This window comes from Pyrus communis, chromosome 13 (assembly GCF_041283825.1).
Source record: "Pyrus communis isolate YQ-2024b chromosome 13, ASM4128382v1, whole genome shotgun sequence".
Lineage (NCBI taxonomy): Eukaryota > Viridiplantae > Streptophyta > Magnoliopsida > Rosales > Rosaceae > Pyrus > Pyrus communis.
The window spans coordinates 28,657,806-28,792,429 of record NC_142577.1 but is presented as its reverse complement, the minus strand read 5'-3'; the positions used below and the strand labels follow the sequence as shown (position 1 = coordinate 28,792,429).

Sequence of the window (134,624 nt, the reverse complement as noted above, 5' to 3'; positions counted from 1 at the left end):
AAAATTACGATGTCATATGCGTTATAAACCCACGTGTAACGTTATAATATGAGTAGACGATAATTAAAATTATCGTGTAATATTAGTAAACAAACATGTATGTTATACATGAATAACATGATATCACGTCGCAGTTCGACAATCACGTTGAATGAATTATTCATCGATGCACGTTCTATACAAAACTAATGGAACAATATTTTAGATTATCGTAAAGCATCATGGACAAAATTAAACCTTGTATTTGATCTTGTCATGCCATGTAATGTAAGCCAACCATGCACCTACTTGAAGGACCACGACGACTCCTTCGATTGGAAATATTACCAAAAGCATATACTATATATCTAAGATGCAGCTTTTCAATTAAACAACCAAATTAATATAACCTAAACAATATCCCTGTATTGAGGGTATAGCTGGCCAAACTCTAAAACCCTAAAACAAAAACTCGATTAGGAAGTAATCTAATTAATTAAGTACAGCTAGATTTTCGGATTTAGGTACCTAACAAAGACTATGCTTTAAGCAGAACAGGTCTAAACTTTTCGTGTCCGTCCATCTGCATGTCGTGGGTGGGGACTTTATGCCCAAAGCATGTTTATCTTAGACGAGCTAAGTTCTCTCTTTGCTTTCCAGACAGTGGTTTCTGTTTGCATTATATTGCTGATTAAATGGATTAGGCGATCTGCTTTTTTAGGTTTCCCATTTATTTTCTTAGTGAGAGGCTGAGAGCTTGATGCAGACATCAACCAGTATTTCTACCCGTGAATAGGTTGGGTTAGGGGTGGCGTGGGGGATGGTGGTGGGGGGAAGGACAGATATGGATGGGCCTTTCTTTTCCATTCAACCACTGGACCAAATAATTATAACTTAAAAGATTTACTACTAATTTTTATCCCTGAATTGAGCAATGAGAAGAAGAGCGAATATTATTTTGAAAAACGAGTAAGTTGGGTTTGAACTGTTAATAATAAAATATTCGAATTTTGTTAAAATAGAGAGTTTTGTTAGAAACGAAAAGTTAAACTGAGTAGCTAAAATAGTTTTTTGATACCCTTCACTTACGAGTTTAACAAAAAATGTAAAACTTCTCTGGGGATGCTCTAACAATTAGTGGTTTAATAAATTATCGCGCTTGAAATATAATAAAATAAACTAATTAATTGTCGATGATTGAGTCACATCATAAAAATAACTTATAAAATGTCCTTGTTTTTCTTAACTAAGGACATACTTGTTGTGTGAAAAACCTAGTTTAGAATTATTTATATATCATCTAATAAAAGAAGTTCGAATTGCCAAGAGGAGAAGAAAGACAAAAGTATTATGCGAATCATTATGGTACTAGCAGCGGGAAAAAAGTTGGTAACAAAAGTAGTTGTAACAAAATTTTGAGGTGTTGCCTTAGTGGACAGATAGAACCTGTTAAGTTAGGGACCTTATTGGATACGCTCTCAGGCAATTATTTTCTTCTAGGATTAGCAAGTAGGAAGATTAGATTAAGGGTTAATATGTAGTTTTTTTCTTAACAATCGATATTATCTTCATTAGGGGGAGGGGTGGGCTTAGCCTCACAATGGGCGAGCAACAATGTGGTTAAAATTCACTTTTGGCGATAATCGAACCTAAGACATCTTACTTACAAGTGAAAAGGAATACCACTAGACCGTAGTACTAAATGGCTTAGTATGTACTTTTAAAAATGATTGAAAGAATTTTTAGAGACAATGTTTTTGAGTTCCAAAAGCACTACAGGTGCTTTTCTAGGATTTACATGCATTTTTAAACAGAATTTGTCCTAAAAATATTTTCACCAAAAACGCTATAAACTATTTTAAAAACACTTCCGAACGAGCTCTAAGTTTGTTAGCAAAATAAAGAAAGAAAAATTAGGAAGATTAGAGGCAAGCAACCTAAAATATTAATATGGGAAATAAAGTAGGAAGTTAAGTAGGAATTTGTACCTTGCCCACTCCTAAAGAAGGAAAAAAAGAAAAAACAAAGAAGAAAAAAGGACATTATGTAGCTATGAATTGCTTTCAAGGAATTTTCGTGATTCATAAATTCTGTACAGTGGAAAAGATTATAGATGAAAGGTATGGGCCCACCACGTTACATTTTTGTGTCAGATGGGATTCCAAATTTCTTGAGAGCCAAGTAATTAGTCATTCAGAAATTGTGACCAACATACATGAGGATTGGACAAGGCATGGTAAAAAATTAGGAGGAGCGTGAGAGAGATAAAATAAGTATGTAGATAAAACCATACAAACCTAATACCATCATGCATGGTGGAAAAACAAGGAACTCGTGAAAGGTTGTTCCCCTAATAAACCTACAATAATACTGCACACATAAAATTAACATACTTAACCGACATGCACTCTAATAAAGATTTTTCAATGCTACCATTGTATGTGAATTTCACGTGTATTAAACAATTTGTTAACAAATATGTCAATTTTATGCGTCTAAATAACTATTTGCGATGAAAAACTTATGTATACATACATATAATTCAGAAGTCTTCAAAGCTAGGTTTTGGAATAGCACGTGTTTAACGTGTTTCTTGATTTTTGGTAACAAATATATAGCAAGACGTCTTGGTATGCTCCACGACATTATAACTGTTCATAAGAAAAAACTCTAATGCATTATGTTCTAAACATTTTTAGTAATTATTTTTCTTACTTTTTCATGCAATCCTAGTTTAATTAGTTTGAGACTTTTTATTCAAAATGGTCTCTAAAATTAACATAACTTATAACTTTAATTATCGAGATTTAAATTCATAGAAGTATTCTCTGAAATTGACCGCGGTCAATCATTTTGGTCATTCTATGAGAAATTTCTGTCAAACCAACTTCTCCTCTTGAATTTGTAGTTTCTTCAATTTAACAGAAATTTTTTCACATAATAACCAAAATGATTTACAATGGATAACCTCATGGATAAATTTTATCAAATTTAAATGTCAAAAATCAAACTGAAGAGTTATGATAATCTCAAAAATCATTTAGGTTAAGCCTTAGTTTTAATTGGATAGGGATAGAGAATGAAAACGGCCACTTGTATATGAATTTAAAATCCTTCCATTTGACGCTCGACGCTTGTTTTTAAGCAGCCGCTTGTTCTTTGTAAATATCTAGCAAAGTATACAGTGTTTAGAAACGACAGGCCAGCAAAGCAAGACTTGCGTGTTATATAATTTCGTATGGACAGCTTATTGATGTCGTTTGCGAAAACAAAGTACTCCAACACATAATAGGCATCGAAAACACTATACATGTGATCTATTATTTCACATGTCATAATAAAAATAGATGATAAGATCAATGTTATAATTTAAGTCGAACAATAACATCACATGAATATGTTCTAAATACACAAAAAAATTACTCTCAACGCATACCGACTTCCTTTCATTTTCCGTTCTACTATTGCCTATTGGTCTACATTGACTTATTGTCTTTTGCTGAATCTCTCAAGTTGTGGTGTTAATTTACTTTTAGTTTTATACAAATTAGTTGTTGCTTGTTGCGCAAGGCAAGGCATGTGACGATGCATCAAATTTTTTGTCATGCATGACATGATTAGAAGATAGTAGATACCAAACAACACTAGACAGCAGCCTCCTCCCAATAAAACGAAGGGTAGGCGGCAGGCCTGTATTTTGATGATTAATCAAGTCTTTGTACGACGTTGATTATTTATAGTGTTGATATGCAATTCCAACAAACCAATTGAATATTTCTTTGAATCCGGATCCTTGTCAGGATCCGGATCCTCTTTATAAGAATTATGGAAATCTGTTAATTCTATTTGTTTATCGTACATTGTGCTGTAAAAAATTATTTTAAATATTTTTATATAAAATTAAATATAAACAGTACTTTACAAAAATTGATGGTTCGATGTACGATGTACGATGAACGATGAACGGACACGATTCACGGATCCCATTATCCTCGCAAAAAAGATCCGAAGAAGATCATGTTGGTATTTCTTCAACTAATTGGACTTGTGCAAATAGAATTGCTGGAAACCCCGAAAGAATCAAACAAGAGAAAGGAGGAAAAGTAGGCTCTCCAATATTGCAAACCACGACTAAAATGGATAATAAGATTAATTAATTGTACTAATAAAATAATAATAATAACATGGATAGAAGTGATTAGTGAGAGGGAGAGAGAGAGAGAGAGCCAGGGCTTAAGCTGGAACGTACGTACGTACTGTTGAGTTGTTGTTGTAGCATAAAACACAACGCTAACGCGGGAAAGAAGAAAAGAAAATGTAACAAACGTTTCCTTAGTAATTGGATCAATGTTGTCTTTTAACTCTCATTTTTCTCTATGTATAACCAAAAAGACATGAAATAATTGAAAGTTTTACTACTTATTAAATACTGTATTATAAACTGCCTAGTAAGATTTTTGTGTTCCTAAACTACCAACAAGATCCGTTTCGGATCTTTTTGGTGAGGATTCGTAAATCGTGTTCGTTCATCATACATCGTGCGGTCAGTTTTTGTCATGTACGGTCTGTGTTTAATTTTAAATAAAAATATTTAAATGATTTCTTACAGCACGATGTACGATAAACATATATGATTCACGAGTTCTCAAAATCCTCACAAAGAATATCCGGTGAGAATCCGGACTCACTAAATTGAACTTGCACAAATATTTCTAATTATTTAAGTTGCAAATCCATTTCTTAATAATTTTCTGTGCCCACTCATATCTTTTCATTTTGAGCTACTTAGTGCTATAGCCTATAAGTATTATTTTTCATTTATAAGTAAGTGCTCTTAAATTTGATTATCGTAAAAAAAAATGTGTTTACTCATTGTGAGGCTTACCTCATTCTTTCGTCATAGATAATATTGTTTGATATAAAAAGAAAGGTGTGTTATCCACATCCCTCTATTTACTTCATACACAATGTTTTAATTTGCAACCGTTGCATCAATTAAATTTAAAAAAAATCAAAAAATAAATATTAATAATGAGTGTGTAAGAAGTAAAATAGAATATGAATTCAAAAAAATCTTCGTATTCATGGGCGGCATAATACTGTGCGCACTAGCATCTGATGAGTCTTCATCGGCGCGATCGGCACACGCACCCAACTCCAAATTCGTCCTCGCGAAGCGTGAAAATCACGACATAAATAATGTAGTGTGGGGTCAGATTAGACCTCCTGCCCCTGCATCATGTGATTGCTCTTAAGACCCACCTACACGTGCGACCCCTCTGTGGCCGACGCATCACTCCCTTCTCGATCTCCCATCTTCTACAATTATTAAGAATATAAAAGCAAATAATAAAAATCTGGCGCCAAAAGCAAGTAAATAACAAAACAAATGGAAAGTGCGGTCACGTGGAAACGTGGAGGCAGACGTCCCAACGCCAAGTTGATCAGGAATTTTTCAGTGTGATCGGTATAGAATATGTTACTTTACATATCATTATATAAATAATAAGACATATATGATAAAAAATTAATAATTTAAAAAATAAAATTATCTATTATTTATATAAAAACACGTAATATCTCATTCGTATTTTTACCACAATAAAAAATTTCTTCAAGTTGACAAACAAAACACGAGAAACAGAGATAAAATGTATTAATCGAGGAGCGGCTAAATAAACAGGGCTGGCCGCTGGCGTACGCACGTACGTTTACACTCGTACGTGTCACGCAACCAACTACAGGCTGCTTGTACTATGTAATTTCAACAATCTCTTAAATGAAAGCTGTCCTTCTTGTTCATTTTATTGGAAAAGGATCTCGTTGGATTTTTTTTCTGGGATTTGAGAAATTCTGTGATTATGATTATTCATTATACATTATGTGATCAATTTTTGTTAAGAGGTAGATTGTTTGTCCTTCTGTTTGGATGCCCTTCTTATCCCTTCTATTTTTGCGGTCATGGTTAAACCACGTTAACATTTTATATTCCTATTGTTTTTTGTCTTATTATCTCTATAAAAAAAATCAATATAAAATATTGACGTGGCTTAACCGTGACTGCACAAAATAGGAGTGGATGGGAAAAGCACCCAAACAAGAGGGCAGACAATCTGCCTCCTTTTTGTTAGGTACTATTTGTATTTAATTTTAAATTTTAAACTTTAAATAAATTCTGTCAGTTTTCGTTATATATTATTTATATTTAATTTTAAATTTTAAAATTTAAATGATTTCTAACCACACGATGTACGATGAACGGTCATGATCGCGGAATTTTTTTCGCCATTTTATCGTGTATTAGAGTCAAGTTATTTTACGTGTGAAGTTTATCGGTTACAAACTCGCGGACATTTACAGCATTCTGTTAATAGCATTTTAAAAATAAATCGCCCATTAATAAAAAACGAGATATTACATTGCTTATAAATAAGTAGAACTACTCTTTCCTCTTACCCGCTAACTTTACAATAAAATCTCAATTTTCTTCTAGTCTCTAAGGATGTCTTCGTCGACGTGGTTGTTTGATTCAAGAAATTTCTAAGACGCTCCAAGTTGAATTGTGCTACCTTAATTAATTAATGAGTGGTGTTATTTGTTGACTAGTTTGTCGAGAAGATGGATTCTTATTTACATGGCAAGAAATTTAGAGATATTGAAATATATTCTTATCCAAAACAATATTTTGTTCAATTATTTCGTCGGCATGATCCATGACTCCATTAGGCTCCCAATTAATTAGTGGATTCTCAAATCTTTTCGAACGCCTTAAGGTATTTTGACTTTATTGGTTTTTTTAGAGTAACACATAACTTATTCACATTCGTTGTCTATTATGAGTGGGCATATATGTTAGCCTTGTAATATAAGATACCTTTTTTTTTTTTTTTTAAATGAATGACAATTTTTATTTTTATTTTTTCAAAATGATGGGTATGAGTATGAGATGTCTTTTTTTGAGAAATGAATCCTAATATATAGAAAGTTTGTAAAACTCGTTTTTTGTAGATAGTAATTATGTGTGGTTTTGGTGGCTGAATCAGACTTTTAAATGTTAAGCATTTGATTTGAATTAGTGATGTCTAAATCAAGAATTTTCTATCTGTTTATTATCAAAGCGTTGTTTAGATGACTCAAATGTTTAACATCTACTCATAAGCAAAACCTAATTTTAACGTTTATTTGAACCTTATAATTTTCTAGAATCACTAATATATCTATTTATACAAAGAGAGAAGGCAAAAGAATGAAGCTTTCTTAATACCCAAATAACCTTCTCCCATTAAAAGCTAAAAACAAAAAAACAAAAAAAGTTCGTTATTTTCAAAGTATATTTTAATAAAATGATGAATTTTTAAAACGAGTAAAATTTTAAAAATTAAACAAAAAAAAGTCAATTATCATACGCGTCGACGTGTTGCAAGAAGCTAATACATAGATAGCGTTCCTTGGCGTTTACTAGTCTGCTACAAGACCACGGCCCTTACGTTAATTCATTTGTTTTGGTGGCCGTCAATATCATCACTCACACAACAACCACCCAATAAAGCTCTTCCAGAAATTCCTAATCAATTATGAATTACCTACAACTTTCCCTCCCACACCAACAAAGCCCCTTTCTACAAAAGGTCAGTCTCATCTTATCCCACCCCCGGTGACCCAATCCAATCCCATCGATTCATTTCCATAACACCCAACCTACTTTTCCAAAAGCGCCCTCGCACTTGCCCATATTTTCATTCTCATTCTCTCACCTATCGTCAAACAATCGAAGGCAACTCCTATGACATCTTCACACTACTATTACAACGTTTTGTTTTTAAGGAAGATGATCATTTCCAGACCTTTTTCATCTAATTCTCCTTATCAAACAATTCAGGTTCTTGAAATTTGATCTAACGGTTAAAATTATTATAACTTTTAAAGTAAGCATGTGTTTTTAGCTATTAAATCAAATTTCAAAGGTCCGAATTATTTGATAGAAAAGATTAAGTGGAAGGGATCCGGAGAGGATCCATTTTTTTAATAACATCAGGCAGTGCTTCTGCACAACTAAAAGTAAAATAATATCACTATCAATAATATAAGGCTCCGTTTGAGCACTCAAAACATTTTCAATATAAAATTAACATCGTGAGATTTATTTTTATTTTTATTTTTTATTTTTTTTCTGGTTGACAATGGGGTAAAAACTCGAAGGAAAAAGAAAGATGACGTCAATATTACAAGGCCACCTCAAATAAAATAATCATAAATTAACAATAAAAGCATGTGTGAAAAAGCCTATGTACATGATATAATATTATAAGGGAAATTTTTTTTTATTGTCATATGAACTTGTACAACTTTTTCAAATTGTTATGTAAACTAAAATTTTAAGTAATTTGTCATATCAACTTTTTGAAATCATCAATTTGTCATCTCACCTTAACTCTGTTAAGTTTTCCATCCAAAATAAGTCGCACATGACTTGCGTTCAAGGTTATTTATATCATTTAAGATCTTTTTACAAGTTATTTACTTTTATTTAGTAAAATCCTTAAATTTTGTGTTTGTGGGTATTCATGCAGATCGTTGTGTTTGAGCAGCATATATGCATCTGCAACTCCATTTCTGCCACCAAACCTCAACTCGTTTCTCATATTACATAGCCCCATATAAAATTTGATTTCATGACATGCTAAACTAAACATCCTATAATTGTTTTGATCAAATGCAACTTAATAGAAGGAAGTGAGATGTTAAAATGACAAAAATAACCCTAACACAAGTCATGTGCAAGGCACATGACTTATTTTGGATGAAAAGCTTAACGGAGTTAGGGTGAGATGACAAATTGATGATTTCAGAAAGTTGGTATGACAAACTGTTTAAAATTTTAGTTTATATAACAAATTGAAAAATGGGTACAAAATCATAAGACATTTCAAAAAAATTTCCATATTATAATTAACATGGAACAATGCCATACTAAATTACCAATATACCTGAGTGGTAGAAATTGGAAGAGGATTCTCTCCGAAGCCACTTTGTGGGGATCCTAGGATTTAGGATCCCCACATCTTAACCATTCATCATACATCGTACGGTTAATTTTTATCAAATACTATTTATGATTAATTTTAAATAAAAATCAAATTATTTATAATCGTACAATACGCGATGAATGATTAAAATGTAAATATCCTAGCACTGGATCCGGATGGGATCCAATTTGCGTAAACATCGTGCTAAACAATAAAACAACCACAGCGGAACCAATCAAACCACAAATTTCACCAAAAAAAAATCAATCAAATCCCAATCTTTCAGTCAGCTGAGTCGAGCCATGGACAGTATGTTTGGTGGGACCCACAACTGACCGGACTCCAACCCGGAATTCAATCGAGTTAATAAAAAACAAGTCCGGAAAAAAGAAACCAACAAAAAAAGAAAAAGCAAACAAATAAAAATGTGAAAAAAAGAGGCAAGGCGTCCGTGATGGCCTAAGTATTCGAACCCACGCGCTCCTGCGTCACATCACCACACACACTCTTCCTTTCTCTCTCTACTTTCTCTCTCTACATTGTCTCCCTATATAATCCTTCTCTCCTCCGCTTGCCACCACCACCGCATCCACACGCTTCATCTGAAAAACTCACTCTCTCTTACAGTTGGTATTATTTCATACATGGAGGACCACACCCCAACTAACAAGAAGCGGGTCCGAGACAACTCGGACGACTTGATTCACGACTCGGCCGAGGTGAAGCGACTCAGGGAAGACCTACTGGGTTTCCTTGACGACTCGGACGCCGATCCCACGACTCAGGACCTCGACTCGGTCATGAAAAGCTTCGAGGAAGAGATAGCGGCCGCAACCACTTCTTGCCGGTCGTCGCCGCGTCCGGCATCGGAGACTGAGCCGGCTCTGGTGCCGGTGGTTGACTTGACGTCGGAATCTGCCGAGTCCAATCCCAACCTCGGGTACCTTCTAGAAGCTTCGGACGACGAGCTGGGCCTGCCCCCGTCGGAGAACTTCAGCGAGGAGGCGGCGAAAGACGGGGAGAGCGAGTTGGTCCGAGTTCCGTCCGACACGTCCGGAGCCGACGAGTTTTGGCAGTTCGACGATCCCACTCCGAGTACGTTTGACGGGCTGTTCGGAAACGACGATGTGTATTTTGACTCGGCTGATTACGGTGAATTTTCGTGGCGTTTCGAAACACTGCCAGCGCAGTAGCTCGTAAAGAAACGGCGTCGGTTGGACGGAATATGATGCCGGACCGATCTGTAAATTTGTCCCTTTTTTCTAATTTTTTTGAAAAGGAATGGTGAAAAGAATATATGTAGGACCGTTACAGTAGGACTCTAGCCTAATATGGAAGGAAGATCGGAAAAGTAACAAAGAAATTCGTTGGCGCCAAAACAAAAATAAAAAAGGAAAATGAATGGTTCGCTTATTTAATGGAGATGTTTGTATGTTCACGGTTAAATTATGTTAATATTTTATATTATTATTATTTTTTTTATTATCTTTATAAAAAATAATATAAACTATTAATATGGTTTAATCTTAATCACACAAAATAGAAGAATATGAGAGGGCATTAAAAGTGGAAGGTCAGACAATCTTTGTCTTATTTAATGATGGTCATTTTAATTTGAACCCCCTTTCGAGGGAATCTGTTCTTGGCATCTTGCTCAAGCATCAAGCATTAAGCAATAATGTAATTTAAAGTAGTAATAATATAATTTAAATTTACTTTTAAGAAACTCGAATTTCAAATATCTTATTTATAAATAAAAAGAAATATCATAATCATGTTTATCAGCTGAAAGAATAAAAGCAAGTGCTGTCGAAATTTAACCACAAATGGATGAATGGATGAACACCTTAGAAGAGCAAGATTGCTTTTTACATAACTAGCTTGGAGGACATGAGTCTTGAATTTTTACAGTATAAATTTCCATCATCAAAGATATTAAGGCCGTCGATAGGAGGAGATTCGTGAGATCGGAATTCGAGAAGGATGGTAAGAGAGAACAAGTTTTTTGTGAAAGATTTAAAAAGCTAGTTATTGATCCTAAATGGTTAACATGTATGATTTTTTTATTATTCTTAGAAAGTAATGTTAGGCAGCTCTAATTTTTCTATTAAATTTGTAAATCATGTAAACCGTCTACATGATAATTTATTTGGGATGCTATAATTGTTCACTTTGAGCTGCTTAGTATTACGGTTAAACTTTATTTATTTCGTGAATAACGAATTCTAAACTTATAAAATAATAATATAAATCTCACTTTAAATAGTTTTCAAGGATAAGAACTTGTTATATATTTAAGTCATTAATGCGGTTAAATTGTGTGTAATCTGTTGAGATGAAACGATGATTCAAGTCAATACTAAGAAGATATTTTTCCAAGGCGGGCTTGTATGGAGGATTCAATGGGATGATGTAACATGATTCTCAATTTTTTTTGTTTTTTGAATGATGTCATGAAAATTGTGCGAGGCATATTCGGAGTCGATTATTTTCCAAGAGTTAAGCATCAAAGAATAGAAAATCATTTAGTTATTCATTTAAACTGAAACAATCGACAATTTTGACAGCAATGAATATTTTTTATGTTGAGCTGTCCATTATTTGGTATATATGAGTGATTAAATAATCTTTGTTCCAAAAAAGACCGAATAATCTTAATTTACTTATACTTATGCATAGAAAATATTTACACCGTGTATTAAAAAATGTATGATAATGATTGCGACATGTACTGTAAATCGTTTAATTTAAAGGAAAGCTAATGAAAAATGTTTGAAAACTTTGAGATTTAATCAAAATGACAAAAAAAAAAAATGTTGTAAGTGAATTGTACTAGGAGTGACTTTTTAGAGTAAAAATATCATTTTTGTTAAAAGTGAAATGTACCGGAAGTGCTTCGTTAAAACTCCCTTAATTCAAATAGTGAAGGTTGTTGAAATGTTTCACATTGATCGTATCAATGAGAAAATAAAAGTTTAAATATCCTAACCCTACTCCAACTAATACCGATGCATTTTGTGATAAAACTCAACACCTGATGAATTGTGCATGTGGTAATTACCAAGTTAGGTACAATATCAGTGTTGTTGGAAGTGCGCATTTGGCCCGTCTCTCTAATAATTCTACATGGTATAAGAGACAGGGAGCGGGCCTATACTGGACCGCCACGTGATGGGTGAGTTCCCTTGGCCCCCCATGATGATGGTGGGTCCCTTGGCCTCGCTTGTAGGGTGACTGGGTGAGTCCCCTTGACTCCATGTGGTTGTTAATGTGTGGATTTTCCACGTATGACCTAAGTAATGGGGTTGAAATATCCCACATCGACCGTATCAATGAGAAAATAAGAGTTTAAATTTCCTAACCCCACTCCAACTAGCACCGAGGCCTTTTGTGATAAAACTCCACACCTGACGGATTGTGCATGTGGTAATTACCAAGTTGGGGATAATATCGGTGTTGTTGGAAATGGCCATTTGACCCGTCTTTCTAATAATTCGACAAAAGTGCACTCAAGGGTAGGACCCAAGCATTTTTTATGTGTAAAATAAACCTTGCATGAAATTTTAAGTAAGTTTGGCTAATTTCTTTATTAGTAATTGGTTTATGGTAGAACTTCAACTTTCTTCAGTAACAATAACATTCCAATAAAAATAATCTACTGAACAATAAAAATAAGATTTCAATTAAAAAGTGGAAAACAAGTAGAAGGGGTGTATGCATTCCTTCAGGTACCGTTTGGTACGTGGGACGGGACGGAACAGAGTGGGACGAGGTATTCAGTCTGACGTTTGGTGCGCCTAAAACGAGTGGAACATGCTGTTCCACGGGACAAGTTTTTGGTGATTTTTCATTCCGCCTCCCCCTTGGAACGACTTGTTCCACCTCTGTGGAACACAAATTTATAACATTTTAAGACAAAAATACCCCTTATCTTTTTCAATATTTACACCATCTAAATCATACAACAAACTCTAACTATCATCTTCTCTTCTCTGCGGCTGTGAACCTTTTCAACCATGCATCTCCCCTTCGCAACCTTCCTCCTCATCCTCTTCCGTGTAGCCTCTCTGTGAACTTTAGCTCTGAATCTCCGTTCCAGGTTCGATCGGATTGTGTGTAGCCTCTCGGTCTCTCTTTCTTTGTGTTTTGTAGTGCTTCGAACTGCCCAATACTGCATCTGCAACTCGAAAAAAAAAAAATTGCTTCCAGGAGGTCCTTTAATTAATTTTGATGTAATTTTGAAGTGGCATTATTATTCTTTTATTATTTGCTTGTTTTGATTTCATTAACACCCAGTTCCTAATTATGCTGAATTTCTTTGTATTCTTTTATGATTTGCTTGTTTCGATTTCTTTGTATTTTGTAATGCTTCGATCTGCCCAATATTGCAACTGCAACCAAAGATCCGCCTCTGTTTATTTGCTTCCACACCCCTTATTGAGCTTGTTTCGATTTTTTTGTCTTTTCATTCCGTTATCCGTCATGTACACCAAACGTAGAACGGAACAACTTTTCCGTTCTGTGTTGCGCATACCAAATATAACATGAAATCACTGTTCCGTTCCGTCCCGTCTCGTTTGGTTCCATCCCGTTTGCGTACCAAACGGTACCTCAGCCTCCGCCACATCTAGGAAAATTCGTTGTATGCGACATTTTATCAATGCAGTTTTAACTCCTTGTATTTGGCCGTACATAACAATGACCGCACAAGAATCACTGATATATAGGCAACACACTCTGCTCTTATTCCTCTCTCCTTGTTTTCTCTAAATATTTTCTTCATATTTTTCGATTTTATTAGATATTATAAGTAGCGATATCCGTAACGTTGCAATAAATAGAACTAATAATGGGAAAAAAGTACACAGACAACTCAAAATAATACAATAGTGGACTCGTCATGAGGCCTTTTAAAACATGTGATTACCAAATTTGTTCAAGGGAGGAACGTGATTAAGGTACTAAAACATCAAATTAAGTTTGTTAAAACATTAAATGAGTTGGCAAATCATTAAAATACCCTGCGAGGGTCCACACCGGCGGTGATATGATATAGGACGATCAAACGGTGATCCGAAGTTCCATTTGCAACAGCCTGATAAACACAATCAAACACAAAAATCTAGCTCGCTATTTTCACCAGTCACTCAAAACAGACAATGCGCCCTTTTTACTATTTCTAACTCTACGCGCCCATCTCAACCGCTCACGTGCAATCCAACGTACAGTGAGCCGCACGCGTTTCACATCCTCCCTTCAGCGCGTTTGCATTAGCACCGGGGGCCCCAGTATATAAAGCCGAAATTTGGGAATTTTCTCAACTTTTTCCTGCTCCTGCTTCACTTTACTTGCGCATTCGGCTTCTTTCTCTGAAACCCTTTACAGATCACAGGCTCCGATACTGTAAGGACGGCGGCGATTCCGTCGAGAAGAAGATGAAGATCTTCGTCAAGACTCTCAAGGGCTCCCACTTCGACGTCGAAGTGAAGCCTGAGGACACGGTTAGCCTCGAACCTTCTCCTTCAATTTTGTTTTTCAATTTTAAATTTCGTGTTAATTTCTTAATTTGCATGAACTAATGCGCAATTGATCGTAATCGGAGTGCTTTCTAGGATTTTTGTTACTAATATCCGTTTGTTTCGTTATTTGGTAAGGGATTAGTGTGTAAGCATTAAGAGATTATTTTTCTGTATTTGCTTGTGTAAGTTAATTGTAATTAGATTTTTTATTAGGTTATGGTGCATTTGAAATCTTTCAATTTACGTTTCCCTTATTAAATTAATCTTTCCTTTTTATGTTTCTTTCAATTTTGTTATCGTTGTTTTTTGAAATTTATGAATTCTGCGATATGGGAGACTTTGAGATAGCATTCAGCTTTCTAAATGTAGGAAATGTAGTTTGGTGGAGTTGTAAATTGTAATTTTACTTTGCTTCCTACTACGTGGTAATCGCTGACGAGTGACGACTTGATCGAAGATACCATAATCGTGACTAACTGCTATTCTTTCTAGGTTGCTGATGTGAAGAAACATATAGAAGCTTCTAAGGGTTCAGATGTATACCCTGCTCCACAACAGATGCTAATTCATCAAGGAAAAGTGCTTAAAGATGACACAACATTGGACGAAAATAAAGTTGCCGAAAATAGCTTTGTTGTGATAATGTTGACTAAGGTAATGTTTCATTTTCTATTCAGCAATTTAAAGTGCGTCGTGTCCTTCAAATAAATATGGTCTTAAATTACCTTTTCGAATAAAAAAATTCCTGAAGCATGTAGGAAACATGTCGGTTTGCGACATGGTGTGTTATATATAACGTGTACTTTTGGATTGTGTCAAAACATAGTTTTAGCATCAGGAAATAGGGATCAAACCAAGCATATGGGTGTTAAAATAAGAATTCAAACTGGCCCTGTTGAGACCGTATTCTATTGAATTATTCAGTTAGTAGTGACAGTGAGCTCTGAAAGTAAAAATAAATGAAGCAGTGACAGAACTTATCCTTGTATTATAGCTGATGTCTTGGTAAAGAAGCATTCATGAAGAGGTATTGTGTTTTATGGCACTCAATAGTTTTGAAATTGCTGTTTTGAGATGATGTCATATTCTTGTCTTGTGATTGCCCTGTTTCTTTCACGTATAATTTATGCGAAATCTAGTAATACCTTAGTGTAAAGTTTGTTTACTTGAAGTTGATGATGTCATCGTGAATACCCTGGTTCTTTCACATCTGATTTATGCTAACTATTTGTCTGGTTGAAATTCCTTCTCCCACCAGCTCAGACCTTAAGGCTCTATAATGTTGCCCGCCCGATCTTATTTCTGTTGTCTGTTTAGAATCTGACTATAGCTTCCTACCAAAAAAAAAAAAGGTTGAATGGTGACAAGTTGTTGTTATGCTCAACTCCTGTTTACTAGTTGTTGACTTTGTATACTTAAAAATGCTAGAGTAAGAGCCCACCCGGTGAAGGTTCAGGTGCATCAACTGCGGCTACAACGAAGGTAAGAGTTTCATCCTCTTGTAATTATTTTCGTTGGTTTATACCTAAGACACGGTTAAACTTGGATTACTTGTTTTGATATTAAAAAGTTGAAACCCTCAAATTGATGTTCTATTGTAAATTTTTTCTCCTTCGTGCTTTTCCTTGGGAGAAGATATTCTGCCTAATGCTTGCTTTAAAATCTGTGCAGGCACCAAAGCCAAGTGCACATACTGGTGCTCCAACTGCGACATTAACAGCAAGTCCAGCTCCAGCAGCAGCCTCAACACTGTGAGTCTGAGATCTTTCGTGCCATTATTTTTTATGTGTGTTAGGTGTAGCAACAGCATGTTGTTCACCTTTCTTTATACATGTTCTGTTTGTAATTATATTATTTTCTCAGGCCCGCATCTGTTGCCACGCCTGCTCCTGTTGCTTCGGCTACCACGGAGTGAGTATTATTATTCCTTCTGGTGATGCCTCCAGTTTGAAATTTGGGGCTTCTGTATTTCATATTCATGTGTTTAGTATTACCTCTGTTTGCTTCTCCCCCACCCCTTCCTCATTGGCTTTGCATATTTTTTTTTCTTGTCTAAAATAGTTCAGTGTAATTGTTGAAGCAGTTCACAAGCTGATTCTTACGGCCAAGCAGCATCTGATCTGGTAGCTGGAACTAACTTGGAGGGAACAATTCAGCAAATTCTAGATATGGGTGGAGGGACATGGGACAGGGATACTGTTGTACGTGCTCTTCATGCTGCATTCAACAACCCAGCAAGAGCTATTGACTATCTTTATTCCGTAAGTCAAGATATTTGTAAATTTGACAAATTTACAAGTTGATCTACCCTCTTTTAGTTACATACCTAACAAGGGTAACAAGGTTGAGTAGCATTTTTGAAAAAAAAAAGTTGATAGGAGTAGTGATTTTCAGAACCAAAATCAGCAGTTATCCCTTCTCTTGGATTATTGCTGTCTTTTCCTTTTGATGTCAATTTCGTATTTCTTGAAGGATATCCCTGAACAACCTGAAGCTCCACCTGCAGTCCGTATTCCTGTCGGTGGGCAAGTCGCAAACCCTCCAGCACAGTCAGCACAACCAGCATCAGCTCCTCCAAGCAGACCTAATGCCAATCCTTTAAACCTTTTTCCACAGGTACTTATTATGCAAATCTCTAATAAATTATGGTAGGGAGTTCTTTTTAGTAAACTTGAATTTTGTTGAAGCAGGGACTTCCGAATGTGGGTGCTGGTGCTGGTGCTGGTGCTGCAGGCAATCTTGATTTTCTACGTGACAACCAACAGGTCATTTCTATCTCCCTCTCTTCTTCTCTCTGCCAGTGCCTATATGTTTGCTTGTGCGTGTGTGTGCACATCGGTGTACGTAGCCATGCTTGAACATTGTCGGTTTCCTATCTAAAAAAATTATAAAAGAAAATTGTTCTTTTAACTTTCTATTTGGTGTTGTTTGTTTCAGTTCCAAGCCTTGCGATCTATGGTGCAGGCTAATCCACAAATATTGCAGGTTCTTTCGCACCCAAATGTGATTTAATTACCGTCTTCTTTTGGCACTCATTGTGTAATTCTTGTCACAGCCTATGCTTCAAGAGTTGGGGAAACAAAACCCTAATCTAGTGAGGCTAATCGGTGAGCATCAGGCTGACTTCCTTAGCCTGATCAATGAACCTGCTGAAGGTGGAGAAGGGTAAAGGAGCTTATTATCTTACCTTTGATTTAGTATTTTAGTCTTTAGAGGTGTCTTGTTGGTTACACATTTGTTAAACGTTTGTATGTTTATGGTGTTCACTGTTCGATTTGTTTCAGGAACGTACTGGGGGATGCAGCAGTGCCACAGGCAATAGCTATCACTCCTGAGGACCGTGAAGCTATAGAACGTGTAAGTTGTTCCTTTTTTTTTTTGTTACTCTAATTAAAACACATACAATGCATAGGAATGTAGTTATATAGTTATGTTAAATAACTAGTTTCCTTTGAGAAAACAATTTTCCTTCTCATTGATGATTTATCTTTCCTCACCCCCAGCTTGAAGCAATGGGGTTCGCTCGAGCAATTGTATTGCAGGTGTTCTTTGCCTGCAACAAGAACGAAGAATTGACCGCCAACTACCTCTTAGACCACATGCATGAATTTGAGGACTAAAACCTATGGAAGATCACCGGTCGTCGAACCCGTCAGCTAAAAAATGAAAAAGATTATAAGAACCCCTCGTCTGGCCTTTAGCTCCATTGCATTTTCTTTCTTCACATTAACCCTTCTTAGTTTGGAGTTTGGATTATGCGGATTATCTGTAGCGTACAAGAAATGGCATGCTATAACTTTCTTCGCAGATCTACGCTCTTCCCAGTTTCTTGTTTCACAAGTATATTATGTTAACTATTTGTATATAAAATTATAAAGCTAAGCAAGGCAAGAATTTTTTTAGTAGGTTAGTCTGATCACGTGATTGGTTAGGCCTCTCACATAGAGTGGGATCCGTGCATTCTAGATCGTAGTTTCGTGTAAGAGTGGCTTGATCAGTCACGTGGTTAGGCGTTCTTACTGAAGTTTATTTTACCGTTCCAATGTATTTCTTCACATGCTGTTGCGAAATATCTGATTAAAAATGGACGACGACATCACATCTATGAAATAACCGTCCCGAATTTAAACCCTTCTCCCATCCTCTCCTTTTCGTACAAGCCTTTCTAGAATTGCGAACGAGACAAGTTAGGAAAACTGTAAATTAGAATACAAGTCGGTGTCCATGCATGCATGCCTACCTTCTGTTGTCTTGGTTTCAGTAGTTGTCAAGACCTTTGCACTCCACCATTTTTTTGACCAAGTTTTATAGGCCACAATTTGCCTTCCCCGCCCAACAAAATCAAGAACAACCCAAAAATATATATAGTGATTACTAATAATATCATCAATAATACAGCACACATTTGTGGCCACACGTAAATGAAACAGCAAGCGTAACTAAGCTAACAAGTTACTCTGCTAGCTCGATCCTTTCCTTCATATCATATTGCCTATAAATAATGGAGCTTCGTTGGTCACTTATACTTAAAACAGTATACGAGACACCAAAAACAAGATGGGAGAGATGGAGGAGAAAGGCAGTCTTGCTACGAGGAAAAAGGGAGGCTTGCTCACTATGCCCTTCATCTTTGGTAAGAGCTAATAAAATCTAGTGGTTTCAAATTTTTGAGGAAGACCTGAGGCTAGTCAAGTTAGTTAATTAGAGCAGTGTGCTTATCTTTCTGCACCCAAATTTGAAGTTTCTTTCCATAATTTTGATGAAATTAGCATAAATTATCCTATCATTGTCACCTCTTATATCTCTTTGTTTATTTAGTTTTTTTTTTTTTTTTGGGATTTAATTAATTATGATAGTAATCAGTGTATTGTTGTTGTGGCCTTTGTGTGTGTGTGTAGCTAATGAGTTTTGTGAGAAGTTGGCTGTGGTGGGAGTCGAAGCAAATATGATGACCTATTTGACAACGCAGCTTCATATGCCCTTGACAAAAGCAGCCAACACCCTCACCACCATTAGTGGCACTGCAAGCTTGACCCCCTTGCTTGGCGCCTTCGTTGCTGATGCTTATGTTGGCCGCTTCTGGACTATCACCATTGCCTCCATTATATATCAAATTGTATTTTTTTCTCTCTCTACTAATACATATTATGCCCACCCAATATCAATTTTATTTGTTAATTAATTAAATACTAATTCAGTTTTCTATTTGTACAATTAATCAATGAACCAGGGAATGATTGGCCTAACAGTATCAGCAGCACTTCCACAACTGAGACCTCCCCCATGCAACCACGATCGAGTGTGCGAAGAAGCCGATGGGGGGCAGCTAGCATTTATGTATGTCTCCCTCTTACTAGGTGCACTCGGGTCGGGCGGAATCCGACCCTGCGTAGTGTCATTCGGGGCGGAACAGTTCGACGAGAATGACGAAAAACAAACCACCAAGACGTGGAACTACTTCAACTGGTACTACTTTGTGATGGGGGCATCAGTACTAGTGGCTATCACTGTGCTTGTGTATATTCAAGACAACGTTGGATGGGGTTTGGGACTTGGAATTCCAGCCATAGCCATGTTTCTCTCGGTTATTGTGTTTGTGATCGGGTACCCGCTTTACCGGAACTTGGATCCTGCGGGGAGTCCGTTTACCAGGTTGATACAAGTGGCGGTGGCTGCCTACAAGAAGAGAAAGCTGCCTATGGTGTCTGATCCTGGAATGTTGTATCAGAATGATGAACTTGACGGTCCTATTTCTATGGGTGGAAAGCTTCTTCACACTAAGCATATGAAGTAACTCTCTCTCTCTCTCTCCCCCTCTCTCAAGTTGCATATTTATTGTGACTCTAAACGACTTATTAAGTTAATTTTTGTCAAAATGTGTGGTCCTAACTCACCATCTAACAACATGAATTTGATGATATTATATATATATAAGAGTACTCTTTTTATAGTAGGCATCGCGTTTTACAGTAGAAAAATGAGATAATCATCATAAGAACTATGTATTCACAATATATAACCTCTTATATATTTCATTGTTTCCTTTTTTTTTTTGCTATATGGTATAAAGGTCTTATACGATAAATAAATGGTTCTTACGAAAGCCCTTATCACATTTTCACTACAGTAAAGTAGGATTCCTGCTAAGAAAAGTCTCGATCATACACATATACGTATAACATATAGTAAGTTTAGAAGATAAACATAATTACCCAATTGGTTAGTAGTGTTATAGGGCACAATTTTTAAAACCTACCTACTAGAAAGTAAAAAAGGTCAGCTCTCTCTCAAAACTGCTTTTTAACCATGTTTTGACATGGAGATCACCAGTTTAGCTGCTAGTATCATCGTCAAATTATCACGATTGTCGTTAGGTGGAAACATGTTGCAGATAATGACTATAGATCATTTGTCCATGCACTATTCATGTTTTGGTTGTAGGAACCACAGTCCCTTGATCTTTCATGGATGAGCAGCACCACATATATACCTGTGTTTCTATCATTTCGAAGTAACAGAAATCTCACTTCCTCTACTCCATTATCAGAGAGTCAGAGTCATCCCGACCTCCCCAATCCACAGCAACCCAAACAAATATATAGAAAGGAAGAACATAAAACCTAGTCACCTGACCCTAAACCCTAACGTAATTACGTATGAATAATGCAGATTTCTTGACAAGGCAGCGATCACGATGGAGGAAGACACTCTCAAGGCACCAAACCTATGGAGGACCAGTACCGTTCATCGCGTCGAAGAACTGAAATGCGTGATCAGAATGGGACCTATATGGGGATCAGGAATACTCCTCATCACAGCCTATGCCCAACAAGGCACATTCTCACTCCAACAAGCCAAAACCATGGACAGGCACCTCACAAAGTCCTTTGAAATCCCTGCAGGCTCCATGTCAGTCTTCACCGTAGTCACTATGCTCGCCACGATCGCATTGTACGACCGCCTCTTCATTCCGGTGGCTAGAAAGTTCACCGGGCTAGACCGGGGAATAACATTCCTCCACAGAATGGGAATAGGGTTTGTCATTTCGGTATTTGCCACATTGGTCGCCGGGTTTGTCGAAATGAAGCGAAAAAAGGCGGCTTTCGCTCACGGGTTGATCGATCATCCTCATGATATAATCCCCATTTCAGTGTTTTGGTTAGTTCCTCAGTATGCCCTTCATGGGATGGCTGAAGCATTCATGTCAATTGGGCAGCTCGAGTTTTTCTATGACCAGGCGCCGGAGAGCATGAGAAGCACAGCTGCCGCGCTGTTTTGGACCTCCACCTCGGCCGGGAACTATGCGAGCACTCTTTTGGTGTCACTGGTGCACAAGTTTAGTGCTGGTCCTAATGGATCGAACTGGCTGCCGGATAATAATTTGAACAAAGGGAAGTTGGAGCACTTCTATTGGTTTATCACGTTATTACAAGTTGTTAATCTTATTTACTACATATTTTGTGCCAAATTGTATACGTTTAAGCCGATTCAGGTCGTAAAGAAAGAAGGTGCCGAGCATGGGGAAAAGTGGGCCTTGCTAATCAAGTCCGGCCCTGAGAACTTGGGGTCTCTACGCCAGCTTTCGAAATGAGGCTCTAGAGTTCTTTGACCTTTTACACAATGATTGTATAAAAATTAATTCGTTAAATTCATGAAAAAATATATATTTCTATATCAAATATCATTAAAGATTAATACCAAAAGAAGAAAGAGTACAAACATTACTTAAATATTACATGTCTTGCATTTTTAGATGCAAATGTACTAATTAAGTTTACATAATCTAATTTTTCAACCAATTTTTTTCAATTGACAAAATAGCTAACCCATTCAAAAGGTTTGGCCGTTTAGGGTTTGATGTCTAGCAGTTTGGGGAGTGCGACAAAAGAAGTAAACATCTTTGTTTTTCTAGTAAATAAGAACAGGTTTAAGTCGCTTGACGTTTCACCTTTCATGCACAAAACAAGTTTGCTTTTTAATTCAATTAATTATATAAACAATAAAATCTTATAAATATTGGGCTCAGCCGCTCAACCCAATTAGCTATTGTATTTAGACAAAAACTCAAAATCTATAAACTTCTTGTTTGAACAGATACAAGCTTTGTGATATTAATTTATATATATATATATATATATATATATATATAAAATAAAGGGTTTAGGATTCATACAGCACAATGACGTTTTAAAATTCATATAGTTAACCTCACTTAGTGAGACAATACTTGATTGTTGTTATTAATATATAAAATATAGAAAAATTAGGCCCTCCAAAGTGAGAGCCTTGGGCGGCCGCCTACTTCAACTACCTTCAGGGCCGACTCTGTTGCCAATAAGGCTTGATATAGTATCAGTTAATTAATTAATTTGTGCTGACAGGTGATCATTAATCATATTTCATATAGCTAGTAACTAGCTGCTGGTGTTTTAGTGTATAGAAATGAAAAGAATATCTACTTTGGACTCAATAAAATCATAATTAAACATCCAATTTGTATGATCTTTATACTATGTATATTAAGATCTTGGAACAAGTGAATTTGAACAGTGTGCTTCATACTTTTATCAGCTAAACCAAGACCTCTAAATTTTTCTGTTCACAAAATATCAACTATATAACACTTGTACATGATATAACTGCCACACTCAAAAACATTATTATGATGAGGATATTATATGGCCTAATGTCATCTTCTTTATATAGATTATAAAATGAGTGAACGTGAAATCATGTATATTATGTCAGTTATATTAAAAATATCAAATTTTGTTTACCACATGATAAGATAGTGTTTTATTAATTTAAATATGAGGCGAATTTAAACTTTACTTGTTATTAACAAATAAAGCAATGGCACATCATGCAGTGAACAAATTTACTGCATAAATTTGATTACTGTTGCATTGCTGATTTTTGTTTTCCTAGAGTTATTTATTTTACTGGTTTTTTTGTTGAAATTTTACTGTATCTTCAATTAATTGTTTTTTGTCAATGTATCTTCAATTTACTTCAAACAACAAAAAACATAGGAAATAACATATGGGCAGGATTCACCAATTGGACAACCTTAACAAAAATGAATCAATTGTATAAAGTGTATTGCTGACTTTTCATTTAAGCAATACACTACGAGGAAAGTAGAGATCTTACAGAACTTGATGAATGTCCAATCGTTAATCTCAAGGGTTTGAAAGTGTTTCAGTTTTGTTCTATCTTCCTAGAAACGTGTGACGCTTTGTTGGAAACATTTCTACATTAGTGGCTAATGATTTGATTCCACTCTTTCAAATGATGTTAGGGACTCACGGTTTCTCTGGTTTTAAGTGTTGTCCAACCCGTCAGCTAAAAAAGAAGGAGATTATAAGAACCCTCTGCTGGCCTCCTTTTATAGTTCTGTTGCATTTTTTCTTTTCACATTTAACCCTTCTTAGTTTGGAGTTTGGAGTTTGGATTATGTGGATTATCTGTAGCGTACAAGAAATGGCAAGTTATAACTTTCCTCTCAGATCTACTCTCTCTTCGTTTTTTCTTTCTTCTCGATTTCTTACTTCATGAGTATATTATTAAGGAAAACTAATGAAAATTGCTTGAAAAGTTTGAGTTTTAAGGATAAGAACACAATAAAGGGTAAAGTGAATAGTACCAGGTTTGACTTTTTAGTGTAAAAATGTGATTTTTCGTTAAAGTGAACAGTACCGTGGGCTTTTCGTTAAAACTCTCATATTATTAGCTCCAAACTTACTAAGCAAGACAAGAAAAAATTTAGTAGGCTAGTCTGATTACGTGATTGATTAGGTCTCACACAAAGAGTGGGATCTGTGTATTCTAGATTGTAATTTTGTGAGATCAAATGCTATCCAAAATCCAAATACAAGAAAACCCATTGTAAGAGTGCCTTGACTAGTCACGTGGTAAGGCGTTTTTTTTTTTTTTTTTTTTTCCTTTTAACCGTACTTTTAATGTATTTCTCCACGTGAAGATGCCGTTGTGAAATAGCCGATTAAAAATGGAGCACGACCTCACATTTAGATTTCTGTTGAGGTCCCTCTTGGTCCAGATACAGTCACAATATAAATCAGGAAGACCACAAATTCTGTGGCACGTAAATTATGGATGCAGAACGAGAAATATAGAGAGTCATGCGTTGCTGCGTTGTAATTTCATGGTGGGAGCCCATGGTTTTGAATCTTATTTGCATGCAGTCGCCTTCGCAATATTTCCAAATTGGCCATATATGAATACAAAGCCAACCAAAAAAAAAAATATATATATATATTAATAATCGACGAGAAAATGTGATGATCGGCAGTGCCTACATAGCCTAACCTCACAAGAGTTTACACTACCATAAAAACGAAGAAAACCGAGGATAGAATTCACATACAAAGTGAGAAAAAAAAAATTTGAGTTTTATACTTTTGCAAGAGGTGCTCCAAAAATGTGATAAAGCTTCGGTTAGCGTTCTGGGACCAACGTGGAATCGGCTAATTATGTTAAAATTCAGAAAGCCTTGCTCCTTCTTGTTATACTCCTAGTCAATCCTGCTTAGCATGCGAGTTAATTATATACACATATATAATCTTTCTAAGAGTTGCTTACTTTCATCCTAACAAGATATTTTAGTTTACGCCTTTTTTGTCCTTCCATCTGTCAAAGGTATGAACCAAATACGGAAAAAGTGGAGAAATTTTTCATGTGTTTTTATGTAAGTGGTGGAAAATTTTATTTTTAAAGTTATTAACTTTTTAACACATAAATCCCATCATCTGTATAATGACACATGATGTAGCACTTTGTGTGCCGATCACACAGAAAAATCTTTCGAAAAAGTGAGGGGTTCGGTGTTTAGGGTTAGGTGCTACGTCGTTTGGTCTTCCTTTTTTATCTTTGGTTTGTCGTTTAGGGTTTAGGCGGTATGTCATTTGGTCTTTTTTTATATCTTTGGTTTGTCGTTTAAATTTGCAGCTGTATCGCAAAGAATAGGAATAGGTGGTGTTCATTTGTATTTTGGCATGGATAATGCTAGAAAGAGAATCTATTTAAATTATAATTTGTAAATTAGATGATGTAAATATTGATGATTGGATAATAATTTAAATATTAATCAACGTGTTTATTTTTATTGGTAACATATCATATGATTTACATATTTGGTCTCAAAAGTTAGTTTCGCCTTCAAATCAAATCTTGCATATTAGAAGTCGATATAAAGGTGAAAAATCCTGCAGAATGTTCAATGATGAGTCACTGTATATATTATATGAAAAATGCATGCCACCATAAATCACAAAGGCAAAAATGCATAATTTACATGTACATACTGGGTATCAATTATCATGAACGATGACAACTTTGTCATGTAACTTGCATTATCATCGCACGTGGAAATAAGAAACGACATTTATAAAGACGTAACTCAACTTCGAATGAATCACAATATACGTACATTGATCAGTGGTTTTTTGTGCATTAGATAATTTACCGTCTAATCTAAATTAGTCCAACATTTAGCATAACTATAAATATATATCTTTTTAAATATAGCAACTGGAAAGTGGCTGAAATGAAAGAAACCAGAAAATCTCTTCTAGAGTGTCGTCCGTTGGTGGAAAAAGAAGAGAATGGGAATGCGCTAATCTGCTTAATCATGCACACGCATGCATGCAGCACTGAGCACTGAGCACGACTTCCTTCCCGAATATGGATAGGTTTCAAAGTTTTGGCCATGGGGCCTACAGACAAACGTCGGAGGTCTTGATTCACTTGAGCACTAATTCAGAATTCTGATAGAATCATAGTACGCAATCTCTATCTTTCGGTGGATCGGTGATGAGAGTTCAACACATATACCGTCCATAACAAACCTACCTCTTTTTGCTCAGTTTTCTTCCCTTTTCCATTTCTTTTTGGTAAACTTATTTTTGAATACAAATAAACAAATATATTGTTCTAACCAACCGACCTAATGTACATATATAATGTACATATATATGCATACGCGTAACATTCACTTCTTTTGCAATCACAGAGGTTTACCATATCTAATCTAAGGACTGAAAAACATGCATGTTGTTATGAAACAACATTTAAAGAATAGGGGTGTGTGGATTTTCCACACACTCCTTGATAATTTCTGTCCGTTAATCTTCTTCAATTCATCCGATCCGACGGCCGAAAATTAAAAAGGTGTGTGAAAAGTAAAATGGGATGTATGGATATGACACCCCTAAAGAATATTTTATCATATAAAATGTCATTCACATGTAAGCTAATTTAGAATTCATTAGGGTTCCATAGATGGATAAAATAATTTTTTTATGTCAATTAGTTTTTATTTCTTTAAGAGACTTCATATGTTTTTGTAGATAGGAAGCAATTAAAACTATTACAAATATCATATATATGCCAGCAAACTTTATTCTGTCTTGTTCCCAAATTTTGTCGGCTGAAAATTATATCCACCTTTCAATCTATATGATATTATGATTGCATATTGCTATATACATTTAAAATATTGAAAGCGCCACTTACCGCTCAGTGATTCCGAAATCACCCTGGCAATAAATGATAAGAAAGAAATAGATTATCTCCAGATCTTTTCTATCATTCACGGATTCAGTGATCATGACTTTTGAAATTTGATTTAATGATTAAAATTATTATAATTTTAAAAAAATGCCTCAGTTTTTAGCCGTTTAATCAAATTTTAAGAACCCAGATCACTTGATCCTAGGATTTTAGTGGAAGAGATCCAGAGATGATCTCTTTCCAAATGATACTTCACATCTTACAATTTATATCACCTAGTCTCTTAAATTAGCTCTTTAGGGAATCACGTTCAGTTAGGCATAACAATCACGGAACGATACAAAATATCCTATTCTTCTAGACAAACACAAGTCACAATTTCACATCAATCGAATTAAGGACCTAAAACAAACCACTACTCTAGCATGCCAATCATGCAGTCAAAAATGCGTGCACCAATTGGTCCCCTAAAGCCATAATTTATATTTATTTTCCATCACATCGAAATCATCTTAGATTTAATATTACAATATTTTAGTATTTTTCTTTAGTTATAAGTAAAATATTTTAAGTTTGATTTTTATATTAATAATTTCTATATAATAAGTTATTATGACGAGCTCATTGTATGATTTAACTCAACTTTTCCCACTCTTCAATGTAAAATACCATTGCATTGAAATGAAAAAATAAACATTGAAATCATCCTATCCGTAATGTAAAATACCATTGCATTGAAATGAAAAAATAAACATTGAAATCATCCTATCCCTAAAAACGAAAATCATCCTAAACCCAAAACCTCACGAATCCAACTTAAGCAAAACTGGTGCGTCACCGAGTTGTATTAGTGCAAGGACCACATTGGTCCTTTCCACTTCCAGGACCCCTCCTAGCCCACGCCACTGATTTTTGAATCACAATAAAAATTCGACTCATTCAGAAAGAGTCACGGTCACGTTGATCTGAGTCAATTCATCGAACAGGCGGAATGGTATAGTAAGTAAGACACGTGGCGGTTGGGTAATGGGTGATTAACCACCCTCTTTGTTACTGACAAATACTGGAATGTTAGATGAAGAGGTTTATCTACATATGATTTATCTTAAGATTATTACAATTTGCAAATTATTTTAGCTGATATTTGATCTACACATGAATATTAGACACAAATATGGGTGATTTTTGGTCAGATCGGATAAGGAAATAAGCATTCCAATACTAATCTAAAAATGTTTCGAAACCAAATAATAGTTCTAATTTCGAAATTTTGGATTAATTATTAGTAATTTCCAATCTCCTAATTTTGGACTGGATAGAGACATTCTAATTGCCATCCTAATCTTTTGAAAACTTTCAAAATTGAAAATATTTAGACTCGAAACGTAAATTTTTTTATTGACATTGAAATTTCCAATTCAATTTGCACCCCTAGACGCATTATATTTCAACTGATTACCATCTCTTTATTTTCTCTTTCATGCTAGTACAGATCAACGGTTAAAAAATCACTCATCTGCAACTAGATTCTAGATGACTGAACTTAGTACATTCCTTCATAAATAAAATTCTATTGGTTGTAAATGTATGGTTTTGGTGAGTTTTTCAGTTTTTAGTAATTCACCTTTCGCCAGCATCATTCCTCACGTCAAGCACACTACGCCTTCACATGCCTTGTATAATTTGGGTACGGTAATGCTTGCTTGGCTGCATTTGATAAATCGAATCTTCTCAACCGTGTAACATAACAGTTTGAATAATCACCACTTATCAGCTGAACTTATTTGACTCAATATATAAGTATTGAGTATAAGTATTTATATGTGTGTGTGCATATATATATAACAACCACTAGTTAGTTAATAATGATGTTCAAGATATTGATGAGGATGGCAAGATTCTGCGGTGTAGTACAAGCCAACAGAGACAAGAAACCGACTTGTATGATTATTCTGCGATCCATGTGAATAATGAATCGATTAAAGTTGAACTCGTCTTCGATTAAAGTTGAACTGATTTGAGCATATTTAAGTGTATAGTGTTACCGTCTACGTGTTTTGTCGAGAATATCTTTTGATTATAAAATAATTTTTGAGGGGAAGAAGAGGGCCGATAACTACTGAAGAAAATAATTAATTCAACAAATCATTAATTCTATATGTTAAAAATGTGAACAACGCCAAGACCTGCAATAATTTATAATTAAATCTGATCAGATAAAATAAAAAAGATTCCATGTACTGGGAAGGCAGCCAAGAATATTACACATGCACATATATATATATATATAAATGTATACGTGATGATTTTTATTTTATAATTTGTATTAGATATGTTACCATGCAAGTATAGTCGCCAAATGCATATCTGACTGGGAAAAAGCATACAAAAAATAAATAAATATAAAACCTTAACAAGCCCAGGAGTCGAATCCATTTTCTGAAAAACAGTCCACGGTGGTAGTAGTAAACCCCTTAATATTTATATATAAGAGATTCTTGCTTCTCTCAGTACCTTTTTGAAGCAATTTTCGTTCTTCATATTTTTGTATGTTCAATATCTTTTCCTCCTCACGGGTAAACAAATAAGAATAGAGGCATATTTGTAAGTGGTGGACTAGTATGATAGATAAAAAAACTCTCTTGTTAGTCTAATTGTGTTTCGAACCCAAACTCTTCTCTCCTTCCTTCTCCTTTAGTCTAACTTAGTGGCGAAGCTCAGAAATTACGTGAGGAGGGGTCTCACATAAATGTTAAATTAGAACTAAAATAAATAGATAGTATTTGTCACATCCCGGGCCGGACGAGACCACTTCCCGAACCCGACTCCACCGTAGCACAATATTGTCCGCTTTGGACCCCCAGCACACCCTCACGGTTTTGTTTTTGAGAACTCACACGAGAACTTCCCGATGGGTCACTCGTCCTAGGAATGCTCTCGCGCGTTACTCACTTAACTTCGGAGTTCCCATGGAACCTAAAGCCAATGAGCTCCCAAAATGCCTCGTGCTAGGTAGGGATGAGAATATACATATAAGAATCACTCCCCTGGGCGATGTGGGATGTCACAATCCACCCCCCTTAGGGGCTCGACGTCCTCGTCGGCACACCACGGCCAGGTTTAGACTCTGATACCAAATTGTCACATCCCGGCTCGATGGGACCACTTCCCGGGCCCGACTCCACCGTAGCACGATATTGTCCGCTTTGGGCCCCCAGCACACCCTCACGGTTTTGTTTCTGGGAACTCACACGAGAACTTCCCGATGGGTCACCCATCATGGGAATGCTCTCGCGCGCTACTCACTAACTTCGGAGTTCCCATGGAACCCGAAGCCAGTGAGCTCCCAAAATGCCTCATGCTAGGTAAGGATGAGAATAGACATATAAAGATCACTCCCCTGGACGATGTGGGTTGTCACAGTATTTACAAGAGAGTATAATACATGCTTGGAGTTGTGAGCTAATTAAATTTTTTGAGGTGCTAAATGCTTTTTTTCCATGTTGAAATTTAACCTTCCAATATCAATATCAAGTCAATATAGAGAGTTATCAATAAAAAAATTAAAGAGGCAATAGCAGAGCCAGAAATTATTTGGTGGATGGGCTAAACTAACATTATTACTAGGAGATCAAATGGTTAAATTTTTTTGTTACTTACATAAAGTTACACAATAAAAAGCCTGAAAGTAATAATTTAAAGTAAGAAATTTAACTATGAATAAAGCAAGTTTCGACTAGATTTAACAAAGAAAACATTTGAAGTTGCAATTTATAGTAGAAATAAAATACATCATCAATCTTGTCATAACAACTTAACAAATAAAAGAAAAAGTACTTATTCAAGTTGCGCCCTTCGATCCTTAATGGAATTGAAATCCTTTGTTATTTCTTCTGAATCAATCTTTTCGGCAAGCTCTTTTTCAATGTGCACAACCATTGAATCTGCTAGAAATTCACTCTCCATCTTGTTGTGAAGTCTTGTTTTAATAATACAAGTTTATATAATAAATTATATTTCTAAGAAATCTATCAGACTATCAGAAAAAATATATTAAACTTGAAATTGAATTTTTAAAGTACGATTGTACGAACTCTTAAAAATAAAGCAACAAACAAATAAAATCATCAAGATATAAAAATAAAATGGTCAAAAACTTACCTATTGATGAGAAAAATCAATAAACTTTATCACTTGTATGCTTGGTTTCTGTGAACTACAAACGAGACAGGACGAAGGCTTTCTGAACTGAAAAGTGAAATAAGGTCACTGTTGTACCCCAAAAGTCAAAAAATAAAAATAAAATAAACTACTCCTAGGAAACCTAAAATAATAAAATATTAAATCTACTTTTTAAAACCGAATGACTACTCCTAGAAAACCTAAACTAATAACTGTATACTACTCCCTATAAACTAATCAAATAAATAGACTTATTGGGACGTGTGTGTCAGTGTGTGTACAATTTGAAATATAATAATAATAAATTTTGATATTGATTAAAGTAAATCATTTATTTAATATTTATTAACTCTTACTTTTTCTAAAAGTAATCATATTTTTCAGAACTTTTACTTGTTGGGTGGGCTATAACAATTAAAAATACTATAATAGTCTAAATTATTAGTATTTTTAACCTTAAACAACTAAAACTTTCCTTATACTATAGCCCACATTAGCCTTATTACTGCCTCCGCCGTTGTAAGCAGGATTAAGAGAAACTAACCTTCCAATATCAAGTCAATAAAAAATGCATGCTAGGAAGACCATGTTTTTAGATTATATTGGGAAACCATATGATGTGGCAGTTGATTATTGGATTCTTTCTTTAATGATTTAAGGAAGTAGTCCATAACTGCTATATTATTGTAACGACACAAAAATTCTTATTTAGAAGCTAAAATCCGGTGATAGGCCAAAATAAATTCATGACCAATTTCCACGCTATTAACCATAATAATTTCTTTCCTTAAAAGAAATCTAGCACAATAATAAATTTGGAGTATTTTATGGCAACATCTAACATTCTGGTTAGACTGCTTACGTACCTTACAAAGGGATCAAGCCATTCATAGTTCACATTATACTTCTAGAACCACATACTAAAATTTCATTATGATCCAACGGTCGGATCTCTGTCAATCACAAAATCAAGTGGTGGTCAGCGTTTTATTTTACCAACTTGCAAATTCAATTCAGGAAGATCCGTACGTTGGATTCCCAATCAGTAAGTTCTTAAGGTCCTCAAGTATTACGCATGATAAGGTCTCAAAGTTTGGTGACGGTCCAATGGTTAGATCGTATGTTCATATAATGACATAGTAACGTATCGTGGTGAATTTAGGTTCAAACAATCAACCTACATCATCCGGATATCACAACTGCATTCAAGGCATCTAATTTAGCCTTAAAATAGCATCGACGGCCTTCTGGGCATGCGCTGCCGTGGGTGTCGGTTGGGGCCCCAACTCACCAGAAAATTTCAACTATTTCTAAAAATTCTCAAAAATTACAGAAATGAAGATCTCGAGGTGTAGAATAAACTTTATACATATGGCCAAATCCAATTTGATCGGGAAAAACGCCAATTTGCCTCAAAACCTGCCGGAGCCCTAGAAATTTGGTGGCCTCAATCCACCATCTCCGGTGCTCCACCGTCCTAATCAAGGCTTAGGATATTTTCATGGGTTCATGAGAAATCGACCCATGGTGGTAGCTTCAAAATCGGGCAGATTGCCGCCGTGGGTGTCTTCGAACTCGTTGGAGAAGACGACGAGTGTTTATCGCTAAGCCTCGATCACAGCAGTTCAAATTGGGTGGGAATGGAAGCTGGGACGACGAGGAGTGGATTAGTAGTGGTGGCGTCACCCAACTCATCGGGAAAACGCCAGAATCGACGTCGGAGGTTTGGTCATACGGGTTGAGGGTGACCCGGTTCTTTCCCCCTCATTTCCTTGTTCTCTCATTTCCCTTCTCCTTCTCTTTTCTGATTGGGCAATGCCCATTTCTCTCCCAGTCACTGCCATACATGTGGCACCTCACAATTTCTAGAGAAATCCAAATTATGGTCAAATGACCATTTCACCCTTAACTTTGCTTGATCATATCTCATTCGTTATAACTTCGTTTCACAAATGGTTTGTGCTTACGCGTTCATGAGGTCGAGCTCTATCCAAATATGCCAAGAAATACGATAAAATATATAAGGTTAAAATACGTCTGCGTATAATTACGTTTCGTCACCTAGGGACATTTTAGTCATTTCACTTTCCGATAAAAATTTTCACTTAATCATATATTTTAAATATTTCTAGGGTATTACAATTATCATGTGGTCTTAAAATATGGCTAAGTAGATGGTCTCTCTATCATCACCCAAGTCAATAGAAAATGGATTAGGAATTTGGAGAACAAAATATATGAAATGTAAAAATTTAGTAAAAAGTTAGAGAGAACAAAGAGATTTACAAACCTTAATAGTGTTGTGGATTGGGAATTTAGAGGATAAAATATATGAAATTTCAAGAAGGGGGGGATGCGTGACATCCCACATCGCCCAGGGGAGTGATCCTTATATGTATATTCTCATCCCTACCTAGCACGAGGCCTTTTGGGAGCTCATTAGCTTCGGGTTCCGTAGGAACTCCGAAGTTAAGCGAGAAGGGGGCTAGAGTAATCCCATGATGGGTGACCCATTGGGAAGTTGCTCGTGAGTTCCCAAAAACAAAACTGTGAGGGAATGGTAAGCCCAAAGCGGACAATATCGTGCTACGGTGGTGGAGCGGCCTGGATAGTGGTCCGACCCGGACCGAGATGTGACAAGATGAAAGCTCAACGTTTATTATTCTTCTATTAGAAATGTAAAGAATATTTTTGATAAAACAAACTCAGACTTTAGGCTTTAATTTTAAGAGTTAATAATTTAATAATTTTTTAAGTGAGAGGTCTTAAATTCGATTATCGCCAAAAGAAAATTCAAACCACATTATTACTAACTCATTGTGAGGCTAAGCTCACTCCCTTCCCTTAGTGTAGATAATATTGTTTATTAAAAAAATGTTAAATTCAGTTTTAGGACGAGTGTTGTTGGGATTGAACGGGAAAACAGACCTCTTATTTTAACTATTAATGAATACAATTTAAAAGTTTTGTGTAAACTAAAAAAATATAACACTAAGTTCACCGGAAAAAAAGTGAGTGTAATACTAAATTATTGGCTTAAATGTCATAATGATCAATGTGTTATAGCCATATGACCAATTTAATCTCCGTGTTTTCGATTTGGCTAATTTAGTCCTCGTGTTTGTCCCTGTTAGCCAATTAAGGATATTTCATTCAATCTATGTTAAAAAATTCATAAGAAAAATCATAAGAGATATAATTACCCTTTTTCTTTACAAATCTGAAAAATAACACGTATAAGAGATCAAACTTTCAATTTGAAAAAGGATTAAGGTTGTGACATAGAAAAGAGAGGGGGTAACGTTATGAAGAAGGTCGGGGAGTTAGGAGGAGAATATTTTTTCTTTTAATTTTTTATTTTATTTCATATTTTAATATTTTAAATCAAATAAATATTTCTATAAATAAGTTTATAGTAGTTTATAAATTTTTTCACAAAAATTAGATGAAAATGTCTTTAACTGGCTAACCAAAATAAACACAAATATCAAATTAGCCAAATTAAAAACATATGCGCTAAATTAATCCAATGACTAAAACACATGAATCATTCTAACATTTAAGCCTAAATTATTTAGAAAGGATTAAAGAGTAAGGGTGTGCCTAAGGCCTGCCTGCGCCTCTGGTCTAACTTAGCAATTATAGAAGTGGCGCTTTTAAACAATGCATAGCTATTTGATAATTTTTTTTTTTTTTCAGTATAAGCCTTTCTAGCTTACCAAGTATTATGAGAAAAAAAGTCGATAGGCATTACGATGAGGCAATATATATATATATATATATATATATATATATATATATATATATTAACAAACGATATATTTGTATTAAATGAATAAAAAAATAAGTCAAACTTTACAATGAATTTGTCATAATAATGTGGTTCAATTTTACTTTGGTAAGAATCGAATTTAAAATTTTTTATTTGCAAATGAAAAAAATACAATTAAATCATAGTATTAAGTTATTTTTTTGTTTCGATGGATGAGACAAGTTGTGAAAACTGTAAATTAGAGTACTCGTCTGTCCATACATGCCTACCTTCTCTTGTCTTGGTTTCAGTAGTTATCGAAATCTCCCCACTCCATAATTTTTTGGCCAAGTTTTATAGGCCACAATTTGCCTACCCCACCTACACTCACGAAACAAAACAAAAAGAACCCCAAAAAAGTTAACAAGAACACAACTATGGCCACATGTAAATGAAACAGTAAGCTTAACTCAGCTGACAATTTACTCTGCCAGATCTATCCTTTCCTTCTATCATTGCCTATAAATAATGGAGCTTCGTTGGCCACTTAGGCTTAAAGCAGTATAGGAGAGACACCAAAAACAAGATGGAACATTTTGAGGAGAAAGGCAGCCATGCTGCAAGGAAAAAGGGAGGCTTGGTCACTATGCCCTTCATCTTTGGTAAGAGCTAATAAATCTAGTTGTTTCAAATTTTCGAGTCATACTTGAGTGTAGTCAAATTAGTTAGAGCAATGTGCTCATATTTTTACACGTAAATTCGAATTTTCTTTTCATACTTCTGATGAAATTAGCATAGATTATCCTGTTGTTGTTCAATTCTTATTATGTATCTCTTTATTTGTTTGGTTTTTTGTTTTACGGATTTTAATTATTATTGTTGTTGGCTTTGTGTGTGTGTGTGTAGCTAATGAGATTTGTGAGAAGTTGGCTGTGGTGGGATTCGGTGCAAATATGATAAGCTACTTGACAACGCAGCTTCACATGCCCTTAACAAAAGCAGCCAACACCCTCACCAACGTTGCTGGGACTGCAAGCTTGACCCCCTTGGTTGGCGCCTTCATTGCTGATGCCTACGTTGGCCGCTTCTGGACTATCACTGTTGCTTCCGTTATATACCAGATTGTAATCTCCCTCTCTCTCTCTCTCTCTCTCTCTCTCTCTCTCTCTCTCTCTCTAGTTTTCTATATATATTATTAACACAAATGATAAAGATTATGCGCTCGTAAATTTACAGCTCAATTGATTAAACACCTTAAGATTTGCAACTCATTGATCACTCGTGCACCCAAAGTTCTGTGGTTTGCCCACCCAATATCTATTGTATGAAAAAATATAAAGATTCTTATCAACTTCCTCATCACGAGATTAATAGTTATCGTCGAGCCATTTTTTATTAAAAACTTATTAATTAGGTAGAATTTCTAGTCATCCTTTCGTGATGGGTTTTCCAAAGAAAAAGAAAGAAATAGAATTTGTCGCAAGTGGACGTATTTAATTTAAAAATATTAAAAGCATTGTCCAATATGATTGAGGTGAATTTTTCTAGGAGCTGGCTTTTCTGCCTTCTCATTTCTTATACATTTCTATTCTCTTTTATTTGTGCAATCACGGTTAAGTCATGTTAATATTTTATATTACTGTTGTTTTTTTCTTATTATCTTTATAAAAATTAATATAAAATGTTGGCGTGACTTAACCGTGACCGTACAAAATAGAAATTGATGGAAGTGTACGGAAAGTGGGAGGGCAGAGAAGCCAGCTCCATTTTTTTAGCTCTCTGTCACAATCAAGCTATAGTATTGATAAATTACATTGTTAATTTTATGGGAAAATTTGAAATAGATCCAATTTTATAGACTACCTTTTGAAATAGGTCCAATTTTTAGTGACTTTTAACTTTTGAAATAGATCCAATTTTTAGTTACTTTGGACCTATATCAAAAAACCCCTAATTTTATTTGTTTATTAATTAAATACTAATTCCAATTAACTTTTGTATTTGTACAATTCATCGATGAACCAGGGAATGATTTGCTTAACAGTATCAGCAGTACTTCCACAACTGAGACCTCCCCCTTGCAACCACGGCCAAGTGTGCGAAGAAGCCGACGGGGGGCAGCTAGCAATTATGTATGTCTCCCTCTTACTAGGAGCACTCGGGTCGGGCGGAATCCGACCCTGCGTGGTGTCATTCGGGGCAGATCAGTTCGACGAGAATGACGAAAAACAAACCACCAAGACGTGGAACTACTTCAACTGGTACTATTTTGCGATGGGGGCATCAATACTAGTGGCTGTCACGGTGCTTGTGTATATTCAAGACAACATTGGATGGGGTTTGGGACTTGGAATTCCAACTATAGCCATGTTTCTCTCAGTTATTGCGTTTTTGATCGGGTACCCGCTTTACCGGCACTTGGATCCGGCGGGGAGTCCGTTTACCCGGTTGATACAAGTGGCGGTGGCTGCCTACAAGAAGAGAAAGCTGTCTATGGTGTCTGATCCTAGAATGTTGTATCAGAATGATGAACTCGACGGTCCTATTTCGTTGGGTGGAAAGCTTCTTCACACTAAGCATATGAAGTAACTCTCTCTCTCTCTCTCTCTCTCTCTCTCTCTCTCTCTCTCTGTCTCATGTTGCATGTGTATTGTGGCTCTAAACCACTAATTAAGTTGATTTTTGTCAAAATGTTGGTCCTAATTCATCATTTAACAACATAAACTTAATAATATAATTATTATATACACAGTAATATCGTAATCGTATCACGTTTTGCAGTAAGAAAATAAGATAATGAGAATCTTATACGATAAAATACATGGTTTCTACGAAAATCCCTCATCCTATTTCCACTACAATAAAATAGGATTCCTGCTAAGAAAAATCTAGATTATACACATATACATATATATAGTAAGTCTAGAAGATGAACATAATTATCAGGGTTAATTAGGTGGAAACAGGTTGCAGGTAATGACTAGATCATTTTGTCCATGCACTGCTCATGTTTTGGACGTAGGGACCACAATCCCTTGACCTTTCATGGATGAGCCGCACCACATACTTCTGTTTCTGTCATTGTTATGCAACAAAAATCTCACGTCATCTGCTCCATTAGCAGAGACTCAGAGTCATCCCCACCTCCACAGTCCATAGCAACCCAACAAATATATAGAAAGGAAGAACATGCGACCTAGTCACCTTTTGAATTTCCACAACGTGGCTGCACTTAGCTTCACATGTGTGCGAGTCTCAATCATTGGTTAACTGATACAGACAGTTTAGGTTTAATAAAATTCATATCACGATAATTGGACGGTTAAGGTTTAATTAAATTGATTGTTTGTATGATATAAGCGTCTTATCTTGATAGACTGTTTAACAATTTAACAACGTTACATATGGTGAAATAATGCAGATTTCTTGACAAGGCAGCGATCGTAACGGAGGAGGACAATCTCAAGGCACCAAACCTATGGAGGATCAACACCGTTCATCGCGTCGAAGAACTGAAATCCATAATCAGAATGGGACCTATATGGGGATCAGGAATACTCCTCATCACAGCCTATGCCCAGCAAAGCACATTCTCACTCCAACAAGCCAAAACCATGGACAGGCACCTCACAAAGTCCTTTGAAATCCCTGCAGGCTCCATGTCAGTCTTCACCATAGTAACCATGCTCACCACGATCGCCTTGTACGACCGCATCTTCATTAAGGTGGCTAGAAAGTTCACCGGGCTAGACCGGGGAATAACATTCCTCCACAGAATGGGAATAGGGTTTGTCATTTCGGTATTCGCCACATTGGTCGCCGGATTTGTCGAAGTGAAGCGAAAAAAGGCAGCTTTCGCACACGGGTTGGTCGATCATCCTCATGATATAATCCCCATTTCAGTGTTTTGGTTAGTTCCTCAGTATGCCCTTCATGGGATGGCTGAAGCATTCATGTCAATCGGGCACCTCGAGTTTTTCTATGATCAGGCGCCGGAGAGTATGAGAAGCACCGCTGCCGCGCTGTTTTGGACCTCCATCTCGGCCGGAAACTACGTGAGCACTCTTTTGGTGTCACTGGTGCACAAGTTTAGTGCTGGCCCTAATGGATCGAACTGGCTGCCAGACAATAATTTGAACAAAGGGAAGTTGGAGTACTTCTACTGGTTAATCACGTTACTACAAGTTGTTAATCTTATTTACTACTTATTTTGTGCCAAAATGTATACGTTTAAGCCGATTCAGATCGTAAAGAAAGAAGGTGCTGAGTCTGGAGAAAATCAAGTGGAGCTTGCCAATAAGGCTTAATTGGCTTAGTATCAGTTAATTAATTAAATTAGTCATTAGTCAGAGGTAATATAGCTAGTAAGAACTAGCTGCTGGTACATTAGCATAGAAATGAGAAGAATATCTACTTTGGATTAATAAATTCATAAATGAAACATCCAGTTTGTACGATCTTTATATTAAGATCTTGGAAGCAGATGAATTTGAACAATGTGCTTCCTACTCTTCTCCACTAAACCAAGACCTCTAAATTTTTCTGTTCACAAAATATCAACTATATATATATATATATATATATATATATATATATATATAACATATGTACATGATGTAACAGTCGCACTGAAAAAAAAAATTATTATATGATCTATTATATATCATGAAATGGAAATGTGATAAAAAGAATAAAATTTTATTTACCAAATAATAATACAGTATTTTATTCAGAAATCATAGGTGGTCCTCATTTACAAGAAAAAATACTATCGTGAGTGCGACTATGCGCATAGATTAGAACCATAAAAAGAGTTTCCGAACATTGGGCTGTATCTTCAATTAGTTCTTTTTGGTCAATGTATCTTTATGTTCAATTTACTTCAAACAACACAAAAAAAACATAGGATTCCTCCTCCAAAAAACAATAAAAAACAAAAAGGAAATAACATATGGGCTGGATTTAACTTTAGTTGGACTTAACAGGGCCTTGAACCAAGCCCGTTTTAAAATTGGACCTGACTTCAAGATGTAAAACAACCACCAAGGCCCAATGTAATCACCGTCTAGAAGGCAATCACAAAGACGAACAAGAGATTGACTTTTCTCCATTTGGACTTTGACGTTTGACGTGCAAAAGTGTTTTTTTTTCCCTTTTTCTAATTAATATGTATGATTATTTACAAAAGCGGTTGTTTTTAAAGGAAGATAATCATCTCCAGATTCACAGAATGTTAGAAATCCTCGCATTTTAACTGTTTATTGTGCATTGATCAAATTTTGTCAGTTACTATTTACGTTTAATTTTAAATAAAAAAAAGTTAAATGATTTCTGATCACACGATTCACGATAAATAATTAAAATGTAAATATCGTATAATCACACAATTTGAATCCGATGGGATTCAAATCCGTTTTTTACCTTAAAGTATGGCAGGCCGCGTCCATAGCGAAGCTTCGAACGGTCAAACCCGACATCCTTACGTTCCTTCTCAAACACAAATTACACAACCAAAAACAAAAGCAACAAAGTCAAGATTGTTCAACAAAACACGGTTTTGTCGCGTTTTTAGTTTGATATTAGGGTGTGGGGAGGAGGTGTCTATTTGTGCATGATTTTAACGGCGAAGCACGGCGGCGGAACCAGAGCCATGGACGGTATCGCAATGGCGGAGTCGACCTCGACGCCTCCTCTAACGGAAATCGTTGAGGCCTTTGAGGAGTTGAGCAAGATCCTCCAATCCCATTCCCATAATTCCCAACAAAAACAACACCAAACGTTGCGTTTGGATACCTTTTCCCAGGCTTCCACCCTCGTCTCCATCCTCTTCAGTTGCCTTGGCCTCGCCTTCAAGTTCGCCGAGATGGAGTACGTCTCCAAGGTTGCCTTCTTCCTTCCCACCACAAACCCAAATTCTCATTTTCTTTAATTTTCTTGTGTTTGTTTGATTATTGCTTCTTCTTTTTTTGGGGGGAATTTCGATTGTTCATTTTTTGTTAAATGTATGATTTGGTTTGTTGGTGAGATCTTTGTGAAATTAATCAACGTGACAATGTGACTGAGCCTCGTTTGAAAATGTTTTTAAAATGACTGAAACTTTTTGATGATAATGTTTTTAGAACCAATCATCAGTAAAAATTCAAATGGATTCCGAAAAAATACTTTATCTAAATTTTACCAAAAACGTTTTTAGTTGCACTTCCAAACGAGAGCCTTTAACATACCTAAATATGGTGTGCCCCTAAAAGTATTGTCATATCTTGGAGATCTCACACTGTGGTTGGTTGCAATCTCTTCAGTTAGCCTGCCTCTTCCTGCAGGATCTCACACTGTGCTCGCTTGCGTTCAGGTTAAAGATCTTGTGGAGGCGTCACGGACTTACGACACATTAGAAAGCCTTATAGATTTTGATGTTGCTAACGGCACGGTGAAATCCCCCGGAAGCCATTCTCGTAATCTGCGCCGTGTCCGGCAGGGTCTCGACCTCATCAGAGCTCTATTCGAACAATTCTTGTCAACCGAGTATGTTCAAACATATGTTGTGCAAACTGCAGTTGTGCTTCATTCTGCAGATTTTCGGTTTTAGACATTCTTCCTTCTTTTGCCTTTCAGTGACTACTCTTTGAGGGAAGCAGCTTCAACAGCTTATGCCAAAGTTTGTGCGCCATACCACAGTTGGGCAATCAGGACAGCGGTTGCTGCCGGAATGTATGCTCTTCCGTCGAGGGATCAACTGCTGGTGAATCTCGAAGAGACCCGTAAGTCTAAAAGCTTTTCTCCGTCCAGAACCAATGATCTCCAGTTTTGCATGCTATTTATTTCTAAAATACAATCAATTTCATTTCAGATCAGTCAGCAGAGAAGAAGATGAAAAGGTACATCCAAGCGTCGCGTTCGGTGATCGAGTACATCGACAGGCTATACATTTCTAAGAACATCACCTTGGACTGGTGACTTCAGTCTTCATCTATCTCAGTAGGTGTCTACGTTAACGTACAGTTCGTTATGATTACTTCTTTGCTAATACGGGTCTGTACATAAACGTTATTTACCTTGCTACAAGAGAACTATATCAGAAGTTTATAACTGCTAGAGATGGTGAATATTAATTAGACTGCAATATCAGAAGTTTATAACTGCTAGAGATGGTGAATATTATTACACAGCGACGGGTTTTTACTTTCTACCCAAGCAATCCCTCACCGAGTTCTATCAAACTATTTAAAAGTTCCTATTTCCCTGTTTCAAAATTTTCTCAACAGTGACTGACGAAGCAATGCAAATTCTTAAAAGTTCAAAACAAAATGAAGTACAACACAAGCAGAAAATGCAAGAAATTACTGCAAGAGCGTGTTCCTTAGTTGGGCATCCCGTTCGATAGACACACCCTTCCTTTGTCACTGACGAAAAATAGAGGCTTAGGGTCAAAAACATCAATCCTTGGGAGTCCTGAAACACCGACTACAATGTGAGGCTCTCTGGGTTCTCAACAATCTTTGCAAATGTCTTGAGGAAGGCAGCCAAATCAGCACCATAAACAATCCGGTGATCAGCAGTTACATTCACCTGTAGAAAGAACCATATTCCAACTCAATTAGGTTACCTTTTCTACAAATTTCAGCAGGTTCAGTGAAATTGTGTCAACTAACAGATTGATAGAGCACAAAAAGGAAAATATACGGTGTTGAGGAACCTAGATGTTAAATCCAATCAATAATGTAACATATTGATGTTTCTGGAAATAGATCAACTATGAAGCAAGGGGTGTTCCCCTCCTTTCACAGAGAGGTTCATACATATAAGATTGTTTCCTTCCTCTTCCAACAAGATTAATTGACAGTTGCTTTCAGTAAAGCATGTCACATGCCAATTTATACAAGTTTGATGTACTGGTGGAAGTATTCTTTTGAGTTGTGTATAAGTTCGTTTAACAGACTCATCCCTTGTATACGTGTGAAACTTAACTTATAACCTTGTAAAGTATGAGAAACAACATTAACAAAATAGTATACATTACGGAGAAAACACAAAGACACTCACCAGCATTTTACTTTTTACACTGAAGAATCCATCTGTATCAGCCACAACAGTTGGCTTTGAAGCTCCAACAGCCATGATAGCCCCCTGATTGTCAATTAAAACTTCAGCAAGCAGCTAAAAAAATCATAAAAAATAGAACAATCCTATCAATTCATGAAAACAAAAAATTCTCGTATTAGAGGGTCAAAACTCACCTGCCCTGGTGGAAGAATAGCATCAAACCTGTCCACTCCAAACATGCCCAAATTGGACAAGGTGAAAGTTCCTACAAAGAGTTCAATATAACTTAATGAGTATAAAACGAAAGCAAATACATAAGAACTGACAGAGAGTTTGTAAGTAAAAACCTGTTGTGTACTCGTGGGGCTGAAGTTGCTTTGAACGGGCCTTCTCCACTAACTCTTTCCATTTCTGGGATAGCAAATACAAATCCAACTGCACAAACACATACAATTCAACCATCGATAATCAGAACACAAACTACTAAGAACAGAAGCACTAAATCTTGAAGAAAAAGGTTCCGCTACTAATGGCATCGAGGCCTTTACATAAAACCCCACACCGACTAAACAAATGGTTAAGTTGCGGACAGTATTGGTGTTGATTAGTAATGGTTCATCAACCACCTTCGAAATCCTAACACTACAATACCAACTAATAATGTATTATTCACAAGTAACACACCTTATCAGCATCCTGAAGAACAGGGGTTATGAGTCCTCCATTGATTGCCACAGCAACAGCAATGTTTATGCTGCTGTTATACGAAAAGCTCTTCCCGTCTTTGCAGCTCGCATTCACAACCGGGTGCTGAGCAAGTGCCATAGCAGCTGCCTTGGCCAACAATGCAGTCATTGTCACACCCTTTGGTTTCACCTGTTGGACAATTTCAATGAATTCACCCCAAAATCCCAGAAATTCAAACACTAATCAAACCCAAATGACATTGCAAACCGACAATCCAATTAATCCAAACACTATCCACAATGTACCTTCTCATAAAGGGCGTCGATGGCGTCACTGTTAATCGGGTAGCCGACCCGGAAAGTCGGCACCGAGAGACTTTCGACCATGTTCTTCGAAACAGCAGCCTGCATCGTGGTAAATGGCACCACGGTTGAGCCGGGAAGCAGAGGCGGGGCTGCAGCAGAAGGCTTGGGTGGAGCAGCGGCCACCGGAGTGGGCTCGGCAGCGACGGGTTTAGCAGGCTTGACAATTCCGGCGGCCGCCTCCACGTCAGCAGGCGTAATTCGGCCAAATGGGCCGGTGCCCACCACGGAGGCAATTTCGACCTTGTGCTGCTTGGCTAGCTTCTTAGCAAAAGGAGTGGCCACGCCCTTTTTGGCAGTGTAAGTAGGAGTAGCAGATGGAGCAGGCTGGGCAATTGCAGGGGCGGGAGTGGCGGTAGCAGGAGGAGGCGTGGGCGTAACAGCTGGGGATGAAGAAGACGAAGTGGATTTGGCTTTTTCCCTGGCCTCGGCGACTTCCTCTTCGGTCTCAGCGAGAAGCCCGATGGCGGCGCCGACGGGGGCGGTCTCGCCTTCCCCGACTACGATTGCGGCGAGAATCCCGTCGTAGAAGGTCTCTACGTCCATGTCGGCTTTGTCAGACTCGACAACAACGACGCTCTCGCCTTTGGAGAGGACGTCGCCCTCGGATTTGACCCAGGAGACGATCTTGCCCTCGGTCATAGTGGAGCTGAGAGCAGGCATGAAGATCTCCCTGATCTTGGATTGGACGGTGAGGGTGCGGCTGCGGGGAATGGAGCGGAATGCGGTGGAGGAGGAGGAGGGGGAGGGGCGCCATGGGAGGGCGGTGGAGATGGAGGAGGAGAAGGAAATGGTGGTCTTGGAGAGGAAAGGAGACGACGCCATTGGAATGGATTGGGAGAAAGGCGAGAGAGAGAGAGAGAGAGAGAGAGAGAGAGAGAGAGAGAATTGAATCGGGAGAGAAATGGAATGGGAAGGGAGCGGAGAGGAAGTTGATAGAAAAAGAGAGGGGCGGAGAAGACGAGGGGGAAAGTTGGTTGGAGGCTTTGAGCTACCCGCAGCAAACCGGGGAGCTTTAGATTGTTTTCATCGCCGTTCTTCTGGCACCTGGCCACTCCCACTCTTTCTTGTTACTTGTTTACAACTTTGCTTGTATTTATATTTCATGAATTTCTTTTGGAAAATGGCTGAATTATCAATTTATATACTTTTCGGTATTTAGTTGGTATGTGGTTAACTTTGATTCATATATCGTCTATGATTGATTGGTCTTTGCATTATTTGATTGATATGTAGTAACTATTTGATGTTTCAGGATTTGATGGATACATCGTCAATATTTAATCAGTATGTTATATATGATTGTTAGTATTTGCTTTTGATTTGTAAAATGATTGTTTCTATCAATATCCACACAAAAACTTCAGCTACATTATGTTCATATTTTGGAGAAGGGATAGGAGTTAAATCAGTAATGAACTATTACTAATAGATTTTATCATTTAGGTGAGTCAAATTTGATATCAAACACTAATAATTAAAGATGAATAACACTATACTATAGTGTTAGTAACATTGTTGACATATACATGTACAAACTTATTTCGACCATAAAAGAGTATGATTTGGTCCAAACTTCACTTCTTTTTGTGTATTAAACATATCAACATTATACCACTCTAGTGTATGGGTGCTTAAACTCGAGTGCAAGTGAGAGAAAACACTCAAATCCAAGCAATACTTTTCTATTTAGTACAACTGTACATATTGGAGGTGCATTCAATGCTTTGGACCACCTTCATTTTTTGTTTTTTTTTTTTCCTGAAACTTTAACGAAAAAATCCATATACAATTTATTTAACGAAAAATTACATTTTTACATTAAAAAATCAATTCTGGTACTATTCACTTTACCTATTATTTTGTCTTTATTGTTAAAACTCAAAATTTTCAAGTCTTTTTTATTAGTTTTTCTTTCTTTGGTTGTTGACAACAGGGCATAAGCTTGAAGAAAAAAAATTATATAAAAATATTAGAAGCCATAAGACTTGACTTTATCTGCAATTATTAATCGACGACAAAAAAAAAAAAAAAAAGAGCTTACTCAAAAAAGAATGGATCGCCTATCTTTATTTTGCATTCCACTTTTTTATTGAGAATTTATGAAATGTGAAGAATACTAAGAGTTAACCTTTACAAATCTTCACTTCATCTTGCAAAAACCATTTGGATTTTGATTATGTGATCCAGTCAACAACGTGGGTCGGGCCAAATATGAAATTTTATTCATGAACCGAGGATTGCTCGTTTTCAATAATTTTGGGCCAAAGGCAGGCAGGGATTGATGGGCACTTGATTTGAATACGGGTTTTATTTAACAAAGCCCACGATCTTGAGACTCGAAGCTTTGATACGATCTTGAGTCTCGCATTTTGTCGCTATTAAGATAGGATCATCAAACAAGATTTCAATATTTAAAATAATTAAAAATGAAAACGAAATGGAGGAATTGAAAATTGTATTTTAATTTTAACTTATTGTTTTTAGTTTTTATTTGTTTGAAAATTAAAAGTAGCTACAAACAAATATTTCAATTTTTTGTTTTCAAATAATGAAAGATAAAAATAACTTAAAACGAAATAGTTATTAAACTCCTCCTACCCATATAATTAGTTGAATTAGTCTTGAACCGTGACACAACACTTAATTTTCTGTTCTTTCATGCCATATTTTAAATTATATGTTAATTTGGAGATTACATGATAGACAACCCAATCCAAAATCATCATGACGTAAAGTTGGTTAACCCCATGACCGACCTATTAATAAACATTGATATAATTTTATTTTATAAAGTTGGGTTACGTATGGATAACTATCTAACTTTTATATGTGATTTCAGGTTGGTTTTAACATTTTAAAACGTTTCAAATTACTGACACACCCCGACCGAGATCAGGGCGTGCTGGCCGTCACACGAAGGTGACGTAACCATGTGCACGTGCAGAATCTAATAAAGTAGTAATATAAAAAGTACGAATAATTAAAAACTAGCATACAAAGTACTAAAACAAGTGCTAGTGTAAGTGAAACACAAATTCAGAGCAAGTCTACAGCAGTCCAAAAGAAAAGATGCGACAACAGTACACCCGAAGGTGACCCTATGCTGGTAAGTGTCTGTCAGAAATGCCAGAAAAGTCCTCTGGGAAACCACCGAAACTGCTAAGCAACTAGAACCTGGAGGGGCGCAAAACAAAAGCGTGAGTGGGCAAAAACAAAGCTTTTCGAAAACCATTTAGTAAAATACATTCTAACCCCTCGCCGTAAAACCTGTATACTTCCTAGAAAATAACATATATACGTATGTATAGATATGCCAATCATGCTCAAGAAAATGCCATGTCAAAACCTCATAATGAAATGCAAGTGCTCAGGTATATCTCATAACGATAACATATAATCTGGCAGCCGGAGTCACCTAACGTGACCTGTACGGCTGCATATAGAGCTCAAATCTCAAACTCAACAACTGAACCTGCCCACGAGTCGGAACCACCTAAAGTGGTCTGTACGACAGGCCTGGGTGTAATACATATATACGCTCTAGTGCTACGATCACGTGAAGGCTGTGCGAATAATCGCGGGTCACCTACGAGTCGGAACCACCTAAAGTGGTCTGTACGACAGGGTTGTGCACCTAACTTGGATCCAAGCTGAGCGTGTGGTGCGGGAGGTGAACATCACGTGAAGGACTGTGCCCTACTCTAGGCGGGAGCACTAACACCGGGGGTGCAGGTTATGAGTTCTCTAAGCATCTCAAACTACTACTGAATGTAAATATGAATAACACTTACCTGGCACTTACCTGTGCGTCCACGGCACCCAATATGCATATGTATATGTATACCACTACTAATGTATGCAATGATGCATAAACGATAATAATATGGTGCATGGCATAAAACAATTAACCCTTTTCAAACAATTTATGGGAAAATAAATGTATATAGGTATATACGGAAAACCAAAAGGCCACTCATTGGTATGTGGAAGGGTCGTAGCCCCCCTACCTTGAGTGACCACGCTCGTCCTCGGGATACGTATCACCTACATGCGAAACAACTATAAAAACATCAATTTTAAAGCACAAAACCAACTTCTCGTAATAACTTCTCATACATTACTCAAAATGGACAAATGAATATACCAACGTGCTCTACACAATCTCAGGATCACACCTAAATTTTTAGAAAAAATTTTCTCCGCCGCACGCGCCCCCACGCGCCGGCCACGCGCAGGCACGTGCCTGGCACGCTGACGGCGTCAACTGACGCCGTGAGGAATATTCCGTTAGTTCTAACGGATTCCGTCAACGCCGTCAGGAATATTCCGTCAGACTTGACGGAATATTCCGTCTCCTTCTCCGGCGAACCTCCGGTGCCGTCGCCAGCGCCGGAAAACTGGAAAAACTTCTAACTACGTTTTCTATCTTGTTTCTCAACCATTTTCCACGATTTTTACACCAAATTGAAGCCTAGAACTAGGAGAACAACGATATACCACTTTTAAAGGTCAAAACCCACGAGATCATACCTGTCCACACAATCCAAAACCGGCCAACTTCGACCACGGTGATCCTGACGTCCAAATTCTTCCAACGAATCACTCCGAGACTCCTTGGGACCTCGCCAAGTCACCTACGAGCTTCAAAATCCCAAAAATGTGCTAAATTATTTTTTCATGAATAGTACTCAAATCGGAGCTTGTGAAATCGACGTGAAAACGTCGGAGTTCTTACCTGAAACTGGTACGATCGTGCTCCTCTCAACCTCACGAGCTCGAATATGGGTTTAGTTCCCTCGATCTGCAAAGATTTGATGGGTTCTTGGTGTGTCCGTACGTATGTGTTTAAAAGGGAGAGGAAAGGGAGCACGGGAGAGAGACAGGGAAAAAGACAGAGAGTGAGGGAGATGACAGGGTGTGGGTGTGGCCCAACACATGCCAACACAACCCAAAACAGCCACCAAGCGTAAACGAAACGAACTAGGGGTAAAAATGTCATTCACATGTACGTTTTCGATAATTCCGGGACGAGATGTCACAATTACTATTTAATGTAAGAAAATGAATACTCGTCACGTAACCAGCTTTAAATGATGATGCCATTACCATTAATGGATAATGTCCTTAATTCAAGTTAGAATGTGGACAAATATGGAAGCTGATTTTACTAACACATTATTTTGAAGTTTTTGGATCCCTAAACAGACTTCTCTTAGTCAAGATAAACGCTAAATCTATCTAGGGTTCTAAAGCTCAAAAGTAGTAATGGTCCTTTAACTTTAACTCAATTGAAGCAATGGTCCCTCAACTAAAAATCCATTACCATTGGTCCCTCAACTCATAAAAACATGCAGTTATGGTCCCTCAACTAAAAATCCATTACCATTGGTCCCTCAACTTTAACTCAATTGGAGCAATAGTCCCTAAATTTTAACCCCAATTGTATCAATGGTCCTTCCGACATAACTTATTTTGACAAAATTATAACGAAGTTGACGAAAATGAACGCTTTGATGAGTAGATGGATCCCAATTGTAGCAATGGTCATTTCAACATAACTCATTTTGACAAAATTATGACGAAGTTGACAAAAATGACCATAGCTACACCTTTTGATGAGTTTGAGGAACCAATGATAATTGATTTTTAGTTGAGGGACCATTGCTCCAGTTTGATTAAAGTTGAGAGACTATTACTACAATTTACTCAGAGCTCAATATATGAGGTGAAAATAAAACTCATTTCAATACTTGTCCAAGTCATCACTTAATATTGGTGATCTAATAAATGTCTAATTTTCATGTTAAGTACGTATTAAAAATATTTTAAAAAATTGGGATCAATTTAAGATGATGTAGTTAGTGGTACTTAATCCAATGAAGTTTTTAATTGTTTTTATCAAAAAGAATAAAATACTCAATCATACACTAATATAAATGAATAAATAAAATAAAATAAGAACCACAGATGAGTAGTCGACATGTTTATGAATAGCCCCGGATCGCAGGCCAGATTTAGGCTTGGTTTGGTACTGAGATGATTCTGAAAAAAGCTGATATCAAAAAAAGTTAGGAGCTGTTTTTGTGTTTGGTAAATATTCAGCTTTAGTTTTTTTTCACAGTTTTGGATGAAAAAAAGCCAAAAACAAGAAGCTGCAAAACCCATATTTGAAAAACCGGCTTTTTTCATATCTGTTTTACATAAAAGTTTACTAAACACTATAATATTGTTTTTTTTTTCAAAACCACTTTTACAACCAAACACTCTGCTGCTTTATTTCACAACTCTTTATTCTTACAGCACAGCAGAAACAGTTTTTTTTTCAAAGCACAACAATACTTTATAGAAAAATTAAATAAAAAAAAAAATCCAGATTTTGTATTAATTTTTTTCACATTTTTCATTAATTTTATAATGTGACTAACATCAACCTTGCATCAGCTCCTTCAGGCGTTTGGGCAGTTGATTCGCTCCTCCTTTCTCACGCGGGCCTCCCTCAAGCCCAATCGCCCTCATGGGCTGGAGCAAGGGAAGGAGGCAATTGGATTGAAATGGTCCCCAGTCCACCGGGCAATGGGCACATATGGACTTGCTCTAGGAGCATTTCCAGTGTGGGAAGGCCCCCCAAGGAAATTGCCTATTAAATCCCCTATAATGAATAGTAATTGCCTTTAATGAACATAAATTGTCTTTTGCATCTCCACCCTTAATCTGAATAGTCATGGAAATAGGCAATAAAATATTAATATTTTTTATTTTATAAAATAAAAAAAAATATTTGTAATTTTGGATAAGATTTTTAATCGACCTCGTTGCGCCACGTGTTATTAAATAAGAAACAACAACCCAAAGTATTTGAGAAAATATAAAATTGTGGTGTTAGGTGGAATATAATGATAAGAAATTTATAGAAAAATTAAATCATTTTTAATTTTTAATTTTTTTATAGATTTTTTATTAATTTTATAACGTGGCATTTGCGCCTTCAGGCGCTCGGGCCGTTGATTCGCACCTCCCCTCTCACGCGGGCCTCCCCCGAGCCCAATTTCTTGCATGGGCTAGAGCAAGGGAGGGAGGCAATTGGATTGAAATGGTCCCCGGTCCACCGGGCATTGGGCACTGCTGGACTTGCTTTAATAGCAGTTCCAACATGTGAAACCTCCTCCCAGGCAATAAACTATGTTATCCACCTAGTGAACAGTAACTACCCTTAATGAACAATAATCACATTTTGCATCTCATAGCCCTGACAATAGGCAATAAAATATTAATATTTTTTTTATTTATAAAATAATACAAAATAATTTTAATTGTAATTTCGGATAAAATTTTTAATCGTTCTCATTGCGCCACGTGTCATTATCCGAAAAGTTATTAAATAATACGAAATAATTTTATTTGTAATTTTGGATAAGATTTTTAATCGTTCTCATTATGCCACTTGTCATAAAATCCGAAAAGACAATTATTGGTGATGAATTTCCGATAAGATTTTTAATTATACTCGTTGCGCCACGTGTCATTATTCGAAAATACAATTATTGGTGATGAATTTCTGATAAGATTATTAACTAATCACATCGCGCCACATCTTTAAGAAGCGACCAATTCGCACCTGCATCAGTAGTCATTTTGTTGAAAAAAATTGGATTGAAACTTTGAGAGAAAGATAGGAATGTGATTGAAAGTAGTTTAGAAAATATGAAATTGTGGTGTAAGGTAGATGATAATGATAAAGTATTTATAGAAAAGTAAAAACAATTTTTTTTAAAAAAAAACTTCAGATTTTTTTTCTAATTTTTTACAATTTTTTTAAAATTTTTTATTCAACTAATTAATATCTGCCATTTGATATAAAAAAATTTGAATTCCAACACTTCAAATTGTGCCACGTGTCACAACGGTAACTTTTCTTAATTTTAAAACTATTTTTTCTTTTATTTATTTATTTATAAAGCAAATTAATATCAACCGTCGATTTCAGATCGAACGGTTGATATTAAATCATAATTTTTTTTATTATCGTTGCAAATCGGACGACCCATTTTAAAGAGCCATTGAGATCGAACAGATCGTAGGAAGCCACGTGGCTTCCTAACGGTAACTGAGGCAGATTGCACTACGAGCCCCTGTGGTCTGAAATCTATCGGCTGACGCGTCCCCACGAGCAGGTGAGGCGCACACTCTTGACAAAAAAAAATTTAAAAATGGGACTGACACCAGGCTGACGTCAACCCTACGTCAGGTTCACCTTGGGCTCGCGGGCTGGCGATTCCTCACAGACCTGTTGCTCGGGCCTGCCCAGTCCTTCGGGCTCCCCATGCTGGAGGGCTTCAGCTGGCCTATCATGCCTTGTTTGGTCCATTATCCCCCGAGCAATCCACAACAGTGGACTTGCTTTATGAGCAGTTCCACCAGGGGTGAGAAAGGCCAGCACCCAGCCAAAAAACCAGCCCGACACCCAGTGAAACCACTCCAACCTAGCATTTTGATCGGCACCCAGACCAAGCTGCCCTTTAGGCCAGCCCAAAATAGACAAAGGCGTGAGCCGGCCCGTATGACGCCATACTGACGCTAGCGTGACGTAGTGGACCTTTTTTTTATTTTTTTTCTTTTGCAATCTCCACCTGCACCATCACCGCAATCTCCATCTCCATCACTCTCCGTCGCTCATCCGACGCCTCCCGATCCCTGGAACCCCATCTGATACACCCGTACGCCTTCTTAATCTACACCCTATCTCAAATCCCTCATTCCTCTTCTTGATTTCCACTCCGCCAATCCTGGGGCTCCGGTTGCTTTGCATAGAGATAGCTCTCGCTGATTCGAGGAACAAGAAGAAAGACCTGCTGGTGTTTCGATCCAAATGAAATCAGGTGCATAATCAGCTTCCTCATTTGAAGAAGAAAACATGGAGAAAAAAAGAGTGGGGAGAGAGACGGTTGGTCGGAGAAATAAGGGAAGAAAGGACCGGAGAAGGAATGGAAGCAGTGGGAAGGAAACAAAAATGCTAGACCTTTCGAGGGAAAGGAAGAAAAAAGAACAAATAAATTAAATGATAAAATATTAATTGATATGAATAAATTAATATAATATTAGATGGGCTGAGTGCCAACGGATTTTTAGGGGTGGAGATGCTTTGACCTATTACTGTACAGTGAGTCTATTACTGTTCACTTGAATTGATAAATAAGCTGGATGCTGTCGCAAAGTCTTTAGGATAAAATTGCTCTAAAGGCAAATTGTTCTTAATTTGGGGCCTATTTATGTGTATTCCCATATGTGCCCCGGAAGTTGGCGCCAACTCATGGCCCCACCAAACGATTCATGAGATAGGAGGAGGTTTGCATCTGAAGGAGGCAACGGCTCAGATTCGCTCTTGCTTGAATTGAAAGTAAAATATCCCGCATCCTTGTCCCGCCCCCGGATGCAGACCAAATTTTTGAAGGCCGGCTTTGCCTTTTTATGGAGCCATTTCCGATGGGCCTACCTCACCCATTTGCTTTTCTTCTCATCCCCATCCTAATTATTTTAATATTTGTTGATTTGTTGATATTATATTCTCTTTAATTTAAGGGGCCAAAATTTCAAAATTTAGCTTTGTATTTCTCGCTATTCATTTTACGTATCAAGTTAAAAAGTTTTTTTTTTTTTCCTCAAACGGTAGGATCAAGTAAAATCATCTAATATTAATTATGTGCTTTTTAGTGAATTTTAAAGTTAAACTAAATATGTTATAATCCCTAAGGTTAATAAGGCATACTTAGATAAAGAGGTAAGAATTTATCGACCGAACCGCATTTCTTTTTATATATCAGTAGTCCATTTGATGAGAAGGGGCTGGAGAAAGTTTGAACTCAATTCTTACAGTGATGAATATAAGTGCCTCAATCATGGGGAGTTATATATTTGTATATTGATAAGACCATTCACTATTTCTTAAAGCTCGATCTTTTTATTTTATTACATGGAGACTCCTCTAAAAATCATTGGCACGTGCCTATATGCCTAATCAGAGGAGGCGCCCTAATCAATAATATGAGATGCTCTTGCATAACTTCTTGAAGTATTTTCTATAGAACCAGATCTTTTTTCCTAATTTTACTCAATGTGTGAGTAGCAAATGGCTTGTCACAAACAAACCGTTTTATTATAATTTGGTCGATCATGATTGTGTGGTTAAATAAGTAACATTATTGGCAGGAAAAGGATTCTTGTCGGATCTTTTTCCTAGGGATCCTACTGATTCTGCAATCGTATTCGTTTATCATATATCGTGAAATCATAAATTATTTAAAATTTAAAATTCAAATATAAATAATATCTAACAAAAACTGATTGCATGATATACGATAAACGAATACGATTGTTGAATCCTGAGATCTTAGGAAAAGGATCCGGTAAGCCTAGGAAATAAAATGAACATGACGATTTTCATCCCATCGACAGCTGGCAGCCAAACTGAGCGAGTCTTACACCACCTGTTCCGGGCGCAAACTCTCTCCCCCTTTCCTCAACTTGCTCCTTGTCGTGTTGTCAAATGTCCAATTCCAACATGTGATCGATCGATCGATAACACAACAAAGGAATTTCTAGACTTCTCCAGGGGCATTTATGGAATTCCGTAACCTTAGATGTCCTCGCATCTTCCTGCGACTTTCCTGCGTGTCACGTTCGTGGAAGAAATCTCAGCCGTCCATCTCAATCCGAAAACCCCAATCTCGAAACCCTAGCTCCCCCTTCCTCTCTTGAATAATAAATTCCACATTTGCTCTACAAATCCCTCTTCCATTCTCCTTTTAGAGAAGAGAGAGAGAGAGAGAGCGCCTCTGGTTCGTGGGTTTCGAATTGGACACATAGCTCGTTTCCTTCGATCAGGCTATTATATAGCTCATCCTCTGTCGGTTTCAATCAATTAGCGGTTTAATTGTCGAGCTTTGAGCGGATGGGGGGATTGGTGGCGGAGGCGGCAGCGGCGCCGATTTGCTTCATGAGATGGGACGAGGTGTTTGTGTCGAGTGACAAAGGGCGGAGGGAGGTCCATTACTATTTGAAACGCAGAGACGGCAGTTCAGATCTGGCGGTGGTAGGCAAAGAGAAGAGCTTGCGGCACATGTCCTATCATTTTGCTTTCCGAATCCGGTCCTTGTTCTCCATGTCGTCGCTCGTTAAGCTTAAATCTCGCAGAGAGGTCATCGATTGGCTCGATTGCGTTGTTGCAGGTAAATTTCGTACCTTTCGTTCAGTTTCTCGATGAATTTTGATACGTCTCTCTTTCTTTTTTGTTCTTGTTTGTTTTCGGAGGTTTTGGGGTTTTCAGTTTTCCTTGTTGGGAAAATTGAAATCTTTTCGGTATTTGTCTTCAATTGATTCGTGTGTTTTTGTTGGGATTTGGGTGGTGTTGAAGAATTTTGTAGATCTGGTGGGTGGTTCTGGATGTTTTTGTTGGTGGGCATAGATTTTCTGGGTTTCCTTGTTGATTTAATCATGAAGTGGGGTTCTTTCCCAATTTATAAAACCGTTCTCTTGCGGGTTTTGTGTTTCCTCACCGGTTTTGCATCTGTTATCAAAGTTTGTTGGAAAACGCATTCTCTGGTTGATAGGGCGGATGGTGTCAAGTTTCACCTACCGGCTAAATCCAGGCCCTTTCATTTTTGTTGTACTTTCACTCCATAAGAGTCGTGGATTTTGGAATAATCTCGGGTTCACCGGGCAGGCAAAGTACAAAGCTTTTCCTTTTGATAACGTTTCAACCTTTGTTACGAAACAAAGGTTTTGCATTTGTCTTCAATGGCGTTCCTTTCTCTCATAATTGCAAGAGCTCGTGTTCTTCAAGTTGGATTGTATTTCCCCTCGTCTCCTTCTTGTAGTTTTGTCTCGTCCTTTCCATGGAAATTCTTTTTTCCTTTTGGGATCCTCCTTTCCTCTCCGCTGTGTTTAAAATTGGACCACTATAGAAATTTGTCACCATTTTTGCAAGTTTATTGAGCCGCATAGGGATTTTTTTTAATTCACTAATGAAGGACCTTATAGCCTAGGTGGCCTGGCCTGTTTTATGGGTGTAGTTTTGTTTTGAACAACGGTGTGTTACTCTGTTCTTTCAACCGTGACCGTGTTCTATTCTTCATGGTATTGTTGGTCTTATTGTTTTTATAAACTGACTGTGATTTGGGCTGCAGGATTTTTAATTAAATTGTAAAGAGCTGGTTGAGAGCATCGGATCCTTATGCCCTCAAAAACTCTAGGTCAAGACCCTTCATGGCCAAATCTACAATATTTTTTGTTCCCTAATGATCTTTGGTATATGTGATGGTTTATATCTTCAGATTTTCTGTCTCTATGTCTAATGCACTCATCTGCTATGGATACTTATCCATTTTATTTGCTTCTTTCAGTTTACACAATTATTTTGTTATTAGTCGTTTACTTTTTACTGTTTGGCCTTCCTGTCTATCTCTGTTATCATATAATTATTACTGTAGTCCATGGTAAATGCCATGTGTGTTAATTTGTTTGTTTTGTAATTCTCTCAGATACGTCATTTCTCAAATCACCCGATTTGGGTGGGAGTGTGTCGGATGGTATAGATGCTTGCAAGTTGGGGATTGAAATCTTTAAGGTAATAATGATTATGTTGACTTATGACTCTATTTACTTCCCCTTCATGTTTTATGCTTCATACATTTTTATTTTGGTCATTGCTCATATTCATTCTCTGTCTTTCTCTTAGGATACAGTATTGCGGAAGCTAGGCAACCATACCACTGAGTTTCTGTGGTTAGGCTCTCCTTGGACATGCAGAAAAAAACGGAGGCATTATCAATCATTTAGCCGGAACAGTGTTGTAGTTTCGGTAAGTTCTATTGGTTTTCTGTTCTTTTTTTTTTTTTTCATTTACTTTTTGTTTCTTGGACATCTTGCCATCTGTAATGTTTTTCCTGTTAAAAAATGTTTACATTTGACTCATTGTTCTGTTCCCCTCTTTCCAAATACTTTCAGGTTCATGATTTTGTATTTGTTTTAGCCGAGGAGGATAAACGTCTTGTTGCATACTTGGAAGATATGTATGAGGATTCTAGGGGCAACAAGATGGTTGTGGTACGGTGGTTTCACAAAGTTGATGAGGTTGGTATTGTTTTGCCTCACAATTTTAATGATAGGGAGATTTTCTTTTCTCTTTGTCTTCAAGATCTCAGTATTGAATGCATAGATGGATTAGCTACCGTCCTCAGCCCCCATCATTTTGAGAAATTCAAGAGAGAGGCAACGCAAACTCTTTTGGAACCCTTTGTATGCTGCAAGCAGTTTGAAAATGACGATGTCCAGCCCTTTGACATTACTCAAGTTAAAGGTTATTGGAAACAGGAGATACTTAGATACATGCACACACTTGCTTCTTCAAAGGTTCAAGGGAGTTCTCAACAGCCAGATGAAGGGTTGGAACTGGAAGAAAATGATGGTGCCAATGATATCAGACCTAAAAAGAGGCATCATTCTTCAAGAAATGATGACATGCGCTTGCAATACTGTGACCGAAAGGAGTCTCCGGATGCTGTATATGGGAGTGTGGTGAATCTAAGTAAAGATGGGACTAATTGCAGAAGTAAAAGTGAAGCCTTTTGCCTTGGAAGAGGAGGTTCTTCTGTTTTACCTCGTAAAGACGTGAAGAAAATTCCGCAGCACCATTTAGTGATTGGCTCCCAGGTTGAAGTCCTCTCACAAGACAGTGGCATTAGAGGGTGTTGGTTCAAAGCTTTGATTATCAAAACGTACAAAGATAAAGTGAAGGTGCAATATCAAGATATTCAGGATGCAGCTGATGAAGCTAAAAAACTGGAGGTACGTTTTGTTGCTATCTCCATCATGTTATTTTTGTTCAAAATTTTGGGTGCACACCTGTTCTTTACCTATAGCTTGCTTGAACTTTATGGTCTCCGTGCTGTAGGAATGGATTTTGGCCTCTAAGCTTGCAGCTTCTGATCAACTTGGTCTTTGGACTTGTGGTAGGCCAATTGTTCGGCCATCTCCACCGTCTAACAAAGGCAGAGTTTCATGGGCTGTTGATGTTGGGACTGTTGTGGATGTCTGGTGGCACGATGGATGGTGGGAAGGGATTGTAGTGCAGAAGGATTCTGATGGCAGACTGCATGTGTATTCCCCAGGTTTGTAAAGATTACCCCCCTTTTTAAATCTAATAGTAATAACGAATGTGATGAGGATCAAATTGAATATATGTATTTTTCAAGTTTGTATTGCTGTTTATTTGCTTAAATATCTAGATTTACTTGCTCTATGTGCAGGAGAGAAGCAGGTGTTGATTGTTGGTCGTGGTGAATTAAGACATTCTCAAGAGTGGTTGGGTAAAGGATGGGCTCAAATTAATGACAGGCCGGAACTTGTGAGCTTAATCTCATGTAGTTTAGAAACAAAGCAAGTTGTGGGAAAGTGTTCAGATGACATGTCAGCACAATCTGCAGTCTGCGATAGTGAGCCGCTAGAGAAAGAAGAAACCAGATGGAATAATTCTGTTCCGCTCGCTGAAGATGATAAAGATGAAAGGGTTAAAGAACTGGGCAAGGTTCCAGATCTTTTGAAGGATGATCTACTTGCCCAGCTGAAGTGGAGGTCCTCAAGGAAGAGAAGACGTGGTAACGGAAAATCTGTCCAGAAGCTGCATTGCGTTGTTTCGGATGGTAAAAGCACCCGTGGCCTTGTGGGATCCGGTGCTTGTGAAAGTTTTATGATTTCATCGTCGCTGAAAGTTGACCATGAGAACTGCAAATATTTAGGGGATTCTCTTTTCAGTTCTTCAGTCGCGCCTCCGCTAACAAGTTTAGTGATGTAGGTTTGTTCTTTCTTCATCCACAAGTAAATATTTTGTTGCGGTGCGTCTTTTTTATGCCGCTGTTTTTTAGGCCCCTCTTAAGCTGTCAGCAGAATGTCATCTCTTGAGAAATGTTTCGTTTGAGAAGCCATGGCATCCATGGCCCTCTCTCCATGTACGTATTTAACTATCTGTTCTAGTGCAGCAAATTGCCTGAAGGGGCCTTATGCCCCTGCAAAAATGTCAGGCAGAAATTTTGGGTACAAGTAGAGACGTAGAACAACCATTTTCTTAGTATTTATTTAGAGATTTTTAGACTTCCTCCCATTTTGTATATCGTATGTTGGTTTCATAAAATTTTAACCTGTCACCTTCCCTAGGTGACTTCATCGTCGTCTTGTGAAAGATTAATGTAATGGAATTCGATGAAGTTAGAACACATGACATAGTATATTCGGGTATCTCGAAAGTGGCTGAAGGACTGGTTTTGACGTGTCTGTATGTTATGACATGAGTATGACTAGTCGTGTGATGAGAGGGATAAAAATGATTTTTTTTATACCAGCGGTATTTAAAAGGGATGATTATATTTTCTTACTTTTTGTCATGACCGTTGGCCGTTTGTCTTGGTCGCCTTTAAACACAGCAGCTGTATACAATTATACAATCAACTTTTTCTTCCACAAGTTTTGATTAGATATGGTTGTAGGGAAGGGAAGGGAAGTATCCTATGCAAAACAGTTGAAAATTTGGGAAGAGGATACTTGCTGGATTCTTTTTGTGGGGATTCAGGGATCAAGCAATTAAAGTCGTTTATTGTATATTGTACGATTAAAAATTATTTTAAATTTTAAATTTAAAATTGAATATAAATAGTATCTAATGAAAATTGACGACGATAAACGATTGTAATTGCTTGATCCCCTGGATTCCGACAAAGAGGATCTAGCAAGGATCCCTTTTCCGAAAACCTTGCAAGAACAGAGCTATATAACACTAGGTAAAGCCTACCAAAATGAGAAATTTTTTAATGTATCATGAACTCGGTCATACACCAAACGTTATAATACACAAGTTGTTGAATATTTTTTTTTAAAATTCAATTACAGACATTATGATACAGCATACTTAAAACTCTTATCCACCAAAATTAATTACATAATTGGCTCTAAAATACAGCTGTATCGCACTCAGTATTGTCCTACGACATCATTGTCATGTAGAAGTGTTGTCGCATCAAGTATGGAGAAGAAAAAATAAAGTTTTAATGAAAAGATTACGGTATTGTTTATTTTAACAAAAAAATTATATTTTTACACTAAAAAATTAATCTTAGTACTATTCATTTTATTTTTTATTTTGTCTTTATCATTAAATTTTTAAGTGATTTTCACTAATTTTTTTGGGAAAAAAACAGTGCTGTAGTGGGGGAAGAGGGAGGGAGGGAGGGAGGGAGAAGGGAGGGGGGGGGGGGGGGGGGTGTGGGGGCGCGCGCGCAAGTATAAAGTAAGGAAAGGACACTTCTATGCTGTTGCTGTTGCTGTTGCTGTTTTAACAAGTTTTTATTTCTTTGTTTCCTTCTCCTTCCACCAACCGGAACTGCAAGTCTAAAATTACTAATTTTACTGAATAACTCATTCCCTGAAAAAAGTAGTAAGGCTCTGTCAGTCGAGGGGGAGCCGCTGCTTGATCGTTTTCTACTTACACTCATGAGATTGAGATTTCAACTTTCCACCTTACTTTCTTCGTGATGACGACGATCTAATTGCTGTTGTGTTTAAGTAGTGGGATCGCGGCCTGCAGTGGTACTCATCATCACGGCTTAAGAAGAAGCTCCCTGCAGGATTCAGAATCAGCATGAAGTCTCGGAGCTTTTCGCTTTCTCCCGCAACCAGTCTTGCCTCTGCTGAATCCTTGTCCACGCCTCTGGTTTGTTCCCTCCCTCTCCCTCTCCCTCTCACTCTCTCAGGATTCCTTCTTTTACATTTAGGTCTTATCATTTCTTTAGTTTTTGTTGTTGCTGAAAACAGTTGCAGGAAGTTGTTCTCTCGGCTGATGTAAGTTGCAGTGATTGCCAGAAGAGACTTTCTGACATTATGTCAAAAATGGGTGGTAGGTTTCCTCTTCCTCTTCATTAAGATGATTTGGAATCTGCATTTGTATAATTTAGGGTTCATGTATCTTCATACAGCTTTACCTGCACTGTTTTAGCTGCAGTAGCGAGTTGGTAACTTCTTTAACTCAGAGTGACAAAATGTCCTTGGCCAGGAAAGAGTGAAAGACTATAAATAAGCTACATGTTCCATACCAGTTGTACACGATTGTCTGCTAGTCATGTTTTAGGGCATCTCGTTCACCAAAATTGGACCACCTCTGCATGTGCTTTCACGGGCGCTTCAGATAATTTGATCTACTTTTGCAAGTTACAATTACATAGATCATAGCACTGTTTTGTTTTATTAGCACAGTAAACATGTAACATTGTTTGCATGCTTGAGCAGAGGTAGAATCGGTTGTGGTGAATGTGTCGGAGAAGAGGGTGACGCTCGTATGCAGATATCCCGGTGCAGCCACAGTTCCATCCACTCGGCTAGTCCCTGCAGTATACAAAAAACCTCTAAACAAATTTTCGTTGATTCGAAGGATGCTTCGCTCTTCCTTATGTTGATTGAATATTCCAAGCCGAATAAGTCCAACAGAAGCGTTCCTCATTCTTTGAATTCGACATGTATTTTTTGTTTTTTCTCGCGGATTGATATGTACATAAGTAAGTCCGTTGTTCGATTCCATGGTGTTTTGGGGACCGGATTTTCTATAACATAAACCTTTGAGTTGGAGAAAAGTGATGCTTAACCTTGCCATAATGTCAGGAAACAGGCAAAGCTTTGTGGTAAAGTTAAAGGAACTAAAAGCTTCTTTCTTAACTTGAACATAACCAGATTCCAAAAGTACAGAATATCAATTGGTTCACAATCTTCCACATTTTTCAAATATTCCACAAGCACTTTTTTCCATCGAGACTTTTCTCCCCAAATAATCAAAACCAACAAAAATTCATCTCAGGTTCTGGCAATTCCAACTTCATGGCAGCAAAGGCAAGTTCTGTGTGTTTCTCAACAGTTTAAGTTTCAATTTACCGAAAAACCGGAGATTCTGACATGGCTGTACGTCTTTGTTTTGTGCATGAATTGCAGTATTGTTGCATGGTGATGAGGCTCAATGTTGACTGCAATGGATGCTGCAGAAAAATAAGAAGGATCCTTCTAAATATGAAAGGTAAGATATCTGTAGATATAGATATCCACGTCCTTAAATTAGAGTAGTTTAAACTATCGTCTTGTCAAAAGAGCAACATATACGTATACATATTCTAATATCTCCGAAAACTAATAATCCAATATCTTTGTTTTGTGCTGAAGAAATAGAGACACATTTGGTTGAGAAGCAGCAGCGCAGGGTGAGCGTGTGTGGGAGGTTTGTACCGGCAGATGTGGCGATAAAGATGAGGAAAAAGATGAATCGCAAAGTTGAAATTATGGAAATCCAAGAGTTTGATGGCAGCGCTGAACAAATGGAGCAAAAGGCTATGATTACTACTTGTAGACCACACCAAGTATATTGCTTCTAGTTGTTTGTTAGCAATAATTATATATACTTTACAATGCCATTGTTCTTGTTTCCCTAACCACCCTTCTTAATCCAATAAAAACCTCTTAATAAGTGATATAGAAAACTTATCTACTTCATGAAACAATATCCCTGCATAATAAGAGATCATTTGGAATGCTTTTGACATGCAACCTCAACAGTAATAATAGGATTTTTTTTAAGCCCCAAAAACCTGGATGGTTGATTGGAATATCTAACAGCCTAGATTTTGCTACATTTGGTAGCCGTTCTTTTCAAATTCAAAATTTTTTAACCTTTGAAAATCCAATGGTCAGAGAAAGCCACGTAGCGCCCTTCCCTAATCTTAGTTGAGCACCTAGGTGCGGACCTCAACTGTGACATCCCACATCGCTCAGGGAAGTGATCCTTATATGTATATTCCTATCCTTACCTAGCACGAAACCTTTTGGGAGCTCACTGGATTCGGGTTCCATGGGAACTCTGAAGTTAAGCGAGTAGTGCGCGAGAGCAATCCCATGATGGGTGACCCATTGGGAAGTTGCTCGTGAGTTTCCAAAAACAAAACCGTGAGGGAATAGTAAGCCCAAAGCGGATAATATCGTGCTACGGTGGTGGAGCGGGTCCGGGAAGTAATCCGCCCCGGGCGGGGATGTGACACCAACTCTGTCTGTTTGTCAGCTCAATCGCCATATTGTGTAATGTACGCGCTTGGTTGAAAAAATTTGTTAACGTGGTTGACATCAGCTTAACGATAGTTCATCCCAATCAATGGGTCTGACGATTTGGGGCTGAGTTCTCTGTCGAGCTCCCCTGGAGGCTGGAGCCCAATTAATTGGTGAGGCTGGAGTAATTTTGGGGAGGGAGGATTCGATTGCCCAACAGCCCAGGATATATTCATGGGGTGGATGTGCTCTAATATAGGCCCAATAAGCCGATCAACAGACAAAATATAGAATCAATAAATGGATAAAAGAAAATAAAACATTAATAGAAGGCCATCCAAACGCAGCGTTTGACGTTGCAGTTCCGATTCAATAAGGAAACCCATACGTCACGTTCCCAGTCTCAAATCTCAAAAGTATATATAATTTTCTTCAAAAAATCTCGTAAATTAAAACGAAATATCTCGCTGGCTCACAACTCTGTGACAAAACCCCAAAATCAGAAAAACGACAAAAAACCAGCCCCTAACCCTAGATTTCCCGATGGCCAGCGACGCCCAGGACTCCCATCGCAAGCACCGCCGGGCCTCTTCCGACGACGACGAGGCCGTCGAGAAGTCGTCTAAGCGCCACAAACACCGCCACCACCGCCGTCACCACCGTCACCGTCACGGGAGCAAAAAGCGCGAAGAGGAGACCAAGGCCATAGTCGACGATGTCGAAGCTCCTCCATCGCCTCCTGTTAAGTTATCTGATTCCGGTGTCAATGGTTCTATGCCGGTTGAAGACGTGGAGGAAGGCGAAATTCTCGACGAGGAGGGTGTCGGTGGTCGCGACGACGGCGTTTTGATGACGACAGCGGGCTCTGATGCAGAGTCTGGTGAAATTGAGGCTCCTGGAGTTGGCGATCATTCCAATAAGCGGAATCTGGTGTGTTCTGATTTCGCCCCATTCTCTTCTGATTTTTCATTTGCCCGTTGCTTACTTGTTTTCATGAAATTTATAATTAATTGGTTTTCAAATCTAAATGGGTTTTCATTTTCTTTTCAGTTCTTTAAAATTTAATTAGTTGAAAATCTTGGAAATTTGGTAGTTTCAGTGGCCAAAAGAGTTTTATATTTCGTTCTTAACTGTATGATGAAATTTTGTTTGGTGAGAGCTTGTTCAAGTGGCTGAGTCAAAGCCATTGTTTCATACATATGTAAGAACCCGCTCTTGCATTAGCCGAACATGAATCAATTGCAAAAGAAGTTACCCTAGGCGTTTCAATCAATGAAGACTGATGCCTTACTGTTAATTTGTAAGAGTTGGTTACATTGTATATTATGTTTTTAACAAACTTTTTTTGTTTGTTGTCCTCGGATTGGTGTTAATTACTGCAATTTGTGCACTTACGTTTTTTTTTTTTCTGGTGTTTTTGGCAGAGAGACACTGACATTGATAAAAATACAAAAACTGGGGGAGACCTCAGTGGTGATGATGATACCAGCGGTCGTGTTGGTGGTAAGTCTTGGAATGAGGCTGGTTTGCCTAGAGATTCTAGTGTTGAGCCTCAAGATGAATTAGTTTCCAGTGGTAGTGTAAAAGATGATGCCAATGGAGATTTGGCTTTTCACAAAGAGAAGGGGCGACACAGGGAGTTTGGGTCCCCTTCTAGAGGAAGTGATAAGCGAAAGAATTACTATGATGATGAAAAAGAAGATAGAGGTAAATTAGCATATCGAAAAAAGGCATCATCTGGAAGTAGTGGGGACAAATACAATACCTTGGTGCGCTCACCATCTGGGGATAGGCGCGGTGATGAGCTGCACGGTAGGAGCAGATCAAGGTCATACGATCCTGTGAGGGAGAGATCTCGCTCCCGTAGTGCAATAGAAGAAGAGTCTCTTTCGAAAAGGAGACGTTATCATGAACGGGACAGCTCAATATATGTTCAGAAAGGCAAGGCTGTGCGCGGCTCTGATGATGAAGGAATGGCTTGGGGTATTGACAGTGTTGATCTGATGAGGGATGATGAAAGGGAACACAATGTTAGGTATAGCAGATACTCTGGATTAGGCCGTAGTCGAGAAAGAGAGAGAAGTAGGGAGAGGGAGGCAGATCAGGAACAGAGAAGGGAGAAAGATCAAGAAAGAATCAGGGACAGGGAACGGAGAAGGGAGAAAGAAAGAGAAAGGAGTAGTGACAGGAAAAGAGGAATAGGGCGAGACCATAGCAGGGAAAGAGTGGTTGATATGGAAAGGAGAAGGGAAGAGCGGCATAGGAGCAGGGACAGGAATAGGGATGATAATAATAGGAGCAGGGACAGGGTCAAGGATGATAGGGACAGAAATATGGAGAGGGGCCGTAATAGGGACAGAAATATAGACCGAAATTGGGAGCGGCGAGATGATAGAGACTGGGATAGGGGTCGAGATATGGAGAGGGAGAAATATGAAAATCATGAGGATAGCTATGGAAATCGAGATAGGCATAAACATTCTGCTCGATCAAGGCATGATGAAAAAGAATATGACCAGGACAGAAGAAGTAAAACTGATCCAGGAAAGGTACAGAGTCCAAAGAATTATTCTGTTGAAGGTGATGAAGGCACGAAAGAAAGGTAGTTGCTTGTTTTAAACACACCACCCCCTCCCTTTCCCTTTTTTTTACCTTTTGATGCATATATTCCTTTTTTTTTTTTCTTTTTTTTTTTTCTGTAGAGATGAAGATGAAGAAGAAGGCATTCAAGTTGCTGGCCAGGAAGAGGATGATGTGGATAGAATAAAGGAAGAGTCTCGAAGAATAAAACAAGCCATCTTAGAAAAATATAAAAGTCAGCAGTCACAACAAACAAATGAGTTGGGTCTACAAGAACAAACTGAGTCACAGTTGCAGCAGCAATTTGAGCCTCAGCCTTTGGAGCAATCAGCAGATAAAGGTCCTGCAGATCATCTGGAGCAATCAGCAGCTGCTGTCCAACCTGGTCTAGAAACTGATGATGGAAGGAGTGATGGAGATGTGTCTGTTGCTGCATTTTCCGTTTCACCTCAGCAGAATGGTGCTGATACTTCTAGAATGCCTTCTGGTGCCACAGGGCTTGGAGAGGGTACTCCAGAGGTCAGTCCACTCTTCCTGAAATTCATATTATCCAGATTTTTTTTATGAATATTTTTTTTATTATGAAAACATAGATTCATTTGTTGTGGAAACGCGAAGTTTTATATTCTTACATCCAAACTTGACTTGCTAGGTTTTGAATTTAACTGATTTATGTGATTTTTATTTTTATTTTCAACTTGTGCAGAGTGAAGGAGCTGTTGGCGTTGATGATATCTTTGGTGAGACCCCGGTTGGAGTACGAAAATTGGTGAGTCTCAGTGGTATGCATACGTTAGTTTCCTATGCAGTGCAACTTTGTGCTTGCAATTATGGCGTGGATTAGAAATTCATAGATAGTTAAGTAAATATGGGTCTAATCTTATATCCTGAATAACGTGCATTTGGTTGATCTGGTATTAGTTTGGTTTAATGTGCACATGTTTTTGTCTTGCATGGACAACAATGAGAAAGCTTTGGCCTTTGTTCACGTTGCTTGTTACTTTGCACTTCAGTTCACATGTTTATCCATTTGTGATTGATTTTGTCATAGTTGTTGTGAATTTGTATTCACGACTGCAGTTTCTTTAATTTCATTCAACAGTTTCACACGGGCAATATCTGAACGACGTTTTTCTCATTGTGTCTCATTTGGAAGATTATCTGGAGTGCTTTATGTTTTTTTGTATATTTCATACTTAATTCAATAAACGATTTAGTAAATTTGGTGTGTTAGAACTTTAGAATGACTATTACTCGTATAGTGTACAGCTAGACTTAAATCTTTTGCACTATTTCGTGTGCAGGGAAAAGGAGATCGTGTACGAATTGAAAGGAGTGGTCTTCATGATAACTGGGATGATGCAGAAGGGTACTACAGTAAGTATATGACCAGTTCTAATATGTCTTTCCTAATTATTGTTATTTCTTGCTAGGAATTTTCCCCACCTATGATAGGCTTTTAATGGTCTTTTTCAGTTAACAGTTGCATTGCCATGCCTCCCCCTTTTCTTCATGCAGTGCTCTAAAAAAATCTTGCATCTCCATATAGCCCATCCAATGTTCTCTCTTATTGGCTGAATTAGTTTCTGCCCTATTCTTTCACTGTTTACTGTTCTCGGTTGCATTCGAATTTGTGCAGAATATAATGCTGCGTTACTTGATTGCCTAGGTTGATATTTCATCCAAGACATTTTTTTCGTACTGTATTTTTACTTTTCTCATTTGTTATGATGTTCCTTTGTAGGTCACCGTTTCGGAGAATTACTTGATGCTCGGTATGAAATCACTGCTGCTCATGGGAAGGGTGTCTTTTCAACAGTAGTCCGTGCAAAGAACCTTACAGTTGGTAATGGTGAACCTGAAGAAGTGGCAATTAAGATTATACGGAGCAATGACACTATGTAAGTGATTATGATACCACTTGCGTTGCTATTAGCTTCCTCACAAACCACCACCACCCCCCCCCCCCCCCCACCAAATGAATTGCAATTACTCTTTTACCTATTTTCTGGCTGCTTTTATGTGAATAGGTTAAAGGCTGGTATGACTGAGTTGACCATATTGAAGAAATTAGCGGGTCATGATCCAGATAATAAGCGCCACTGTGTTCGTTTTCTGTCGAGTTTCAAGTATCGAAATCATCTTTGTTTAGTGTTTGAATCCCTTCATATGAATCTTCGCGAGGTCTTAAAGAAGTTTGGGCGCAATATTGGTCTTAAGCTAACTGGCGTCAGAGAATACGCTAAGCAACTTTTTATTGCACTGAAGCATTTAAAGAACTGTGGTGTCCTTCATTGTGATATAAAGCCAGATAACATGCTGGTAGGTGTTTGCTACTCTGTTGATTGGATTGTATCTCGAATCATTTATGTTTCTCATAGTAATTTATGTTTCAGGTAAATGAGTCAAAAAATGTGTTGAAGCTGTGTGATTTTGGTAATGCCATGTTCGCTGGAAAGAATGAAGTTACACCATACCTCGTCAGCCGCTTTTATCGTGCTCCTGAAATAAGTAATTTTTCTTTTCTTTGCTGTTGAGCTAATGTTAATTTTTTCAAGTCATGGGATATTGGGATGCATTATTCAGTTTTTAAAATATATCCTACATGATTAGTATGTCCACGTAAAATATTGATCTGGTATTTGATGTCTTGGTTGCAGTTCTTGGCTTGCCTTATGATCATCCACTGGATATCTGGTCAGTTGGTTGCTGTTTGTACGAACTTTATACAGGAAAAGTACTTTTTCCCGGTGCTACAAACAATGATATGCTACGTCTTCACATGGAACTGAAAGGCCCTTTCCCAAAGAAGATGCTTCGGAAGGCAAGTATTGGGTTTGACATTCACCAACATGTTATGTTTATGTATAAATATGTTCTAATATCTCATTACTGTTTTGCCTGTTCTTTTATCTAGAAGGTATTCATTTTGCTAATATTTTTCATGTCTTGGTTTTTATTCTTATAGGGAGCTTTTACACATCAACATTTTGATCAGGATCTGAACTTCCATGCTACAGAAGATGATCCTGTTACAAAGAAGGTATGCATCTGTTGTCTGGCTTGTTTCTATCTATTTCTTGTCAAGTATCAGAGTTTTATGGTTTCCTATCAAGTTTATGAGTTTTAAATTCTGCTTGTGCAGGCAATCAATCGGGTGATTTTTAATATAAGGCCAAAAGATATTGGATCACTTATTACGGGTTCTGGTGAGAATGCAAAGATGCTAGCTGATTTTAAAGATCTTTTGGATAAAATGTTTGTATTGGATCCAGACAAGAGGTTGACAGTATCACAAGCTTTGAACCATCCGTTCATCACTGGCAAGTGAACCCTGTTGCTGCTTTACTGACTCCAGAATTCCTGTTGAGCTAGATATTTGTACATTTGACCTAATTCATACAGTTTCTAATAATTGGGCATTATCTCTCTTCTCTGTGATGGCCTGAGAGCTTTTGGCACAGTTTTGGCATGGTTGAAGTCAAAAGGGGGTGATGTTTTGGTCAGGAGTACTCATTACTGGCGGGGGTTCTTTCAGTGGATTGTACTGTTTCTATCGTAAGACAACTAGCCAAGGGCGTCTTTTCCCCCTGTAATCATTCATGGTTGGCAAATATGAAAATTAATTACATCCATTTTAACTTACTATCATGATTATATGTGTATTCTGAACTTGGTTTCTGCAATTTAATCTGTGGAACAACAGGAGATATATTTATCTTCAACAGTTGTTTACAAAATATACACTTGCATTTTTCTTTCTGTACTTTCCTCTCTTACTGCGTACCTATTTTTCTTGGTTGCTTGTATTGGAGTTCATTCTTCAGTAATTGTGGTCTTTAAAATTTAGTTTACAATTGGTAGGTTTGTTAAACATCCTTCACTTTCATGTCCTTTGTCAGTTGTACCTTTATAGCCACTGTTTCTTAATTATTTGGGTTCTGGAGATTCTAATTTGACTTTTCATTCAGGATATGTGATACTGCTATGAGGCAACCCTCCAGTGCTTAGATGCTTAAAGGGAACCCAGGAGAAGGTACCTTGGTTTTGCTTATTAGGAGAATATTGTGAGGGACGTAGAAATAAATGTCATTTATGCTGCATGCTTTGCCTTTCTGTTGTTCCTAGATAAAGCTACTGGGTCGCTTGGAAACCTATTTAAATCGAATCTTAGTGTCTCTGCTCTGGATTAAGTTGGCTTTCTTTTTGGTGCGAGGATGGTTACTTTATTTACTTACTCGAGTATTAGTTATCTGAAGTATATGTGCATGCATGTACATGCATTCTGAAATGTGCATTGGAACTTCTAAATCAGGGTTCAGTTGATGCGTTGTACCATGTCATGTTTGTTTTCTTTGACGTGTTGTATTCAGACATCTATGTTTTTCTTTCAGTCTTTGTCTGTGCTTGAGAGCGTTGTATGTTACTTTTTATTTGTTTGTTTTACCTTTTAAATACATGCATATCCTAATGAGATTGCATTGCATCTGATTCATGGTCATTCTGGAGGCACTTGCACAGGAGGCATGAGGCTGCTGCTGGATCTATAACAAATTCAGAGTAAGTTAGCTTATGAATTTACTCCTTATGTGCAGCGTATTTCATTACGATCTATAGTATTAATTTTGTTGCTTATGTTTTTAGGGTATGGCCCCCATGCTCCTGCTCCTGCTCCTGCTCCTGCACCATCTGTAAGTATATTTATGTCTAATTTGGTGTGCATTTTATGTGAACTGAAATTTGAAGAAAACACAATTTAACTCCAATTGAAAAATTAAAACATAACTAGCATATTAAGTTTCCCTTGAAACTAATGTACTTATGGAGGTTGCTTAACCTTATTTGATTTCACGACATTGATCAGCACTTTTGAACACCTGGAAGGAATACAATGCCATGAAATCAAATAAGGTTAAGCCACATTGTCGGCCTGCACCTTCAGAGGTCGATTCTTGTTATTTGTTGGCTACTCAAAAATATTGCCTGTGCGGATGTGCTTTATTTGTTTTGGCTTCTCTGGTACGCCCGACTTTAGGTTTTTCTTAACACTTGAAATTTTTTGTTGTACTTTTATAGTATCATAGCTTTACCATGTGGAACTGTTACTGATATTTTTCTATAAGCCCAACTTCTCTGTGAGGTTATCATGGATTGAAGGATACCATTTGCTTATGTTTCTGTTGTCCATTTTGTTAAAACTGATCAATTTTTTTTTTTGTCGTTTTTCGTTATTGATGAGCGTGAAAGAACATGCTATCATTCATTTTACTCTGAATTTCAGAACAAGCTATTTTTCTTGTCCACAGTTTTCAATTATTACCTTGCATCGTCGTTTAATGTACGTATGCCAGTTTTGGAATCATTGATAAGCTCGATTGTTATCATAATTTGGTTTGTAACGTGTTTTTGGTGTAATTAGTTATGGTTTTACTCTGGTTTTTGTTTGATGTCACCGTCAACAAGTTGTGCTGATCTAATATGCTCTTAGTTGACCTAAGATGTTATGCTAGCTTCACGTTAAGCCGGGTTGATTTGTAATTGGATATGAAAATTCCCAAGAGGGTCTTGATTTCTTCAATCCTCCGTTTTCTTGGTCTGGTGTTATTCTTTGTTTCTGGCTGCAATAGCCAAGATTTGATCTCTATCTCTGCTGTCTACAACGGAAGAAAGTCTTTTTCCAATTTTCCACCGAAGTTGTATTCGAAATTAGACGATGCATATAGTAAAGGAATAGACATAATTTTTGTAATACTTAATTTACTATATCGTACGGCAACTACTGTTGATATTATATGTTTCAATCAATTCTCTCTTATGAAAATGGATTAGTTCTCGAGTGTTCGATGCCGAAAGTTGTTTAATTTCACTGATTCTTTATATATACTCTTGTTAAATCAACGAGACGTGTGCCTTGTTTTAAGTTTTGTGTAGAGCTCGTTTTCAGCGGTGTCATCATCCAATTATTTAATACTGTAATAGTTGGATGATACCATGTTCCCAAAACTAGTTTTCAGGAGTGGTGCTAAATGTCAATTGCGTGGGTTAAGCGCCTTTGATAATTTGGGGGTCACTTTTGTAGACTGGATGGCGGGGTTGTATCTTTTGTGGTCAAATAAAAAAGTGGAGGGGACCAGTTCTCGCACTATCTTCCAATTTTTGGACACAATCGCACGAGAGATCTCCGAGAAGCTTCATCCCCACACGCCATTATTTTCCAAATGCGCAACAGAGTCCACACTAAGAAGTGCTCGCTGCCACCCGACTCCTAAACGGGCAATTGGTTGGTTGGTGATATTGATTAGCCAAGTAAACAAAAAAGCAATGGAGAATGATTGTGGAAGTAATTCTCCTTTAAAAATTGTGGGTGGTTGCTTGACGTGCTCTTGTGCCCTAACTAGTAACTGAGGGGAGTGGATGGTTCGAAAAGGAAACTCAGCTTCGCCAAACCCTCGCATGTTGTTTAAAAAAACTCCGTATGGTGGCGAATACACTTTATTTCCGTTCACAAAACACTTAAAACGATGACAAGTTTAGGGTTGAGTGATAAAATCTAGCCTTACACACGAGAGCAATTTACATGAAATGAAATCGGCGTCGTAAATCATACGTTGTCATGCGCTAAAAAACTTGCATGACAATGTATTATTGGACAAGTTAGACTGTGTATCTTCTTACTCAAGAACATATAAAGTATGACTTGAAAGAATCCATGTTGGGCCTAATGTTTCAAGTGACACGTGTCTGAAGAGCGTAATATCAACTACATCCCTTCTTGCTCTTGACAAGAGACTTTTTAATGTAACCGGTACACGGGATGGTACATCACGTGTCACTATACAAATGGTGCGTGTTAACAAGTTAATAACTTAAAAAATAAAATTTCCCACCACTTACATAAAAACATGTGGTGTACCACTTGTGTTCCCATCACAATAAAAAATTTCTCGCTCTTGACAGATTTTTAGTGTGTTCGGAACACAGATACATATGTCATATGTCATTATATAAGAAGAGTGCCACTAAGAAAGAAAAAAAAAAAACTCTCCACTTGTATAATGACATATGGCGTACCATTCCTTGTTGCAAATACATTAAAAAAATCTCTCCTCTATCCTCTTCGCAGAAATTGTCCAACTAAAGACTAAATAATAAACCGCGTTTATTCAAAACCACGTCTCCACTCGGCCCGTCGTCTTCTAATTTCAATCTAGAAACTTAACCCCTAAGCCAAAAAGTCACAGAAAACATGCACAAGTACAACAAATAAAACTAAACAAAGCCCGCGTCAGCAACACCTCCTCTAAAGTCCGAACGACTCGTAAAAAGTCGTAGTCACCTAGTATTTCTCCATCGTCGTCAGCCTTAAAGCAGCAAACGATCCAGGACTCGTTTGTTGCCTTGCTCTTTGTACCGCAGCACCTGGAATTATCGACCTAGAGAGAGAGGGAAGAAGAAGAAGGCGAAAAAATGGGAAGAAAGCTCGATGCTTTGCTTGGAAGGAGTCACAAGAACACCGCCAAGTTCAAACCCACTTTGAACCTCGCTCTCTCTCGCCTTGCCGTTCTTAAGAAACAGCGCCAGGCCAAGTGCTCTCAGGCTCGATCCGATGTCGTCCAGCTCCTCCAGCAGGGTCACCAAGATCGTGCTCTTCTTCGCGTAAGTTTCCTTGTAAAGTATTCAGTTTGCAGTGCAACGAGGGGGTGTTTCCTTTTGTTTGAGATTTTGTAAGGGCTAAAATGTTCTCAGACAATCAAAAACACTTGACTATGATTGACAGAAAAACTTTAAAATGTTAGCAACTGAATTTTTAGATTAAAAGCACTTTTAGATAATCAAAAGCGCTTAAATGGTATAATAAAAGCATTTCTAGCAAGATTAGAAATTTTGAGGCTGAAAGAGATTTGGTTTTATGTTGTTGGCAGGTGGAGCATGTGATCAAGGAGCAGAATATGTTGGATGTGTTTGTCATGATAGAGGGTTTTTGCAACCTCGTGATCGAAAGGGTTCATCTCATTGAACAAGAAAGGTTTGGTTTTTTTTTTAAAACTAATTGTATTCCTTAATTTGATTTGATTTGATTTATTTTGTTTAATTGGTATTGGTCTAATGTAATTACTGTTGCGGTGTCTTTGTTCACATAGGGAATGCCCTGATGAACTGAGGGAGGCAACATCGAGTTTGCTTTATGCGGCTTCAAGATGCGGGGATTTTCCGGAGCTTCAAGAGATTCGTGCGGTTCTCACTGCTCGTTTTGGCAAGGAATTTGCTGCTCGTGCCATCGAAGTGCGCAACAATTGTGGAGTCAACCTCACGGTAATGATCTGGAACAGACTGAAGTTTTCTTATTAATTTCGATGCAAAGCTTACATGTTTGTCAAAACAGAAATTTGGCATGTTAATGATCTGTGTGTTTTTCGGTTTTTGAAGATGATGCAAAAACTGTCAACTAGGATGCCAGTTTTGGAGGTCAGAATGAAGGTGCTCAAAGAAATTGCTGCAGAGAATAACATTGTTCTGAAGCTGGAAGAAACATCTTCTGTTTACACCGAGGTATGTAATTTGGAAGAATAACGGGAATTCAGAGAGGATTAGAACTGAGGTATCGTATTTGCTTTGAACTTCGAATATTATTCGTGGTATCTGAGGTTTGCTGTGTGTGATCAACAATGCAGGATAAATCGGATGTGAACAAGGCCGGTTCAAGTGGCACGGGATCAGCAGATAATGTGCAGGCTTCTGCAGAAGAGACGGGAAATGATGATAGGTTCTCTGGTTCGATTAAGCCAAGGAAATACAAGGATGTAGCTGATGCAGCTCAAGCAGCTTTCGAGTCTGCAGCTTACGCAGCAGATGCTGCTAGAGCAGCAGTGCAACTCTCTAGGTCTGAATCTCAAGATCCTGATGATCAAAATAGTCCCGGAAGTAAACGAGGAAAGTTATCTGACAGATATGAATCCTTTAAAAGTCTATCTGAATCGCAGCATGAGCAAAATCGAGGTGAATTAAAGAGGTCGACATCTTCTTCAAGTTTAGATTCAGATGGAGATGAGGTGATTCCAATGTCCTCAGATGCCGTATGGCAGGCCGATCTTTTAGGGAAGGATATAGTTTTTGATGAGAGTGAAAGCGACAACGAACCAAATACAACGCCCTCGTCTCAGAACCAAATTCCTTTGAGGTTTCGATCTGGCTTGAAGGCGGAGTCAAGGCTTGAATATCCTGCAGCACATGTCACTGGAGGATCTGGAAGGCAAAGCCCACCGCGATTAAACATAGAGAAGGGACCGTTCTCTCTGAGGACTAGACGGGTGCGTGGCTTCTGAGAAGAAGAATAGTCTTGTTTGTTATATTTCCTTATCAGTTTTGCTCGTTGTGCTAATAAATTCCGTTGCATATAAATTTGATTGTTTCTTCATCTCTTTCTTTGTTTTCGGGGAAATGTAAACTTAGTAGATACTATAAATTGTGCCGAAACGCCATGGAGCTATAGATAAATTGCTGCATATATATAATATATAAAGGTTTCAGTATGTAAAATTGACGACTGATCGACTAATCAACGGATGCACAAGCCTAAGATAATCCTTTTGCTAGTAACACCATGAAACTAATTTCCGAATATTTGTCTAATGCACGACATCACCTGAAAAACTCAAAAGAGTCTAGACCGCTTGTTACTGCGCAGGTCACTAAATGACTGCAAACTCACACCAACGTCTTCATCATATTCGATCCCGAGTTCCTCCTGCAATAGCACAACAGACGATTCACAACCAGACCATAGAAGCACATAAGACGGAACATCCAAATACAGGCATACCTTAAATTCCTTAACATCTTTTGGTGAGTTCTCAGTAATAGCATCCCACAGATCTTTGAACATCCTTCGACGCTTTCTCCACTGACTTATTTTCTCAGAGACCATTTGCTCAACCGCCTTGCGGTCTTCTGGCTTGACCAACGTAACTCCTCCGCGCAATTGTTCCACTCTATCCTCCATTTCAGCGACCTAATACAGAATCCAAAACACCAGACTTGAGCCAAATTCCGTACACTTTATTTCCAATCACATATTTTGACCTAATGCAAGCACAAACGTATCCAATCAACTTACCTCCCTTCTCAGTTTCGCTTCTTTGTCCCGTATTTGCTCTAGAGTCAAATTTGCCTGCAAAGTTTTAATTTCTGCAACGAAAGTGCATCGCCAAATTTCACGCTCAGTAAGGCAAAGTCTTAAACCGAGAATTAAAAAGTCGAAAACCAGTGAATTAGTGAAAACATGAAATGTAGTAAGGACTAGTAATCAGGTACCTCCCTCAACCTCGCTAATCGCTCTCTTTTGTTCACCCAGCTGTGCCTGCAGTTTCTCATTTTCTTGCTTCATCCGGGTAAGCTCCTCGCTGTTTGGAATATCGAACTGGTCCTGCCGAGCCAGGTAGACCTTCTGCTTACCGTACTCCTTGAACGAAATCTTCCCATTATCCGCAAGCGCATCCAGCGCCTTTTGTATGGCCGCCTTCTTGAGGTTAAACTTTTGCAACGAATCCGCCACATTTTGAGAATTCAGCGGCCTATTTTGCTGGACAAAGATATACAAATTCACATCAGCATTAGGACGTGCACATACTGCACATAGCAAAAATCTGTTTGTTTCCCCAGAAAATATCTACACAAAAATCTGGTTTTATGTTTTGTTCCTTCAATTAATTGCTAATTAGAAAAATTACAGGGAATCAAACGGAGGAAAAAAAGAATAACAGCAGCTACTAAAAGTAGAAAATCAATCACAATTCGATTTCCCACCTCCCAAACAGGCCAAAAATCGGAAGGGAAAAAAATCACATTTCGTCAATTTATTCGACTTTTATAGTAAAATTAGAATGTAAATCGGAGAAATGAAAGATAATTTTACCTCGTTCATGTAGTTGAGGACGATTGCTGCAACGTTTTCACAAAACCATAAGCAACAAAGAAGTTTAGCGATTCAGTAAAACGCAGATAGAAAATCAAATCGACTAAGTAAAGAATATCCTAGAGCTCCTCGGATTACCTTCGGGGTTTTCGGATTTCGGAGCCATTGATCGGAAACCCTACGGCTCCGGCAGAAAATCGGAAACTGCACGGAAAATGGCGGGAAGAAGAAGCTTCTCAGAGGCTCGCAAGCTTTTGGCTCTCGAGAACGAAAATAATGAGCTTCCTGCCAGAATACGACGCCGTCTCTCAAAATGGTCATATTTGAATGGACAAATGTACCCCTTCATCATACTCGAATTTACGTAAGCAAACAAAATCGTCAATTTGGCGCTGAGAGGAAGGACACGCAGTGCCGTTTCCTTTCTCAGAAACGATGGCTGTCGTCAGCGCTACATCTCCGTCTCTGCTCTGCTGCACCGACCGCCGCACCGTTTTTTCAGCTAGACCCTCACTAGGCTCTTGGCCCAAGACCCAATTTTGCACACCGAAGCCATTTTTGGCGGCACTGGACTCCCAAACGCTGACTTCACAACCGCCCGCAACCTACAAAAGGGACTCCAAACTGAAGCCGCTCGTGTGCCGCGCGGATCGCCGGAAACCCACCACCTCCGTCCAGCAGGAGAACGACGGCTCAGAACGGCTGCTTCAGATTGCTCTGTGGCTTGCTGAGGGAGTCTACATTTTGTGGCTTTTTCTCCTTCCCTATGCTCCTGTGTGTAAATTAATGTACATTTTTATATAATATGTATAATTATCTGCATGTGTGTGTGTATATATATCATATAATCTTTTAGCTGCTAAAGATGTTGCCTTGTTTGAATTCAGGGAGACCCAGTGTGGTCTATTAGTTCGGATACAGTGAACTCTCTTGTGGGGCTCTCTCTTAATTTCTTCTTCATCTTGCCTTTTCTCAACTCCGGTATGCTCGATCAATCTGTTTTTGATTTTCTGATTTCAATTTCCATGTTGCCCGGTGACGGTATCCCAAGTTAACAAGGGGACTAGAGTGCGGAAAAATAAACATGTGACATGACAATGCATGATTGACTTAAGATACCGACACAGCGAAACCTTATCTTAACTATGTAATATCTAGTAGCGGTTAATTTTAATTGATTTTGTTCTTGATGATTTCTGCATTGAACTTCTTGGCAGAGTAGTTGGTGTTGGTTTGATTGATGCCCCAGTTCTTCACCCGGTACGAATTTGGCATATCAAGTGAATTTGGATTTTACTACCAAGTTGTACACTTTTAAGTATCTTTTTTGACATGGACATTGGACAATTTGTGTTCTTTTGTTCTTGGACTAGATGTCTGAGGGACTATTCAACTTTGTGATTGGGTGGACATTCATGTTTGCTCCTCTGCTGTTCACGGACCGAAAGAGGGACAGATACAAGTGGTCTCTCGACGCCTTATGGGGTTTTCAGATGTTTCTCACAAACAGTATGCTTTCTTCCAAACCTTAATGTTTTCAAACTGTGAATCTTGTTACCTTCATCAATGAATTTTGATCAACGGAAGGGGGGATTCAAACACAAGACCTCCTCACGTGATTTAGAAAGAGATATCACTAGGTCAAGAGCTAATTGTTATCTGTCTTTGATTTTAAGTTTGCTTTGTAATGGGCAACGTTTTTAGAGACCAGTTACATTTTCCATCAATCTGACCAATTTTGTGTATGTGGTGTGAACAGCTTTTCTAATACCTTACATGGCTATTCGGCTGAATGAGGCTGAGTCCGACTACACTCCAAGCACGCGCTCACAGCTTGGATCAGTGATGACTGGTGGAGCTCCCATCGTTGGACTTGCTGGTGGAGCAATATGTCTAATATCTGCATTATGGGCTCTTTTTGGCCGGATGGACGGCGACTTTGGAAGCATTTCAGACCGATGGGAGTTCTTGATCGGTTACCTAGGATCGGAGAGGCTGGCTTATGCATTCATTTGGGACATCTGTCTTTACGCTGTCTTCCAGCCCTGGTTGATAGGTGACAATCTGCAAAATGTTGAGAGCAGCAAGATTGGTATCGTAAATTATCTTAGATTTGTACCAGTTGTTGGCTTAGTTGCTTACCTCGTTTGTCTGAATCTTGATGAGGAACTGTAGCTTTACAGCAAGTAAATGTCTGATTTAAATGAGTGTAACAAAGACAACACAGTGTTGTACAATATGAGCATGAAGCTTCCTCTATTCTTCCCAGGAACAAAGACAAAATTTACAAACCCAAAGACAAGGGTATGAAGTTTCCCCTCATTGGGTAAAGCCACCGGACCAACAGTGTTTGTGTGGAGCTATCCACACCGCTTTTCAACTCTAACGCACCTTCTTTTAATATATATCATTTGATTCTCTTCGATTCATTCGATCTGACGTCTGAAAATTTAAAGGTACGTGGTAAGGTAGATATATATATATATTTTTTTTAATTTATCGGAGGCTCATATCATATGTTAAAATGACCCAAATAAAATAAATTGATTAAAAAGAAAATGAAAATGGTAATACAATTAGTGCTACGACTTATCTTTATTTTACTCTAGCAAAAACAAGATTGGTGCATCGTTTACTATAGCAAGATTGTGAGACGAGATAGGTATAGGATTGTCATAAGAAGAACCATGTATTCAATTTTTTAAATTATGAATACGAGGGTTCTATACAGTAAGTACTTGGTCCCTATAGGGCTTTATCATCCATTTTTACTACAGTGAAACGAAATCCTTGCTAAAAAGAGTCTCGTGTATAACTAGAGTTATGCGAAGAGACTTATTAGCATCTAATAATGATACGATATCCCAAATCAATAACGCACCCACATGATTAACTTTTCGACGCCACCCCATGGCATCCCTCTCCCATCTGCATGAAAGTGACTAGGAGTGAGATTTAAGTAGGGGTCTATTTTTAACCACAAATAGTGTTTGTGTGGTGCTATCCACACCGCTTTTCAACTCTAACGCACCTTCTTTTAATATATATCCTTTGATTCTCTTCAATTCATTCGATCTGACGCCTGAAAATTTAGAGGTATGTGGGTAAGGTAGATAAATATATGTGTGTGTGTATATATATATATATTTTTTTTTTTTTAAATTTATCGGTGGCTCATATCATAAAATGACCCAAATAAAATAAATTGATTAAAAAGAAAATGAAAATGGTAATACAATTAGCACTACGACTTATCTTTATTTTACTCTAGCAAAAACAAGATTGGTATTTCGTTTACTATAGCAAAATTGTGAGACAAGATAGGTATAGGATTGTCATAAGAAGAACCATGCATTCAATTTTTTAATTATGAATACGAGGGTTCCATACAGTATGTATTTGGTCCCTATAGGGCTTTATCATCCCTTCTCACTACAGTGAAATGAAATCATTTCTAAAAAGAGTCTCATGTATAACTAGAGTTACGCAAAGAGACTTATTAGCATCTAATAATGATACATAGACGATATTCCAAATTACTAACGCGCCCACATGATTAACTTTTCGATGCCACCCCATGGCTTCCCTCTCCCATGCGCATGAAAGTGACTAGGAGTGAGATTCAGTACGGGTCTATTTTTAACCACAAAGACGTGTTGCTAAGTAGAAAGACGTCGATTCGTCTTATAAATTTAGGCTGCTTCGTTAATGAGAAGTGGCACAGCAGGTTAAAAGGAACAGAGACTCACTTGGGCTAATTTGCGTGCAAACACAAACAGCATGGAAAAGCCACTTTTGGGCAGCTTCAAAGAAACCGAGTACCAAACAGCAGAAAGCAGGTGCATCTGTTTCAATTCCATGGGCAGAATGATGATGAATTCTTGGAAGGATTTACTAGATTTTGCAGTAAATGCATGGCAAATGGGCCGTTCTGATCCCAGGAAAGTCATCTTTGCAATAAAAATGGGACTGGCATTGTCCACGGTTTCCTTGCTAATATTTTGGAAAAAGTCGTATCGCGACGTTAGTCAGTACTCAATCTGGGCTATCCTCACTGTCATTGTGATGTTCGAATTCAGCATCGGTATGCATGTTTGATATCAGATGTAACGTAACAATTCAGGTCCGTTTGATAACCATTTTTTCGCTTTTAGTTTTCAGTTTTCCGTTTTCATGCAGGAGGGACTTTCATCAAAGGATTTAACCGCGGGCTGGGGACGTTGTTTGCTGGAATGCTTGCATTCTGCTTTGCTGAGTTATCTTTGCTGGCTGCAAAATTGGAGGAAGTTGTGATTATCATAAGCATATTTATCGTTGGTTCGTATTAGTACTAATTGCAAATTAATATCAAAGTTAAATCCAACTTTTTCTAACTCTTCTTCTCTGTGACACCCTTTAGGATTTTTTGCATCTTACTTGAAGCTGTACCCAACAATGAAGCCCTACGAGTACGGCTTTCGGGTTTTCGTGTTGACATACTGCATCCTAATGGTTGCCGGGAACAGAACAAGGGAGTACAGTGAGGCAGTTGTGACTCGACTGGTTCTTATTGGAGTGGGAGCAGCTGTTTGTTTAGTCGTTAACATATGCATATATCCGATATGGTCGGGAGAGGATCTGCATAACTTGGTGGTGAAGAATTTCAAGGGAGTTGCTACTTCATTAGAAGGTACAATTACAATATGTGAATTTTTTTCAAGTTCTAATCAGCTCTCTGCTCTATTAATCTGCTCAAACTTATTGCTTAGGCTGCGTTAACGGGTACCTAAATTGTGTCGAATATGAGAGGATCCCATCACGAATTCTTACATACCAAGCCGCAGATGATCCACTGTACAAGGGCTATCGGTCCGTGGTAGAATCTACGAGCCAAGAAGAAACTCTGGTATGATTTACCCCAAGTTGGACAAGAGTTGGGGTTGATTTTAGGGCCCGTTTGTATCTTTTCATTAAGAAGTACTTCTGCTTATAAGCACTTCTGCTAGAGATGCTTCTCTAGAAAGCACTTCTACGACCTGTAAGTGCTTGGGAGTTTTGATTTCCATTTGACTTGTTTTTTTTTTAGTGCAGTTGGGATTTGCAATCTGGGAACCACCTCATGGGCGTTACAGAATGTTCAATTATCCTTGGACAAATTTTGTGAAATTAAATGGTGCATTGAAGCATTGTGCGTTTATGGTCATGGCTCTACATGGATGCATTCTTTCCGAAATACAGGTAACTATCCGTGACGAGAAATAAAACTACATATAAATGGTACAGTTTCCTTCACACACACACTGTTGGTTTGTAATTTTGTACCACATGCAGGCACCAGCAGAAAAGAGGCAGGTTTTTCGCGACGAACTCCAGCGGGTTGGAGCTGAAGGTGCCAAAGTTTTGCGAGAACTCGCCAAGAAAGTGGAGAAGACGGAAAAATTAGGCTCCGGAGACATACTCAAAGACGTGCAACGGGCAGCAGAGGAATTGCAGAAGAAGATAGACCGGAGATCATATCTTCTGGTCAATTCAGAGAGTTGGGAAATTAGTGCACCACAAAATGCTTCATCGGAGGACATGCTTGGGGACCAAGCATCTCGGCTCTTGCCTCTCTCATTCAGTGGTGGCGATGGAGTGATGAAGGAATATAACTGTGGAACGTATGAAAGCGCGAGCGCCTTGTCCTTGGCCACGTTTGCTTCGCTGCTGATTGAGTTTGTTGCCCGGCTTCAAAATGTGGTTGACACGTTCCAAGAGCTCGGTGAGAAAGCAGACTTTAAGGCGTTTGTGCCGGATACACCGCCTGCAAAGAAGAAATCTGGGACTTGGCCCTGGCAGTGGTGGATTTGGTGTTTCGGGTATAGAAGTGTTATGAATGAAACCAGGGAGGGTCGGGTGTAGGTAAAGATATGCCGAAACTGCTATGCTAGAGTTTCTAACACCCACAACACCTTCAACCTCCTGGAAATCTTGTGGGAATTAGTTATGTTCGAACCACTCTAACGAAAGATTTGCTTGTTACGCTATTCATTCGCAGACGAAAAATGAGTCAATTACATTTCAAACCATCCAGAGTTTGATAGGATCATACATGTCCAACCTCATCTGTGAACCTATCTATCACAAATCACAACACAAAATTGTATCTAGGAATGCTTGCGCTTGGATTTCTTTTTCGATGGTTCTCCAGATTCCGCAAGATATGCTTCTGGATTTACATTCTCAGCCATTCTTTGTATTCCATACTCTTTTGCCTTTTTCTGATAAACAACCAGCAGAAAGTGAGGTAAGGGAAAACAAAACCGATAAGACAACCATGCTTCTAGATAAGATGTAAGCTTTTAGCAATCCTTATTTCTATAATTATAGTTTACCTTCAGAGACGTGGCTACGGAAGCCAGATCTTTGTTACCATCATCAGATTTGGTCTCCTGGACTGCAGGCTCCTGAATCAGAAAAAAGGAAAATTAACAACAGCTCGTAACTCGTAAGAAGATATATAACTCAAAATATCGAAGCACGTAACACCAAACAAAACAGAGAACACCTATGTCCTACCTTAGGAGGAATGAAAGCAGCTTCTCTTTTTCGCTTATTTTCTGCAGTTTTTTCAGACTGTTTCTCCTGCTTCTCTTGCCACTTCTTTGCGGATTTCACTTTGTCGTTCAAAAAGTATTCTCCAGTTTCCAATTGTATGTCAATCTGAGAAAGCACAGAAAAATGAAAATTTATGACAACTAAAATGCAAGTTGATATAAAAGAGAATTGTTCATCCAAAATCAGTTTTACTGGGAAAAGGAAGAACATTGGGAACAAAAGGAGGGATATTTATTTACACAGCTAGAATCAGACTACAATCAAGAAATAAAATGGTATTAAAAAAGAGTGGAGAAGAAGGCAAACGTGTTCCAGGGTAACATCTAAAAGTTAGGCCTCCACAATTAAGTACGACATAGACCGCTGACATTTTAATATGTTTAGGTAGAGAAGATACTCGATTTATATAGACATAACAGCTTCCAAAAGTAGCTAGTTTTGTTCTGCTCAATCAGGAGAATAGCAACCTTATTATGCCTCATTCACAAGGAACCCTTGCAGGAAGATAAACCATACAAGAGTGGTGGCAATTACTCACCTTGCTAGGTTGCTGAGGAGGCGGGAATGGTGTATATGGTCTCTTCTCTTTACTCTTGACCTTATTTTGATTAATATTTTTCCTGGGGAGAGAAAGAGAGAATAGTTCAAAACTGAAATAATAGCACCTAAGGCACCTTAAAAAAACGTAGGCAGAAAATAACAGTTCTCAGCATGCAGAGTTAAAAAAAACTGAAGCAGAAGTCATACTTCTTGAACTTGGGAAGAAATCTATCCCAGTTCTCATGAGCCAGCGCCGGATCCTTTTCAAGTTCTTTCCGCACCATGAGAGTCTGCTTACCAGGCAGGAAGAGATAAAAAGTAAGCGAGATTCAATCACAGGCCTTCAGGTCTAACTCTGTAAAGTGAGAGAGCAATATTGATGAAATCACACAGTACAACTATAATCACCTTGATATGAAATATGGGATGCATTGCATTCGTCATGCAGTCTTCCACAATCCTCCTGACTTGCTTCAATGCTTTAAATGAGCCCATTACCGAAACGGTGTTTCCCTATTCATTTACAAGCAAACTAAAATTCTTTTGCCATAGTTTCACGTCAAATATAAATGTACAATATAGCAGTCAAAATCACAAGGAATAGCACACTTACTTGAACCAGAATATAACAGCCCGTAAGTATTTCAAGTGCCTGTGTCCAAAATTATATTATGAAAGATTAGAGAAACAGAACAAAGATATATCTAATGAAATGTGAAATCACATATAATTGCATTATAGAACATGATATCTGGTTTACTCTGTGCACCTTCAAAGTGGACGAATTGGGGCCAATCAGTCGGTCCCGCCGTTTTACAAATCGTTCCTGCACTCAATAGAAAAAATTGGAATGCTTAACCTAAAGCATCAAACAAATGCTCACATCATCTTAGTGCTAAAACTAGGTCGTGCACCAAAACTGTATATAAAGACTAGAGAAAATAAAATAAAATTTTATGGGAAGTTAACTGCATATTAGACTTCAGAAAAATAAAGTAAAATTTTATGGGAAGTTAATAGCTTGGATCTGTTCATAAGAAAACCGACATTCCACCACTGAAAGTAAAATGAAGAAGTATGAAACAACGCACCTTACTTCTCACAAAGCTGCTAATCTTGATAATGTCACATTGCATTTCATCATTAAGTATTTTTATTGCCTGAACCAAAAAGTTGAGCACTTGAATTAGAACATTCACAAAAAAAATGCACAACCCCAAACTGATTTCCATGAAATAGAATATATATATATATATATACAGGGGTTTGCAAGTAAATAGAAATAGTATCATGTATTAGTGGTAGATAACATTGATCCTGAGCTCTTCACTAGGATTCGAATATCTGATGTAAAACTAATAGCTTATCATTGCTGTTGATTCTGAAGTTTTGAACGAATACTATATCCTAAAAAAAAAAAGGAATTACATCACAAGAACAAACAGAAGTACCTTAAAAACTACTTCAAACTAGTTGATTCTATAGAAAGCTGATTCAAAGATAAGAAGATAATAACAGCAAAGTACTTCACATTTGTACCTGAGGAGCAGGAACACTTCTTGACAAAAGTTTGATAAGATCCCTAGCTTTGACAATAATATAGGGGTCTTTAGTCTTCCTGGTTGTTGAGACTGTCATGGAACCCTCAACCTAACCACATTACAAACGCAACAGTTATTACGCACATAAAATCATACAGATTTTGTCATAAGCGACCGATCGATCAAGAACAAAATTCATAAAGGTCAATATACCAAATTAACAAATACAGGAGTTTGCACAAGTAAAAGTTATTGCAACATACCAGATTCAGTTCGCACGTGATGCCGTACTCTTTCAAAGAAGATTTCACCACTGGCCAGCATTCTTGCAAGTATTTTTCTGCACAACACAATGCAAAGACTCATAATTGAAAGTATAATAGCATAGCATAAGTCCATATAATGCTCACTGGAAAACCAAAATCACGACGGTGCAAAAGCCATATTTCAAACTAGGTTTTATCCTCTTGACCACCTGAGTTCCCCAAATTCACTTTTCACAAGAATTTCAAATACATTTTCTTAGCAACCAAACAAAGTAACAAAATTTAGCATAAGAAAATACTAAACAGTAAAAAATAGCTCTAATGGAATTAGGTCAACAAAACAGATACTAACCCAAAATCCCAAACACTTATCTCGTGACCAAAACTTTGAAATTTTCTTTTCTTTTCCCACACTTTCTAGGCAGCCAAACAGATAAAAAGGGAGAGGAATAAGAAGAAGGAGAAGCGAGGAGGCACCTCTGTATTGAGGGAAAAGCGTAGAGAAGGAGGTGACTTCAAGCATGCCGCCTTCGTTCCAAGAAGGGTCGAACTTTTCAATGGTCCAGCGGTCAATGTTAGGGTCGTCGTCCCAAGGCTTCGGCTTGCGGTGCTTGTCCTTGCGCCTCTGCGTCTGCTGAGCGCCGCCGTTTTCGCTGGTCTCCATCGTAGTTCTGCTGGTTTTCCTTCGGCGTTTGAAACCCTAGACGTTTAAGAGAGATCAGTGTTGTAAGATTAGAAAAACCCATGGGTCTGAGTTGGCCCGTTACTTTATCTGCCTATTCAAGTATGAGTAGGAGGGAAAAAACGGCCGTTGTTATTTTGCCGGGACACCAAGACAAAAAATGCCGTATACGAATTTCAGTTTTTATTGGTCACAAATCTAGCTTCCACATCAGTAGCGAATTTCGAATATAAGATTTTTAGTTTTTAATTTAAAAAAAGCTTGATAATCTGTCATTTACCTCGAGTTTCCACTATATGTTTTTCATATTTTACTACAAGCTATTCACATTTTAGATATTTCAATGGAGGGACGTTTTAAATATGAGACGTAATGGGTTAAATAAAAAGGAAATTTTATTTATATCCATTTATGCTCTTTTTATATTCAACTTATTATTTTTTTTCTTAAAATTTCAAATGTGTCCAATAATTCTCTTTTAAAGCCAACAAGAACAAAAAAAAAAAACATTAATAATAATTTAGCAATAGGCAACTCCAGCCACTCTATCTCTTCAAACCTCAACCACCCAGTTTCTAACCTCCCCAACTCCCCACCGCCACCTCCATTACCACCCATAACAATTTGGAAATTAAAACATTATTCCCAACAACCCACGATTAACAAACCCAAAAGAAACATGTCAATATTTTTATTTTATTGGAAAAATTAATTGGTATTATTAACATATGGTCCACACACAAATCAACATTTTCAGCATAATTCAAACATGTTAGAAGGACTACATTGAAGAGAGAGCCATTGTGTGGCTGGCAAAAGGTCAGCAAATGGACATTGATGGTTGGGATCTTTGGGGGTTTCATTGTGGGTGATAAGAAGATGGTGGTGGGGGGGTTGGGAAGGGGTAGAAATTGGGGGTGGTTAGGGTTTGGGGTGATGGCATGGCCGGGTTTTCTAGTGTTGGAATTTTGTATTTTATTTGTTTGTTCTTCTTCATTATGGGTGTAGAAAGAAAATTATTGGGCATATTCGAAATTTCAAGATTAAAAACTATATATTGGGTGTAGAAATAGTATAAATGGGTATGAATTAAATTTTCCTAAATAAAAATACCATAGTAGAGTATCTCAAATATAATAGATGCCTTTTAACTACTTAGAGCATTTCTGATAGAGATGTCAAATTCTAAATTAATGACTTCTATGGCAACGTCAATTTTCTTTTTTTGTTCCAACCGATTTGTTTTTTTATTATTGTGTTAATGATTTCGAGGCTCACTTTGGTAAATTAAATATTTATTTAATGACAATATGAAAACAGAGCATTTTGTGTATTTTAACTTACCACATTTAATTTCGTATATCCCTTATATTTCTAATAAAAGTAATGCTAGAAAAACCAACTATTTAGATCAAATTTTGTAAATTACATGACGTGGTTGTCGGTGATTTGATCATTATTTAAGTATTGATTAACGTATTTATTTTTTATTGATGACCCATCACGTAATTTGTAAATTTGTTTTGAAAAATTGATTTATCTAACATTACTCTACTAATAATTTAGTTGCTAATTATTAGACTTTACAACATATCGTGTTGTAATGTGTTGGATGTTGTTTCTTAAAATAAAAAAAGGTTTGTGTTGTGTCATCTTTGCGTTGTGCAAGATTATATTCTTTTGAAACAATATGTCAACTTATCGTGCACAAATATACATATAACGTGTAGTTGTTGAGTCTCCCGAATGAACATTGATCCGACCAAGGATTTGATAAAAGCTTGAGCCTAGAAACTAATTAGTATTATTTATGATAGCTACAATCTAACTACTAATCACGAAATATACAACTTTCTCCTTTGTGTTTTGTTTATCAAATCAAACGCACGGGCAGAGACTCTCTCTCTCTCTTTCTATGTACAATCTTTTCAAAGATCCCATAGCCATGATCTGGTTAGATTAGAAAATGATAAAAAATTATTATTTTAAGAGTAAATTGTAGCAATGATCCCTTAACTTTAATCAAATTAGAGCAATGATCTTTCAACTAAAAATTTATTACCATTGGTCTTTCAACTCATTAAAATGTGTAGTTATGGTTATTTTCATCAACTTCGTCAAACTTTTGTCAAAATGAGTTGTATTGGAATGTCCATTGCTACAATTAGGATTCATCAACTCATCAAAATATGTAGTTATGATATTTTTTGTCAATTTCTTCAGAATTTTGTCAAAATGAGTTATGTTGGAATGACCATTTCTACCATGGGTTAAAGTTGAAGAACCATTTCTCCAGTTGGATCAAGGTTGAGGGATCAATAATAATAGATTTTTAGTTAAGGGACTATAGCGGCACGTTTTATTGAGTTGAGGGACCAATAGTAATGGATTTTTACTTGAGAGACCATTGTTCTAATTGAGTTAAAGTTAAAGGACTATTGCTACAATTTACTCTTATTTTAAAGAGAACAGAAAGTGTAAAACTATTATAACATAAGAAAGTGAAGAGTTTCGAACCCAAAATGCATAGATAAAAATCAATATCATATCTACTAAGATATTAAACCACATGGTATAATAAAAAACAATGAAAACAAAGACCATAAATTTTTTATTCAGACAAACACTTAGTATCATAATCTGGTAACAATTCTCAATATTTATAAGTTAAAAATTTTAGATTCGACTTGACTAAATTCAAGTTCGTAACCAAATTATTACGTCAGACCGTTCAGGTCAAATCTTTTACCTTAAATACATGGTTTATTTTTAAAAATTATTCAAAACAAACTAACAAAGTTGTCTCCTCCTAACCGAGTAACAGTCCCCAGTTTCATCCGTTTTCCGTGAAATTTCTCGTGTCTTCCATCCATTCAACTCAACCACCTTCCAAGCTCAAACTTATCAACTTTCCAAACCACCAAACGACATCGTACTCTTAACTATCATTACATTTACATCCCCCCTTCACGGTTTTGCGCTTATGTCTCTTGTGCACTGTTCCGCTCGCCATTTCTTCTTCCTTCTCTGAAATTCTTAGCTTCGAATCTCTTTATTTTCCGACTACAAATGGCGGCCAGAATCGGGTCCTTCCACCACAGCTTCGCCGAGAGAAGCAAGGAACGGCTGCTTTCGCGAAAAGGGTACTCCGACTTTGGCTTCAACAGCTCCGAAGCTGGCGACGAACACGTCAAATGCGGCTGCTTCCGGAGATTCTCCGATGGGTTCAACAACTTCTGCAACAATTTCCAGGACACTTTCACCAAATTGTATCAAATGGGTCGTTCCGATCCTCGAAAAGCCATCTTTGCGACCAAGATGGGGATGTCGTTGGCGCTCGTGTCGCTGCTCATATTTTTCAAGGAGCCGCTCAAAAGTGCCAGCCAGTATTCCATCTGGGCAATCCTTACTGTCGTCGTCGTTTTTGAATTCAGCGTAGGTATTACTTCAAAGATTACCCCTTTTTTTTGGCTTTTGCGTTTTGATCGAGATTTTGTTTGTTTGTGAGATTAATGTCCTTTTTTTTGCTAAAGGTGCAACCTTGAACAAGGGTTTTAATCGAGCTTTGGGGACGTTATCGGCCGGCGGGCTTGCTCTGGGGATTGCAGAGTTATCTGTATTGGCAGGAGATCTGCAGGAAGTTGTAATTGTAATCAGTGTGTTTATAGCAGGTAATCTAGTTTAAAACAATTGATAATTTGATCATTAATCTACATCAGTTGAGAAAGTTTGATACTTTGTTTATGACAAAACCATTTTTTTTCTGAATTTTGGCTGTTGGGTATTGTGGTAATTAGGATTTACTGCTAGTTATATCAAGCTTTATCCGACAATGAAGCCATACGAATACGGATTTCGGGTATTCTTGTTGACATATTGTATCGTCTTGGTGTCTGGGACTTCATTATTCCTTCAGACAGCATTCTATCGATTGCTGCTTATTGCAGTCGGTGCAGGCATTTGTTTGCTTGTAAATATATTCATATACCCCATCTGGTCAGGGGAAGATCTCCATAAGCTGGTGGTGAAAAATTTAAGGGGTGTGGCTTCTTCTTTGGAAGGTTGGTTCGTTTACGACATAATGTTGTGTGCATTTTAGTTCACACTGCATTGCAGGATTGATTTTGATGGTTTCATCTTTTGTTCTGTTATAGGTGTCGTTAATCAGTATCTGCAATGTGTTGAATACGAGAGAATTCCTTCAAAAATTCTCACCTACCAAGCTTCTGATGACCCGTTGTATAGTGGTTATAGATCAGCTGTGCAATCTTCAAGCCAAGAGGAAACTCTGGTATGCTGATATAAACAATTCTGCTTCTAGTCCTCTGAATTTGAACTAGAATCGCAGGAACTTTTAATTCAACTAAATCGAATTGAAATAATTTTGCAGTTAGGCTTTGCTGTATGGGAGCCACCGCATGGCCCTTATAAGTCATTCAGTTACCCCTGGGTAAACTATGTCAAAGTTGGCGGTTCACTGAGGCATTGTGCATTCATGGTCATGGCGATGCACGGATGCATACTTTCAGAAATCCAGGTAAATATATATTTTTCCTCCTTCCTGTGACTTTTCAGAATGTACATAGCAGAAGAGAGAGGAGCTGTTGGTGGCAGCATTAAATTCTGAATCTCCATTTATAGAGTCTAGGAGATGGATCTTGCAGTTCATGCTGTTCGTTTGAAGATAAAATGAGCTTATGAGTATTGTAACCTTAAATCTTGAAAACGTAGCCTGGTTTTACGTGAATTATATTTTGTTTAAGGCAATAGTTATGTGTACTATTAATTTAGGCTTATGTTCAATTTCCAAGATATTGATCATCAGCAGCCTGCAGAAGTACTGATGAGAAATTTCTACTGTTCCCTGAAAATAACATGGAAAAGGGATTTGAAAGTTTTTGTTTTGGCTTTGTATAGAAGAATTGCTTGCCATTTCCCTGCTTGCAAAGATAAGAAATTTTTCCAAACCATGCAACATGTCAAACCCTGTAGTGATTAAGAACACAGATTTCTTCTTAATTCTGTGTTTTTAGTTTCCCAATTGATTTATTAGTTTCTTAATTTTCAGTTTCATCATCAGGTTTTTGTGAATGTGTTTCTGTAGGCACCACCCGAAAAGCGACAGGTTTTTGGCATGGAGCTCCAGAGAGTTGGTGTTGAAGGTGCTAAATTGTTACGTGAGCTAGGAAGCAAAGTAGAAAAGATGGAGAAATTAAGTCCCAATGACATACTTTTCGATGTGCATGAAGCTGCAGAAGAGTTGCAGATGAAAATAGACAAATACTCATACCTTCTTGTCAATTCAGAGAGCTGGGGACCTGAAGTACGTCCCAAGGAATATGAAGATCCTGTGCATTTTGTCGATAAAGACAATGAAAATAAGCAGGTGGTGATCGATTCTCTCAGTGAATATTGGGATCCTCAGAATCCAAGCACAGCTGCTGATCCTTCCATTCAACAATGGATATCTACAGAAAGTCTGTTAAAAAAACCAATATCATGGCCGCGCCTCTCATTCAACGCGCATGCTGTGCAAGAGGAACCTGAAGAATCAAAAGTTTACGAAAGCGCCAGCTCTTTATCTTTGGCAACATTTGCATCGCTTCTGATTGAGTTTGTGGCTCGGCTTCAAAATCTGGTGGAAGAATTTAAAGAGCTGAGTGAGAAGGCAAAGTTTAAGGATCCTGTTGAAGCCAAGGAGGAGGTTGTTGGGTTCTGGACCAGACTATTCAGGAGTTTGCGGTTGAAGAATTAAAGAGTGGATTTTTTTTTTTCAGGTTGGTTGGTACCTAATTATAATTTTGATCCAAGGATTTGGAGGTAATCAGCGGTCACTAAAACAAGTTTGACAAATTGATTTCTTTGTTGGGTAACGAATTACCTTTACAGATTGTATTAAAAACTGGTGTAGAAGGGCAGTGTGAGGTTTTCTCTGTTTTGAACTCTTCGATTTGATAACATTTTGATGCGAACCAAGCTGGGAAAATCCTCGTTCTGAGAAAAGTCCGGTTGATCACAGAAAATCTGATGAGACCAAATGATGGAGAAGAAAATAATTTGGAAGTGAAAACTCCAGTGAAGCATGAAACTGCGTATGCGTTATCAAATCGCATCCTAACTGATGTATCAGTGTATCATTTGTTTAAATTTTGGCCAAGTTTGGATCTCATTTGTTATAACTTGTTAGAAGTTGATGTGTAATGTATGACTTGTACTACATGAGACGTGCCTAAAGGTTTTTTCTTGGGCGTCAAGTTATGTTCAGTAAGACAATGTGCTTGATTCTCTTAGTCTGTACCGTTACCAATGGATATTTTTGCTGTTGTATACGGCGGTTATATGTACCTCATCTATATGTATGGTGGTCCAAAATCTAACAACGAACGGGATGCATTTCCTAAACCACATCACTTCTTATCAACAACACGAAAATTATACAACGGTAAAAAACACTTTCTAGTAAATAAAAATAAAAACGCTTTCTACTACGCTTAATAAAATAAAAATAAAAAGTTTTTATGCGCCGTGGTCTGTAGAAACTCTTTCTAAATATGTTCTCTAGGTGTCTTTTTAGAAGGGATTGCATCCGTTTCGGACCTTAGTGTTCGGAGCTTAGGGATCAATTCATCTGGGCTGCACCAATTCAATCCAACGGTCTCCATTAACTCATTTTTCCAGCCCACCACACAAAACCAACGACTCTGATTTCCTTTACACACCAATCAACGACCCAAATGATTTGATCCTTAGGCTTTGGACACTAAAGTCCGAAACGGATCCAATTCCTTTTTAGAAAACACTTGTTTTTTTAATCAAATTTTTCACATGCTCCTGACAGAAGCTCTTTTAGCAAAAGAACTTCCTATCGGATTCAAACAAGCACAAAGAACGAGAGCTTTGCTCACATGCACCCTTTGTTTCACAGCTTGAAATTAAATCTCAACTGTCCACTCGTGAAGAAAAAAAATGTGTGGAAGAGAATTTCTAGAAAAGATGATTGCGTCACGATTGGGCCAAGGCATGTGAAGCCCACTAAAGATGGGCTAGTTTACGTTCTTCTATACTTATGGCCCACTAATACTTTATGTAAAGATGGGCCCAAGAAACAAAAAAGAACCATAATAACGAGTCTCGGGTCGTCTGGTATTCTCTCCCTCTCTCTCTCTCTCTCTTTTTCCGCTCTTAACAGATTGTCGAATCGGAGGCAGCCGGCGGGAAGGGCACTGAGATCGGTAAGGCCGTTGCCGCTTCTAAGTTTCATCGCTTTCCTCTTAGGTAATTCAAAAATTTATGAATTTTTTTGCTCTAGCTTGATTTTTGGCATCTGTTTGATTGCTGAGAAAACTAAGTGAGAAAAATGAAATCAAATTCCAACTTCCAATTTTTTGTTTTCGTTTCCTGAAATTTTAGAGTAATTCAGCTGAACCAATGCGTCGCTGGTTTTTGAATCCAAGATTTCATCTTCGTTCTCTTCATTTTCTCTCAATCATTTTCCTTATTTCCCCCTTTGATTTGAATTCTAGGGTTTGATTTAGATCTCACAGTGCTGATCTGACGCTTTACCTAATGTCGATGTATTAATATCCTGTAAATCGTAGGAATCGAAGCAATAATCAAAACCGAATGAAAATATAGCGGTTTCATTAGTTAATATTTCTGCATATTTACTTATGATAACTTGTTTCGGTGTTTGAAGGTTCTGGAAAAGGTTTGAATTACAATGTCTGTGGTTGATGAACCGCTATACCCAATAGCCGTTCTCATAGACGAGCTTAAAAATGACGATATCCAGCTGCGGTTGAACTCAATCCGCAGGCTATCTACAATTGCACGTGCCCTTGGGGAAGAGCGAACTCGTAAGGAATTAATCCCCTTTCTGAGCGAGAACAATGACGATGACGATGAGGTACTTCTTGCAATGGCGGAAGAGTTGGGGGTCTTCATTCCATATGTTGGGGGAGTCGAGCATGCGCATGTTTTGCTCCCGCCCCTGGAGACCCTTTGCACTGTTGAGGAAACCTGTGTGAGGGACAAGGCTGTGGAGTCGTTATGTAGGATTGGGTCTCAGATGAGGGAAGGTGATTTGGTCAACTGGTTTATTCCTCTTGTGAAGGTTAGATAACTCATTTTCTTCTGTGCTCAGAAGTTTATTACTTAATTTTGTTTTAGGATTGGATGGGACTGAATGACGACTTTATTCTCGTCCTAAGCATTATTTCCGATTGCCTCACGGCCGGGCTAGCATTTAAATTATTGCTGGGCAGTCCCTTGTGAATCTTTACATCTCTGCCATGCAGATACTTCTAAAATTAAATTGTCAGTCTTTCACAATTATATGGATCTTTTACTAGATATATATGCTATATATAATTCAAGGAGGACATATGAAATGTGTTGAATAGATTTGGATCATTCGATTTTGCATGTTCGGTGAAGGAATTGTAGTATTTTACATATATAATCTTAAAAGTTTCAGCACTGGCATTTATATCACAACATCAGTTCATCACTGTCGTGCAGATGTTGCATTTTGTTACAATGTGCTTGAGTTTTGTATCCTTTCACCCTCAGCAAATTTTTCTTCCAAATACTTATTATATTTTTTTTTTCTTCTCAGAGGTTGGCAGCTGGTGAATGGTTTACAGCTCGAGTCTCTGCATGTGGGCTTTTTCATATTGCCTACCCTAGTGCACCAGATACATTGAAGACAGAACTGCGATCAATTTACAGTCAGTTGTGTCAAGATGACATGCCTATGGTTAGGAGGTCTGCTGCTACAAACCTAGGAAAATTTGCAGCAACTGTTGAACCTGCTCATCTGAAGGCTGATATCATGTCTATATTTGAGGATCTTACTCAAGATGGTAACTGAATGCTGCCTTCCCATTCTCAATCTTTTAAAGTTAAAGCTGCCACATTTAGTTTCATATTAGATGAAGATTCGCCAAGTTATATTTCTTACAATTAGTTTCATTTTAGATCAAGATTCTGTTCGACTCTTGGCCGTTGAGGGCTGTGCTGCTCTTGGGAAGTTGTTGGAGCCCCAAGATTGTGTTGCACATATCCTCCCTGTTATTGTTAACTTCTCTCAGGTAAACCATGTATTTAGAATGTTGAATTCTACATTTGGTTATATTCATCCTATTTTTGCTTAAAGGCTGAATGGATAGTTACAATAATAAGGCATGCGTATGGAAGCTGTTGGGCATGACACTTTGGACTGTCACTAGTAGGTTTTTTGCATTCGAAAGAATATCATTGAATGTTTTGCATCTTAACAATTTTTCATTCCTCTGAATAGGATAAGTCTTGGCGTGTGCGTTACATGGTTGCAAATCAACTATATGAGCTTTGTGAAGCTGTAGGGCCTGAGCCTACAAGGTATTTATTGTCATACCACAGCCATGTGCTAAAATGAAGATAGTAGGAATAGGCTATTTTGATTTCTAAAGAAGTTTTTTTTTTTTTTTTTTTTTTGAAATATTGGATTTATTGTGGTTGTCTTTGAAGGACGGACCTGGTTCCGGCATATGTGCGATTGCTTCGAGATAATGAGGCTGAAGTACGCATAGCAGCTGCTGGCAAAGTTACCAAATTTTGCCGGATTTTAAGTCCAGAACTTGCAATTCAGCATATTCTTCCATGTGTCAAGGTGTGTTTGCTTTAATGCAAAGTTTTTCCTTTCTTAGTGTTGTTAATTGTTAACTTCAACTTATTCTTTTGTACTGGTAATTTCAATACTTTCCAATGACCTTTGCAGGAGCTGTCATCAGATTCTTCCCAACATGTCCGGTCTGCTTTGGCTTCAGTTATAATGGGAATGGCTCTTGTATTAGGAAAGGTGAGATTCGGTGTCATTTTTTTGTTCTAATTTATAAACAGTTTGACAAATAATGAACTGGAGCTGATATGAGGTGTATATGGCTAACATTAAATGAATATTTTTGGTTGGATGGCTAGTGGAGCTGAATATTTGTTGGAAAGTCCATACATCTGTGAAGAAGTTGGGAAAAAAATATGAATGAGATGTGTACAGGTCCATACTCCAAATTTGAATCCGGATGACTAAATGGTATAAGTCAATGAATCATAATGACATTCCTTTCGCATAATTTTCTCACTTGAAACGTAAATGTTGTGTGCCTAGAAGGTTTTATGATTGCAATACAATTTCTACTAATTTACAGTGTTGTAAATTGACTTTTGTTGTGATAATAATTGAAAAGGAGCCTGCATGCCGGTGTGAGCGGCTTGTGTTTGCATGTAAACTATTTGTCTTAGTTTTTTTATATTCCACGCAGATTTGGCCTGCAAATTGCCTCTTAGTTGTTTTAGTCTCAATCCTACAATTGATGTTTTAATCTTATGATGTGCTCTCTATGATCTTTAAAGTACATTACTTGCATACATCTCATTCTTAGGGTTATTGCAGGATGCTACAATTGAGCAGCTCCTTCCCATTTTTCTTTCACTCCTGAAGGATGAATTTCCTGATGTGCGTCTTAATATCATTAGCAAGCTTGATCAAGTGAATCAGGTCAGTTTAAATTTGAGAAAGTAAATGCATTATATTTCCCCCCATTTATGCTTTCTTTGACTCTACGTGTTTTTAAACTCAATTTTTAGACCTCAGCATTTGGTAATTTTTGGTCTTTCCTTATCAAAATATCAAAGGTTAGATCTTTTCAAGTGAATGCTGAAGCGTGTCATTCTTGCAGGTTATTGGAATTGATTTGCTGTCTCAATCCTTGTTACCAGCCATAGTTGAGCTAGCGGAGGATAGACATTGGAGGGTTCGACTGGCAATAATAGAGTACATACCTTTATTGGCAAGTCAGCTGGGTGTAGGGTTCTTTGATGATAAGCTTGGTGCCCTTTGCATGCAGTGGTTACAAGACAAGGTTAGTGTATTCCTACATTTTGAGTACATCTCACTTCATGATAAGCCTAAAGGGAAGAAATGTTGTTCCTTCTTTCTCTTCCCCCTTCTCTGTCCGTCTCTCTATCCCTCTACCGCCCCCTCCCCACAAAGAAAGAAAGACAGGGTGCATACTCATTAGTGCTTTCTGCTTTGGAATCTATTGCAGGTCTACTCAATTCGTGATGCTGCTGCTAATAATTTAAAGCGTCTGGCAGAAGAGTTCGGTCCAGAATGGGCAATGCAACATATTGTTCCACAGGTTTTTTTGATGACTTTGATTAATTCAGTTGCCACAAGTTCTGCCATGGGAGATTTCAGAAATGTTGAAAATAATGTCATTGTTTTGTCCTGACTTTACGGCTTTTATCTGCCTGGAAATTAGAATTATAGGCTTAGAATGGTTTTATGTAGGAAGATTTGCCTGCAACCACTTTTCTCATCACATTATTATTGATTTCTTGTGGATGTTTGAATATACTATTTAAAATTCACCGAAATTGTGGACAAGACAGCTTATGGCTTTTAAAGTTTGGTCGCTTACCACATTTTCGACTTTGTAGCTTTCATCATTATTTTATTCTTTAAGGGTTATGTATATACTGTACTCTCAAAATTTTGGGAATTTATGTCATTTGGGCAGGTCCTTCAGATGATAGACAATCCACACTATTTGTATCGAATGACAATTCTGCGTGCAATCTGTCTCCTTGCCCCGGTTATGGGTCCAGAAATCACATGCTCAAAACTGCTGCCAGTGCTCGTCAATGCGACAAAGGACAGGTATAAACACAATATGAATTGTGTGTACCAAATAGGAAAGATATGATGCCGGTGGAGTTATTCCATTCAGTGGCCTAAATTCTTTGTTTTTTCCTCAGAGTACCGAACATCAAATTCAATGTCGCAAAGGTGCTGCAGTCCCTTATCCCCATAGTTGATCAGTCTGTAAGTATCTATTTGAGTCCTTTGTAATTTGTTATTTCATGTATTCACTGTCTGTCTTCTTTCTTCCCGGGCTTAAATTTTCTTTGACGTTGACAGGTGGTGGAGAAAACAATTCGTCCCTCTTTGGTTGAGCTCAGCGAGGACCCAGATGTTGACGTCCGGTTTTTCGCTAACCAGGCACTTCAGGCAATTGATCATGTCATGATGTCAAGCTAGTAGCCAGGATAACTTTCAGTCTAGGGGGTTCTTTGCTCATGTTGAAGATGGAAGGCATCATTTCTGCGAACTCGGAGTACGTCGTTAACGTGTTCTTTCATTGCCGGGAGCGTCTGAGAGTAAGTGTGTGCTAGTAATTTGTGCCTAACATGCCGGACCGTTTTCGGGTTCCCGCGATTTTACGTTATGCCGTCGTATATGGGTAAAATGTGTAATATTAGCATCGAGAATTTGTATTTGTTATTTTGTTATGATGGGTCTTCATCGGTAGGAAAGTATTGTCTTAGATTTGAAGAACCTTTTTATTTGTTGGTGAATATATCCTTATATTTTTTTTTTGTTTAATATTTTGTTGGTTGCAAGTGTTGGAAATTCAACTCAAAACAAGTTGGTGCTAGCCATTGTTGAAAAACAATGTCAAAGTTAGGCATGGAAAGTTAGGCAATATTAGGTATGGTTGAATAAAAATTATTAGGTGCAATTAATGTGTTTTGTGTGGTAATAAATAATCTTAGTTTAATCATTTGGTTTGCTATAAATACCCAAGCTCTCAAGCATTGTAAATCATCCCATCCAAATCCCACTTCCAATTGTGAAGAAGCTTGTAAGCTTTCTTATTCCAATAGTTTGTAAACCTTTTTCATATATCAAAGTCCAAGTGTTTTGCCAAAGCTTGTTGCTTCCCTCCTTTCTCTATTTCTTTCTTTGTCCAATTTTATTTGAGAGTGCAAAGTGAAAGAGGTGTGATAGAGTTTGTAAACTTATCACCCACATATTTTGGTATTGAGTTAGTAAACTGTCAAATACCAACAATTGGTATCAGAGCCAGAATACCATTCTGGCAGGTGCAGCAGTTATGGCGTCCAACTTAGTGCAACTCCAAGTTCCCACATTGAAGAAAAAAAATTATGAAAGATGGTGCATCCAATTCAAAGCATTGTTTGGATCACAGGAGCTATGGGAAGTTGTCAGTAGTGGGTATGTTGTACCCACTGTCGAGCAAGAAGCCGTATATACTGCGGATCAAAGGAACACTCTCAAGGACTTACGAAAGAAGGATCAAAAGGCGCTGTATCTTCTATACCAGGGTTTGGAAGATTCAACGTTCGAGAAGGTTGCAGAAGCAACAACGAGCAAGCAAGTATGGGATACACTCAGTACAATCTACAAAGGAGTAGATCGAGTCAAGAAAGTGAGGTTACAATCACTTCGAGCAGATTTTGAAACTGCTCATATGAATGAAGGGGAGAGCATCTCCGACTATCACTCAAGGCTCATTGTGATAGTAAATCAGATGAGGAGAAATGGCGAGAGACTCGATGAAGTACGAGTTGTGGAGAAGATACTCCGGTCACTCACATCTAAGTTTGAGCATGTGGTGACTGCCATTGAGGAATCCAAGGATTTGGAGGTGATGAGCGCAGAAGAGCTACTAGGATCCCTCCTAGTTCACGAGCAACGCATTCAGAAGAATGCAAGCCCCACAACGCTAGAGCAAGCTTTGGAGTCAAAGTTGAATATTGACAAACCAAATAAAGGTCGTGGGCAGTGGAACTCACGTCGTGGGAGCTCATCCAACCGTAGCCGAGGACGAGCCCGAGGAAGAGGTCGAGGCTATGCACAAAATCAAGGTCAGTCTCAGGAGTGGAGATCTACTCGAGGAAAGGCGCATATCCAGTGTCACAACTGTAAGCAATATGGACATTATGCCAATGAATGTTCACATAAAAATGGTGAGCATGTCAACATGGCAGAATCAAGTGGAAATACTGATGAAGAACTTACAATCTTACTAGCACACCATGATTCCAGTAGCCAACAAGATGTTTGGTATTTGGACTCTGGTGCAAGCAATCACATGTGTGGAAAGAAGGAGTTTTTTGCCGAACTCAAAGAAGGGGCCTATGGATCTGTAAGTCTTGGTGACTCCTCAAAGTTGCCAGTTGAAGGCAAAGGGAAGATCAAGATCATCCAGAAGGATGGAAGAGAAGAATACATCTCCGATACCTACTACATACCGGGTATGAAGAGCAACATTCTGAGCATTGGTCAACTGCTCCAGAAAGGGTACATTATACATATGGAGAACATGCTTCTCACTCTCAGGAATGCAAGGAGAAAGCTTATTGCACGTGTTCGAATGTCAAAGAACCGGATGTTTCCGTTGAATTTGAACACAAAGATTGGAAGCTGCAACATCGGTGTAATGGAAGATGAGTCATGGAAATGGCATCTTCGATTTGGCCATCTTAATTTCAATGGCCTAAAGTTGCTGTCAAGTGGAGGAATGGTTCGTGGTCTACCCCAGATTGAAGCCACACGCCAAGTATGTGAAGGTTGTGTGCTTGGCAAGCAAGCACGACTATCGTTCCCTGTTGGTGATACATGGAGAGCAAAGGCACCACTGCAGTTGGTGCACACAGATATATGTGGTCCATTGGATCCCATGTCTTATGGAGGTAATAGGTATTTTATTACCTTCATTGATGATTTCAGTAGAAAGACTTGGGTCTATTTTCTCAAGGAGAAGTCAGCTGCCCTAAAAATTTTCAAGGAGTTCAAGGCACTCACAGAGGCAGAAAGTAACCACAAGCTTGTGGCTGTGAGATCAGATAGAGGTGGAGAGTACACCTCCAATGCTTTCCAAGCATATTGCAAGGAGCAAGGAATTAGGCATCAACTTACTGCTGCCTATACCCCACAGCAAAATGGGATAGCCGAAAGAAAGAATCGAACCATCCTTGACATGACAAGGTCCATGCTTAAGGAGAAGAATTTGCCAAAAGAGTTATGGGCAGAAGCTGTAGCTTGTTCGATTTATTTGTTGAATCGATGTCCAACAAAGAGTGTCAAGAGGATGACACCACAAGAGGCTTGGAGTGGATACAAGCCGAATGTTACACACCTAAGAATTTTTGGGTGTGTTGCATATGCTCAAGTTCCAGAAGCCAAGAGGAGGAAACTTGATGATAGAGGTGAGAAGTGTGTGTTTGTGGGCTATAGTGAAGAGTCCAAGGCATACAAGCTCTACAACCCACTAACTGGCAAACTAGTGGTTAGTAGAGATGTCATCTTCAGTGAGGAAGAGACATGGACGTGGAACAACAAAGAAGTCAGTAAAGAGAAGATCGTCTCCACTGATTTTGAAGAACCAGAAGTTGTACCACCGATTGAGCAACAGCCTGCTCAAACAATCACAACAACTCCAGTGCACAGAATTGCAAGGAGTGGTCCTACATCTAGTGAGGAAAGCAGCTCCTCAACTCCAGTGAGGTTAAGGAGTCTCACAGAGATTTATGGACAAGAAGAAGAAGAAGAAACCAACCTTTTCTGCTTGTATGCAGACCACGAGCCTTTCTCATTCAATGAAGCTGTGGAAGAAGATTGTTGGAAGAAAGCCATGGAAGAAGAGATCCATGCCATCGAGAAGAATGACACTTGGGAGCTGACTAAGCTCCCACCAAATCAGAAGGCTATTGGTGTCAAGTGGGTTTACAAGATCAAACGCACTGCAGATGGGAGTGTGGATCGATACAAATCAAGGCTTGTAGTAAAGGGCTACAAACAGAAGTATGGAGTGGACTATGATGAAGTCTATGCTCCAGTTGCGAGACTTGACACGGTAAGATTGCTAATCTCTCTTGCCGCACATCATAAATGGAAAATTTATCAACTAGATGTCAAGTCAGCCTTCCTTAATGGAGTACTTGAGGAAGAAGTGTACGTGGAACAACCGGAAGGCTTCCAAGTACAAGGAGAAGAAGATAAGGTGTATCGTTTGAAGAAGGCTTTGTACGGCCTCAAGCAAGCACCACGAGCTTGGAACTCAAGGATCGACAACTACCTTCACCAAAATGGATTTCAGAAATGTCCATACGAGCATTCAGTTTACATGAAGAATGGTGAAAAATGGGAGTTCTTAATTATTTGTCTCTATGTAGATGATTTATTGTTTACAGGAAACAATGAGGCAATGTTCCATGAGTTCAAGCAATCCATGTTCAGTGAATTCGAGATGACTGACAATGGATTAATGTCATACTTTCTTGGCATAGAAGTGAAGCAAGAAAGTGATGGTATCTACATCTCTCAACAAAGGTACATGAGAGACATATTGAAGAAGTTCAATATGGACAAGTGCAACACTGTCAATACCCCAGTCGCAACTGGATTGAAGTTGTCCAAAGGAGGAGAGGGTGAGTTTGTAAACTCAACAGTGTACAAAAGCCTCGTTGGAAGCCTAAGGTACCTTACAATCACAAGACCTGATATAGTTTATGGTGTTGGACTCGTGAGTCGATACATGGAAACACCAAGGGAGTCTCATTGGCTGGCCGCCAAGAGAATTTTGAGGTACATAAGAGGTACTCTAAACTATGGTCTATTTTATAATTTTGGTGAAGATGCAAAATTATTTGGTTATTCAGATAGTGATTGGGGAGGTGACCAAGATGAAAGGAAAAGCACAACTGGCTATGTGTTTTTTCTAGGATCAACAGCTTTCTCATGGACTTCAAAGAAGCAATCAATTGTTGCTTTGTCATCATGTGAAGCCGAGTATGTTGCTGTAGCCTCAACCGTGTGTGAGGCAATTTGGTTAAGAAATCTGTTGAAGTCAGTGTGTCATCCACAAGTGGAATCGACTGTGATTCACGTAGATAACGTGTCTGCAATCAAACTTGCAAAGAATCCTGTTCAACATGGAAGGAGCAAGCACATTGATACCAGGTTCCATTTTCTAAGGGACCATGTGAAGCAAAAGACAATTGAACTTGTCTACTGTCACACCAAGGAACAAGTGGCAGACATCTTCACAAAGCCATTGCCAATTGAAACATTCCGGCTACTGCGTGAAATGCTAGGAATGAAGGCGTTTTGATTTGAGGAGGTGTGTTGGAAATTCAACTCAAAACAAGTTGGTGCTAGCCATTGTTGAAAAACAATGTCAAAGTTAGGCATGGAAAGTTAGGCAATATTAGGTATGGTTGAATAAAAATTATTAGGTGCAATTAATGTGTTTTGTGTGGTAATAAATAATCTTAGTTTAATCATTTGGTTTGCTATAAATACCCAAGCTCTCAAGCATTGTAAATCATCCCATCCAAATCCCACTTCCAATTGTGAAGAAGCTTGTAAGCTTTCTTATTCCAATAGTTTGTAAACCTTTTTCATATATCAAAGTCCAAGTGTTTTGCCAAAGCTTGTTGCTTCCCTCCTTTCTCTATTTCTTTCTTTGTCCAATTTTATTTGAGAGTGCAAAGTGAAAGAGGTGTGATAGAGTTTGTAAACTTATCACCCACATATTTTGGTATTGAGTTAGTAAACTGTCAAATACCAACAGCAAGAACGTTAGAGATCTCCTTCATTCATCACTTAATATTTAGCTTCTGATTGGTAAACAATTTAAACTTGTGAATTAAAATTAGAGAAATGCCAAGGGGACTCTTAAAGTGGCTATGTGAGTTCTTTGTCATCTCATAGTTTAACGTTAATTTTTGTTCCACATGTTATAAAATATTGTGCTAAACTCAAGAGGTGGCAGAGTCAAATAGATAGTCCAACTTTTTCGAATCTTCTTAGCCTTTCTCTTAAAATTATACTAGCCGATGAGTACACACTGTGTGTGTGAACAATTTCATTTTGTTTTTTATTTATTTATTTATTAAGGAGTGTGGTTAGTTTTTAAAATTTTAAAAAGAATATGAAAAAATGATGATGAGATAATTTCTCTTAATAAGTGCATATTTTATCTTAATATTACATAATTACTATTTTGTCCTTCTTATGTAAATATTGTGTATTAAAAGTGAGGACATAATAGGAAAAATAAGGATATAATTGTCATTTTATCAAAAGATACGAAATTACTATTTTTCCCTCCTTATGTAAGTATTGTGTCACATCCCAGCCTCCCACCTTAAAGATATTGTCCGCTTTAGCATTCCCTCTGGACTATGTCGCAGCAGAGCTACCACACGGTTTTGTTCTTGTGGCCGAGTGTTAGTCCGCAGACCACATCTCCCACCACAAAAGGCCTCTTCAAAGTTGAAGCACCAGGCATGGACATATAAGGCCCAAAGACCACGCCCTCACGGGCGATGTGGGATACTACAATCCACCCCCCTTAGGGAGCCCGACGTCCTCGTTGGCACACCACGACCGTGAGTCTGGCTCTGATACCATTATATTGTAGTATCCCACATCGCCCGTGAGGGCGTGGTTTTTGGGCCTTATATGTCCATGCCTGGTGCTTCAACTTTGAAGAGGCCTTTTGTGGTGGGAGATGTGGTCTGCGGACTAACACTCGGCCACAAGAACAAAACCGTGCGGTAGCTCTGCTGCGACATAGTCCAGAGGGAATGCCAAAGCGGACAATATCTTCAAGGTGGGAGGCTGGGATGTGACAATTGTGTATTAAAAATGAGGGCAAAATAGGGAAAAAAGGGGCAAACGATACAAAATTACTATTTTTCCCTCCTTGTGTAAGTATTGTGTATTAAAAGTGAGGGCAAAATTAGAAAAAAAAAAAGTGAAAAAAAGTTGACAATGAGGGTTCTCTTAATAATAGTATAGATTCGATTTGAGGTTCAATATACATACCACCTATTACGAGGCAAAATCTTGGTTGAAATCAGAGAGAGAGACTTGTTTTGTCACTAATTCATCACGCGATAAGTTTTTATCGAATGAGTAATTCACTTTTGAATATGTGGCAAGCATCAATCGGTGTGTTACTCAGTCTAAATTGATTGCAAAAGAGAATCTAATAGAATCTCTCATCTCTTTCAATAGTCCAAACTAATTGGTTACATGATGAGAAAAAGTACGTGTCTAAGTTACACGGTAGAATCTCTCGCCTGTTTGATGCGTCTTCAAAGAGTAATGCAGCTGCCAACCCACGTGACAATGGAGTTTGGTGGGTAACTTCAGCAGAATGTGAGTGAATGGTATTCGACTACTCGAGAGGTCCAAACTGACGGTACGGTAGGCGGTGGACGGTGGAGTTGTGGCCTAAATTCGTATACTATATGAGAGAATGAAAAGACCTACGACCCGGGGGTTGAGGCACTGTAAACAGTAAACAGTAAACGTACGACCGATGGTTCGCACCTGGTGCCCCCCACCCCCCCACCTACCAACCACCAAATAATAATTGAAATCTTGGTTTTGCTGCATTGCTATTAGTTTGGTGTGGTGCGTTATGCATGCGACATGGCCTATAAATACAGCCATAGAACCACATGGATGTTAAATTCACCCAAACCTAGCATTATTCCATGGATCATCTTCACGACATAGAAGTGGCAGACGAAGAACGAGAACGTATGAGAAGTATGCAGGTATTTCATAAATTACATATATATGGGACGAATCTGTAACACCATTGTTTTTTTCATAACTTTTGACACACGTTTTTGTGAAGCCCACTCCATAATGTATTTTAACGATCTGAATATGCCATCTTTTAAGTCTTCCCTCAAAGATCATGTCTACCAAAAATCATCTAAATCTGAAATAGTAATCAAACAGGTCAACTTCGTAATATATTTCATGTCATGCACCTTTTTTTTTTCTTCATTTTTTTTAAAATTAAAAACTATAAATTGAAGTAGTTATCAAATATACCCCTAAATACGCATGATGAGTAAATTACCATTTCCAGTACTACTTGGTGTGGGATAACATTCGCGACAGATGAAGTATTATAGTTTTGGTAACTTTCAGATTAAAGAATATATGATAATCGATCTAGCAATATCCAGTTAAATTTCATGCAGGTTGGAGGAGCTAGGGCATGGGAACATCGAATTACACAGAGCAATATGATCAGCGTTGTTCCTTTTAAGTTCTACAATATTCAACTCATTAACATTTGTTTTTGCAGCAAACGACTCGGCAGTAAATTCATCTGGAGCACTCATTTGAGCAAGAATACACAACTGATATTAATAGGCGAAGGTTCCCATCTGCAGCCCCGCGAAGAAACCTCAACCACGAAGTTTCACGAGGGGCAGCGGAGGCGTATCTTGGCCTTCGACTGTCAATATGCTAGCCGTGACTAAGAGGAGGATATATATGCATGAATTTGTTTTGATGGTCATCATAAACTCACGTTAACAAATGTTTGCTAAACTTGGCCACCGCCGCACCAACCCCCGCATCAACCACCACACCATAATCCCTACTCTCTTTTGTCCAACTCAGTGATTGCTAATCCCTCAACTAATGCAAAATAATAAGGATTTAAAAGAACATTTCATATCAAAAGATCAAGATAAAGTCCTATGATATTAATCTTGTGATGGAGGCCATTGTTGATCCTTGGCCATGCTTCATGCAAAGAAGAAACATATTTAATCATGAGTTATGGTGTTTGGATGTCCATTCCAATCTAATCAAAGCTTTTTGCGACAAACAATTGAAACCATATGGCTGTGTGATTAATTTTTCGGCATTACCCTAAACCCATTTCCCATTGGGATCAAATTTGGTGTTGGAGAAATTTTTATGGGTGCTTATAACTGGATTTGGATCCTCTCCTGAGCTAATGGAGAGGATCATCCTCATCAATTATCGTGGGCCGTTAGATTTTTATCCAACGGCTACAATTATTATAACTTTAAAGGGACCCCCTGTTTGTAACCGTTGGATAAAAATCCAACGGCCCACGATAATTGATGAGGAGGATCCTCTCCATTAGCTCAGGAGAGGATCCAAATCCCTTATAACTCACATGTTATAATTTAAGTAGAATAGTAACGTCACATGATTGTGTTCTAGATACACTAAAAAATTACTCATAAATTTAGTATCCTGACATTACTCTTAAATAAATCTTACTTCATAGTTTATATCTCTCCCACACACATAAATTTACCATCCTCCTCTCTTCTTCGATGCTTCACAAAACGCCCAAGTTCCTATCTTTCAATATAATCCATCTCTGAAATGCAAACCAGGGCATGCCAAACACCCCTAAGAGTACTAGCACTGCTACTCCTCCTCCTACTCTTCATAGGGTTGCAAAATAGGTGGTGGTGATTAGCGCCGCATGGCATCGCCAATCGCCAATAAGCATCGGAGGCTGCCAAGCTCAGCAGAGACCGAGGTTGCTTCACCATATGGTACTTCTCCGAACTGGTCCTCGTCTCCCTCCCAAATAAGGATTGTAGCAAAATTTTACCTTTAACAATCAAAGGCTCAATCGAATTTTACTGATTCAAGTGATAGTGATTAACAGAAAGTGATTCGAACACAAAACTTCGCGTGTACGGAGCGTCGGGAATTAATATTACAAAGTCTCGTGGCCGCATTATGGGCTATATTGGCAGCCGCACTATCACCCACCATGAAGATTCTGGAAACGTCGCATTTCCTTGACCACCATGTATTATTAATTGTATTATTAATTCTATCTTTTTTGTTTTTTTGGCAAGATCAAGCTTACCAATTTTTGTCCTTTTGTGCTTCTGTCCAATTTGTAGCAAAAATGTTGCTAAACTTGTACAAATATTTGACCATCCAAATGTAAGCGCGTACCATAGCAAACCGATGCCCTTAATTGATTGATCTTTACCTTCGTTTACGTTTAAAATTGTATGTATATCTTTTGATGCTCTTAATTGATCTTTACCTTCGTTTACATTTAAAATTGCACGTATATCTTTTGATGGACCAAATTTTATGGATAATTGATTTTATATTTCATATAAAAGTGACTGTTTGCACTAAATTAATTTAAACTACGGAAAAAGAAATTTAAAATAGAATAATTAATTAATTAAAGCCCCTAAATTTTCTAATTAAAGATAGTTAATCGTTATTAGTCATCCTAATTATCTATCATGAACAGTGCACACGAATTCAATAAGCAAAACGAATTGACATGTTCTTAACGTACGTGCATGACATATTCTTGAATTTGGATGCATTTGCAGACAGATAATATGCAAATCAGCATTTCTGCATCTATATCCATTTTTGACCACAAACCAAGTATTTTGTGTGCTTCGATCTCTCCCAAACTTTATATATAAATCCCGAACTCTTCCCTTCAACAACCCAACTCACCATTTCCTGATCAGAAATCCCAAAACAGAAAAAGCACTTTTGATTTCCGTACTCTTGATCAATAATTCAACATGGAAATGCTCACAAACACTAATCTTGCATTCGAGGATGAAAGTGCTTATGTCGACGGCGATGATGTCTTTTTTGCCGAGATTAGAAGCCAGATTTTGGCCTTGACATCTGACAATGAGGATTTTCCAGACTCGAAAAGCGCAAAATATAACTCATTTAGTAGCAGTGTCACCAAACGTCCTGCAGGTCACACTATTTCATCATCACTTGGATATATAAGCTGGTTGGGAAATAAGAACAGTAGTAGTTATGCAGTACCAGCTTCCCTTGCAAAGTTGTGGGAAAACAGCAATATTACTGGGACTGGAGTTTTTATCCCACAAGCTGTAAAATCCAGAAGAGATTGCAGGCCAAGTAAATCACTCTAATCCTTTCTTAATTACGATTAATCTTTCCGCATAGAAGAAAAAGGGTTTTATTCAATTTTAATTTACCAGTGACTAATTTTTGTCTGGTGTCCGGCAGGAAGTATGAACAACGACAGGAGAAGAACTTACAAGCGAGTGGAGAACATGAACAAGCAGCCATGAGCACAAGTTTGCCAACCTCAAATAATGTCACGCCCCAGAGTGTTGCAAAACAAAACAGATTGCCGACAGGCGAAAATTTTGCAGTATAGACACTGCAAGCATCATGTGCCATAAGTGTTATTGGCACTCCAAAAATCTCATTCTACACTCCTTACAAGTATTTTTCTTTCCTAATATAAAAAGTTTGGAGTGTAGAATGAGATTTTTGAAATGCTAATAACAATTCTCTAATTATATACCATTTTCAGGATGTATTAGTCACGATTACTCTAAAATACTAGAAATTGTAACCCAATTTATTTATTTAGTTGTATCAAATAACAAACCACAAAGAATATGTCATATTTATTTGTTTTAGTTGTGTCGAGCTTGAAATTGACACAATGACTCCTAGATGCTCAAGAAACAACGCCGTTTTGATTAGGGTAGAGATTTTTTCTTCTCGTGCAGTCCTCTTTGTTTTTTAGTCTCCGAATTGAATAAATCAAAACAAAATCAAAAGAACCAAAGAGAAAACAAGAGTTCAAAAATCATTACCCTTTTGTAATATTAGGCGAGATTTTTGTAAAAGCCAAGGAATGGAACAACTAGTCCTACAATTCAGATTCCCCAAAAATGCTTCCAGTCCCCACAGACTATCTGATGCGATTAGTATAGAACATAATGCTAAAATGAGTATACATCCATCCATTTATGCCAAAGAGGACATATTCTTTTAACTTAATTACATGCTAGGGAATCACCAGTCGACCTTACCTAATTATCGACGTTTCGAAAAGCATCATAAGGAAAAAAAAGGGTGTCCGAAAAGTCCGAATCTGCATTTTTCATAGTTAACCATCTTCATGGTCTCAGCACTAGAGCTGGTTTACTAACAAGGGGGGAAATACCTAACTTTTTTTGTAGGTCCTAAGGTGGGGCGGTCGAGCTGATAGTGAACAACATTAGTCCCTAGGACGCGCTTGCCATAAAGAACTGAGTGCTCGGAGACGAGAGAAGTGCTCACTGATGACAAGAAGGGCGCGAGCTGCTTGGCGAGTGGTCAGAATCCGATGCAATTGTTGCAGAGTTTGCTGTCTCAAAAGGTCAGCCTAACAAGTAAAAAAGGTGTGCAAGTTAGTTTTTGCATATCAAATGTATGTGCATAAAAGCTCGCTTGGTTACCTGGTGAAGGAAATTCTCAAGTGTGGCCAGCTTTCCCATGGCAATTGCCATTTGGCCCATGTAGTCCGCGACATTATCAGAACCAGTGGGGCAATGACTTGGCGAGGAAAGTGTTTCCACAAGAGATTGTTGCAAAGCTTCCATCCCTTGTGACAAGGCATCTTCAGCCTGTTGGGAGGATTGCTGCAGATTGCATATTCCCATCAACTGCTGGTCTGTTAAAGGTTCGAGGTGGTTCCCAAGTATCTGAATATCCAATGATAAAAACACGATTAAAGATAGGCCTACGGTGAAGTATATACAACTTAAAAAACAAAAATCAAATAGAAGATCACCTTGAGAAGTTCAGACGAGCGGAATCCACCCAACCACATAAAACACCTTTCAGCGGGCGTCTTCCACATGCCAGAGAGCATGTGAAACACATCAATCTTTGCAGCAATGCTCTTCAACCTGAATATCTCATCATAATGTGTCATTACGCTGTCAACTAGAATCCGCAATTCATTATCTCCCATATGGGAATTCACAGCTGATCGCATTTCATGTATCAGCCGCTGATGTTCTTCAAGCCAGCGTGCATACTCCAAGTTGAATGTTAAGGCCCCTGACAAGTACAATCAGTCATCAGAAACCATTGGATCAGGACATGCTTATCCAAATATCATATCATATATTCTATACAAGTTACCCCGAACTGCAAACGATTGTTCATTGAATGCAGGACACAAGAAATTGCAAAACCTTTACAGCATTTTATGTTTCGTTTTCTTTAATTATCAAAACTAATTAAAATCTTCATGGATCCAACTGAAATAACTTACCATTTCCTGCCACTGAATGACCATGATCCCCTGGAAGTCCATCTGCAATATATATACCCTGCATTGAAACACCACCAGAAGAAATGAATAATTACATATATGTATACACACACATATTACCGATGAAAAATACAAAGTCGTTCACCTGCTGGCGGGCTCGCTGAAGCTCTTGCTCTAGCTGCGAAAGCCTAAGTCGACTATTTTCCAGCTGCTGGACATATGCCTATGTATCCAAAACCAAAACCTATAAATGATCCAAATATGTTCCATTCATTAACTTAAGACAATGTAACATTTTCATTCAACAGTTCAAGGTTGAAGAGGCTCAGTAAATTTGGGGGAAACATCAGTAAACTAGAAGGGCATCAAAAGGTAAGAAAATTAGAGGAAGGGAGCAGAAAGTAAATGGTTAAAAGGGTAAATCCCACCAAAAGAGAAGTGAAAAAGGGGAGGGAGGCTAAAAAAATAAGCCTTTGCTATTAAAGAGAATGAGAAGGCTGAGAAGCATTTAAGGCAAACCTAATTTCTATAGACCTGGCAGTGAATTTTCAGGGTTGATACCAAGATTTTGTCTCAACATAGCTAAAAGATTTAGACGCTGGGTTACAGACCTACACCCTGGTATACCAGTGTGTCACGCCAAACGAATAACGCGATCCCATGTGTTTTAATGCTCTCACATGACGTTACATAATTAGTCTAAGATGTCACGGCCTAACAAGGTGTAGGGAAGCCTTCTCGATGAAATTAAAAAGAAATAAGACATTCAAATACGTGCTGATGGAAATTAAAGATGTATACTTTCTTCCTTTGTCGACTCTTCCTTGCTGCTTCTCTGTTCTGGGCCAGCCTACGTAGTGTCTGTAGATAAGTTAGCTTAATGGGATTAGCATTTAAGATCGAAAATTACTTTCTAATTAATAAAATCACTTTTATCAATAATCCAAATATCCTAACCTTTTGGTCACCAGTAGTTCTTTCCTTTGCCTGCTCTGTGGAATCCACTACCATTAGTGCTCCATGCTGCACTCCATGAAGCTTAAAACAAAATCGTATCTCACATTAATCCACTGACACTAAAAAATTAGAAAGCTAAATAAAGTTTACAGTAAAATATGCAGATTTAAAGCAAATCAACTTAAGATATGGGCCAAGTTATTAAGGTACTAATTGAATTGAAAACATTCTGGAAGCTATTTTTTGAACTGACAAAGCGATATTCTAAATTATTTATAATTTACGGGAGGGAGATTCGAACTATAATGCAAAGGGGGCGAGCCGTAAGCACACTGCTCAAGCCAACCGACGGAACAAACGTCTTGAAGCTTGAAACATGGATGGTAATCCAAAATTCCAAATTTCAAAAGATTCTCAATTCCACCAGGCCTATAGAAAGATTCCCATGAAAAAGTATGGTAGCAGTCTAGCAGACACATATGCTCATGAAACAGAGACCAAGAGAGAGATGGTGATACATGGTTTTTGTCATCGGTGTCAACATCCGTCGAAGTGTCAGTCTGCTGGCTGTTGTCAGCCATGGCTGAATTATCACCCCAATTCTCAAAGTGTCCGTTTCCAGACGACGTCGTCCCTTTCTGCTGCTGGTACATGTATGGCTGCTGCTGTCCTGTGTCCACACACCCTCCTCCTCCTGTTCCGGTTATAGTTGATCCTATGTCCAAACACCCGCCAACGTTCAAGGTCCCGTACTGCAAGCTATCGGGTACACCGCCAACATTGTTTGCTTTTAAGCTGAACATGGAGCCTACACCAGATTAAAACCCATATATTAGAGAGAGAAAGAGACATAAAGGAGGGGAGAGAGAGAGAGAGAGGATACTTGGGCTTAAAACAACAACATCATCGTGAGGGAAGGCGGTAGCGGACTGTTCAAGCTCTCCAAGATCCGTAAAACGCGTTTGGTTCCGGTCACTGTCGTCTCCCCTGTTTTTTCACATCGCAGAAAAAACAGAGCAATTGGGTTTATCTTTTACCGCTAAAAATCCGTATACTCCCATAAATTTCAAGACTTTATGTTTTTTACGCACAACCCATTTCTCATACGCCATTAAAACAAAACCCAGTAGAAGAAGAAACTTAAACATAAACAGTAAGAAGAGAGGAGAAAGAGAGACCTGAAATAGAAGGAAGAGTGGGAGTAGAATTCTGGGTTTGTTGACGCTGCTTTGAAGCTCTGCATTTTTTTTTTTACTGATTGGGTGGTGATTCCTTCTGCCTGCATCACTTTAAAGCAAAGAAAAGGTAAAAAAAGACGATCTTCATACGACCTTTAACAGTTGTGGAGAGAGAGAGAGAGAGAGAGCAGGGTGAGTTAAGTGAAGAAAATCTTGATGTAGCTTTAAGAAGAGGATAGCGTATCAGGACACCCTTTTTAATAAATTTTAAAACACCAGGCTTTTTATTATTGCTTTCTGACTTGGGATTTTAGCTTCCCAATACCCCAGAGAGAGAGAGAGAGAGAGAGAGAGAGAGAGAGAGAGGGCCTTACGTTTCCTCAGTCTCTCCCGTTAGAGCGTTTCGAACACTCTCTCCAATCTTGGAGAAATTTTTAATTTTAACAGAAACACAAATGGTATATCACGTGTTTTAATAGGAATGATGAGAAATTTTATTTTTTAAATTATTAACTTAACCACACAAATAAGAAAGAATGAAAAGACCATCCAAACAGAACGGCAAACAATTTGCCTCCAAATTAAGGAGCGTGGGACAACTAGTCCACTTCGCCCAAGACAAAAATAAGACCCCTATTTTGTTGATTCTTTTAGCTCTAGGGTCTCTTCCTGTACTCAAGAGTATAGAGTAGTAGCGTTTAGTTCTTTCTCTTTCTCTCTCGAGAAGAACTTTTACTAAATAGAATTGGAATTCAAATCAATTACGTATTATTACGAAAGTATGTCAAAATTTATAATTATGTGTGATTAATTTGAAATATTAATGTAGTATCATCTTACTGTAAGAGAAAAACTTTGGTGAAACACTGAGATTTCATCAGTGTCCTAAACAAAAACTGCAAGCCAAACAAAGAAGTTAAAATAAGTGACATTGTATCTAAAGTTTGAGTTGTCATGTTAGTACTTAAGGCGTAGGCAAGGCATTCTCCATTGTAGGTAAAAAGTAGAGAGGAGTAACGTTTAGATCTCTTTGCATTATAGCAGAGATCCCTACGACGCTACGTCAAGTTAATTACATGTTATTATATGATAATGTTAAAACGTATAACCGTGTGTGAGATAACGACACAATTTCATGTCTTCTCTTTGGGTAAAAAAGTTTCTCTTCTCTTTTTTTTTTTCTCTCTCTCTCATCCTCAATCCATCTATCTCTGTAGACTGTATACAATTATTATTTACTAGTAGGACTGTAAGTCCTGCAGCTGCAATATACGAATCATGGGGAAGGGTGTCAGCGCGCGAAAAATCATGAATGCGAAAATCAGATTATTTTGCAGATGAGGCCAAAAATAGAATGAGCTTCTCTCGATTCTCTTTGTGAGGATTTCGGAAATCCTTCATTCGTATTCGTTCATCATATATCAAGTGATCAGAAATCATTATAAATTTTTTTATTAAAAATTGAATATAAACAGTATTTGACAAAAATTAACCGCACGATATACGATAAACGAACACAATTAGATAATTTCAAAATTCTCACAAAGAGGATCCTCATTCCCAAAAATAAAAATAGTTTAACATTAAAATAATTTAATCATTAAATTAAATCAAGGGGTGTGATATCCAAACAACATTTTTTACTTCTCACACACTTTTTTAATTTTCAACCGTCAGATCGGATGAATTGAAGAAGATCAAAGAACAAAAATTAACAAAGAATGTGTGAAAGGTAAAAAGGATGTATGGATAGTACATCCCTAAATCAATTCCTAATTATTATTTAATTATTAAGGGGTTGCTTGCTTGAAGGGAATGGCAAGACAGGCAGCAGTTGTGGTTGTAGCCGTAGAACTGTGTGGCAGACTCAGCAGGAACACCAGAAGCCTCTCTTGTCCTGCATTTCTTGTTGTAAATGTATTAGGGGTGTAAGTTGATTAACACATATTTGCGTTTTTGGATTTGCATTACATTTAATGTGCGTCCCAAAGCCGAAAAAAGAATACGACGCATTTCATACGGCAATCGTACGCTTTGATGGCGTGTCCCCTTCACTCCTTCTGCTGCTGGTTTTTCGTCTTTTCTGTGTTTCTCTCTCTTGATGCTCTCTGCTCTCTCTGTGGTACTAGTTGGTGATTCAATGTGTGTGCCCCTCACGTGACCTTGGGGATCTTCGGATGATACGGAAAACTGCTTCTCTAAGAATCACTTGCGATCATAAGCATTTTTATTTTTATCAAAGCACTTATTTTGTATAAACACGTTGGAAAATCACTTTGAAATTGTTTCTTGGAAAATATTTGGAACTACATTTTGAAAAGATACTAAACTTCTCAATAAGTTCGCTAAAAGCAATCTTATATGTTCTAAATCAATCACGCAGTGCTCATGCGAGAAAGTTAATCTGCTCATACTAGTAGAGCCTACAAGGAAAAAGTTAATCTGCTCGTACTAGTAAGGCCTACAAGGAAAAGAAGCCTTTCCCACTCTAGCGTATATCCTGTAAGCAACTAGCAAGGATGCTTCCTGCAATTTCTGAACTTGTGTTTACTGCTTTTGTAACGTTGCATTGGATGACGAACACAAAGTCTCTTCTCCTGTGACTCCTTTTCCCTTGAGCCAAAAGAAGAAATGTTGCTGCAAGCCCGCAACCGGTTCCCAAAAAATGAACTTGGATGTTTTGATTTTTCAGATACAAAGATAAATATTTTAGATAAAAGACATGCAATCAAACAAATGCAAATCAAAGTGTTATCTTTCCATGAATTGATAATTCACAAGTTACATATAATCGAGACATCGAAACAAAAAAGCCAAGTTATGAACAAAAACAAGTGATACCTCCAACGGGTACATCCGGTTGACGGCAGTAACAAATCCATCATCAGAAGAACCTTTGAAAGCCTGAGAGCAAGGAACAACGGAGTTGCTTCCTCGGTCTCATTGTTCTCTCCTCAACTCTAAACCAACGCCGTGAGGGTATATGGTCTCATAGCTCTGCCTAACCAATTAACTTCAAACAAAATTTCTACCTATCACATTTTCCCTCTTTTGCGAGTGACAAAGATCCTATAACAGTGTACATTTTTTATCGCAGGTAACTTTTCAGGCAGGGAGTGTTTCTTGTGTGTGGTTATCAAAGTGGTGGTGGGTGAACACTTCCCTCACTCGTGAGCTCCTATGTTGAAGACGCTGGTGTAGCATCTCCGACATCTGGTTGAAGAACTCAGCATCCCACCTGCGAATCAACAAGGGGTCTTCTGCATAACAAATATAAATAGATGTAACGGCACTTTCCACAACCGCCATCGCCAGCCCCACCTGAAAATACATGATCCATGCTAAGCTTTTCTACTCTCAAGAAAACAAGAACAAAATTACAAGACGATCAAAGGTCAAAATCCATCTCAACTTGAATAAAGATCCTGATTCAAGAAACTTACCAAGACCATTCCCATCAACATTGCAGTGGACCCCACCATAACTACTCTGTCCCTATACTTAATCCATGTCCAGATCCCCGCGGAAGTTCCAGTAATAAGCCCGCCCAAAACTGTTCCCATCAATAAAACAGCACCTGAACAATCGTAGGCAACAAGAGCCTCCACTCCAGTAGACTGAAATAACTCCCAGGCATCCCTCGCTGAATGATTGAAGCCTTTGCCAGAAACAGCTATCTGTAGGGAACGACGTCACTCACAAATAACTACTTCTCCACAACTTAAACAAAAAGGCAAGAACTAAGTGATGGTCACTTAGGGGTTGAGATAGCACCACTGGAAAACGAGGATGATCAGCTTTAGGCAAATAATGTTGTGATTAGATACAAGGAGAGCAACACGTGAATGGAAAATCAAGTTGTTAACTTAAAATATAATCAGCCAACCTGCCTTGTACTAGAAGTCTCACATTTAAAATTATGACCCCTCTGTTTTTTACTAAAATAAATATTACTGTTGTTAATATTTAGGGTAACAATTTTGGTGTTCCTTTTAACAAGATGCAAGGATTGGTATTTGTTCTTGAATTTTGCCAATTGCATACAAAGGTTGTGAGATTACTATGCAGCATCACTTGCAGTGCACCAGTTCTTTTTGGACAAACATATGTTGCTTTAATCTCAATTGAAAATTAAAACGGCAGCGTTTGTTAACAGAAAACTACCTGCACATAGGCATACTTGTTAAAGAAGCGGACAAGAGTCTCCACTAGATGAAAGAGAAAATCAACACAGCAAAGTAGGCACTCGTTGTTGCCTATCTTGGACCGGACTCCCCTGATCTGAAATATGTTTCAAAATTGTAAGAACTAAGATACTCACCCTCAAACTTAAACAGAAATCATCGTTCAGAAAAGCAAACACACGTCTGTGTACCTTCCACCGCAGTGTCCGAATGAAAGCTGTGAAAAGTGAACCATAGCAGATACTGCCAAAAGAAGTTGTGACTGCATACCGAAGAGACTTCATCAGTGAGTTTGGAGGCATTGATGGTGCCTCCCTACCACCATGGATAAGAACAAGAAACACCATCCCAGACACTATAACATGCACAGTATTACAGAGTACTGCACCCGTCCAAAATAAGCTTATAGAGAGAACCTAAGTACATGTGCGACAGCATTATTAGCGTCGTTAGCTGAGGCATTTTAATTGTTATACCGCATCCATATACCAACAACAATAATGAAAGAAGAGCAAAACATGCCAGCTCACCACTAGAAGCCACCAGCGTCCACCATCTCCAATGCTTGAAGCTACAACACCAGCTGCCCCGAAGGACCATAATACCATCCATAAAAGCATAATAAGCATGAAAGCATACGCTACCCTCATAACTTCACGAAGACTCCATACCATCTTGACAGCTGCTTGCAGCACCAGCATGGTAAAGGGAAGTCTATTGATTAACAATAAAGTCAGAAAGACTGCAAAGGGATCTGATCATTCCATTTCTAATTAGATATAAATTAAGACAATCCACAAGTGCAAAGAATTGTTCCTCTTGAAGCTCAATAATGGTCCAGAAAAACGAAATTTCGAAGTCATACCTGCCCACAATTGAAAGAACATACATGAACTGCAATACAGCACCAATCGCAAATGCAACACCCCAGAAAATTTGTTCCATCCAAAACAATAGAACACTAATCACAGCAAGATAAGTAGTCAAGATGTGAACCGCAACCTTCATCATGTGAGTTGCTTGAGAACGGAGGAAAAACAACCATGTCCAACCAAGAAGTGTCCCAACTCCCCCGGCAAGAGCATAAAGCAGCCAATAGTTCTCCGTCAACCCCCTTTGATTTTCCAAAAATCTCTGGGTGTACCTATCTATGTTTAGCCTATCTGTTTTCTTAAACCTATTGGTCCCCAGAACCGTAAGAGCACATCCCACCAAAATCAAATGAATCAGAAACACTCCCAACCAGAAAATGTCACGCCATCGACGCGATGGCTCAGCAGCCAAGCCTTGACCACCATCCACGCTCCTCCGACTCGAAACTAGATTCTATCATCAACAGAAACCAAACAACAGCAATAAAATTCAGAAGCTTTCGACATCAATTCGAGCTAAACCATCAAATTCAATCAAACCAATCAAAAAGTTAATAACTTTTCAAGCATAACATAGTCAATGGAACTGAATTTAACTTAATCAAACTTTAAAACATAAACAATTACAGTTTACACACGAAAATTGAACTGAAATTTCCAAGCACAGCGAAAAAAATATGAGCAAAAAGCTTTATTCTTTGCAGGATTCAAAGTGGCTGGAAACTTCAAAACTAAATTTAAAAACTTCAGGCAAGTGATGCAGTTACCGGATCAGCGGTGTCGATGGAGGAGGAGGTGGAGGAGGAGGAAGAGCTGTGAGAGATGTTGTTCATGCTGAAAGGGACAAAACGACGCGCATTGCCGGAAAGAATGAGAACTTGAGGGGTTTTCGTGCAGAGAGAGAAAGCGTGAGGAACAAGGCGAAGAAGGAGAGGGAAGTCAATGGAGGGGTTTAATAATTTTCAGGGTTTGGTAATCCATTAATTAAATTAAATAAGGAAATAATACTAAATAAATGTAAAATTGGGGAAAACGAAGAGAAATGGAGGGTAAGAAACTGAAACTCAACGGTTAAATCAGTAAAAAAAAGAGCTTTTCGGCTTTCGGCTTTCGGCTTTCGGCTTTCGGGTTAAGGTTTGAGGTTTGACCAAGAGAAGAAGCTTGTGTCCTGATTAGCAATATTGTGAAATGTGCGGGGTGTTTTTCGTAATATCGACGTCCCAATGTGACTATCTAGAAGCTTCCAGACGTGTTTATTGGTGGGACAGTGGCAGACAATGAATTCGGCTTGTTCCTCTTTGAGAATATTATCCACGACATAGAAGAAAATAGTGGGAGTTGCAAGTTTTGTTCCTTTTGGTTGTACCACTATTAGTAGTTAAATGTACATGTGTAGAAGAAGTCATCAATTGTGCCTTGGAAGAGAAGTCGTAAATTGACACACACTAGTAATAGCAAAAGCAATATTCGGCCTAGTCAACGTCAAGTGCTATAATGTTTCAACAAGACTCCCATATGATGTGGGATCGGGCAATTGCTCTCCCTCAGTTGTGAGCGCTTGATTGTGTGGCTCATAAAGATATCACATTTTTTTGTTAGGATTCAAATTTGACTGCAAATTGCTATTTAGTACTACGGTCTAATGATATTCTTCTTCATTTATAAATAAGAGGTCTTAGGTTCGATTCTCGCCAAAGACGAATTTTAACCATATTATTGCTAGCCCATTGTGAGGCTTAGCTTGCTCCCTCACCTCCTTAGTATAGATAATATCATTTATCCAAAAAGAAAAAATTTTGACTGACCACTAGTTTTATTTCAATCTAATCATTTACCAATGCATCAAATGTTAGAGTTTGGTAGAGTCGAGAATTTATTTTAATTGAATATTGCGTGACTTCTTAAATGTAAAGAATTATTTTTCTTTACTTGCAAATTATAATCTAACATGTTTACGGAAAGAACTCAATTAAATCACAAATACAAAAATTCATACACGTCTATCAAATTGTGATTTGATTTTGTTTACGACAAGGAATGTATCATTACATGCAATGATACGAGTATTTTCCATTTCAATTTTTACGATATACGGAAAACAAAATAGACGGTTCGCTGGTTTCCTCTCCGGTATTTGATTTTGATTGGTGTATCATTTTCTCAAAAGCCGGCTCAATCCAAAATCAGTGGAAAAGGACCCGTAACCAGCAAATGATCAACATTTTTCAAATTTAAAATTAGTAAAAATATGGCTATGGAAGGATACTTGGATTTCACGTTTCAAATTTTTTTTTTTATGTGCAATTCAAAACTTTGAACGCTTCAATTCAATGGCAACTACGCTATGAGTTTATACTAAAATCCAAATAAAATCACTAGTCAATAAAAAAAACATTGACGGGCTTCATTGACTTGGCATTCTTTTGGGCCAAACTTGGACTTATACATGGCATGGCCCATAAGCTTAGGCCATCTTTAATCGACTCGGCCAAATGACCATAGGGTCAAAAATAGTTCGTTTTGACATAAAAACTGTCTCCAACCGAGGGTTAGGCCAAAGGGCTTGTGGTCCCCACCCGATCAAAAATGGGAGAACTAGCCAAAGGGCTGGCCAAGAGCAGCCAGCCTTATAGCCCATCCTTCCAACACCAGAATGTCAAGCTTGACATTTTGTCAGCCCTCTAGCTCAGCTCATTTGAATGTCAACGGCTACCTGGCGTCAGCATGATGCCAGCTAGCAATGGCTAGCTGACGTCATGCTGCCATTAGGTTATTGTTGGAATATATATATATATATATTTTTTTTGACGAATTTAAAAAAAAATTCTAATTTTTTTTCCTATAAATACCTAAGTCATTCCTACATCACTTCTCACATACTTTTCATCATTCCATACTATCTTACTTCATTTTATTTCAAATTTTCACATTCTATTCTCTTACCTCTTCCAATAATTTTTCCTTTAATTTTTTCAGTAATTTTCAAATGGCTACACCTGCAATGAAAGGAAGGGCTTGGATCCGAAAAGAAGATTAAACTCTTTGCAGGGCATATGGATGGGTCTCAGAAGATAGTGTCAAGGGTAGTTATCAAACAAGTGAGGTGTTTGGAGGTGTGTGAATTCTACCCCAATATCCAGTCAATTTATTAACATTGGAAACTGAAGATAATAAGTGCCACGTAAATAAGAATCATATCTAAAATTTGCACAACCAACTATATCTCGACATGTGGCATTCAAAATCCTATCCGAAAAATTATTAAGATTACATAAGAATAATAAGTCTGGAGAGTTACTCACTTTAGCGACACGTGTCACTCGAAATCCTATCTAAAAAATTATTGAGATTACATAAGGATAAGAAATCTAGAGTGTTACTCACATTAGCGACACATGTCACTCGAAATTTCATCCAAAAATTATTGAGATTATATAAAGATAAGAAATCTGGGGGCTTATTCATTTGGCGACAAGTGACACTCAAAATATGTCCGAAAACCTTATTTTAATATGGTAATTTAATTTAAATAACCATATTAATTTAATTAAAATAATAAATTATGTTTAGCTTATAACTGTGACATCCCACATCGTCCAGGGGAGTGATCCTTATATGTATATTCCCATCCTTACCTAGCACGAGGCCTTTTGGGAGCTCACTGGCTTCGGGTTCCGTAGGAACTCCGAAGTTAAGCAAGAAGGGGGCTAGAGCAATCCCATGATGGGTGACCCACTGGGAAGTTGCTCGTGAGTTCCCAAAAACAAAACCGTGAGGAAATGGTAAGCCTAAAGCGGATAATATCGTGCTACGGTGGCGGAGTGGGCCCGAGAAGTGATTCGCCCCGGGCCGGGATGTGACAATTTGGTATCAGAGCCTAACCCTGGTCGCGTGTGTGCCGACGAGGACATCGAGCCCCTAAGGGGGGTGGATTGTGACATCCCATGTCGCCCAGGGGAGTGATCCTTATATGTATATTCCCATCCTTACCTAGCACGAGACCTTTTGGGAGGTCACTGGCTTCGGGTTCCGTAGGAACTCCGAAGTTAAGCGAGAAGAGGGCTAGAGCAATCCCATGATGGGTGACCCACTGGGAAGTTGCTCGTGAGTTCCCAAAAACAAAACCGTGAGGGAATGGTAAGCCTAAAACGGACAATATCGTGCTACGGTGGTAGAGCGAGCTCAGAAAGTGATCCGCCCCGGGCCGGGATGTGACAATAACTCTTTGGCCCCTCGATTGGAGATGGTTTTTTGTTAAATGACTATGTTTGGCCTATGATCATTTGGCCCCCTCGATTGGAGATGGTATAAAATTTAACATTGCACTGTTCATTAAAATATAATTTCTTGCAGAACTACGAGACTAAAGAGAACCTTTTGACCCTTCTTTGGTTGGAATGACCTTAATTTCTTTTATGTCAAGGTCCAAGCCCAGCTGCCCAAACCATTTTCTGAGATATTTTTTTTATACATGAGTTGTTGAACATGAACTGTAAAGTTGGGTCACAACCTTAGATTCCAAGTGTTGTTTGCTGTCAACGACAAGTCTAGTGGGAAGGTAACCGTTATATCTGCAGCTGACCCAGATCACAGTACGTTAAGCTTCACAGTTTTTTTCAGTTGGCAACGGGAGTGTAAGTCCGAAAAAAAACGAAAATATACATGAGAACATCATTTTTGGTTATGAGAATTTAATTATATTTGCAACTAGCAACTGATGATAAGAACGAAAAACTTAGATTGAACCTTTAACTGCATGATAAATCCAGACAAGTCAAATCCTCATCAACAAAAATAAAATAAAAAGCACCTTGCGGATCCTAAATAAAAGTTAACTAAAAAAGAACATAAAAAGATATTATGCTGGTAACATGGACAGAAAACTGAACATGGTCAAAGCATAAAACCCATGATTTCCGTTCTAACATTGGTTGGGGGAGAACCCGACCACAGAATTCACTAGATCGAAACCGACACGTGTCCCTTGCTGTTGGACATTCCCAATGATTGACAGCGGAGAGGGCGTGGGCGCGAACGCAAAACAAAACGTCCCGTCCGAGTCGACCGGTATCAGGAAATTTTTGGCCGGTAACGGTAACACTTTCCCATCGGCGAAGTGAAACGACACCGTCGGAACCTCCACGCTCTTCCTCGATGACAAGTCGTAACACGCGTCGAATAACGCTGGCCCTTTCGTAAACGGCAAGTCCTTAGTGCCTTTCATGAACGCGTCGCGAAGCACGTTGTATGTGTCCGTCTGCAGTCGAGTCACCGCCGTGCCGGAGTCGATGATGATTCCGCCGTTTCCGCTCCCGTCTATCTGGAAAGCGGACTCGGGAATCGGGAGCAATGAGCCACCGACGCTGAGTCCGGTCAGACCGAGATAGTAAAACGTGTCCAGCTGAGAGTTGCGGCGTAACGGAGCAGTAACGGCGTTGGGACGGAGCGGCGAGTTGAAATCGAGGGTCGATGCCGAGTCGGAGTCGCGGTCCACGAGGCAGTAGGAAAGTGACGTGGCATTGAGCTGGGATGGAAAAGAGAGTGAGCCGCCGCCGAGTCCGAGAAGCCCAGCCGCTCCGACGAACAAGCCCTCGTTGGTGTGGCCACAGCCGATGGCAATCTCCTTCGCCGAAGCCCCGCCTATGCTGATTGTCTCCGTCACAAAGTCGCCGACAGTGTACGAGCCGTCACCGTACGCCACCTCGTAGAGACACGTGCCGTTCCGACACTCAAACACATCGAGGGATTTGCATTGTTGGGATTCGCACGAGAGCGGCGAGAAGGAAGTCGAGGAAGCCGGCTCGAAGATAGGGTCGGCTTGCTGGTAGCAATCGGCGCAGGGTGCGCACTGCACCCAGCTGATGTCACTCCCGGTGTCGAGCACCACGTAGGCCTGACTCGGCGGTTTTCCGATCCCGACTCGGGAGAAGTACTCGCCGCTACCCTGACTCGTCCCGGAAATAATGGGGCCCTCAAAACCATCCGCATCGAGCTGTAACCCGCTGCCGGTTTCCACGGGTTTAAGGTCCGACGTGGCAACACCTCTAACAGCCAGATCCAACCGAGTGGTGAGAGATCTGACTCGGACCGAGTCGCGCTCGAGTCGAGCCAAAGTGAGGGACTTGTAGTCGCTGTGAGAAGGCTTGTGAAGTGAAATTCGAGAGTGTAACGGTACAGAAAGCGAGCTATGGTCTTGCTGGGACAATGCCTGTGCCGTTCTACTTGTATCCTCCGACGACAGAGCTCTTAGCGTCGTCTGAATCGAAGCGGCGACGTCGAGCACCGTCGTTTTGGAGGTCGACGGCGAGCTCCGGGAGTGGGCAACTTGGGAATGACAGTGAAAGAGGAAAGCAAAGAGAATGCAGGAGAGGAAACCCATTCCGGCCATTGAGGTGTGTTCTGGGGAGAGAGTGGGAATCCGATGCTGTTATATAAGAGGGAGAAAAGTGGGGATAAATTACTACGGGAATTCACGTAAAGGACATTGGAAGAAAACAAAGGCGGATTTGTGGGGTGGAGAGAGGAGGAGGAGGAGAGTTTGTGGATTGAATTTCAAATATCAGACTTTGTAACATTAATTGCAAGGAGTTTTTGTTTAGGGTTTCACTATCTTTGCATGTAAGCTATTAGAATTGTAGCATATGTATTGGCACGAATTGTATGTAAATTTGGCATTATTTATAATTTAACGTTTAGACCGATTTCATCACTCCATCATTAACGGTGCAGTTTGATTCGATTTAAGCTAAAATAAGTGAATAAATATAATATTATGTTAACGGGTTTCCATGTCAACATGGACGACATTTTATGTTACAAATAAAAAGTGATTTACACATATTCATTTTGACTTAATAATATTAAACTTAAAAAAAATGGTTTCTTAAGGAGTTCAGTTTGGTTTGGGTTCCATTATCTTTGCATGTGTGTATTTTACTTTGGGATTTGTGATTTGCCAAAAAGATAGAGAGGAGCTTAAGGTTAAAAATCTTAATTAAATTGCACTCAAAAGATTGGGTGCTGTTTACATTGAGATTATGGGGATAAGCGTGATTGTGGTTATGTATAATGCTTTCTATATCTAACTACTCTTTTTTGACCAATTTAGAGACGAATGAGGATCCTTTTCTGATTCTCTTTGTGAGGATCTTAATAATTTTTAAATTGTATATGTTTATCGTGCAGCCAGTTTTCATCAGATATACATATAATTAATTTTAAATAAAAATATTTAAAATAATTTAGGATCGCACGATGTACGATAAATGAACATGATTTGAGGATCCATTGAGGATTCTCATTCTTTAGAGACTAAACTAATTGAGTAATGCTAGGAAGCTTAAATTTTTTAAACTAAATAATGTGGTTGTAGATTATTAATTAAGTGTCGGTTAATATGCTTATTTTTTTATTAATGACACATCATTTGGTTTAAAAAATTTAATCTCTTTAGCATTACTCAAACTAATTTAAGGAGTGGTTTGTGGAGGGTTTGCTGCCCAAAAGCAAATTGAATGGGACCTGCAGGGGGAATAGTGGTGGTCAAAATGCAAAAGTAAAAGCTTGAACTCATGTACTTGCCATGATTACCATTAATGATGCAGGACCCATAATCTAATTATGTAACAAACTAAGTATCATATTCTCATGCACCGCGTGACCATAATTATCATTTGATGTGGCACTTATGGCCTTTGGTCAATGAAACTTTGGTGCAATGAGCGTATGAGATGGATTTCTTTGTGTCTCTGTCACATATTGCGTGAGTCCATAACATATAAGTTGATAACTTATCTTATACAATTTATGATGGGATGAGAAAATCGAATCTAATTTTCAAGTGTCAAAGTAAGTACACTAGAAGTCCCATTGTTCTTTGTTATTTAATCGATGTTTCAGTTTTTTTAGCATCATGTATATTTTTATATGTCCGAGCTTAAATGGCGTAGAGAATAACTTACTTGGCATGCATAACCATTTTCTCTTTCATTTTTGTCAATCAAGTTTTTATATAAGACACTAATTAGTTCAACCGATCTAAAGTTATAAGGGCACCCAACAACTTTTATTAGATAAAATCAAACACGGAGCATCGTTTCAACAATAGCTTCTCCCCTTTTGTGTAAGCTGTTTTAATATAAAATGAGGTGTGATAACAAACTAGGTTTTATTAGTGCTATAAAAAGTAGTTTAGGTGTCGCCTAGTCAGTAGTCAGACGCCGAGGAGGATTTGGAACAAGAAATGTTTGAGAAGTGAGTTAGAGGTTGGCAACAAGAAATATTTAATTTTTCAACCCTGTCTAAAGGTCCTTTCTCGTGGAGAGGGATCATCTCTGGATCCCTTCCACCAAATCCACTCAATCACCTAATCCGGGCTCTTGAAATTTGATCCAACGGCTAAAGTTATTATAACTTTTAAAGGGTAGCCGTTATATCAAATTTTAAGACTCCGGATTGATTGATTAGGTGGAAGAAATCTGGAGATTATCCCTTTCTGAAGCATCTTTGTTTTAAAATATAAATTCTTACCAAATAATACTGAATGACCCTTCAATCTGGTTGTTTGGACATTAACTCAGCTAAGATTTTGGGCCGGCCCTTTGTTTTCATCCTTGTGGCCTTGAAATTAATTATTTTGAAATGACCAAATTGACGTACGTGGTCCACAAGCCCATGAACTAATTAATGACGTATTTCATGAACCTTTATGACGTTTACAATGATATTCTTTACAAATAATAGATTCTCAACTGATTAAAAAGGTCGCGGACGAAATAATAGACATTCTCGTCTTTTGATGCGTCATGGAATTATATTACTGCTATAAATTAAATCTTATCTATCAATAAAGTCAAATAACAGGTAAATATAAGAGAAAATTTGAAATAGATCTAATTTTATAAACTATTTTTTATTAACATATGTAATGATAACATAAACGTCAAACTTAAAAATTGTTGATTAAATTTGGTTACAAGGTTTATTAATTAATCGCCATCTAATTGTACTTATCTTCATGGATTATTAAGTAATCCCCATCTAATTGACTAGATGGTTATAAAGATATGATTCCTTACGTTATTAGTAGGACTTTATCTTCTTTCAGTTTTTTTTTTAAATATAAAAGAGTATAATTTTACTTTCTAGCAATTCTAATTTGTAGATCTGTGGATGATATTTTTTAGTAAAAAATCCTGTTCATAGTGTTTAAATATTGATTTCGGTCTCATAAATGGAATATACCGGCATACAATGTTGATTCTGTATCAACTTGAATGGAGCACTGCTCAAGCAAATTTAGCTAAATTTAAGTCTGCAAACACTTAAACTACCGGGCCCAGACGTTGTGGACGAATTTCAAGTTCATCTTCTGCATTGCACATCCTAAATTCGATTCCTAGTATTGATAAATCACACGATAGTAGCTAAAGGAGTCTGAATGTCTCTATGAGTCTTTTCTGGGCCAAAAGTTGAATAAATCAAAATAGAAAGAAAAAGATGGAAAATGATCATCATCGGATCATTTTTCTAAGGATCATGCGATCGTGATCGTTCATCATACATTGTGCGGTTAGTTTTCGTTAGGTATTATTTATATTTAATTTTAAATTTTAAATTTTGAAATGATTTATAACTGCATGATATACGATAAACGGTCACGATCGCGAGATTTCTAAAATCGGATCCTTTTCCCAAAAAGAGGACTCCCAAATTGAGATAGTGAATGCAATGTGCGTAAGTCAACGTTTGGACTGTTTATTAGAGCTGTTGGAGAATCCAATCCTCTCCCAGCATACTTCTTTTTACCCTTTTTTGCCTACTTTTTGTTAGGCATCGGTTCTTTTGTTAGCAGCCTCATTTAAACCGCACGTTCCATACATCCCCTCCCACACGCTTTTGCTGCTGTTGTGCTGTTGTATCTCGGTTCAGAAACTCCAACGAACCAGCCGAGTCAGGCATAGATCGCCCCGCCAACCTCCCTCCCTCACTCACCGACGGCAGAGCGAGTCAGAGCGATTCTCAAACTCTGACTCACTTCTCTGCACCAGCAAAAGCATTCAATCCTTGTTCTACGCTACTCATCGAAAAATGAGTGCAGTCGTGCAGGTAATTCCATCTCCGTAATTCATCAAACCGCGTTCGTATTTGTTTTGATCTGGATTTGTTTTAGCTTGATTATGATGATGCTTTCGTTGATTAGGGTTTCACCAAGTCACTTGCCATGACTGTGCTCTCGGAGATCGGCGACAAGACCTTCTTCGCCGCCGCGGTTAGTTTATACGATTGCAATTTTGTCTCTTTTTACCTTTTGGTTGTTTTTGAATTGTGGAAATTGGAATAACCCTCTAATTACACGCCATGAAGAAAATAGACGAATCGAAATGAATTTCGGCATGTTAAACTTTATAAATTCAATACTATTAAGAACATCGAGTTTCTGCTGAATTTTTTAGTATATGTATGATTTTTCAGAGGACATATTAAAATTTAAATGTTTTCAGTAGCAACTTGTCGAGCATCATATAGTGTTTATGTATGTTTTTGTATATGCATACACACACACACACACACACACACACACTTGTGCCCGAGTTCCCTTTGCAAAGTCCCTTGGGTACGAAGCGAAACCATAAGGGCCAGAACCACATCTGAAATCCATATTCTTGTATCTGTATACTATTTTTTGAGTAATAATCTAACGGTGCGATGTTTTTTCTTTAAGATCCTTGCGATGCGCCATCCTAGAAGACTTGTTTTGGCCGGTTGCCTAGGAGCTCTGATTGTAAGCATTTCCCTCCCACTTTCATATAGGTGGTGTACTCGGTTGTGTAGATCTTGGATGTTTCTTGTTTGAGGTCTCACATATATCTCAAATTTTTGTTGAGTTTTAGGTGATGACTATTCTTTCTGTTCTCGTTGGCTTGGCTGCTCCAAATCTGGTAAGCACTCTGAATCTGCCACTCTGAAATTGATTTTCGTGGGGTTTGTTTAAGATCCAAGGGAATTTGCTTTCATGATGTAAGGGTTAATGGTTGTCCCACTTAGAGCGTCGCATAACGTTGGCCAGTTGACATATTTATTAAATGTTAGCTTAACTTGGTGATGTTTTTCTGTTCTGATATGAGTACTGAATGCTGATCTTGAATTACAGCTCTCCCGGAAATGGTCCCATCACATAACAACAGTTTTGTTCTTTGGCTTTGGACTATGGTCCTTATGGGACGCTTTTAAAGAAGATGGGTAATGGATATATATATATATATATATATATTTTTTTTTTTGGAATTTATTTAACCTTTTTCTATTTGTTGGGGAATTTAATTCTGGTTACCCTACAGGGGTGACGATGAGCTTGCAGAAGTTGAAGCAGAATTGGTTTGTTTCTCAATTTTTATTCCTAGCTTGCATTCAATTCAAATCCTTTCTGACTTCACCCTTTTGGTACCATTAGGATGCTGATCTAAAGGCTAACGCAGGAGGCAGCAAACGTACTAAGGTGCTCCTCACACACACTCTTTCTACCATGTGCAATTTTGAGCTACGGGTTTATGAACGTTTATTAACTTTCAGGATGATGATGACAAGAAGCAGAGACGTTCATTTCTCTTGCAGTTCTTCTCACCGATCTTTTTGAAGGTTTTATCTTCTATTGATTAAGAAATTCAAATTTTTGCATGGCTATAACTTAACCGCATCTATCATGCTCATGCCGCAGGCCTTTTCCATTACATTTTTCGGTGAATGGGGCGACAAGAGCCAGGTGAGCATTTGGCACATTGAATATATAATCTCATTCATTATTGCTTCAACACGATTTTGTTTTGACCTGCTGTTCTTTCAGCTAGCCACCATCGGTCTGGCGGCAGATGAGAACCCATTAGGCGTGGTTCTTGGTGGAATCTTGTAAGTTTCCATCCTTTATAACCTGAACGGCTTCTGGAATCTTGTAGTCACCGTGCATGCTCATTCTTCTAATTCACTTTTATCCTTTGTAGTTATTCCTTTTATTTTTATTTCTGCCCTATTTACTGATTGTGCTTCCTCTCTTTTTTCTCAGAGGACAGGCATTATGTACGACTGCCGCTGTCCTTGGTGGAAAGAGCTTGGCATCTCAGATATCGGAGAAAATAGTAATATACGCCCTGCCTTCGTGCTTAACATAATATAGTTCTCGTTTTTATATATTGTGCCCGTTGGCTGTAGGCAAATATGCGGCATCAAAGTTGTAAGTTATAATTGTTTTGTTTCAGGTTGGTTTATCGGGTGGAGTTCTTTTCATTGTTTTCGGAATCCAATCCTTCCTTTCGACAGTGGAGGCTTGATACCCATAGTCTGATTAATGATTTGTAAGTACGTTGACTACATTTCGCACCATATATTATAATTCATAGCAAATACATGGAATCATCGTTAAAATTTCACAACGAGAAGAATACGATACCTGTTCTAGATTATGTTTTTGATGATGACTCTTCTTCAGGGACTGAAAGATGATTTGTTGACTGAAAAACATACATCTATTCACTGCAAGGAGTAATTTACAAGCATTGCAGCTTCATTGTTTTTACAAGTCTGTACCAATATTGCACTCTGGCATGTTTGGAACTAATTACCGATGAGAACACTTCTGCTATACTCTGTTGTTGCGTGCCATTCCAATTAAATCTATGTTTCCGTTGGTCTCGATATATTTATAAGGAAAACTAATGAAAATGACTTGAAAACTTTAAGTTTTAACGATAACGACAAAATAAAGGGTAAAGTGAATAGTACGATGATTGACTTTTTAGTGTAAAAATATGATTTTTCGTTAAAGTGAATAGTACCAGAAGCTTTTCGTTAAAGTTCCCTAATATTTATATTATCAATGGAAATAGAGTCCTGGTTTTAACTCATTTCGATGAATTGTAATTGGACAGGAGTACTCAGGATGATGAAATTGATCAAAATTTCAGAAACAAGGACGTACGCAAAAGATTGTGTTGGAAACACTTGAAAGCGCCTTTTGTTGTCTGAAAGCGCTTTTGACCTTCCCATAAGCAAATCCCAAACCAACCCTAAGTTGTTCAAATGTGAAGGAGCAAATTAGAAAAACACCATCTATATAGGTTAACACAGAGTTCAGCGGACCACTGTAACTCAGAAAGATAAACAGTGCAATCGCAAAACACTAAAATTAATCCTCTTTTTTATTAAACTACCACCCTCTTGTCTTAATTTGACCACAGGATGATCGCGATTTCATATCAATCGGGGGATTGGGATTATGTACACCATCCAATGCTCGGGTATTCGTCACACCAATTGGATTCTCACCATGCACGTCGTTAGCATCCACCACCTGCAGGTTCAATTGAACTCAGAAGTCCATTGTGTCTCAGTTGCATGCAGTGTTCTTCAGCGTCGGCCTGAGCACATATGATCACTACCGACAAGCCATTGTGGTGTGCTTCTTGCATAATATTCACAGCATTGTCAAGGGTCATCCCCGGGATAACCTTCATCAGTACTTGCACAACATATTCCCGTTTGTTGAAGTTGTCGTTGTGCAGTATTACACGATATGGAGGAGCTGGCTTCCTTGATTTCCTGAACAATTTTGGGCAGTCTAACGTTAACTCTCATCTAATTTTATAAAGGAGAAGAGACACCATGAACTCAAAGGAAAACCGCAAGTACCAAATACAACCGGAACCAGGTGAATGTGAACGGATCATAAATTTTAATAGTTTGTCGAAATGATCAAGTTTGATGCAACATGATACGCATAGGTACGGCATTGGATAGGAGTGGTGCAAACCCATTTCATGGCATTATGTTAAACAAAGCACTCGTATGGTGTAACGATATAACTTTGTGTTTCATACCTCAAATCAAACTCAGAATCACGGGCAGGAGTTGCTTTCTCTCTAACTGGCCTTTCCAATAGTCCTCCCCCTTTACCAGGTACTGCTGTTGATACAGCCACCGGAATGCTAAGATTGGTGCATGCTCCTTTACAAAGAGGGTGTCTGTCTCCTGCTCAACACGTTTTATAATAAAAACTCACCAATTGGAATCACTCGGGCATATATATGTTAAAGAATAAATAATCACCATAGAAACACACTATTCATACTAACCAATTTTTTATTGAGACAACATTTAGCAACAGAAAGTGAAAATTCGGAAGATAGCATAATCTAGATTCTAGAACCACCACAACATCTATATGTCTACGAATCTACGGGTTCTGAAAACCCAAATCTTTAGAATTGGATCTCCGATTGCTTGGAAAGATGAAATACAGTGAAATTGTAGCAAAGGCACTCTTAGCCCTGGTCCCAAGTTTATACAGAACGCATAGGAAAGATGAAATACAGCGAAATTGTAGCAAAGGCGCTCTTAGCCCTGGTATAGATACTAGAGATGCTGGATCTTTAGGACTGCACACAAAAATCCTTGTAACCCTCTTAAGGAAACCAACATGTGGATGGCATTAGCATAAATGCATCCGGAGGCAGTGGCAAGTAATCCAGAAGTTGCCGCTCCCATTACTCGATCTTACATTAGTGAAAAGGGAAACACCACCACTCCCAAAACAGAACACATAGGAAACGCGCCCAAGTTTAGACACAAGTGCACAACGAACTAACTTGCATTGCACTCCCCAATCTGCCCTACCTACATCTTGCAAGATACTGGACAATTTGATATAAATTTTGTTCTAACCGAAAAAGCTTTCGATTTTCGAAAAACTTTCTTGTAACAAAACTTTCAATTCATCAAACAATATAAATGTACACTTACACATACAATTCAAGCAATTACATAATCCTTTGGCAGCATCAACAGAACTATTTGGGAACCACATACACAGCTATATAACAATATGGGGTTTTTCTTGGCACTTCATGTTCTGTGAAAGAAGTAGAGCACTCTTCCATTTACACAGGAAAAAGAGACCCATCAGAGAGAATCAATTTTCGAGGCGTATTATACATTAAATTCCGTAACTTCAATAAAAAAACAACAAAATCGCTCGCTAAAAATTTACAAGAACCAAGCTTTGAATTGAAAAATCCAATAAATCTACTCCTAATAGTACAGATGCTGAAGAAATCAAAGATTTTGACGGAAACCCAAAATCTGAAAAGAGGGAAGGAATTAAGAAAAATGGAGTAAACCTGGTTTGGGGTTGAAGACGTGGTTCGGGGAGAGAGGGATTCTCCCACAAATCGCAGTCTCCATTAATCTTTCTTTTGTCTTGCGCTGTGCTGCTGCTGCTGCAATGCGTCGTGCGATTTTATTTATTTACTGGATTTTCTGGTTGTGTTTTTAACCAACACAACAAGAAAATCATCGATGAATTGGCGCATTGCTGTGCTGTTTCTGGTGGGGCTTTGCTGGTTTTCGCAATTCACTGAACGTCGTCGTCTAGACCCTACCTACCAAGTACGAAATTTTTTTTATGAGCGATTAATTAATTATCTTAAATTTATATTCGTTTTGTCAAATTATAAATCCAATTTCTTCATCAAATAAATAAATAAATAAATAAATTTAATTTAAAATCAAAATTCTAAATGTGATGGGTGACCACAAGAAAAATCACAACTAGCTACTGATTTCGATGTGTCTATTTATTTAATTAGAGACATGACATATATCTGTTTCCACTAACTAAGATGGACATTACAACTACAATTTAATCATGCGGTGAGATATTCACAAATCTTATTTTACTTCTCACACATCTTTTTAATTTTCGACCGTCGGATTGAATGAATTGAAGAAGATCAACAGACAGAAATTATCAAGCGATGTGTGCGAAGTAAAATGAGATGTGTAGATAGCACATCCCTTTAATCATCATTAGTGTGATTTGATTTGAAATTTTTGAGACTTAAGGGAATATCCAATCTGAATTGATTTTTTAAATAAACGATATTATCTAAGCGTCGTTAGAAATAATTTAGTTTGAATTCGCCTTTAGCGAGAATCGAATCTATAATCTAATGTAGTACACCTCAACACACTTTTGATTGATTTTGTTTTGTCAGAATACATTGTGATTCTTGACCATTAAATCCAACTTATAATTCATTATTCGTTGCCTATATAAAGAAAAATACTAGAATTTCCGCAATTTGATACTAAATTGTTGCCAGCGTTTGTTCATTTTCTTCTATTTTGGAGTTGCTTTTGTGAAGAACTCCTTTTGAATTTCTCTAGAGGACACTGAATACTTCCTTTCCCAACATTTATGGATTATAAAAACGAAAAACTAATGAAAAATGTTCGAAAACTTTGAGTTTTAATGGTAAGGACAAAATAAAGGGTAAAGTGAATAGTACCAAGATTGACTTTTTAGTGGAAAAATGTGATTTTTCGTTAAAGTGAACAGTACTAAGAGC

The 134,624-nt window shown here is 38.0% G+C and overlaps 23 protein-coding genes and 1 long non-coding RNA gene across 36 annotated transcripts; 17 read left to right on the top strand and 7 right to left on the bottom strand.

Annotated features, from left to right (window-relative positions):
• The first annotated feature begins 9,135 nt into the window (after positions 1–9,135).
• LOC137737117 (uncharacterized) lies at positions 9,136–10,423 on the top strand. The gene has a single exon (XM_068476498.2). The coding sequence runs from the start codon at positions 9,650–9,652 to the stop codon at positions 10,196–10,198; it is 549 nt and encodes a 182-aa protein (XP_068332599.2). The 5' UTR covers positions 9,136–9,649; the 3' UTR covers positions 10,199–10,423.
• A 3,897-nt stretch (positions 10,424–14,320) lies between these two features.
• Positions 14,321–18,577, top strand: LOC137737252 (ubiquitin receptor RAD23d). Of its 2 annotated transcripts, none has more exons than XM_068476683.2 (12): positions 14,321–14,506; positions 15,017–15,178; positions 15,953–16,006; positions 16,196–16,275; positions 16,388–16,435; positions 16,608–16,785; positions 16,997–17,140; positions 17,215–17,289; positions 17,462–17,509; positions 17,580–17,689; positions 17,809–17,881; positions 18,028–18,577. In XM_068476683.2, the coding sequence occupies exons 1-12, from the start codon at positions 14,441–14,443 to the stop codon at positions 18,142–18,144; spliced, it is 1,155 nt and encodes a 384-aa protein (XP_068332784.2). In that variant the 5' UTR covers positions 14,321–14,440; the 3' UTR covers positions 18,145–18,577. The 2 variants fall into 2 exon arrangements, with proteins under 2 accessions (XP_068332784.2, XP_068332783.2); XM_068476682.2 differs by having other exon boundaries at positions 16,605–16,785.
• A 376-nt stretch (positions 18,578–18,953) lies between these two features.
• On the top strand, positions 18,954–22,208 carry LOC137736357 (protein NRT1/ PTR FAMILY 3.1-like). Its single transcript, XM_068475640.2, has 4 exons — positions 18,954–19,157; positions 19,423–19,640; positions 19,755–20,314; positions 21,194–22,208. Exons 1-4 carry the CDS (start codon positions 19,082–19,084, stop codon positions 22,113–22,115), a joined length of 1,776 nt encoding a protein of 591 aa, XP_068331741.2. The 5' UTR covers positions 18,954–19,081; the 3' UTR covers positions 22,116–22,208.
• A 13,110-nt stretch (positions 22,209–35,318) lies between these two features.
• Positions 35,319–39,511, top strand: LOC137736762 (protein NRT1/ PTR FAMILY 3.1). Its single transcript, XM_068476020.2, has 4 exons — positions 35,319–35,650; positions 35,895–36,112; positions 37,014–37,573; positions 38,410–39,511. Exons 1-4 carry the CDS (start codon positions 35,575–35,577, stop codon positions 39,293–39,295), a joined length of 1,740 nt encoding a protein of 579 aa, XP_068332121.2. The 5' UTR covers positions 35,319–35,574; the 3' UTR covers positions 39,296–39,511.
• Positions 39,512–40,464: 953 nt separating this feature from the next.
• Positions 40,465–42,151, top strand: LOC137737813 (ACD11 homolog protein). 2 transcript variants are annotated; one of them, XM_068477377.2, is made up of 4 exons: positions 40,465–40,869; positions 41,338–41,510; positions 41,601–41,746; positions 41,841–42,080. In XM_068477377.2, exons 1-4 carry the CDS (start codon positions 40,600–40,602, stop codon positions 41,918–41,920), a joined length of 669 nt encoding a protein of 222 aa, XP_068333478.2. In that variant the 5' UTR covers positions 40,465–40,599; the 3' UTR covers positions 41,921–42,080. The 2 variants fall into 2 exon arrangements, with proteins under 2 accessions (XP_068333478.2, XP_068333477.2); XM_068477376.2 differs by having other exon boundaries at positions 40,467–40,869; positions 41,836–42,151.
• LOC137737812 (dihydrolipoyllysine-residue acetyltransferase component 4 of pyruvate dehydrogenase complex, chloroplastic) lies at positions 42,098–45,195 on the bottom strand. The gene is made up of 6 exons (XM_068477375.2): positions 44,021–45,195; positions 43,713–43,904; positions 43,376–43,463; positions 43,223–43,293; positions 43,029–43,112; positions 42,098–42,554 (listed from the first exon to the last, which is right to left on the bottom strand). Exons 1-6 carry the CDS (start codon positions 44,900–44,902, stop codon positions 42,450–42,452), a joined length of 1,422 nt encoding a protein of 473 aa, XP_068333476.2. The 5' UTR covers positions 44,903–45,195; the 3' UTR covers positions 42,098–42,449.
• A 9,548-nt stretch (positions 45,196–54,743) lies between these two features.
• On the top strand, positions 54,744–59,343 carry LOC137737177 (uncharacterized). 2 transcript variants are annotated; one of them, XM_068476578.2, is made up of 7 exons: positions 55,164–55,302; positions 56,260–56,325; positions 56,614–56,699; positions 56,811–56,933; positions 57,080–57,919; positions 58,026–58,242; positions 58,381–59,343. In XM_068476578.2, the coding sequence occupies exons 2-7, from the start codon at positions 56,307–56,309 to the stop codon at positions 58,923–58,925; spliced, it is 1,830 nt and encodes a 609-aa protein (XP_068332679.2). In that variant the 5' UTR covers positions 55,164–55,302; positions 56,260–56,306; the 3' UTR covers positions 58,926–59,343. The 2 variants fall into 2 exon arrangements, with proteins under 2 accessions (XP_068332678.2, XP_068332679.2); XM_068476577.2 differs by lacking the exon at positions 56,260–56,325 and having other exon boundaries at positions 54,744–55,302.
• Positions 59,344–60,400: 1,057 nt separating this feature from the next.
• Positions 60,401–61,746, top strand: LOC148692055 (uncharacterized). The gene is made up of 3 exons (XM_088682597.1): positions 60,401–60,833; positions 60,935–61,016; positions 61,406–61,746. Exons 1-3 carry the CDS (start codon positions 60,762–60,764, stop codon positions 61,570–61,572), a joined length of 321 nt encoding a protein of 106 aa, XP_088538723.1. The 5' UTR covers positions 60,401–60,761; the 3' UTR covers positions 61,573–61,746.
• A 119-nt stretch (positions 61,747–61,865) lies between these two features.
• On the top strand, positions 61,866–62,637 carry LOC137738331 (heavy metal-associated isoprenylated plant protein 6). Its single transcript, XM_068477970.2, has 3 exons — positions 61,866–61,999; positions 62,099–62,180; positions 62,324–62,637. Exons 1-3 carry the CDS (start codon positions 61,988–61,990, stop codon positions 62,530–62,532), a joined length of 303 nt encoding a protein of 100 aa, XP_068334071.2. The 5' UTR covers positions 61,866–61,987; the 3' UTR covers positions 62,533–62,637.
• Positions 62,638–63,636: 999 nt separating this feature from the next.
• Positions 63,637–71,628, top strand: LOC137736787 (uncharacterized). 7 transcript variants are annotated; one of them, XR_015954846.1, is made up of 14 exons: positions 63,637–64,126; positions 64,621–65,798; positions 65,899–66,295; positions 66,483–66,545; positions 67,081–67,153; positions 67,521–67,677; positions 67,807–68,098; positions 68,173–68,287; positions 68,437–68,600; positions 68,745–68,819; positions 68,922–69,334; positions 69,748–69,812; positions 70,298–70,336; positions 70,421–71,628. XR_015954846.1 is itself a non-coding variant. In XM_088682714.1 (11 exons), exons 1-11 carry the CDS (start codon positions 63,740–63,742, stop codon positions 69,105–69,107), a joined length of 3,087 nt encoding a protein of 1,028 aa, XP_088538840.1. In that variant the 5' UTR covers positions 63,637–63,739; the 3' UTR covers positions 69,108–69,516. The 7 variants fall into 7 exon arrangements, 1 of the variants encoding a protein (XP_088538840.1); XR_015954844.1 differs by having other exon boundaries at positions 70,286–70,336; XR_015954845.1 differs by having other exon boundaries at positions 68,922–69,381; positions 70,286–70,336.
• Positions 71,629–73,032: 1,404 nt separating this feature from the next.
• LOC137737247 (uncharacterized) lies at positions 73,033–75,191 on the top strand. Its single transcript, XM_068476676.2, has 5 exons — positions 73,033–73,432; positions 73,699–73,802; positions 73,918–74,089; positions 74,204–74,326; positions 74,449–75,191. The coding sequence occupies exons 1-5, from the start codon at positions 73,244–73,246 to the stop codon at positions 75,097–75,099; spliced, it is 1,239 nt and encodes a 412-aa protein (XP_068332777.2). The 5' UTR covers positions 73,033–73,243; the 3' UTR covers positions 75,100–75,191.
• Positions 75,192–75,261: 70 nt separating this feature from the next.
• Positions 75,262–76,991, bottom strand: LOC137737249 (homologous-pairing protein 2 homolog). The gene is made up of 6 exons (XM_068476679.2): positions 76,827–76,991; positions 76,689–76,714; positions 76,088–76,355; positions 75,891–75,961; positions 75,597–75,785; positions 75,262–75,521 (listed from the first exon to the last, which is right to left on the bottom strand). Exons 1-6 carry the CDS (start codon positions 76,852–76,854, stop codon positions 75,429–75,431), a joined length of 675 nt encoding a protein of 224 aa, XP_068332780.2. The 5' UTR covers positions 76,855–76,991; the 3' UTR covers positions 75,262–75,428.
• A 47-nt stretch (positions 76,992–77,038) lies between these two features.
• Positions 77,039–78,947, top strand: LOC137737248 (uncharacterized). The gene is made up of 5 exons (XM_068476677.2): positions 77,039–77,462; positions 77,576–77,669; positions 77,911–77,948; positions 78,062–78,197; positions 78,448–78,947. The coding sequence occupies exons 1-5, from the start codon at positions 77,124–77,126 to the stop codon at positions 78,861–78,863; spliced, it is 1,023 nt and encodes a 340-aa protein (XP_068332778.2). The 5' UTR covers positions 77,039–77,123; the 3' UTR covers positions 78,864–78,947.
• Positions 78,948–80,394: 1,447 nt separating this feature from the next.
• Positions 80,395–82,755, top strand: LOC137737185 (aluminum-activated malate transporter 4). Its single transcript, XM_068476588.2, has 6 exons — positions 80,395–80,772; positions 80,868–81,005; positions 81,088–81,357; positions 81,437–81,573; positions 81,759–81,905; positions 81,999–82,755. The coding sequence occupies exons 1-6, from the start codon at positions 80,469–80,471 to the stop codon at positions 82,566–82,568; spliced, it is 1,566 nt and encodes a 521-aa protein (XP_068332689.2). The 5' UTR covers positions 80,395–80,468; the 3' UTR covers positions 82,569–82,755.
• On the bottom strand, positions 82,668–86,366 carry LOC137737186 (KRR1 small subunit processome component). The gene is made up of 12 exons (XM_068476589.2): positions 86,089–86,366; positions 85,609–85,685; positions 85,344–85,454; positions 84,896–84,964; positions 84,574–84,630; positions 84,418–84,456; positions 84,213–84,317; positions 84,012–84,094; positions 83,803–83,884; positions 83,226–83,369; positions 83,042–83,113; positions 82,668–82,927 (listed from the first exon to the last, which is right to left on the bottom strand). The coding sequence occupies exons 1-12, from the start codon at positions 86,273–86,275 to the stop codon at positions 82,814–82,816; spliced, it is 1,140 nt and encodes a 379-aa protein (XP_068332690.2). The 5' UTR covers positions 86,276–86,366; the 3' UTR covers positions 82,668–82,813.
• A 2,803-nt stretch (positions 86,367–89,169) lies between these two features.
• On the top strand, positions 89,170–92,583 carry LOC137737612 (aluminum-activated malate transporter 4-like). The gene is made up of 6 exons (XM_068477148.2): positions 89,170–89,732; positions 89,827–89,964; positions 90,091–90,354; positions 90,448–90,584; positions 90,684–90,830; positions 91,398–92,583. Exons 1-6 carry the CDS (start codon positions 89,363–89,365, stop codon positions 92,046–92,048), a joined length of 1,707 nt encoding a protein of 568 aa, XP_068333249.1. The 5' UTR covers positions 89,170–89,362; the 3' UTR covers positions 92,049–92,583.
• An 823-nt stretch (positions 92,584–93,406) lies between these two features.
• Positions 93,407–98,738, top strand: LOC137736773 (uncharacterized). Of its 2 annotated transcripts, none has more exons than XM_068476039.2 (13): positions 93,407–93,525; positions 93,990–94,406; positions 94,911–95,157; positions 95,273–95,385; positions 95,595–95,674; positions 95,804–95,945; positions 96,054–96,134; positions 96,726–96,830; positions 97,012–97,194; positions 97,381–97,473; positions 97,855–97,994; positions 98,093–98,159; positions 98,256–98,738. In XM_068476039.2, the coding sequence occupies exons 2-13, from the start codon at positions 94,014–94,016 to the stop codon at positions 98,373–98,375; spliced, it is 1,764 nt and encodes a 587-aa protein (XP_068332140.2). In that variant the 5' UTR covers positions 93,407–93,525; positions 93,990–94,013; the 3' UTR covers positions 98,376–98,738. The 2 variants fall into 2 exon arrangements, with proteins under 2 accessions (XP_068332140.2, XP_068332139.2); XM_068476038.2 differs by having other exon boundaries at positions 93,407–93,568.
• A 6,896-nt stretch (positions 98,739–105,634) lies between these two features.
• Positions 105,635–106,803, top strand: LOC148692054 (uncharacterized). The gene is made up of 2 exons (XR_015955236.1): positions 105,635–105,715; positions 106,261–106,803. It is a non-coding gene; the product is annotated as an uncharacterized LOC148692054 (long non-coding RNA).
• Positions 106,804–108,398: 1,595 nt separating this feature from the next.
• Positions 108,399–109,098, top strand: LOC148692053 (uncharacterized). The gene is made up of 2 exons (XM_088682427.1): positions 108,399–108,872; positions 108,984–109,098. Exons 1-2 carry the CDS (start codon positions 108,518–108,520, stop codon positions 109,046–109,048), a joined length of 420 nt encoding a protein of 139 aa, XP_088538553.1. The 5' UTR covers positions 108,399–108,517; the 3' UTR covers positions 109,049–109,098.
• Positions 109,099–109,653: 555 nt separating this feature from the next.
• LOC137738046 (transcription factor TGA2.3-like) lies at positions 109,654–113,454 on the bottom strand. Of its 2 annotated transcripts, none has more exons than XM_088683339.1 (10): positions 113,172–113,454; positions 112,877–112,980; positions 112,512–112,801; positions 111,994–112,074; positions 111,838–111,897; positions 111,182–111,259; positions 111,037–111,094; positions 110,548–110,819; positions 110,213–110,458; positions 109,654–110,139 (listed from the first exon to the last, which is right to left on the bottom strand). In XM_088683339.1, exons 1-10 carry the CDS (start codon positions 113,276–113,278, stop codon positions 109,993–109,995), a joined length of 1,443 nt encoding a protein of 480 aa, XP_088539465.1. In that variant the 5' UTR covers positions 113,279–113,454; the 3' UTR covers positions 109,654–109,992. The 2 variants fall into 2 exon arrangements, with proteins under 2 accessions (XP_088539465.1, XP_088539464.1); XM_088683338.1 differs by having other exon boundaries at positions 111,994–112,059; positions 113,172–113,401.
• A 2,454-nt stretch (positions 113,455–115,908) lies between these two features.
• On the bottom strand, positions 115,909–119,180 carry LOC137738435 (uncharacterized). Its single transcript, XM_068478070.2, has 7 exons — positions 118,995–119,180; positions 118,221–118,681; positions 117,886–118,069; positions 117,547–117,771; positions 117,336–117,452; positions 116,615–116,848; positions 115,909–116,492 (listed from the first exon to the last, which is right to left on the bottom strand). Exons 1-7 carry the CDS (start codon positions 119,058–119,060, stop codon positions 116,277–116,279), a joined length of 1,503 nt encoding a protein of 500 aa, XP_068334171.2. The 5' UTR covers positions 119,061–119,180; the 3' UTR covers positions 115,909–116,276.
• A 3,765-nt stretch (positions 119,181–122,945) lies between these two features.
• LOC137738255 (protein ASPARTIC PROTEASE IN GUARD CELL 1) lies at positions 122,946–124,874 on the bottom strand. The gene has a single exon (XM_068477884.2). It carries the CDS (start codon positions 124,613–124,615, stop codon positions 123,149–123,151), a length of 1,467 nt encoding a protein of 488 aa, XP_068333985.2. The 5' UTR covers positions 124,616–124,874; the 3' UTR covers positions 122,946–123,148.
• A 3,142-nt stretch (positions 124,875–128,016) lies between these two features.
• On the top strand, positions 128,017–131,428 carry LOC137736825 (GDT1-like protein 5). Of its 2 annotated transcripts, none has more exons than XM_068476103.2 (13): positions 128,017–128,334; positions 128,429–128,497; positions 128,951–129,010; positions 129,120–129,167; positions 129,380–129,468; positions 129,567–129,603; positions 129,680–129,724; positions 129,799–129,864; positions 129,944–129,988; positions 130,070–130,131; positions 130,286–130,358; positions 130,479–130,574; positions 130,709–130,916. In XM_068476103.2, the coding sequence occupies exons 1-12, from the start codon at positions 128,317–128,319 to the stop codon at positions 130,548–130,550; spliced, it is 684 nt and encodes a 227-aa protein (XP_068332204.1). In that variant the 5' UTR covers positions 128,017–128,316; the 3' UTR covers positions 130,551–130,574; positions 130,709–130,916. The 2 variants fall into 2 exon arrangements, with proteins under 2 accessions (XP_068332204.1, XP_088539147.1); XM_088683021.1 differs by lacking the exon at positions 130,709–130,916 and adding an exon at positions 131,148–131,428 and having other exon boundaries at positions 128,018–128,334.
• On the bottom strand, positions 131,314–133,600 carry LOC137736826 (ATP-dependent Clp protease adapter protein CLPS1, chloroplastic). The gene is made up of 3 exons (XM_068476104.2): positions 133,395–133,600; positions 132,096–132,246; positions 131,314–131,817 (listed from the first exon to the last, which is right to left on the bottom strand). Exons 1-3 carry the CDS (start codon positions 133,456–133,458, stop codon positions 131,556–131,558), a joined length of 477 nt encoding a protein of 158 aa, XP_068332205.1. The 5' UTR covers positions 133,459–133,600; the 3' UTR covers positions 131,314–131,555.
• Positions 133,601–134,624: the final 1,024 nt, after the last annotated feature.

Excerpts from the sequence above, each read along its gene's own strand:
- LOC137737117 (XM_068476498.2), top strand. The coding sequence starts at position 9,650 with ATGGAGGACCACACCCCAACTAACAAGAAGCGGGTCCGAGACAACTCG.
- LOC137737252 (XM_068476682.2), top strand. The coding sequence starts at position 14,441 with ATGAAGATCTTCGTCAAGACTCTCAAGGGCTCCCACTTCGACGTCGAA. Across the intron at positions 16,276-16,387 it reads CCAGCAGCAGCCTCAACACT|GCCCGCATCTGTTGCCACGC; the intron begins GTGAGTCTGAGA and ends TTATTTTCTCAG. Across the intron at positions 17,290-17,461 it reads TTCTACGTGACAACCAACAG|TTCCAAGCCTTGCGATCTAT; the intron begins GTCATTTCTATC and ends TGTTTGTTTCAG.
- LOC137736357 (XM_068475640.2), top strand. The coding sequence starts at position 19,082 with ATGGGAGAGATGGAGGAGAAAGGCAGTCTTGCTACGAGGAAAAAGGGA. Across the intron at positions 19,641-19,754 it reads CCTCCATTATATATCAAATT|GGAATGATTGGCCTAACAGT; the intron begins GTATTTTTTTCT and ends TCAATGAACCAG. Across the intron at positions 20,315-21,193 it reads CTTCACACTAAGCATATGAA|ATTTCTTGACAAGGCAGCGA; the intron begins GTAACTCTCTCT and ends TGAATAATGCAG.
- LOC137736762 (XM_068476020.2), top strand. The coding sequence starts at position 35,575 with ATGGAACATTTTGAGGAGAAAGGCAGCCATGCTGCAAGGAAAAAGGGA. Across the intron at positions 35,651-35,894 it reads CACTATGCCCTTCATCTTTG|CTAATGAGATTTGTGAGAAG; the intron begins GTAAGAGCTAAT and ends GTGTGTGTGTAG. Across the intron at positions 36,113-37,013 it reads CTTCCGTTATATACCAGATT|GGAATGATTTGCTTAACAGT; the intron begins GTAATCTCCCTC and ends TCGATGAACCAG.
- LOC137737813 (XM_068477376.2), top strand. The coding sequence starts at position 40,600 with ATGATTTTAACGGCGAAGCACGGCGGCGGAACCAGAGCCATGGACGGT. Across the intron at positions 40,870-41,337 it reads AGATGGAGTACGTCTCCAAG|GTTAAAGATCTTGTGGAGGC; the intron begins GTTGCCTTCTTC and ends GCTTGCGTTCAG. Across the intron at positions 41,511-41,600 it reads GAACAATTCTTGTCAACCGA|TGACTACTCTTTGAGGGAAG; the intron begins GTATGTTCAAAC and ends TTTGCCTTTCAG.
- LOC137737812 (XM_068477375.2), bottom strand. The coding sequence starts at position 44,902 with ATGGCGTCGTCTCCTTTCCTCTCCAAGACCACCATTTCCTTCTCCTCC. Across the intron at positions 43,464-43,712 it reads TTCTTCAGGATGCTGATAAG|TTGGATTTGTATTTGCTATC; the intron begins GTGTGTTACTTG and ends GTGTTTGTGCAG. Across the intron at positions 43,113-43,222 it reads CTATTCTTCCACCAGGGCAG|GGGGCTATCATGGCTGTTGG; the intron begins GTGAGTTTTGAC and ends ATTGACAATCAG.
- LOC137737177 (XM_068476577.2), top strand. The coding sequence starts at position 55,026 with ATGGGGGGATTGGTGGCGGAGGCGGCAGCGGCGCCGATTTGCTTCATG. Across the intron at positions 56,700-56,810 it reads TGGGGATTGAAATCTTTAAG|GATACAGTATTGCGGAAGCT; the intron begins GTAATAATGATT and ends TCTTTCTCTTAG. Across the intron at positions 58,243-58,380 it reads ACTGCATGTGTATTCCCCAG|GAGAGAAGCAGGTGTTGATT; the intron begins GTTTGTAAAGAT and ends CTCTATGTGCAG.
- LOC148692055 (XM_088682597.1), top strand. The coding sequence starts at position 60,762 with ATGAAGTCTCGGAGCTTTTCGCTTTCTCCCGCAACCAGTCTTGCCTCT. Across the intron at positions 60,834-60,934 it reads AATCCTTGTCCACGCCTCTG|TTGCAGGAAGTTGTTCTCTC; the intron begins GTTTGTTCCCTC and ends TGCTGAAAACAG. Across the intron at positions 61,017-61,405 it reads CATTATGTCAAAAATGGGTG|AGGTAGAATCGGTTGTGGTG; the intron begins GTAGGTTTCCTC and ends ATGCTTGAGCAG.
- LOC137738331 (XM_068477970.2), top strand. Across the intron at positions 62,181-62,323 it reads GATCCTTCTAAATATGAAAG|AAATAGAGACACATTTGGTT; the intron begins GTAAGATATCTG and ends TTTGTGCTGAAG.
- LOC137736787 (XM_088682714.1), top strand. The coding sequence starts at position 63,740 with ATGGCCAGCGACGCCCAGGACTCCCATCGCAAGCACCGCCGGGCCTCT. Across the intron at positions 67,678-67,806 it reads ATACGGAGCAATGACACTAT|GTTAAAGGCTGGTATGACTG; the intron begins GTAAGTGATTAT and ends TTATGTGAATAG. Across the intron at positions 68,601-68,744 it reads CAAAGAAGATGCTTCGGAAG|GGAGCTTTTACACATCAACA; the intron begins GCAAGTATTGGG and ends TTATTCTTATAG.
- LOC137737247 (XM_068476676.2), top strand. The coding sequence starts at position 73,244 with ATGGGAAGAAAGCTCGATGCTTTGCTTGGAAGGAGTCACAAGAACACC. Across the intron at positions 73,433-73,698 it reads AAGATCGTGCTCTTCTTCGC|GTGGAGCATGTGATCAAGGA; the intron begins GTAAGTTTCCTT and ends TGTTGTTGGCAG. Across the intron at positions 74,090-74,203 it reads ATTGTGGAGTCAACCTCACG|ATGATGCAAAAACTGTCAAC; the intron begins GTAATGATCTGG and ends CGGTTTTTGAAG.
- LOC137737249 (XM_068476679.2), bottom strand. The coding sequence starts at position 76,854 with ATGGCTCCGAAATCCGAAAACCCCGAAG. Across the intron at positions 76,356-76,688 it reads TCCTCAACTACATGAACGAG|CAAAATAGGCCGCTGAATTC; the intron begins GTAAAATTATCT and ends ATCTTTGTCCAG. Across the intron at positions 75,786-75,890 it reads AAGCGAAACTGAGAAGGGAG|GTCGCTGAAATGGAGGATAG; the intron begins GTAAGTTGATTG and ends ATTCTGTATTAG.
- LOC137737248 (XM_068476677.2), top strand. The coding sequence starts at position 77,124 with ATGGCTGTCGTCAGCGCTACATCTCCGTCTCTGCTCTGCTGCACCGAC. Across the intron at positions 77,463-77,575 it reads TTCTCCTTCCCTATGCTCCT|GGAGACCCAGTGTGGTCTAT; the intron begins GTGTGTAAATTA and ends GTTTGAATTCAG. Across the intron at positions 77,670-77,910 it reads CTTGCCTTTTCTCAACTCCG|TTGGTGTTGGTTTGATTGAT; the intron begins GTATGCTCGATC and ends TTGGCAGAGTAG.
- LOC137737185 (XM_068476588.2), top strand. The coding sequence starts at position 80,469 with ATGGAAAAGCCACTTTTGGGCAGCTTCAAAGAAACCGAGTACCAAACA. Across the intron at positions 81,006-81,087 it reads CATAAGCATATTTATCGTTG|GATTTTTTGCATCTTACTTG; the intron begins GTTCGTATTAGT and ends GACACCCTTTAG. Across the intron at positions 81,906-81,998 it reads GCATTCTTTCCGAAATACAG|GCACCAGCAGAAAAGAGGCA; the intron begins GTAACTATCCGT and ends TACCACATGCAG.
- LOC137737186 (XM_068476589.2), bottom strand. The coding sequence starts at position 86,275 with ATGGAGACCAGCGAAAACGGCGGCGCTCAGCAGACGCAGAGGCGCAAG. Across the intron at positions 84,965-85,343 it reads GAAGTGTTCCTGCTCCTCAG|GCAATAAAAATACTTAATGA; the intron begins GTACAAATGTGA and ends TTTTTGGTTCAG. Across the intron at positions 82,928-83,041 it reads CCGTAGCCACGTCTCTGAAG|AAAAAGGCAAAAGAGTATGG; the intron begins GTAAACTATAAT and ends GTTGTTTATCAG.
- LOC137737612 (XM_068477148.2), top strand. The coding sequence starts at position 89,363 with ATGGCGGCCAGAATCGGGTCCTTCCACCACAGCTTCGCCGAGAGAAGC. Across the intron at positions 90,355-90,447 it reads TGTGGCTTCTTCTTTGGAAG|GTGTCGTTAATCAGTATCTG; the intron begins GTTGGTTCGTTT and ends GTTCTGTTATAG. Across the intron at positions 90,585-90,683 it reads CAAGCCAAGAGGAAACTCTG|TTAGGCTTTGCTGTATGGGA; the intron begins GTATGCTGATAT and ends ATAATTTTGCAG.
- LOC137736773 (XM_068476039.2), top strand. The coding sequence starts at position 94,014 with ATGTCTGTGGTTGATGAACCGCTATACCCAATAGCCGTTCTCATAGAC. Across the intron at positions 95,158-95,272 it reads TGAGGATCTTACTCAAGATG|ATCAAGATTCTGTTCGACTC; the intron begins GTAACTGAATGC and ends GTTTCATTTTAG. Across the intron at positions 98,160-98,255 it reads TCCCCATAGTTGATCAGTCT|GTGGTGGAGAAAACAATTCG; the intron begins GTAAGTATCTAT and ends TGACGTTGACAG.
- LOC148692053 (XM_088682427.1), top strand. The coding sequence starts at position 108,518 with ATGGAAATGCTCACAAACACTAATCTTGCATTCGAGGATGAAAGTGCT. Across the intron at positions 108,873-108,983 it reads CAGAAGAGATTGCAGGCCAA|GAAGTATGAACAACGACAGG; the intron begins GTAAATCACTCT and ends GGTGTCCGGCAG.
- LOC137738046 (XM_088683339.1), bottom strand. The coding sequence starts at position 113,278 with ATGCAGGCAGAAGGAATCACCACCCAATCAGTAAAAAAAAAAATGCAG. Across the intron at positions 111,898-111,993 it reads GAACTACTGGTGACCAAAAG|ACACTACGTAGGCTGGCCCA; the intron begins GTTAGGATATTT and ends ACTTATCTACAG. Across the intron at positions 111,095-111,181 it reads TTCAGCGAGCCCGCCAGCAG|GGTATATATATTGCAGATGG; the intron begins GTGAACGACTTT and ends GTTTCAATGCAG.
- LOC137738435 (XM_068478070.2), bottom strand. The coding sequence starts at position 119,060 with ATGAACAACATCTCTCACAGCTCTTCCTCCTCCTCCACCTCCTCCTCC. Across the intron at positions 117,453-117,546 it reads TTCGGACACTGCGGTGGAAG|ATCAGGGGAGTCCGGTCCAA; the intron begins GTACACAGACGT and ends AACATATTTCAG. Across the intron at positions 116,849-117,335 it reads ACAAGTATGCCTATGTGCAG|ATAGCTGTTTCTGGCAAAGG; the intron begins GTAGTTTTCTGT and ends CGTTCCCTACAG.
- LOC137738255 (XM_068477884.2), bottom strand. The coding sequence starts at position 124,615 with ATGGCCGGAATGGGTTTCCTCTCCTGCATTCTCTTTGCTTTCCTCTTT.
- LOC137736825 (XM_088683021.1), top strand. Across the intron at positions 129,725-129,798 it reads GAGGCAGCAAACGTACTAAG|GATGATGATGACAAGAAGCA; the intron begins GTGCTCCTCACA and ends ATTAACTTTCAG. Across the intron at positions 130,359-130,478 it reads CTCAGATATCGGAGAAAATA|GTTGGTTTATCGGGTGGAGT; the intron begins GTAATATACGCC and ends GTTTTGTTTCAG.
- LOC137736826 (XM_068476104.2), bottom strand. The coding sequence starts at position 133,458 with ATGGAGACTGCGATTTGTGGGAGAATCCCTCTCTCCCCGAACCACGTC. Across the intron at positions 132,247-133,394 it reads CGTCTTCAACCCCAAACCAG|GAGACAGACACCCTCTTTGT; the intron begins GTTTACTCCATT and ends CGTGTTGAGCAG. Across the intron at positions 131,818-132,095 it reads GATTCTGAGTTTGATTTGAG|GAAATCAAGGAAGCCAGCTC; the intron begins GTATGAAACACA and ends AAAATTGTTCAG.